The sequence below is a fragment of the Gavia stellata genome, chromosome 13 (assembly GCF_030936135.1).
Source record: "Gavia stellata isolate bGavSte3 chromosome 13, bGavSte3.hap2, whole genome shotgun sequence".
Lineage (NCBI taxonomy): Eukaryota > Metazoa > Chordata > Aves > Gaviiformes > Gaviidae > Gavia > Gavia stellata.
This window is the reverse complement of record NC_082606.1, coordinates 22,821,328-22,931,563: the sequence shown is the minus strand read 5'-3', so window position 1 is coordinate 22,931,563 and position 110,236 is coordinate 22,821,328. Positions and strand designations below refer to the sequence as shown.

The 110,236-nt window shown below is 40.0% G+C and overlaps 3 protein-coding genes across 3 annotated transcripts; 1 reads left to right on the top strand and 2 right to left on the bottom strand.

Moving 5' to 3' along the window:
- Positions 1-246: 246 nt before the first annotated feature.
- On the bottom strand, positions 247-3,214 carry C13H15orf61 (chromosome 13 C15orf61 homolog). Its single transcript, XM_059824086.1, has 2 exons — positions 2,881-3,214; positions 247-976 (listed from the first exon to the last, which is right to left on the bottom strand). The coding sequence occupies exons 1-2, from the start codon at positions 3,212-3,214 to the stop codon at positions 849-851; spliced, it is 462 nt and encodes a 153-aa protein (XP_059680069.1). The 3' UTR covers positions 247-848.
- A 4,695-nt stretch (positions 3,215-7,909) lies between these two features.
- IQCH (IQ motif containing H) lies at positions 7,910-79,069 on the bottom strand. The gene is given in 22 exon segments (XM_059824141.1): positions 7,910-8,011; positions 9,335-9,443; positions 12,258-12,319; positions 13,739-13,864; positions 16,657-16,824; positions 29,148-29,434; positions 31,209-31,329; positions 42,785-42,976; positions 44,928-45,200; positions 49,205-49,380; positions 51,726-51,809; positions 57,344-57,410; positions 58,043-58,561; positions 59,851-60,065; positions 61,006-61,134; positions 61,872-61,983; positions 72,411-72,533; positions 77,043-77,157; positions 77,503-77,600; positions 77,943-78,059; positions 78,783-78,964; positions 79,012-79,069. Coding segments are annotated over 22 exon segments (3,435 nt in total).
- Positions 79,068-99,913, top strand: AAGAB (alpha and gamma adaptin binding protein). Its single transcript, XM_059823917.1, has 10 exons — positions 79,068-79,140; positions 87,149-87,339; positions 88,269-88,365; positions 89,154-89,243; positions 91,565-91,648; positions 96,402-96,484; positions 97,199-97,292; positions 98,124-98,228; positions 98,724-98,773; positions 99,439-99,913. The coding sequence occupies exons 1-10, from the start codon at positions 79,068-79,070 to the stop codon at positions 99,514-99,516; spliced, it is 945 nt and encodes a 314-aa protein (XP_059679900.1). The 3' UTR covers positions 99,517-99,913.
- The last annotated feature ends 10,323 nt before the right edge of the window (positions 99,914-110,236 follow it).

Below are 110,236 nucleotides of genomic sequence, written 5' to 3'. Positions count from 1 at the left end.
CATCATTATATGTGCCTATTATAGCTGTGCTCAGGTTTGGGGGTTCTTTCGCATCAAAAAAATGATGGTAGTATTCTTCTCATGCTCCTGTATTAATGAAAAGTATCAGCAATTTGTAAATTAGTGCAGGGGACTAAATCTTCTAGATTACTTAGGTGGTGTTCCTTACCTGTAAAGCAACCAAAAGAAAAAAAAAAAAGGTGATATCTGGAGTTCAAGAATTGCAAAAAAAATACAAGCATAAAACATATTTTAGATATTTTATTTAAATATCATTTGAAGAAATGTGATACAGCCATTTTTAACTTTTTGGGGTGGTATTTTTCCAAAGAGTCTTCCAGGCAATTGTGAATAGTTAGTGTTACAGATTCATTCAAACGTGCTTGCAACTATGACAATTAATGCATTATGAAACATCTAGTCAGAGTCTAAACCTAAGCAGCATGATCTTTTCATTCTGAAAATGTCTAGCGTCTTCACAGTTTCCTTGCCCTTCACCTGAATTTCAGTTCTCTAAGTTGGTAGATGTACGTCTTTAAATTATCACAAGTTTGTTCAGCAGGACTAGTCACTGACTTCCATACATTCTAATACCCTTACAAATATTAATTATTCTCCCAAGGCTTCTACTTTCTCAACTTTACCGACCTCAGCAAAAATAAAGCTCTTATGACCAAAAAGTCCATGAAGCTTCCTGAGGACAGCATGTTAAGTAAAAGAATGCACTGTAAAAAAAAAAAAAAAAAAAAAAAAAGGTGCCTTCAGTTCTTTTTAGTCACAGGGAGCAGATATTTGTAGCAGCTGTAACACAGAAACCCACCGAATGACAGGTACTTGAGGGCATGGTTTCAGTACATTGCGCCTTCATCTTCTTTATTTAGAAAATAAATAGTAACTGGGCCATGACTCGTATGAACAGTCTCTGTGACACTGACAAAGAACCAGGAGCCAATTCCATATAGTAAAGTTGGGATGCCTAAGAAAAGACAAAAACACGTTACATACAAAGACAGCAAGCCAGGAAAATTAAAACCGCCTATTAATAGTAAAGAATAATGACTCCAAAATTAAACTAGAGGAAAAGCACTCCTGTAAAAGCTGCCTTATTAACATTTTGCCTTTACTGAAATGCTTACAAGCATCTATCAGTACGTAATTCCCTTCTTGCCTATCAAGCACACAAAAATCAGAAAGCAGCTTAAGAAAAGCAGCAATATGCAGGAATTAATAGAAAAAGAAAATGGGAGGACAGCAGTATGAAAGAAGTGAAACATGGTCACGTATGCAGCCTGACTTCTATCGATTAAAAAAAATAAACATCCAAACACTAAAACACAAACTCCCTGGCCATGCACTTAGTTATCAGTTCAGAGTTTGTCTATGTATCAGAGTAGAGGTAAGAAGGAAAATAGGCAGTGACTTCACAGATCAACACGAAGCTGCTCTTGGGAAAATCAGATCAGTAGTCAAGACTACCAACGCCAACAAAACTGGAATGGGTAGAAAGGTATATACATAAAAAGTCCCATCATTTTTAGCACTGCAGAGTTACCCATCTATTACAGTAAACAATATTTTATTTAATGTAGGAGAAAAAAAAGGAGGTGGATTTAGGCCCCGAATTCAGTAAGGTACAGAAACACCAAATTTAATGTGCTTAAAGTTACCCAAGTGCTTAAGCTAGATTCTCAGAAGAGGGCAATGAGTTGACTTTTTAGCTACGCTTGCCGACCATTTAAATATGAAACATGCAGGGTAGCTGCAAGAAAGATGGGGCAGATAAAAGGCCTGACTGTGTAGAGGAAAAAATAAAATCAGATTTAAAGTTATTATTAAGAAATCGATCGTTGTGATTACAGTTTCTCACTATGTCAGTTGGAAAGATCAAAAAATGAAGACTAGCAAACACGTTTTGTAAAAAAAAAAAAAAAAAATCACTGAAGACTTGCAAAGCGAACGAGATTTTTTTTTTAAATGAAATATGAAAACAAGAAACTGATTAAATTAGGTATGCGGCTGCCAGCATTTAAGTAAGTGTTGTATCCATAGACTATTCAATACATTGAATAATAATGTATTCCAAAACTTATCTATATCCGGTTTTATATTAATAAGGTACTGATCGAGCATTATTATTTATTTGTATTGCAGCAGCACTTCAGGGTCAAGAGTGGTCCGCGTCCTCCACTACATCAGACGCTGCCTGTATGCAAGATGCAAAAAATTAGCCCAGGCACCTTCTAAGAAACAAACTGTTCTGCTTCATCTAGCGCTCAGAGGACGGAATTTCATCCGCGGTGAGAGCGCATAGATGTTTAGGTGGAAAATGACCCACACTAACTGATGGTAGCCATTTAAATAGCAAACGCTCCCGCCTTTGCTTTGAGGCGGTTTAATTTTTCTCTCTCACAAGTGGACGGAGACACACGAGCTCGGTAAAACCCCCCAAGAGTATCGATTTACAGCTCCGCGTTCTCACAGCCGCTGAGAGCTCGGGCAGGCTGAGCCGTGTTTCCTTACGCCGCCCGGTCCGAGCCGGTGGGGGCGGAGGACGAGGCGCCTCAAGCGGATTCACTCACCTCAGGGGGAGCGGAGCGGGGAAGGGAGGTGCTGCCCGCAGCCCGAAGCGCCCGGCGGGTCCCCAGGCAGAGCCCCCGCCCCGACTCCGGGTTCCCGCCGGCGGGCGCCGCTTCTCCCTCACCCCCCGCCCGCCTCAAGCGCCTCACTCCGCCCGCCGGCTGCAGGAGGAGGGCGAGAGCCGCGGGGGAGCGCGTCTCCGCCCGCCTCGGCTGCGAGGCAAGCTGAGGGGAGCCAAGCTGAGGGGAGCCAAGCTGAGGGGAGCCAAGCTGAGGGGAGCCAAGCTGAGGGGACATGACTCACCGGCGTTGAGGACCTTGAGGGCGGTGAAGGCGGTGTTCTGTAGCGCCAGGTCCTGCGGGGCGGCGCGGGAGCAGTGGTACTTGATGAAGGGGAAGCAGCCGGTGCGCAGGATGTGGTAGTTGGCGCCGTTCACCCGCCAGTTGAAGTGGGAGAGGCCGAACTGGTCGTTGCGCACGGCGCTGTACTTGACGCAGTACGAGGTCCAGTGGGGCAGGCCGCGCTGCCGCAGGTGCTGGCTCAGCACCTCCGAGGCGGCGGGACGGGACCCCGCCGCCGCCCCCCGCCACAGCAGCAGCCCTACGGCCGCCTCGTGCAGCCGCCTCAGCGCCCGCATCCCGCGGGGTTCCCCCCCCCGCCCCGTACCCACCCCGCACCAACGGCTCCGACCGGCGCGCGTGCGCCGCTTCGGCGCCTGCGCCGGCCGCGCGCAGCGGCCCGCCGGAGGGCGGGAAGGGGCGGCGGTGGCGGCGGAGGGGTCACCGCAGCCGCGGCGGCCCTGGGCGGGGGGACGGGGCTCTGGGGGGGGCCGTACCCGTGGAAGCGGCGGGGCTGGCCCTCGCCTGTGGGCCCGAGGGAGAGCGGGACGGTCTGGTGGGGTGTGTGCGGCTCCCTGAGGGCCGGGGCAGGGGGAGACGCGGGAAAGGCCGCGCCGGAGCCCTCTGGGCTGAGGGGAGGCGGCCGCCGTCTGAGGCGGCCCCGCGAAGCGAGGGGAGTTAAGTCATCCCGCCTGGCACAGAGCGAGAGATGGGCCAGTCGTCCCTCCAGAAGGGCGCCTGTTAGCGCTTGTTACGGCGAGTGAGAATATCAGCAAGAATCGGGCCGTCACATTTTTAGAAATGGTTTTGTTTGCAGCCTGCGCGCTGAGGGGAGCACCCTGAGTTGCTGGCAGATCTCACGGCTGCAGCATCAACCAGGTCAACGTGCGCTCAGGAAAAATTGTATTAAGCTGCACTATAGATACACGACATTGATTTTACTTGGTGAGATTTGACAGCAGTGTCAGATTAAAACAGTTCTTTAAAAGTGTTAGATCCCTTTGAAGGTAAATATTTTAAAATTGTAGCCAATATTCCATGATACAATTTTTCTAAATAAAAGCTAAGGTTTTGAACCATTAAACAGTCTGAGGAAAAAAGATTGTACAGAAGAGTAAACTGAGAAATGGGAACAGATTTTTCCTTTTAATAATTGCAAGCAATATCTCAAACTCAGCAATCTCAAACCATTGAGCTATGGAGTATGAATGTGCTAATTAATCAATTACTACCCAACAATGTACCCTGTTTATTTACTGTAATGTACTACATGTGTGTAGAACCAGTAATTATTAATCATCTTTGGTAACAAATTTGACTCAAGTTCACCTTCCTATAATTAATAGAGCATATAGTTAGCTTTAATACCTTTCTTTATTAGTGGCAACAATGACTGAGGACAGAAGAGTTGTTGGGATCTGATACTGTGGCTCAGTATGGTGAAGGGCTGAAGTAAAGTATTACACCTTAAGAGTGATATTCTGCTGTTATATTTCATGGTCAAAAGTACGTATATATTGCCTATAAAATAAGCATACCGCAATTACTTTGATTTTTAAAAGTATTTATTTCAAGATATTTCGCCGTTAACTTTGTGTTGCTCATACTGTTAAAAGTGCAAGAATAAGGGAGAAATCCTTCAGCCTCTGGCAGCATAACCTCGCGCTGGTTAAGAGAACATAGGTGCACCTCTGCTTGCACAGCATATTACGGATGGAATGAAGTAGCATCTGTATTTACAAATGCATAGCAAAACATTGCATACTTCAAAACTATGCAGGAGTCATGACCAAACATCCTAAAGGTGAGCCTGGAAGTACTATGAAGCATTCTTCCAAATGTCTTCAGTTAATAATATTTGGTTGCGCTGTTCAGGCCTCTGTGTTCATTGGATTCTGATAGAGTCTGATCATTTTTACATCAAAACAGTCTCCTGAAATGCACATCTTTGTGATGAAGCTGAAAACCAGTCTAACCCTTCCTCATTTGAGATGATATGATAAATTATATTAATGAAGTTTGTCAGTGATTGTAGTACCTGATCTTTACTGCCCGATTGCTATAACAAAATCTGTAGTCTAAAATGAAATACAGAGGATCTGTATACCGTAAGAGGGAGTACCTCAGATCTGTGAGAGGTGATTTGTTAAATGGGAAGTGAGGTTAGGTAATCACTGTGAAATGTTGAGGACTGGTTAGTCTTAAAATTCCAGGGATTTGTTACCTTAACCTAGATGGAAGGTGGTAAATTCTTCTGACCTATCTGTTTGAATGAGGGAGGTATCGGAGATCTTTCCAAGAATGGGTGGGGTGAACACTTGATTTCAGAAGACATCTGGAAGTGTTTGCGCTGATGAACTGCTTTTTTGCTCTGTGCTCAGAGTTGTCATTCTAAATGTGGAAACTTGGGCTGAATGCCCTTTTTTTGCAGGGCTTTAAACCCAACTATCTAAAAAGGGAGTCCCAGGTAATGTTCTCTCAGGAGAATGACCTGAAAGGGGTAGCACATGTGCTGCAGACAGTATGTCAGTCCTTGCAGAAACGAGATCCATGAAGTTCTGTCAGCTGAATGCACATCATTTGCAGCTCTGGCCTATCAGGAGCACAAAACCTTTATTGTAATAGTCTGCATCTTCTGCAGTTGATGCCAAACCCCACTCCCCTCATCTCCTTCCACAAGCATTCCTCCACACCTTGCAGCTGGGGAACCTGCTTGGGCTTTTGCTGTCATGGGCTGCAGATTTCTTTGGCAATTTCTGATGAGCAGCCACACCTGGGCCACCTTTTATCTTCCAATTCCCACTTGCTCTGTTTTCTTCCCAGGCTAAATCATGTTCTGAAATTCAAGCTACAGTACAAGAACTCTGTTACTCCTTTAGTGAGTGGGAATAAATAATCCAGTTGTGTGAACAGGAGAATCATGACTATATTTCTGACTTTTTTTTTAAAATATGATAATTTCATTTTGTATCTGCTGTCTTGCTAAAAAAAATACATTTTTGGCACCAGCAGCATGGGAGTGGAATGTGAGAGACTGTAAAGCAGTTCCAATCCTTCCATCAGCTCCACGCTCAGAAGTGTTAATAGTAATTAAAAACTTTTTTTCCTCAAAACACATTTCACACTTTGCACATACCGAGAAATCTCTCTCACCATGGGAACTTTCAGATCACTTGTTCCCTGCAAAAACAGGTACAGTTTTCTTTTGTCAGAGTAGAACAAAGACATAAGGAAGTGCAGGTTTCATTTACTCCTAGGATGCTGCAGTCTATTAAGTGCCAGTGAACTAATGAGCCTCTCAGACCTTATGTTATTCTGGCGTGGATCAAGGCTTCATTTTCCTTAACCCTTAAGAATCTAGCTGACTCCTAGGTTGATAGTGCCCTGCTCTCCTGTGCCTCCTTTTTCCCCCAGGATATTGCTTCTACTGGCCAAACTGGGACGTTACATAGCTTGGGCATGAACCTAGGTGAGAAATCCACGAAGAGCTTCGTAGTAGTGAAATAGGAGAGAGTGCATTATACATGCAGTGAGGAAAACATCAGAGCAACATACTGTTCTGCAGCTCCTCAAAGTAGAACAGAGAACAAATGTATCTCGTCTTGTTGGAAGAACTAATAAGCAGTTATACTGTGCTTTTTGGCATATTATTTCTTGGTGAGTGAGAGGTCATCGTACCTACCACAGCCAGAAATACCTCTGTTACTTTCATTTCTAACCATAAAGAGTAACTTCCCGGAAGTTAATTCGTTGGCTATATTTCACATTAGAAAAATCTGTGTGGGCTCTGGTATACCCAAAACCAAGGCCATACTGAGATTACATGTAAGAAAGGAACAAACCCAAACAAGTAAACAAAAATATTCTTTTTATCTTTATTTGAAATGAGGATCAACATTTACGCAAACGTTCTCATCTGCAATGAATTACTGCTGTGACCAAAGTAGCAGAGAAAAAGGCTAACACAAAAGGTAATGTATGAAGCTAGCGGATCAGAGTTGGGCATCGGAAAAACTGGGCACTGATCTGCTGCAATGCTTGGTCGTGTTCATTATTCATCTTAAAAACTGGTTTTGCCTGAGCTTTTTGGGAAGTAGTCTCAAAGGTACTTGCCTTGCTTGGGACAACAGTGCCCATCCAATGGAGAAGATGCACTCTTCTATAGTAAAATTTAGAATGTGCTGTCTGTTGGGATGAGATTAGAGATTTGATGGACCACGATAATTGTACAAATATAACTTGTCCTTTAATAAAACGGTGCACAGCAATTCTGACAAAACGATCGGCGGTATCTGAAATACAGGATGTATCTGATGGACAGATAGATGTGCAAAAGCCATGGTATACTGGGAATCGCAGTACAAGTATCATTCTAATAATGGTCCTCTCAGAATCTAATGTTGAACAAGGTCTATTACTATTATTTGATAATTTGAAAAGGAACATAAAACAACTGCTGCAAAAATCTGTAGGTAACAAAAGAAATAGCGGAATGATAACAATACGGACAATCAGTTCTGAAGAGGAATCTGGGTTGCTGGCCTTACTGGTAAGATGGCATTTAAGCATATTTATTTACAGGCAGAAGAACACTGGACCTACTTTCATGTCAGAAGCCTGTGTTTTAGAAGACAATAGGTTTGAAAGGGAATTTTGGGTCACAGGATTCTTCAATGGAGTATGATCCCCTAGTCTGATTTAGTGACAAAGACAGCGTGATCCCTATTAGTAAGCTTTTAAAAACAGATACTGTACTTCAGGAACGTCAGTATGAACAGCAGGGGCATTTATCATGATCCTCTGCTTTTCAACAGTTTATTTTTGTGAAAGAAGGGATATTCTTCTAAACACCGCACTCAGAAACCATGGAAGTGTACTGTCACAGTTAATATTACTTCACTTGCCAATGCAGAAGGAAAACCAAACCTGTTCTTACAGATGAGAAAGCATTTCCAGAAGCATAAAGAATAAGGCACTTAAACATTTTCCGTTAACTATTCTTTCAGAGCATCTGCTTTCGAAGGTTGCTACTCTTCCAATTTCAGTTTGTTTTCTGCTGTAATTCCTAGAATTGCTTCAATATCTTGAATTGCCATCTGCACCAGATTCAAGGAATACAAGTTATTTAATGGGCATTATAATGAAATCTAGCAGCCAAAATGCACAGCTGGTAGTACTTGCCTTGAAAAGGTAACCAGTGTTACACAGGACATGATGCACCAATTAAATTTACTATTACTTTGGGGACAGTTGGGGGAATTATTAGTAAATATGTACAAATCTCAGGTAAATAAAAAACACGATTCGTTGCAATTTGTACTTCTAATTAACTAACAGGTGTTCTATTTCACATACGCAAATCATTGTTAACTCACTATGAAGAAGACTTCCCTTCTATATTTTTCTTCGATGGTTGCTTTTCACTCTCATATTGAAAAAGGGGGTTTTTTTGTTTGTTTGTTTATCCTGTAACATGTTGAAATTTAATTATATCTTCTCTAAAACTGTCATTTCACACTCTGCTGGTCAGAGGAAAATAGAGTTAACACTGGAAAGAATCTGATATAAATTATGTCATGTGATTTAAGATCCAAATCTGTAACAGAGTGCTCCCCTTCACCTTTCTACAAAACGCTTACAGACAGGATCTGAGAAACTTCTAATGAAGTTAAAGGTGATAGAGTTTAGCAAAAGAACTCCCTCCGGAAAGTTTAGCTATTCTCTGGAATCAAAAAGCAGCATTATAATGAGTGCTTGTTTCAGGGCAGGGGGTGGGATTCATTATTGCTTTACTGTCTCTTTTTGCCAGCCAGGTCGGAGTAAGGGTGGGCACTCCTGGGGGATCGAGCCCCCGCGCTTTGTCCTGCCTCCCCCCACGCCACCCCAGAGCATCCTCCGGCAGGCAGGCTTGGGCGCCGAGCGGAGAAAACTGGCAACAAAATTGACTTGTGAAATTGATGGTGGGGTGGAACATGTGAACTAATGGATTAAGTACTCAGCGGCTGCCTGCTTAAAAGAAATCAGTGTTAATAATCTAAGGAGCTATTATAAACTGAGAAGTTTGTTTCTAATTTAAGATTTCTACCTTGATGGTGTCCCTTTAAAATAAAACAGACGATTGTGACAGAACTGTCTGAGGCAGTGCCAACAGCTCCTTTTCTTTTACAAAGGACAATCGGGAGCATTACGTTACAAATAATTTCACGCTAAAGTATGTCTCTTTTCAAAGAAAAAAGTTTCAAACTTAAATTTAACTAACAGGTTCATTGGGAGACTTACTATATTGACCTAGACACTGTAAAATACATACCGCTAACAATAAAAAAGGAATGGTTTAGCACTTGTTTATGATACAGCATGAGGTATTTTCAGCCCTTGTACAGAAATTAACCAGGATCGTTAGTTAATTAACACCTCACCTTAAAATTGGTCTCGCCTTGCATATTAGGTGCTGATATTTCTTGATGGATGATGAAGAGATTGCGAGCAAAGGTCATGAGGACCCCCTGGAGATCCTCTCCGATTGTTCTGTTAATGATATCCAAACAAATGAGTTTACCAACGATTCCCTTCACATGCTTAAAAACAATCGCCCTCTCATTTGTGCCTGTCTGGTGATGGAATTTAATGAGTATTTTCAATCTCACAAGGTGGCAATCTTCAGGGAGATATGAAAGATGAGGCTCCATTTTAACTTGTCAACAGAAAGGATTTGTGCAATAAATAATTTTTATTAATCAACTTAGCAGAAGTAAGCACTAAGGTTTCAGCTACTCCAAGTAAATGGCTGCCACCGAGTTAGGACTGAGACAGCAGAACGCTTTAAACACCTAGATTAGTGCAGAAGAGCTGTTGCTTCTGCCTACAATTTGTGAAAGACATCTGAAAGAGATTTCAGCAGTATCAGCCTTTCTTAGATTCTTGTAGCCTTTGAGGCTTTGGTTTCTCAGACTCTCAATACATACAATCTTATGGAACAGCTGAGGAAGAATGTACCTCATTTACTGACTGGAACTCATGATAGATCTCCAGTGTAGTAAAATGGATGGTAATTCACATAGATGTTTCAGGTATTTCAGTGATTTTATAAGCTCAAACTGTTGTATTCTTGAAAATATTTCCAAATTAAGATAATGAAAGTGCATTGAAAATCTGATGGAAGACAAATCTGGCATCAGAATGTATGGCAAATATATTTGAGAGTATTCTGGTAATAAAACTGCCAATTCAAGCCGGTGATCCAAGAGGAGGTGTTATGTTTCTTACCGGGGGAGCAACTACTGATGTGTTGTTCCAAAGGCGTTAGCAAGAATGTAGGTAGGATGCAGTATCACTAACGTAAGGACTCCATTTTCCAAGGGACGTGGCTGACAAAGCGAAATCACACCAACAGGGACGAGCCAATCCAACAGTTTGCTGACTCTGAAAAGGGCAGGTCCTTCTCCTCTCTTCAGTTCCCTCCCGCCTGTCTCATGCTCACTGTATACCCCTCTGTGGACTGATTCTCTCTTAGCCTCACAGAAAAAATAATCCAATAAAAGAAAGCTTTCTGCTGAGTTATTGAGCTGAATCAGCTCCTGGTGAGGTGTAAAAGTGCCAGAGACAATGCAAAAGGAGGGTCAGGAGGGAGGAGGACTCTGTAGCTGGCATCAGGGAAGGAAAGAGCTCACCTTTCGGCATCAGTGAGCTGCTAGGAGAGTTTAGAGGCTTATGGAACTTTCAGATGCTTAAATCACTTTTTAAATGGCTCCTGTAGATATTTTGCAAGTTTTTGTTTAGTGATTTTCTTTCAAATTTCTCTTACAGCTCAATCTTGTAAGCTGCCTACACTGTGACTACAGGTGAGTGCAGTGTTTAGTATAGGAGTATCTAAGCTTTGAACAGATCTGACTCACTTGTATACTACACCAACAGCCTCGTCCACAAGGAGCTCAGTACAGGCTGAAAGAATCATAGCCCTAGAAACAATCTTTAGGATTCATTTAGTCCATTCCCTGTGCTAGGGCAGGATCAATGCTACTTACATCATCCTGACAGAGGTTTGTCTAATCTGTTACTAAACACTGTCAATGACAACTGCACCAAACAATCTAATTAGTTCTTCCCTTACTAACAGCAATTTCTCTTACGCTAAACATGAATCTTTCTTGCTGCAAGTTAAGTTCATTTCTTCTTGTTCTACTACCAAAGACATGGAAATCAGATTTTTCCTTCCCGCAGAGGCTTGAAGATGGTTAGCAGATCTCACTTCTGCCGCCTCCCCCCGCCCTTTAGTCTTGCCTTGTAAGTCATGCTTTCTAGGCCTCTAAACACTTTCATTGCCTCCCTCCGAGTAGAATGGAAGGATTACTTCCAATGTCTCCCAGGTTCTATTGTTTACCTTTTTCTATAAGATCATGACATCGTGACTTGCAGGCAGTTTGGAAGCCACCGTAACTCACAGATCCTTTTCTGCAAAGCTACTTGTTCCTCGTGTTCATTACCGCTATCGAAGTGTAATTTCTTGCAGCTGGTTCCAATTGAACATAATTCTATTTTTCGTATCGTTTCTTCAATTTGTTCAGATCATTTTGAATTCTATTCCTGCCCTCCAAAATACTCGCAGTGACATCCAGCACTTGAGGAAGCTGTTTTCTTATCCAGGTCATTAACGAAATAGCTCCAGCATCAAAGGAATATAGAACAGTCTGAGAACAGACCGTTTTAGCCCCTCACTCGTTATTTCCTATTTTGGCAGTAAACTTTACGTAAATTCTCTCCAAGGAGAGGTTTTCAATCAGTGTACAGTAGGTTTGTGCAGATTATGTGTTGTTAGAATTTGTAGGAGAGGTTCATGTGTCTGAAAAATTACTAAACTATTGGGTCTGCTGTTGCCTGGCTGCCATTGATCACTTCGTGAAGAACAATGCAAGAAGGCATTAAACTTCAGCCTTCTTTGCATCATGCGTAGTTAGGTTTTTAATAATGTTGCCTGTAAAAGTAAGCCTGTGCTAATCCGCGTGCTCTCACAGCCAGGTTGCTGTTGACAGCGAATCTAGCTCCTGTAAAGCTAATTGCAGTAGGTCTTTAGTCTGCGACGCAGTCGGGCTTTGATCTAAGCAGATTCCTGTACTTTTCTTTATTACCAAATGCTTTTATTACCAAAAGCTTCCCTAAAACACTTCAAAAGGCCAGTCTTGACGTTTTTGAACAGTAGAGTGAACTCGAGTGCGTGGTGTTCAGATTGTTTCCCGCATGACCTTTGTCAGAGCCCAAGCCAGCACGCGCTGCGGCGTTGCTCTCTTCAGACCACGCGCGTTCCCAGCTGCTTATCAGACTGTGGAACTGGCAGCGCATACTTACACCATTCCCAATCTGTATCGCTTCTGATCTTCGTAGAGTATAAAAACTGTTCCCTGTTTTTCCTGTTAAATAAAAAGACAAAGTTGCTTTAATTATTCCTAAAATAGTGGTAATTGTAATAGATGTATTATACAGGGACGGTATGTACATAACCATATCAAGAAAGGCTAGTTTTGAACTGTGTGTAATACATTATTGCTCAGTGCAAGTAGATTATTGCTCTAAATTATTGTAGAGAATACAATACATTAACTTCCTATAAAGAGAATACATACGGCAAAGTCTATTCAATAGCAATATTTCTGTTCCAAAGCAGTAAGAGATGGACATAAGTATCTTAAAAATTATCTCCTTATACAGTTATTTTTATCAAGAGACAGGTTAACCCCTAAAAGCCTTACACACACTTGAAAGACAGTGAAAATATGTTTAGGTTTTCCTGGTCTTAAAAGCTTATACTTCACCTTCACACAGGACACAAACTGTCATTAACCTTCTGCTCTGGTTCATCACGGGCCCGATAGTGGTGACAGTTTGGTCAGCAGCAAAACTCACAGTTTGATTTTTAGATGCGCTGAGCGACAGTTACCACACGTCACTGTGAGAGGTCTCACGAGCAGGTGCCGCCCCCGGGGAGGGTTTATACTGAGAAAACGGTAAAACTCTGCATTTCCCAGCGCAGCCCTGTGCCCTAGGATCTGAAATCTCTATCTGCTGGTCTTGCGTAACACCTTCCAAACTCTTTTACATGTCATTCTCTCACAATTCTGTTCACAAGCCTTAAGCACTTCCTTTCCTAGCAAAGACTGCATTTTCATTGCTTCATTCCTCCTTCTGTTCTCCGCTACCACCCGACCTCTTGGCCTCCGAAGGTGTATCTTCTCTTATGGCTACGGAGGTGTGCGAAAGGGCCAAGTGCTCTCGTGCTACCACGCTCCTAAACCCCAGCACAGCTCCTGGCTGACAGCCATGATCCTTTTTGCCACAGAGCTGTGTCAACAAACCCACCGGGACAGCATTCTCTCCGCAGTCTCCGGGAGAGCCACCGTCTCACTCCCTGTTGTGCCACGTAAACACGCTGTAGTACTTTTCATCCTTTGCTGCTTCCAGTCTTAAGCCAAATCAGATAGATACCTCAGTACTGCAGTTCATACCGCGGGTAAAGCAAGCTGACAGTAAGTATTACAATATTAGACTAATTTTTACAGGAGCTACTGAAGACCTTTACGCAATTCAGAGTTCGTTAATTAGCATCGTGAAAACAATTTAAAATAAAATGAATTCTGATTTATACCAGGTCCTCTTCAGCAAACGTGTAGAGCTACACCTTGCTGTGTTTTTAACAGAACACTTAAACGTTATACCATGCTAAACAGATCACTTAAACTTTACATTGTGCTAAGGGGTTTCACCATATTAGAATTTACATATAAAAATTATGCAGAGTGAATATCACATTTTCTAATCTTTCCCGTTCATACCTGGAGGTCAAATCCAACACCACGAGCTTTACACATCCGGAGGAGAACATTATAGCCGATGACTGAAAGCCTGGAGTGCCTCAGTTGACTGCTCGCTACGGCACACCGCTTGCTGATTGGAGAAGGCTAGAGAAAACAACCCCGGATTCTTCATTTTCATACCGGTTTACATCAGAAACCAACAATTTACTATTTAAATGGCTTTTTCTCAGTGAACTCACGTAAGTGTGCAGTAGGACTCCTTTTGGAGGAATTCCCGTTCATCACAATGTCTATTAAACACAGATATTTCTATGCAGCAAAATTAAATCCTCACCTCACACCGTACGTAAAACCTTATATTATAGATCAGGTCTACAGAATCACTCCTTATGAACCACATTTTGATATTTTCACAGCTTCATTGGTAACTGAGCCCTATGAAATCATTGTAAGTGGCTATGGTCGGGATCCTCCGAATCCATCCTGCCCTGTGGAAACATACGTTGTTCTAGAGTCAGCTCTTTTCGCGAGCAGAAATTCCAAAGCGGGTTAGCAGTAGTTTTTGCCAGAGAATAAAAGCTTTTAAACAGATTTTCTGAAGCTAAATTTCACGTGAGTTTCTTCAAGACTGAGCATTCTGCTACTGCATTAGTGTGCATAATTCCTCCAGCGAGTCTGTGAGGAGACGAGGCCCAGTGACTCCAAGGTGCTCTACAGCTGATACCAGTGGAGTCCATACTGTGGCGAAAAATCAGTACAGCGTTTGAGTTCAAACTCTTACCAGTGCTTAGGATAAAAGAACAGAGATGTTTTCCTAAACCAAGGCTTTCCCGTGATGTTATTTTTAATGCTGGACTGTTCATTCAGAGTGGGGATATTGCACGTTGAAGCATGTAATTTACAGTATTTTTTCTAAAATGATATTTGTTTTGACATTGACTCATTTAAGTTGACATAGTTGAAATGCTTATATAATACATCTCTGCCTGAAAATTAATCATGTTTATAATATTCTGAGAATTAATAACACCCATTGCTCAAGTCATTAACTTAAAAAAGGAGCTTCCAAAATCTGTTCTCTGCAGTAGGGGACCACAAATAAATGAATGCTTGATAAAATAATCCAAGTAGCAGTTTAACAAGCGTAAACTTGAATGTGGCTGCAATAACACAGAACTATTGTTTAAGGGTTGGCATCAGGTTGATGAGGTGCTTATTTCAGCTACAAAGCATGCATACACATGCATAATGAACTGCAGGATGAATTATTAATGTGTTGCTTATTTAGCCTCATCTGTCTAGAAGATAATGTATCCTAACTATAATGAGTGATTGGTTTTGTACATAATTACAGTAGCAGCAGTATCTGGGAAATTTGTTCTTTCAAAGAAGGAGTTCTAAAAATAAAATCATCACACAAACTCAGTTGCTGCTCCGTTTTATCAAAATCAAACCTACCAGGATTGAGAATATATAATAAATTAAAAGGGACAGAATCATTATTAACATCATAATTTTACACAAAGTGTTTTACTTAATCATTCATTACAGATCATGTGCTGTAAAAGCGTTTGTCTCTTGGTTTGTTTGTTTCTTCTGCTAAAGATATTTTCCTGAGAGAGTGCGTGTAAAAATGTAGTTAACTCTTAAGGAGATAAAAACCTCAGAAATATAGAAATAAGAAAAATAAAGGATATAGTGACAGTTTATGTTAATTCTGACAGAATTTTAATTAAAAAAAAGTTGCTACTTGATTACTTTTCATTTCTAAAACTTGTTCTACTGGGACTAATCATACCTAATTTACTTCTCTCCAACTAAAAGTGGATGCTTGACAAGAACAATAGATCAAGAGCTCATTAACCTCTAAATTACAGCTCCGTGACATTTTTGGAATGGTGCTACATTCCTCCTCTACGTATGAAGAAAAGGGAGTTGTGAATCTTCCATCAAAATGTGTAAAACGGCATCTGGTTTATATCTATATGGGTATACGTACGTATACGTTTCTTATTCTTTGACTTTTCTAAAGGCCTTTCTTCCCTTTGTAGAGGGACAGTCTCAAGGTTCAGAGCCACAGTAAATCCTGCACCAAGATCGAGCTAATTCAACAAATCAGTGTAATAAGCAAGTTGTATGTTAACATCACTGTGTGTTTTTAAGGATGTCAAAGCAACACACAAATATCATCTTATTTAAAATCACATCCTTGGGGCACTGTTATGGCCATAATCATGAGAGTTTTCAGAGAGATGAAAGGTGAGATCCTGCTTAGGGAAGTCGCCTCGGGTAGGGTGCTGGGAGTTTTTCTTCCTGTTCAAATGACTGTCTCCATAATTAATACTGAATATTAATACTGAACAGTTGGATGGACGCAGAACTGAATGAAGGTTCTGAGCACCAAGATGTGGGTTTCACTCAGGTGAGAGCTGGGACGGATTTAGGTGTCCAGATCCTTCTGCACATGTAGCCCCGATTGTTTTAGCCCCGGTTTGTGCATGAAAGTACAAAGCTGGGGTAGAACTGCAGTGCTCCAACTTCTGATCCCAAATCGGGGCTCATGAGCTGAAGGCTCAGATTTCTTAAGTTACTCCTGTAGTCAGGGCAGTGCTTTCCTCTCTTTCCTTTTTCTTTCAACATAACAATTATCACATTTTTTACAACTTGAAAACTACCTGAAATATTTAGAAGTTAGTTACTACCTCAAATCAATATTACTGAGTATGAAGGATGAATAACCAGGTACCCATAAGCACCTAGAACCTTTCATTTAATTTCTAACGTGATGGTATCCCATTTACTTGTAAAATCTAAAAGTGGCAGTTTAAGATCTGAAAGGAGCAGAGTCAGCTCCTCTGGAACAGTGATCTAGGACAGATTCTGACTTTTCGGTAATTCACATTAGTAATTTTATTTGTAAACAAATCGCTGCTTACAGTTTTTGTCTCCTCATGCTGAATACGTTGGCTTTTCATTTTCTTTGAACCAAGAGATACTTCAAAGCGGCTAGAGCGACAATCCAGATTTCCATCTGTCACGTACAACATGAGCTGAGTCAAGGCCAGCTGGTCACTATAGCAAAGGTCAAGGTCTGTTGCCCATACCTAATCAAAACACAAAGAGGTGCATTAAAATTTAAAAAAAAAGAGAACACAAAGGGTGAAACTCAGAAATCGTGTAAAGGAACATCTATGCCTTTATTTTCATGCACGTTGGTATGCATACCTGTGGTTTCTTTGTGCTGGTGCATTGTTGGCAGCGATAAACCGCTTCCAAATGGGAACTTCAGAAATAACTTGAGAGAAAACTGAAAGGCTAAGGACAAGACAGCGACCTGTGCTACCAAAATTTTAGCAACAATTAGAAAAAGTAGACAGATGAGCTCAGCAGCTGTAAAGCCTATATGACATTAAACAACTAATTATCTAAATACTAAATATCACACCTGGATTTTTCACCTGAAGAATAATTAAGGTTAAATAAAGTCAACCTTGAGATCCAAATAGGTATTTTGAGATGGAAAAAGGGACGTTCCAGAAGGCAAAGCTAAACTGACTAAAAGGAGTAGGGAAGCGTGAAACCCGCGTGTAAGAGTACGTGTCGGCCACCACAGAGGTTGAGCAAGGCCCGTTCCCATCGTGATACGTGGCCTCATCAAACAGCGGAGACTTCGGCACGTAGAAAACCATACAACTTGCAGCACGGTTCTGCTTCTGCTCACACCACTGTTTTGTGGTGCTAATTCAGATTTATACTCGCATAACGACACAAGAAGTCGGACCGTAAGACCGCAGGGCTGCCGGGGGAACGTGTCCCACAGGCAGGCGAAAGGGAAGCCCACCCCAGCCACGTGCAGGACGCGCTTGCCAGCAATGACAAAAGCCTCCCATCGACCCCAAGAAGATTTCAAAGCATTCGAGCATGCAAAAGTCAGGCAGGATTTGTGAGGCCAGCCCACACCGAGGGCGTAGCGGAAGGAAGTACCATGGATTGCTTCTGCGACGCTCCTCTGCCCCCAATAACCGGAGCGTGGCTTCACCTGTGAGTTCTTCCCACTTAAAAAAATGCTTGTGCCGACCACGTCAATGAGAAATGTTAACGTGCACAAATATCTGCCCTACAGTGGACCCCTTTAAAACAAATCTAGCAGTGAATGACTTGAGGAAGCCTTTGAATGGTAAATGGCGTCATTATAAGGATATTAAGAGGTCAGGCAGCCAAGGCCTCTCGGTAAACTGGAGTTAATTTCAGAATCATATGCACATAGTAATGCCCTTTTTATAATGCTGAATAAATCACATCAGTAACAGTTGTTAATATCTAACTGCCAAGTATCTGTTGCTGTATTAAATATCCTATTTGTCAACTTAAATATTTCCTGCTGCATGGTATAAAATGCAAATGGGATGCTAATGGCTGGCTTTACTTAGTAATAGGGGAATATTCCCCAATTCAAATGCTTAATTTTCTTCAATAATTTATTCTTTATCATCACTTCTGCAAGACAGGAAGGAACTTTCATACGGATTTGTACTTCTCCAGTATGTGCTAACCTTTTCAATGAGCCAAACACTAATTATAAACTATACATACTGTAGAAGCGTTACATTAATTTCCGTAAATATTATCAACAAATCCGTAACAGCCAATGTGTCTTGAACCTTGTTTGAGCTGGATTTTAGATTCTCAGTTAAAGCTTTGCCCCCAGAAAGAGATGCCGGGGCTACATGAGGGGACCATTGAAAATTGTGGCTATCCAAGGACTGCTCACCAGCTCAGACAAAAGGGAACTGGTTGCTCTTAATCCAGACCCTGATATTGCACCTGCACTGCTCTGACCTCAAAGTCTGTACCAGCACTATCTGGAAGCTTTGTTGATGCACGAACAGGGGGGCAGGAGGCAAGTTTGACTGAAGGTGGATCACAGAACGGCTGAGATGATGGAAAAACCACAGAAACCAAGCAAAGACATCACTGGGGCTGTCGTGCGTCTGGGTAAGTACAAGGGCTGTGTTCTGGTGATGTGTAGAGAATGGGTTGAGGGCTTAACAGCAGATAAAGCATTAAAAACTGCAGCCTGGCAAACATAAACAGCCATTAGTGCAAGCCAAATTCATTACGCCCTGGTAGAGAGTCAGACAAACCGTACCAAGCGTGGGATAGCATGTGCATTTTGCAAGAGTCACTCAATGAATCCCGTGTTGTCAGTAACTAAAATTAAAGGACGTGCAAGTGACATTGTTTTAATTTCAGATGTGGAGAAGAGACCCATTAACGGCTCTAACACCCCGCTGACACGTTCCCAGCGGCTGCTCTGGGAAGGCACTGAAGCACTCCTGGATCCCTGCACCAGGGGATGGCTCCAGCCGCATCTCTGCCCAAGGGAGGGGCTGTAACACGGGGGAGAGGAGAAAAAGCTTTTAGCAGGGCAAGTTTCGTGCTGGAAATCGTGAGACCAACTAAATGCTATTTTGAGGAGTTTGTTTACTTTCAGAGTGCACCAACTAGTTGCTTTGGACGTGGTTTCATCATCTCAGACCGACTACCCTCATACCATTGCCTACAAAATTAAGGGCTCAGATCCACAGGGTGGACTGACGGCCCTACCGCGTGATGAAGGAAAGTGTCCATCCCCTCCCCTCACTGTTACTCTTTAACATGGTACGGAAGGAGAGCTCTGAACACCTACTTAAGCTTCAGCCACAGTTACATTCTACACAGGTAAAGTAATTGTATTTTTTTTTCTTTTTTAAACACAGGGTCTAGATGTCCACAAGCACGAGGGGGAGGAAGGCAGACATGGCTGGAAGCCACCTGTCCACCTCCTCTCATTCTGGGCCTGAGGCTGAACCGTCCCTACTGCAAGTTAAAGCAGCCAAATGGTCATTACCGCGTGCCAGCTGGGATCGCCCCCGAGGATTCTTTCCCTGGCTCCGGATTGTCAGAGAACACTATAGTCCCTTTCTGCCCTGGATGTGTCCCAGAACATCCCTAATGTGGGGAGAAAGGAAGAAGGATCAGATGGCATAAGATTCCAGCTTTATCCTAGCAGGGAATTCCCTTTTGCCATGGAAATCTGGAAGCGCCCTTTAAATCCCCTTTGTACCGCTGCAGAAACAGGAAGGACACAGGGCCTGGGCAATGGGTCTAACTTAATTTTAATGGATAATTTTTTCCCATTATTAGTTCAAATGCAGGCCAGATCATTAGGAACTAGTTGACTGAATTCTTTGATGGAACGATTTCTAAGTCCCATTCCAGTTCCTGAAGGTCACAAGTGCTCTTTGAAAAATTATAGCAACCAGTAACAGGCAACGTTTTTGGTAGTTTTGAGCAAGGATGGAAGTTCGGCAGGCCTGAGTCTGGCTGGTGGAGCCGTGTGAAGACAACAGCTATGCAGCGGCTTATAGTGCTCTTATTCTGGAAGCAGGCAGTGGACACCTGTGTGCTGGCTCTATCACTCTGCCACCTTTCACCAGTAATAATATATCAATATATATTCCCAAATGGAAAGGGGTAGCTCATTATATCATGTTAAGCACATGTTGACCATATTGAAGTTAGCAGGTGTCCCTTGAGTGTAATGACCTATTAATTTTAATAAACAAAACAAAAAAAAGAGTACCAGAATCCTTTATATCTGGGTCTGAAGAATTCTAATTCGGTGGACTCTGTAGTTGATGACTTCTTCTTTTCTGTGAAGACGTTACCAGGCTCATGCTAAGATCACATATTTCCACCGCTTTGAAAGTGCCCTCTGCGTGCAGAGCACTAAGCTAGATCGGTACGGCTAGGGCTGCCGTCAGCAGCAGGTACGGAGAAGAACATGAACTGTGAAAAACATCTAATGTTAGAGCAAGAGCAGCTACGCATCACACGTACGTGACCAATTTGGGCAATACAATTTAGACGTACCTATTGCTCTCTCTTCTGCTTCTTTTCCCGTATTAAAATGTCAGAGCAGAGGAAGCTCTCAGCTTGGCTGCTCCTTCCAGTTACGCAGTCCTGATGCTGCTGGCCAGCCTTAAAGCATCATGCAGCATGCGAGCAAAGAGGTAAGCACAGAAAAGAAGGTATGGTGGAGAAGAAAGCAGCATTAATAACAGTGGCACCAGTCACCCCAAGTGGAGACACTTGACTCAAAGAATATGAAAAGAATACAGAAAAGAAGAGTCTCTGTGAAGGATGACGGAGATTTTCGCAGTACAGCTGATTCCACAGACGGCTCCTCCAGCGGCTCAGAGGCACAGAGCACCGTGTGAGGAGGAGGGAGTGCCATTCACAGACCTCCAGCACTGCTCCCCACGTCGCTGGGACTGGATTGAAGGCTTCGCCCATGTACTCTTTGGTTCCCTACATAATTTGTAGCACTAGATTGTATATCGCAAATAAAAGGGCACTCATCATTCTTGACATCACCGCCTGTAACTAGAAGGAGCTCAGGCAGGCTCCCACTATTAATGCCTTTGAAAACTGAAATGTAGAAGCAGTTGAAACCGATGCAGAAGTCAGGTGGAAAAAGTACGAGTGGCACTACGTGAGCTCTAAAGAAAAAGTACACAGCATCAGGTAAAAGCAGCGAAGAACAGATCTTGATATAGTTCCCAGCAATGTGTAGTGTTACAGCGGAGCAAGGAACACCGCTTTCAGCAAGGTTCCCATTTCAAAGGGAGGAGTATCCTCCCAGTTCAGTGCCGACAGAGCTGTAAAACAAGCAGGATGTGACATTTCTATCTGTGGCAGACTTTAACTGAAAAAACCTACATGCAGAAATGTGAACCTACTGAAATCAATTAAAGGCTTTTCAGTTTGTCTCAGGACATAGAATAGTAGCTCTTCCTGCAGTCTATTAAAAAAACCCAACAAACAACAATGCCCAAACCAGATGAAAGTGTTTCTTAGAAACACCAACCCAACTCCACCTTTGTGGCACACAGTCTTCAAAACAGTAACAGCTCCACAGAGCTCCAAGCAGAGGCAGAACAAACAAAACATCAGACCTACTTATTCAGTCGGGCTGTTCTTCTCTTAGCAGGCTAGAAAGTCCATTTAGGTTCAGCTCTCTGGTAACATCTGTTGGAGTGCAAATTAAAGGAAATTACCTTTAATTTCCTTTAAGCTAATATAAAATGGGTGTCAAAAGCATCTAGAATGCCTTGAAAATCTGAGCTGTGGTGTTTTGTGTTTTCTTTTTTTATTATTTTTTTTTATTTTATTTTATGAATATATTTCCATAGTCTATAAAGCAATGTCTGTGGAGGTCAGGCAGTTAATAACCAGATGAATTATCATCTCCTCCAGTAAACCAGGAGCTGTTAGAAGAAGGCCTGTGCAAAGGTCAAGTTTAAGTAAAGATAAAGAATGATACAATCATACAGATAAACAAATATCTATTACTTGAGTCCATCCTCATTTTCTGAGGATATACAGTAAGGGCATGTATGCAATCGTAGGTATTTACAATCATAGGTATCACATCCTGATAGGATTGCATGGGAAGTTAGCATAACATAAGGAGCTTTCACCTGAGATCTGGGGACTTTCAGGACACTTACGTGTTCAGAACAGAGCTCACTTGTGAAGTCTAGAACTGATATTTGATTTTCAAACAACAAATGAAAGTTCAAAGGTAATCAGATCTGGGTTTTTATTACGACTTAGGGTTTAAAAAAAATAAATAGAGGCAGTAGTTAAGATTTTAGATAGTCTTAAGAGTGGTCTTAGGTTAAGCTAAGCAAAGCACAGATTAGGAATTTCCAGAATCCTACCACTAGAAAAAAAACAGTTAGAAATACATCCTGCAAGACTTACTGGCTGTTTTGTCCGAGGAAATACAATGAAGTCTGGCGTTGCTCCCTTTTACACAGGCTGACAAGTGCTGCCATGAGACGCTCTCCTTCAGCGTGCACGGCTTAAGAGCCTGCGCTTCACGGTACAGACATCTCAAGTGAATGGAGCCACAATTATAGTGTAATTCTTTACAGCTGCCATAAAAATGCTTCAGCTTTAAAACGTAAACTTGAGAAGGGAAGGAAACATAAATTCTTAAAGAGTTACTAAATTATAGCTTTTCTTTCTCCAGTTTAACTGGTTTATCTGCATCTAGTATTGATGTCTGCGTTATTGTAAAGAGCACACCTGCTATTTTTAAAGAAGTGGTTGAATGACACTGTAAAAATGTCAGTTAGTAAAATATTAATGCAACTTGGGCGTTGGAAAGAGAGCTTCTTTTATGACTTTTAAAATTCGCAATAGAATTGATTATTTCAGCAGCTGTCGCAGACAGGATCTTATCCAGCTGCCATCTCGTGGCAGCTGCTGGGATGGTCTGGTGCTGGCCCGAAAACTTAAATTTTAGGGCCCTAGAACTGGCCCTAACCTCTGTCCTGCTGAATACAAGATTGGAAGATGGTTAATGAAAAGACTGTGGCTCTTGTTTGAAAATAACACATAGAAAATGCTACATTCTGTTTGGACAAATCTTAAGACGCGTATGTGAGTACAGAAGAACGCATCCCACCGAAAGCATCCCTCAAAGCATTAGCTAAATTGTGACGCCAGAGCTGCCCGATGGCCTTCAGAGACACCTGTACTCTGCTCTTCCTAAGCCCAGACCCGCCCGCGTGGCCGGCAGCCCTGAAGCCGTCCTTCTTGGGGTCTTTTTAAGCCACTGGACTGGCACAGAGGGAGAATACCCACCCAAACTTTCCCAGCTCTATAATTCTCCTTTCGGTATGTTCTGCCTCATCTTTTCCTCTGCGCCCAAACTGAACTTAATCCAGTGTTCTCTCACTACTGCTGCAAGAGGTACGGGGCTGTGTAAGCTATCAGACCGATGAAACAGGTGACTTATGACCCCGCTTCTCCAAATTATCTGTCCACAAATCTATGGGTGTGAGTAAGTTTATGCATTCAGGCAGTCCCACTCAATTAAATGGACTTATCTAGGTGCAGCTGCTTGACAAGCTGGGATCTGAGCAGCGTTCAGTCAATACTGTGCAAGACTTCACTGCGAAGGGTCAAGGCCTTGCTCTTACAGATCAGTCTTGCAAAAGAGAGTGGGAATCTAAAGCGATTCAGTCTAAGCCACGCACCTACTTCTTCTCCTCCACTTTTTCCCCCAAGACAGTGAAAACTGTGTATCTCCATCTCCCTTTCCCTCGGGAACAAATCACAGATGCTTATAACCAAGACAGAAATAGATTCCCAAGGCAAACAGAGAGTTGTGACAAGTCCTCAGCTTGCTCTGCCCCTCAGATCGCTGCTGGGGTGCTCACAGCCCAGTGGCTTGTGGCAGCCGATGCATAATCCCACGGATCCCTTCACCGTGCTCAGCCCCACGCAGTGCTCCGGGGTGGGCAGTGCCGAGGGCGATGCACTCGGTGGCAGGCTCTGCCTCGCCACCTTCCTCAGCTAACCCAGCACTGCGACTCCGATCTTAGCCGCAGAGTTATACACGAAATAAACAATGAATTGCAAGAAATGACGTACAATGTCCGGTAGACCACAGGACAGACAGGCGTGAAGACAATGAGACAGGAGTTAGATCCTCCTACAGGCACTACCCTCAATGCCGTTGGCTGCAAACCGCAACCTCCTCCATTTCTATCATAATTTAGAGAAGAGCTTTATGTGGATGGAGGACAGTACGATCCGTAGATGCCTCTGAATTACTTGCTGTACGTGGAAACAGTTGCAAACAGGCCAGCTTGGACTGCACATGCAGCAACAGCCTGAAAAGGTTCCCTGTGAGGACGAGCGGAAGGGAGCTCGAGAGCCTTGGGTACCGAGTAGAAGCACATGGAAAACCCAGCGGAAAGAGGAGGCAGTGTATCTTGTATCTGAAAGGTTACGGCATCACCCAGCTCCCCTGGGCCTGAGGACAGCATCCCTCTTGTCACCTTTTGGTCAGCCTAGACCACAAGAACTGCAAGAGAGTAAAGACACCGCTGTGGCTGCGACGGGCACAAAGCTTTACAGTGACCCAAACGGCGATTACTTTCTCGTTTCTACATTCACTCTGGCTTCCTGTTGACTTATGTGTGACAGACGCGTGTTTTTCCTTATCCGTCATGCAGAGCCTCTTTGCTATTAGTGCTCCAAAGGAACACAGCGATATGACCACAGCATGCTGAAGGAAAATACTCATGAACAGTAGCAAGCTTAAAAAATACAAGCAATACCCTATTGTTCATATCAAAATTAATTCAATGCTTATGACATAGAGATTTTGAAAGGCTTTCAGAGGAAGCGCCCGAAACTCAAGAGTACATGCGTGCGTTTCCCCTGTTCTGAAGTCCCCTTTGCATGAGTGCGCTGGGGAAGTACGTGTGAAGACATGGATTGCAGCATACAGCTGCTCAGTCTGCAAAGGCAGAAATATGTTTTCACTTATTTGGCCCTTCACATTTCTTAAAGAGATGTATTGATGTAGCTTGTAACTTTATGAAGGTTTCAGGGATTTTTAAATATCTAAATACTCAGACTGCATTGGTAACAGATGTTCAATGATATATTTAATTTTTAGTTTTACAGAAAATATCATGTATCGGTTGATATTTTCTGTAAAATATAACTTTAAAAGAATGCCTAAGTACTTCCAGGAAATGTATCCGAGCCTTTCAGCTACCGCATTAAAGTGGGCACTTCTGAAATTAGTGAGCAAATGTTCTCAGAGTCTAATAGGATTTCTTGTTTGCCAAAAAAATTGTGCTTTCAGGAGCACAATCTTTTGTGTAATCTCTCTCTTACAAGACAGATGGCATCATTAATTGCCTCTACATCTAGTTAAATTTTAAAACCTGTGCTTAAATAATGTTAAAGTTGTGGTACATGCTGACAAACATAGGAAATATTAAGGTAGAATCAATTGGAAACAAGGGAAGAAAACCAAGATGGAACAGACAGGAATAACAAGAGGCCACAAAAACCACTGACTGATTTAATAAATACGTCCTTGTTCACGCCAGGAAATGTCACAACCTTAATAATCTAGGAAGCATTTCTGTGTTTCGGTGAACTTCTGGCTTGAATGAAGCAATTGGCAAAACTCCCATTGACCTCAGCGGGTGAGAATGTCATCCCTTAATCTTTTTAAAGCAACTTTACATGGAAGTTGTCCAATATGGCTTATCCGCAGTTCTAATTACAACGCCTGTGTAAATACATTTTGGGAGTCAAATGTAACTGAGATCTGTATTTCAAAGCTGACGTTATTCCGATTCTCTGGTTTACCACAGCACCCTACAGTGGTATCAGTTACCAAAAGCCCGATTTTAAGCCTTCTCTGAGCTTAAAATGGAATATAATTATCATAGCACTGCCAAAGAGCCAGCTCTTGCCAATAGATACCATATGCTAACTCTTTGGTTTTAAATACAAGCCCTGTGTTTAAAGCCTTTTCTCGCACCATACAAGCTGTGATTTTCAGACGCCTGGGAGACAGAGACACCCAAACGGATTTGAGTGCAAACAGCCGCACCATCTTCTGCAAGTCCAGCCATACCACAGAGCCTATCTCATCAAATACAGATACCTTCCCTTTTACAGTGAAATGCATCTTAAACAGCGAGGGTCCTAACTGAAGACCGTAGAAGAAAACAAGGTCGAAAGAGCAAAAAAACAAGGAGATGCATTGGAAATACAAGAAATAATTGAGACGTGATGCTGAGATCTTGAATTAGCATCTGTATCCATATGCTAATTTTGAATTTGTATAGTCATACCCAGTAAGCTCAACAATACTACTCATCACTAACAGTAAGGATTTTACGTTCTTTAAAAATTATCTCATTTTCTTTAGACTTCAAACACAAGGCCACTACCAGAACACTGAACACTCAGTCTCTTCACCCAGATTTTACTTCTTTTTGTTTTATTTTAGCCTGGCATTATGCTTTATGTTTGTACACCTGGCTATTATAATATTCAATCCTATTAGCCAATATCAACCAGGTTTGCAAGAAGGTAAAATCATCAAATACATTCAACTCCCATGAGATTCCTGAAATAAGTAAGTCGACAGAGGAAATAGACCTCACTAGTGACCTTAAAACGGGAAAAGCTGCAGGGTGAGTTTGGCTGGAAAACACACGGGAACTTAACTTCAAGGCACAAATCTGTGGGAAGCCTGGCTTCACTGTTTTTGAGCTCATGGAAGTGTTTTTATTTTCAAACAGAACAAAGTATTCAATAGTGCCCTTCATTTGGTTTTCACAGTGGAAGAATTCAGTAGACTACGTTGTGACAAAGAAACCTGACCTTATAAATAAAACAAATGCCAGATTACTCTAGCATAGAAACATGCAAGATTAATATTTCATTACAAACTGTGATCAAGGCTGATCATCGACATTCATGCCAGGGATTAAATTGCTTCTTTAAATCCATTCTCTTACCTATTTGTTCCTTGGCACTGAAAGCAGTGTGTATTGGGACAATACCCTCCATCACTTACAAGATCTGAAAGTTCACTTACGCATTATAAGGGACAGCCACCTCTCCTCTGCTTCCCTGCCATCCGTCGTAGGCAACGGCAGATTCTGGAGTCAATACCCTTCTGCTGTCTTGATTTATTAGATTACTTTTTATCTTGTCAAAAGTTCTGGTACAGCTGACTATGAGATTTTGCTGATAGGCTTGTCAACTCTGGCAGGGAGGACTAGGGTCACTTGCGTGGTTCTGATTTTACCTTTTAAAAAGACCCCATTACTCACCTACACAAAAGACTCTCTTGGGCAGGATTCCATGAGAAAGCATTTATTTAGTCCCTTCCATTCTGCCCAGTTATGCCTGATGTAAGTCACACAGTGCTCCAGCTCTCCAAAACTGCACTGGCTTCCTAGCAGCCTTTTCCTTTCTAGGTAATTCAAGGTGTTAACCTTGGAATATCGATATTTAAAATGCTGTATTCTTCAGTCGAGACTCCCCAAAAGGCCACCCGTCTCTTCCCACATTACTGCAACCTGTGCTTGCAGTTAATGTGCCCCCCACCGTATGAAGTTTTCGGGACTGGAGGAGGTATGATACACTGTCAGACACTATCGTGAAACTGAATTTCATAACGCGTCACACAGTACTGGGACCTGCTGACCTTCTGTTAAAATATTTTCCAATACCCTAAAACAAACAAACTGCTAACTGCGTACACACGTGCGCTGCAGCAGAAGGCGGTGGGTGGCCTCAGGCTGTAGGAGGGGAGCTGGGATGGTGTCGTGCGCTGCTCTGCTCTCATGCTCACCCTTGATAGCAGGCATGCTGGAAGCCTCAGAGCTTTGATAGGGCTCGACAGAAACACTCGGGAGCCCGTGCAGCCCGTGCGGAAGACTCGTTAGCACAAGGATCTCCAGAGGGAATTCCACAGGAACATTTATGCTAGAGATAAACAGCTTAAGCTATCGCATGAGCACATTTTAAGAAGTTACTGCCCCTCAAGTGAGATGACGTAAATGCACTGCACTCATTGCTCCCAGGCCCCGACGGCTGGGAAACAACGCCGGTTCATTTCAACCCCTGCAACGATATCTTTAATCGTATGCACTGACACATACCACACATTGACCTCAGTTTGTATTTTGATATTGGGGGATAATTTTGTATCCGGTATGAGATCGTATCTATCTTTCCTGCGGTAAATTCTTCTCTCAGTTATTCTAAAAGCCAAATGGAGAGCAAAAGTGGTTTGAATGAGCACAGTTTCCTTTTCATTCACAACGAACTGACATCCCACAGTCAGCTGTTCTGTCCCAGCTAAGGGACAGTAACTCCTGACCCAGGGCTGAGACATGATAACTGGACTGCTTTCCGTTACCTCTCGCTATGTAAATTAGCCATTACGATGTAGACCATATTGTTCATCACTACCACCCTATTTGTGATAAGAAATTGTCAATACCCCCTCTTCCTTAGATTCATCCTCAAATCTCAAATCTGCATTCTTACAGAGACACTGGTTTCCTCCAAAGAGTACAATAATCCCTGTAATTATTTTTACAGCACAAAATACAGGAGATTCAGCACATTTTGAAACCAAAATTATCTAAACATCTTAGCCATAAGACCATCATCTGTAATTACCAGCTTAATGAAGAATGCACTTATTTTAGGGAAAAAAAAGTCATTAGAAGGAATTAAAACATTATTTTCTTATCACTCAGCTTTGAAAGCAGCCCTACAGGCTTTGTTGGTTTGTTCCTGTTCAGGCTGATGAAAAAGGTTCCTCAGGTCCACCTGGCAGATCAGGTCTAAATTTTATGCTATTGCTAGAATAACCACGTGCTTTACCTCCCTCCACATGCCTCGCGGCTTGGAAATGAGGTTTGTTCAAAAGGGCAAAGCTTTCTCCTGATATCTGTTGGAATCAGGTAGGGAAGCAGACATTTCTTGATCTTGGGAGGACAGCGTGAAATAACGTATCTGCCCCACTCACCTGCTGCTCCATTGTTTGTGGATGGATGAAAGTCACAAAATCAACTGAGAAGTAACCGAGCACTCCTTTAGATTTACAGGTTTCTCCAATTTTTAAGCAGAGTGAGTTGAGAACTGCTGGATCAACAGAACATTGCGGAATGGTAGTGCCAGATGATCGCAAAGGACCGTCAGCATGGAGCTGGTCTCCAGATGACACTATTTTTATCTTGCCTGTTGGCTCTATCAGCATATCCACCGTAAGGTTTGTGACATTGTCTGAGAGCGGGAAGGCTTCTATCACACCACCTAGTAAGAAATGGATTAGCTGTTAAGCTAGTAATCAAATTCACATTCGATGCTCTTCAGAGTGCACAGAATGAAACCATCCAGCTCCTATTGTGCTCAGACATTGCAGGGAGGACTGCTATGGAGATACAGCAAGTAAATAAATGTAATGTGAGCAGCATAGCTAGAACCCATGAATCTCTTAGAAGAGAAAGAAGTTATCTCACCTACTATAGCACCGTGCCATTCAAACAGTGTCTTTTGAGCTGCAGATGCTTTGCAAGCAGTTCCAAACTGGATATATCACGTATCTGACTGGAGAAATACGCTCTTGGGTGGTATGAATGAATCCCGGGCTGTCCAACAGCCCAGCTCAATGGCAAGCCCAGAACAGTGGTGAAATGCAATGCTGGGACTTCGGGGGAGTGGTATCTCCTGCTGTGAACTAACCTTGGAGATTCCCATCCGTACAATGGTCTGAGATAAGTAGTCTGCCTTTTGGTATTCATCCACATGAGGTACTTGGTGCGCAGATGGGAAGGCTCGTAGATGACGACTTCTAGCATGGTTTTCCGTAGGAAAGTCACAAAAACAACTGCTTGGCATTCTGGATTTGCCTTTTTACTGCATATAATGCCACAACTATTTAGTTAGGGTAAACTAATATGTTGTAAAAATTGGTTTTATATGTGTTAACTGGCATTATTTTTCAAAAAAAATACTTTCAAAGCTTTGAATCATCCTTGTCTTTTCCACAGATAATGAAACGTATGAAACATATATATCCATTATATATAATACAAAACTACAGCAGGGCAGAATCACCAGAGAAATTTACTACCCAACCACAAACACTGCAACTTTTCCATCCAACATTTGGTATACAAATATGGGATGTTAAAGTGTCTGTGCAAAGCCAACTCACAGATACATGGATTTACAGTGATTAGACAAGGGTTTTACCCGCACTGCCTCTGATGAACAAACATGGGCTCACTTCTGAGCTCTAGGCCAGTTAGGTACTTTTAGGCCAGCTTTGATCCAAAGGGGCCACGAGCGGCTTTAATGCAGGAAGCCCTGCTGAGGACTCGGCACCAGGCAAACAAAACTATCCAGCTGTCGGACTGGGACTTGTTCATATCCCTTTGGTTGGAGGGCAAGAAAGAGGACGGCAACGGTCTGACGAGGAGTCTGCGCCGATGTACTGCAAGGGACAACACGGCACTGCATCACTGAGCCTCCGTGGCAACATCGCCTGCCTGGAAGGCAAAAACTGGAAGAAAGCTCAGCTCCTCTCCAAGCCAGCTAAAGATTATGAGCGTATTTGACTTGATGCGACGATGTATGCAGCATGCAGAGTTTACATGTAGCTCCCTTCCTGGTCCTATGGAAGGGAAAAGCAAGTCTTCCAGATGTTTGCTCACCAGCACCTAACAAAGATGAAATAGTCTCATGTTTACCTACGTGCAAACTCACATGCTGGTGTTCCCTAAAGCCCTTTTGCCAAATGTGACAGCCTCCAGTACGGTAACCCAGGATTACGGAGTTGGTGCTTATTGATTCAGAATCATGTGAGAAAGGTAATCCAGGATTAATATAGGTTAAATGCTTGGATAGGACATATGACTGATAGAATAGTTGCCTATAATTCATTCGTAAATGAACATTTGAAGCGTAATGGAGAAATAAAAGGAGAGAAATATTTAAATGGGCCCAAGATTAACAAGAATATGGCATACAATATGGTATAATTACTCCTTATAACACTTAACAGCGACTTTGCAGTCTTATTTACCTTGACTAAGAAATGTTTGGAGGAATTTCTCCCATGTAGGGAATCGTTTCTCATTGACTGGCTGTACGTGCTGTGCTAAAAGGCCCGGCAGCTCCTGGGAGATCTTCACCAAAGCTGGCTCCTGCAGAAACAAATTAAATAGAACCACAAGCAATTTTACTACAGAAATGAAAACTGCTTGTGGGGTGATTAAAAACCAGGCCTCCAACAGGCAAAAAAAAAAAAAAAAAATGTGGTTACTGTTTACCCACAGTCAGGAAGCCTTTTTTAATTTTTCTACTTACTACTCTTCCCTCCTATTGAAAGCTGTCCTTCTCTGAAAGACAATCCCCCCCTTCAGTAGAGCATCTATTTCATTATAATTGATATCAATAATTTGATCTGGCAACTGAAAATGCTAAGCACTTGGTAACTGCTTAGGGATCAATACCAGCAGTCAATAACTTCTACATTGTTTATATTTTGAAACTGAGAACGTTGAAATAGTCACATATGCCAGAAATAGTTTTACTGATTCTATGTTCAAGCTGTTATATCAACCCAAACACTTTTAGTTATTAAAAAAAAAAAAAGGAGGAATCGTCAACCAAAAGCGTTTCTAAAGCAGGAGATATCCCTTTACACGTTCCAATCTGTAACATAAATTCACAAGTGTATTTGTGCCTCTATCTTTGGTAGAATTTGATTAGTCATACGATAGGAGATAAAGTAGCTTTTTCCTAGTTTCAAACTCTCTACTATATTATCACACACATAAAACAACCCCATTAAATACAGAAACTAACTGCATTGCTTTTACCGTTCAAAAATGTCCCAGAAGTACACAAGCAGATAAAGTGCAAGGACCCTGACTCTATTGCTTAAGGCTCCTTTTCTTGCTGCTTCCTAAGCATTCGCCTGCTTCCCCTGGGTCTCTTTGCTTCTGTTTTACACCCTCTCTCTTCAGCATCCCGTGCTCCAGAAGATGACCAACCGTCCTCTGATCTTGGCAATGTCCTAAGCCACAATCATATTATCTTGAGCTCTGGAGGAACATGATAAAACCTTATGGCTAACATCTAAGAATAGGAAAAAAAATATATCTCTTTTTCCAGACTGGTGAGTTTAAAGAGATGGGCTTTGTCATGAAGCACATGACATAATGTAACTGAAAATACGAATTCAAAATCAGCTCACTGTGATTTATCTACCAGAACGAGGAGAAGGAGGATGAGCCAATGATTAGGGTATCAACTTTGTGTACAGGAGACCTAGCTGTATCTTGCTCCTGAATGCAGCCTGCCTGTGAGACTTTGGGAAAGTGACTTTCTGTCTGTGCCGCAGCTCTCCAGCCATGAAAGGGGGACAATTGCTGTCCTTACCTCACATGAATTTGAGAAAAAAATGCCCTAAAAATTTTGAGGTGCTCAGATAATGATGCTGGTCAGGCCTTTGTGGGTCCTGTCATATACGAAGGAGAAAGTATGTTATTGACTTTAAACATCTCAGAAAAAATACTAAAAAATTGTTTTAGTCAGTATATCACTATACTAAACAGCACGACCTTAACCTTAAGGCAAAAACAAAGGTCCACATAAAACGTGGGATCCAAGTTCAGAATTTACCCAGATTCCGGTCTTACACTGCTCGTTTTCTTAAAATCTGCGAGGAGGAATTTAGGTTTTGGCTACCTCAGCTGACTAAAACAACAGAGCAGTGAGCAAGTATCAGTTGGCCTTGTCTTGATATGTATTTGCATTGAAATACTGCTAAGCCAAGAAGTCACAAGATGAGGAGGTTCGTTGCACAGTGAAAATAAACGCAGCTTTGGAGAGAGGATGTGAGCCATGATGGATGTCACGGAGTTGCCGACCTACAAATCAGTTTGCAGCTGTCAGTGCGTTCAGTGATACCTCTGTCACATGGAGTCTCATCCCTGAGATCTAATGACTTTGGGTATTGTGCAATTTAAACAGAAATATAAAACCAAACAAACAAAAAAGAGGTATGCAATGGCTGCCTGAAAGCTTTTGATAAATTACTGGGGAAAAAAACCAATAATCCCTGCTGGATGTGTAGAAGCATTTGAGAGTGCTGTGACCAAGCTTGTATAAGTAAAAATTAAACCACGGGCATGTCAACTGGGACACAATTTTCCATTGCAACAACTTCGAGGGACGTGAGGGCAGCCGCGCCAGCTCCATGGAGCAGTGCTGGGGATAGCTGTATCTCCTTTAGACAGTTGTTTTCAAGGATCGCACATGGCTGTGAAAGAAAGCTCCCTAAAGTGGGTGCAATATCGAGCAGAACTTCCAAACTTTGAGGTGTGCCGAAGGGCACACTCACCTGGCTCACAAATGGAGGCTGCTGGTAAACCACAGAGACTCCATTCACCTCATCTATACGTAGAGTAACATCACGTGCTACTACGCTCTGTCCAGAGGATGGACATTAGACAGGCGAGACTGTTGTGGCACTTCCTCGACAGACCCGGCGTTGCTTAAATGAGGTCAAATAGCATTTGAAGGGGACTTGAACCCCGGATGAGCTCAGAACGTCTGTTAGGGCAATGCGGGTGCGCAGTGCCCGGCTCAGGAGCATCTCATAGTTCAAAGCGCCCTCAGTACTCGCTGACTGCGAAGGATGCATGCATCGAAACCCGTCACCTTACAGAAAGAAGGCAGGGGCTTTTAAAGAAATTCAAGAAAATCTGGAAAATGTTCTTGTGAGATCAAACCCAATGTCACAAGCGGTGCCTAGATAATCAAAAAGTTCACAGAAGGGAGTCGGGCAACCGCTTTTTAAGGATCAGCACCTGGAATTCTAGTTGAAGTTTTTTTGCAACTGTAAGCTCTAAAAAGGCAATAATCCTGATTATAGGGAGTTTTAGTAGGCAAATTCAAGCCTGGATCCAACATTCACTCATGGAGTCAAACCTTTTAAAAGGATGAGTGCTCGGTAGGCTAATTTCATTTAAATTGGACTTTATCTCCAGCAGAGCTTACCAATGTTTTATCTCTTGATGTGGCCCAAACCAATTCAGAATCATAGGCTCAATGGAAACAGAGAGCATTTGTTCAAATCTTTCAGCTGATGTTTCTTAGCACCAGTAAAAAAGGAGCAGCCCAAATACTGTTTACATCATGTAGAAATCTTATCTATCCAAATCTGTTTTGCACCTTTTCATAACAATGAATAAGCATTAAAAAAACCACACCTTTTCCCCCCTAAATATAAAATAATTTCTCACCCTTCTGCTAGCTGAATCTTGAAAGGCTTTCTTAGAATGGCAGTTGCAATAAAAAAATTAGGACCAAATGTGGCATATGTTGAAGGCACTGGTAGGAAGTCTACTCGAGACAGATCAGTCAGCGAAGAAAAGCCTGTTGAGAAGATAAGTAAATAAAGAGAAAGAAGAAATAGACTTAGAAATAGGAAGAAAGACCTGGGGACAGAAAGAGGCTGCAGAGCAGAATGCATGAGAAAGACCTAGGGCTTTTTAGCTAAAAATCAGATTGAAAGGAAATTATTTAGACCTTGCAAGCAAATAGAGTGAAGAAAGTAACTCCAAATAAGTAAAGCTGACTGGGCCAGAGAAGAATAAAATCAGCAGACAGATCCTCAGCAATACAAACGGCCACATCTCTGCTGAAGTCAATGAAGCTATGGCAATTTATGCCACTTCAATGGCACCGTAACAAGTCATACCATTTACACAGTATATCCTTTACATTGCGATCAGCAGAGCTCTGATAACTTATTCCAGCTGCCTTGACGTGAATTGGTCCAGCCTGGCTTATTCTTATGTTCTCAGCGACACCAGCAAACGTGGCAATGTCGGAAGAGTCCAGTGACTGCTGACTGTCCAAATAACTTCCATTATTTCCTATTTTGCAAACTAAACTGATTTGACTTTTTTTCTAATTCAGACAGGTACGTGCTGGCCAGAACCACAATCTACCGCACAGAACAAAACAATTTGAGAGGTTTATAAAAATGGAAATGTTTTTGGACGCGATACACTGAATACCCTATCTACTTAAAGTTTGCAACTTGATTTAAAGCCCAGGCATTTAATTGCTCACTGCAAATTTTAATTTTAAAAAGTGCCAATTTTGCCTTCCATGAGCTGGAAAAGTATGTTCTGATAGAAGGTAGCATCATGTAAAACAGCCATCATTACCAAGTAACACAAATGTTTTTCCTATGTAAAATTGCTTTGTAAAATATTTGCTCCATCTGCTGAAAGTAGCAAAGACAATTTTCCCTGATAGCTAATGGCCCATTTCAGCTGTATGGCAAGCGATTCACCGTGGCTGCGACTTGCATTAAGTAGAATGGCGAAAACAGTGCACAGAATTCTCCACTTATGTGGTATTATCTACTCACTGCTTCCTGAGAGCCCGTCCCTCATTATCACGGCCTTCGCTTTGGATCAGCACACAGGACTAGGGTTGCTTTGACTCAAGAGGCTTTTTGTCAAACTGAGGCACATATGCTATGCTTCAATACAAAAGCACAAAACAGCCACTTTCCTTGACTACAAGAACAAGAAGGTTAGTTCTCTTTCAACTTTCCAGCACTTAAACTGCTGTTCCTTTTTTCACACCACATGGGGCCATGGTTTTCTCTTCTGGCTCATGCTGTCACTCTGCACGCTGAGGATTTCTATATATAAAGATCAAGCACTTCTTCTAATTCTAAATTCAACTACACACACACACACAAAAAAAAAAAAAAAGAAAAAAGCCCCACTGGTCTAGTCCAAACCCCCCTCCCAATTGCTTGTTTCATTGTATGCTTTGCTACTTACCATACCCCTATTGAAAAGCCCATGTTTACATTGTGCCCTGAACTACTTCAACATCTGCTAACAGACCAATAAAAAATAAATAAACCAGGATTGTTCAGAAAGAGAGATCCTTTCTATTTCCTCCGAATGCTCCTAAACTGGCAACAGCAATACGCTGCGAGATCCCTTTTCGTAGATGTCATCTCGAAAAACAACATATGCGGGGAAATCAAATATAAAATCACTACAGCCCGTGCTACCAAAACTCAGACAGAAAGAAGATCTTGAAAGCTCTACGAGCTTGTCAGATAGTTCTGCATGTTTATGCACAGCGTGTTAATTTGAGAGCAGGACAATTTTATTAAATAGTTTGCTTTCTTACCCCCAAAAAATACACCACGTGCATTGCTACTTTATGAATAAAAGCATGTCTTTTGCGAGGTTGCAGCCTTCGTTTTTCACGGTTCCCCACATCAGCCTTCAGAGCAAAGAAAACGTAACCTAATTGTCATAATCTCCAAAAATCTCTCTTTAAAAAAAAAAATCATATATATATTTCAAATGCAGCATTTGTAAGTTCAGGACATCGTGTTGTTAATCCTCATTACAAAATGAGATAAGCAATATTTGTGTCCGTCTTTTCTGTATTTTAATTAGATCTCTGCAAATGCACAAACAATTCAGATGCCCTCAGATTAATACTATTTTCCTAATTAATTTATTTTTCTCTATTTCAATCTCTATACATTTTGTTCACTTGCCCTCCTTCCTGGCTCGTATCTCTACTGAAAGGATTCTAATGAATTCCAAAAATGTGATTTCAAAAAGAAAAAAGACATCATATAGATAATCCACAGTCACTTCCCAGGAATTTTATCTCAATTGCGGAGCTGTAACGCTGAAGGAATTGTCAGACAAAACCTGCATTGCGTTTCACAAACAACAGACAGTTAAACTTCTTTTATTCTTAGAGTTGCCTATGTGTTACTTTTTGGATTTTAGCAAAATAAACATTTTTAAAATAATCCAAGCAGGCGTTTTATTGGATGTGATAACATTAACAGATTTCAGATTTCTTTAGTGCTCTTGCTTTATCCTCTCCTTCCACACTGTTATTGCTACAAACTGGCACTTAAATTCAATTGATTCAAAATATTCTGGATCCATATGGCCTAAAACCCTGGAGCTGAAGTTCTGATATTGCCTCACTGCTGTTTTCTAGCATTTGCCTCTACTCTAGTCCCCAGATGGTGGAAGTAACATTTAAACCTCCTTTCCTCTGCCTTGTACAATAGACCTTGGCACCATTTCAACTGTTTACTCCGGTAATTAACAGCACTGATACCACAACAATTACAACTCCTACAATCTTAACACAATAATGCTATGAATTAGTGAGAGCTAATGGCTGGAAGGTATAGTGGTTCCAGACTGCGAGATCTGTGCATTTTTAGAATAAAATAAAAGGTACAAACAGCACGCTTGCTGTAGACAATGATTACCTAGTAATTAGTTTACACAAAGCTTCCTATTTAATGGCAAAACGCTGTAATTAACGCGTGACAGAAAATCAAAGGGTACTTTGTAAGCATATGAAAAATTAACACTGCAGGCCTATAGCTTTATGTACTGATTAGAAGCATATTAAATCAATAGGACATACCAACCAACAGCTTGCATATCTGATTATTGCAAGTCTTCGGAATGGATATCGTGGCTTTAATTTAACCAAGGGATACAATTATCATGCTGTATTTTACTTAGGATTTAAGAATCATCTGAAACATCACCATGGCAGATATTCAATTTATTAATATATCTGTGTAAGAGCACTATGGAATGTTTGCAGACAGAGTGACTATTCAAACTATTTAGGATATATTGCTGACAGAGCACTGCCCATACTGGGAAACAACCTGCAGCTGTATTGCTTTATAGGTAATCTGGTTCTTTAAGTCTTTGCATTCTTTCTCTTTTCCTGTTAAACATCATATCAGTTAGAAGAAATTTTAAAAGCCTGCCAAAATGCTGTAAAAGCATCTTCTGTGTAACTGTCAGAGTTTCTGGCCCTCTTCAGGCTGAAAAAATTACCACACCTGCAATTGCATGTGTGCAGTAACAGCAGCAGCAAAGACTACTTGCTTAAGAACCCCCTGGGTAGAGTTTAGGTGTTATACTAAGACCAATTCAGTTGCTTGCAATTTATTCCGCTTTCAGTCATATTCGTAGCGTCGCCCGAGAACAAAGCGGGTGGCGTTACAAAAGGTGATTGGAGTGGTGAAAATGAGAATGGGTAGCAGAAAGGAAAAAAGCAGCGTTGGGAAGATATACTGTGTTCAAAGACGGTCAGAAACCAGTGTGCTGGCAAGGCCACGTTTCTAGAGTGATGTCTTTGACAGTATTACGGTTGGGTTTATTTTGACCTGTTTATAAACATATGCTCTTTACTCTGAAGTCTTTACTTCAGTAAAGAAACAAGATGTGGTATGTAAGCTTCAGGTTTCTTATAGTGAACGTAGTTCACTCAACCAGTTAAAAATCTCATCACTATTCCTGATTTTCAGATATTCACAAAGTTTATCTAATTACTTATTACAGGACCTCTGAAAGTTGACCAAAAAATTTAAAGGAACAGCCAGCATTTTGCAGCGTTTTATCTTGGCCTTTGAAACTCATTTTCCAATAGCAATCAGTGCAAAATCCTGCAAATGGTGTCTGAATATTGCTTTGTGAAACTCAGACCAAAAGTTGGATCTTCCGGATTTGTCACCTTTTGAAAAGATTTTTATTTCCTCTTACACATTTTAGTGAATTAACCAAGATATAGTCTATAAGGAAAAGAAGCCGTGACAAAATACTGTGACACGACTAGAGGCAGCAAGATTCAAACACACTAACATTTAAAACAGTAGGCTGCCCAAGCGCATTAAATAGCTGTTGTAGAAGAAAAAAGCCATCTAATGGAGAGTTTTGAAATGGTTGTGCAGCTACGGCCAATTATAATGGCTTATTGAGAGAATATTCGTTGCTTGTTTTTCTGTGTCTTGTTCTGTTCTTGTATTTTCAGCTCTTTTCTTCTTTATCTCCACATTTGTCCCTTTTTCTGTCTTCAGTCTGACCTTCGTTATCTTTAGGATTGCTGATAGGTAAACTCACATCATGTTGCTGGTCCTGGTGGTTAATTAAGAGTCACAGTGTAATAAAAGTTAATTCTAAAATTAATTTAACTATTAATTTAATCTAGTCATTCAGATACTATTTAGAGTTGTATAGTTATAAAAGAGGGCAGGATCTCTGCGTACTCCTCTGTTATTTTACGTAAAAGGGGGACTGTTAAAAGAAGAAAAAGGCAACACTAACAGAAAGGCAATGTTATCCTTCCTCTAAAAGGGAAGAGGACTGCCAGCGTTGTGAGAGTTTGAGGTGGCAGTTTTGAGTCCCAAGATTCAAAGTCAGAGACCAGGAGGCATGGCAGACTTTGACAGCCTGGTGTCTGTTCAAAAACAAACAAAAGGCGTTATATATACTTTGTAGACCACTTCAGCTTGAATTCTGAGTGGGCGTCTGAGCATCTTTTGTCAAGGTTGTGAAGGTGTGGCTGTATAAAGCCCACTTAGCCCCGAATCTTGTCTCTGAGAGCGGTCACAAGTGGATGCCCAGGAAAGTATGAAAACGGAGCAAGCATTTCCACTCCCCAGATACTCTTCCAGCCTCCGACAATTTGCAGCTCAGAATTCCTCTAAGCCAGAGACTGTGTCAGCAATAATAATTGTCTCTTCCATGAATTTATACAGTCTCCAAGAAAGTGCCCACGTAAGTATAGGTGAGATTTTCCAAAAACTGAAAAACTGCTGACTTTCAACAAGAGATGCCCAGCTTCTTAGCATACTTTGAAATACCATATATTAATAAGTATTACGGTTATCTTTCTCTAGATATTCCAAACAGGCCCCCCATGCAATTGTCCTAAATGCACTCTCTATTATTTTTTCATTTGCTCTAGCAGTAGCAGAACCACTTTTTCTGCTGTGCACGGACTAACTGAAGCTTGAATTGGTACAATAGGTTGGAAAATCCTGATATAATGGCACAGGAGCATTTCACGCAGCACACATACCTTAGATGCACATGTTAAACAGTTAAAAACCTGTGAATTTATTTGCTCCCTCCAAGAGTCATTCACATTGCAAGATACAATTAAACTGCTAAGGTGTGTCTCAGTACTTACTGATGGTTTTGCATGTAGCTGGGGCCAGATCCTGATATTCTTTTTCACACCGGAGCACGTCTCCACAAATGGCCTCACAATTGCCACACGTGCACTTGGGGAGGCAGCAGTTCTCTTGATATTAAATATCATTAGAATCTGGGCCTCAGGATGCAATTTTTTATATGCTGACAGACTTCAGCAGTGCACAGTAGGATGAAGGCCTTAGAGATGTTTAGCACAGTCTGTGAATTCTACCCTTCATGCAGTTGCAAAATAATTGTTCAGATAACTCAGATGCTGCATTAAGTTAATAAGGTAAAATACATCGATAATCCTGTCCTGCATTTTTGTTTGCCCAATGTTATGGTTGAAATGAGGAATCTAAAATCAGTCTCTCATTTTTAGATGAAATAGATTTTTACACAGTTCAAACTCACAAACTACATTAATCTGTTGCCTACTACATACCAATGAGGAGAATCTGGGTATCGTGTCTTAAACTGCTATGCAAATGATGCCATTTGTAAGTATTAACATAATTTAGTGCTTACAGTCATATTCTCATTTCTAATAATTCTACCAGAATGGAGAGTCTTTTCACTGTACTCTTAGCCTGCAGGATAGTCTTTCATCAAGAAGCTGAATTTTTTAATAACCTGCCAGCATACGTTTTGTATGTGGCAGCCTATGCCCATGACACAACGTCTTCATTATCAAAAGAAACAGGTCTACGTACTGTAATAGGACATTAAAGCATGTCTGTGCTCATAAACTAATGCTTTGATGTTTAAATGTATATCATTACAATGGTATTCCTTAACAAAGGATGATTTTAATCCTCTGCTCTCAGTGGTAATACTCAGTGGAGACTGCAATTCATTATATATAAAAAAGGTCTCCTGTTCTACAAAAAAGGGCTAAACTCAGAAGGCAGAAACATCTGAACACACATATTCAAAGAAGACGTTCAACATGGCAGCAAGTTTCACTCTTTGCCAAAGCCCACTTTAATACTAGCCTGGATTTATGGAAGCTTTCCTGCCGACTCTAGGAAATGAGATCAAATATGTTATTCTGTATATATTTTCCAACTTCCAACAAATGTTTAAGGGCTTCTAAAGGGGGGATTCCTGGCTGCATCAAAGCTCAACATAAATGCAGGATAAAAGGGAAACCAGAGAAAGCCAGTTATCACTATGTCCTTTATGCAGAGTCACTTAGCCATGAAAGAATTAGAAAGGTACATAAACAGGAACACTAATACTAACACTGGGTAATACCACTTATAAAGGGAATTTATACTAGCAAAGAACTAGACTTGGTGAATCACGTCTTCTGCCCCACTGACTCAGATGGCAGGAGCAGGATCCGGATCTACTGTTAGCTTTATGTCCCGGAGAGCTCTGTGGCCAGACAACGCTTCCACTGGGGTGGCTCTCCACCTCTCTGCTTTGTACTGCTTGACTTGCACGGAGCGAGGGATTTTTAGCAGATCGGAGAAATTAGCCCTTCAGCTTTATATGATAAGCTCTATTTTATAATGTGGAATTATTTCGTAGTTGTCAAATGCAACAGAACTGTAATTAGCACAATTTGAAATTTTAATACACAATATAATTCAATCAAACAAAAATTTCAAAACAGTTTTGATTGAATTAAAAAAATCAAAAGAGCTATAATGAGTAGTTTATGCAAATTAAACAATTCTTTCTGGATACATTCCTTCTGGCTTTAAAACCATTACATTAGGAATGAATTTGGCACAATATACAGAAATATCAAATGCTTATTGAAATTAACACATTTAAATACCAATGAATATTTAAACTACAAATAGTTCTCTGAATGCCAGAACTAATGAAGTCTAGTTTCATATGGATTCTTCTGCGGTTGAAATGGATCATCTTACAGCCTCACTCAATCATGTGGATTCTTAGGAATCTACTAGTGCGTGAGCTCATGCTACACTGTTTCCCTCAGTTAAGTATTTATAGGATCTCTCTCCTTACCTAAACACCCGCTGTAATGAAACATGCAGGAATCTAAAGATCTCTGAGACCTCAAGTGTTCTGCCTTATACAGCTGAAAAAAGCTAACAGGTTTAGAAGTTATTAAATGAGGAAAAACATACAGAAAAAATAATCTTTAGAAAAGCAGATTTAAAAGTAATCAGTTGGTATGTGGTTTCAAATTGATTAGTATTGTTCAGCTGTGTTAGTCCAACACTCTGTTCCAGTAATTCTAAGCTTCTATGCAGATACAAGGCTCTGCCGCCTGTATACTTTCATTTATACATGCCCTCACTTTGGATAAAAAACACTGTAAAATTTGCACATTATTGCATATGAACGAAGTGTTGTGACACCCAACTTATTCCACAGCTGGATGCCAGGCATTCATTTATATTTTGGAATATTTCACTGGTTTATTTGAATTACTGTTACCTATTGCTTTCTACAAGCTAGTCTGGCCTCTGTAATATCAACTCTTACCAAAGTCTTAAAATGAAAGCTCAGAGGAAAGATTTCTTCTGAGGAAGAACCTCTGTGGACTATTAAGACAACAAGCAAGACACCCTGCTCCTTTGTTACTTACGTGTGCCCACTTCTCACTCCATATCTCAGGGCTGTGCCTCTGACGTTCCTTTTGAACCCAGTGGTAGCATTTCAAATGCGAAATAATGTCACAATAAGCAGTGCCATTTCCTCTGGATTCATCATTCACTTTAAACAACCAACGCCGCACTTCCATATTGTCAATGACGAGCTGGCTGAGAACACTAATCATCTGTGGAGCAACGACACAAAGATATTTTGCACTATGACAATATTAAATTGTTCCTCAATTTAGACTTCCGGTTCTCAAATATTTGGACTTGCCCTTTATTTTCTAACGATGGTTTCTGTTTCTTAGAGGTGCTTGTGTTGTTACAGTTAGCTTGGATACGTAGCAAAAGCAACCCTGAATGTTTTGTGATGAAGAACCTATGGTTTTCATCCTGTACTTGAGTCCACTTGTGCAGACTACCAAACAGCAACACAGCGCCTGTGGCAGTCAACAGAGCTCTATTTTGCAGAGAGAAATTTCCCCCTTCAGGCTTTTTTGTCCAATCAGGATCTTAAGGTTTTGGGTAATTGGTACAGCTCAATAAATGTTTGTGACAAGGAATAACATAGGATGGACTATACTATTTGCAAAATCTGAGAAACAATTGTGCCAGATTCTAACACCAGCCAAAACATCTGTGAAATTTTCCTCCTGGAGAGTACATTATATGATTATAAATGTATGAAGGAGTTACCAGGCGGGCTTTATAAAAATGCTAATTATTTATTTGTGTATGTACACAGATTTAAACGGCTTTAAAATGCCTTTTGCCCAGCTGGTGTACGATGCAATTAGCTTCTTAGAAACTGCAAATGCCTTTGAACCTGGTAAAAGTATTATCAGATCTCGTTGCGTTGGCATAGCCTTCTACATTTTTACATAGTAATTTTGGGAATTTTTCTTTTTTTTTTTTTTTTTATGTTGACCTAAAATACAATTACATGTGTGTTCCAGATACTATTATTTGTGGCTTTTGAGAATCGCATAAATGGTTTTTTCTTGATGACTCCCCTACAGTAACGAAAAGGATCAATGATTTTGTAAGGACTGTACCAATCAAAGAATTACGCGCTATCTTTAAGTGAAAATTGAATTGTGCTTTAACATAGCGTCACCTTGCTTTGATTATTTAACCCAAAACGTCAATATTTCATACAAGCAAACAACAGAAGTAGAACTTCCATAACACTGTAGTATGAATCAAAAGTATTAGATTCACATAAATTATTTAACAATAAATCAAACAGTTGTTTTTCAGATCATTGATTATACATTTATTTCACCTGCTATAGAAGTTGCAATGTATTTGTGTAGCTTAGATTGCTTTCAGTGTTAAAGGTGATTAATAAAAAGCAAAGCAATATGAAAAGCCTCTCGAAGAAGCGGAAGTATCTACAAACCACGGCACTGATTATTTTCCTGTATGAGATGTAGCACCACCATAAAAATACTTTTTAAAAAAACCCCAAAAAACCAGCAGTACAGATCATACTTAGACTTATCATTGCAAATTGCAAAATCAGCTTATAGCATGAAATACTGAGGTACCGCATGCAAAATGAATATAGGTAAACTGAAGACAGTACAGAAAACTCTTGTGCCGTATAATTTTAGCTTAGTAATATCTTTTCTTACTGGCCATGCTAACAAGATCGGTGAATTTAGCAATGATAAGCCAGATAACAAGGTAAAACTTCAGTTACAGATATGCTCAGTGAACCTCAATTTGAATAGGCTGACTTCTTAAGTGGAAGAAATTTTCCCTTCGTCAAATACTTAATTTCCGCAGAAATCCCTGTTTATTTTCAGTCCCTGGTAAAACTCCTATTAGTCTCATTGAGGCCATGGGGCAGCAACGCAAACTGTTTGAAATAACTGGGCCAAACGCCCTTATATATTCTCAAGAAAGACCACAGAGAATACCAGAACAATTGTATTACTTCCTGACCAGGATACGAATAGCATTTAATTGGTCAGATAGAGCCAAAAAAGAACCCAGCCTCATACGTGATTTAATTAAACCCAGTTAGGCTCTAATCAATACAGCCATCGCAATTGTACAAAGTTTGCATCCTATCAAGTGATAACAGGCATCTGCACGTTGACACGTCCCAGACCACATCCTGCTTACCTGTTCATCGTTGTAGATGTCAGATTCTCCAGGGGGGGTTGGCACACAAGCACTGGCAAAAATTCGTTTACTTCCAGACTTGGTGCTATAGAGATGAGCCACTTCTGGCACCGAGCCTAAGATAGGCACATTTAGCATGTCAGCCACTGCTAAATCATCTTTGTGGGGAACCCCTCCAATAATGTAGGCATCTTTGCTTTGGATAAGAATTTTTATTCTTTTGATTGTCTTGGGACTGTACTTCAGCTGAGTGGCTAGGCACATGTGATGCTTCTGTATAAAGATAGCATTATTCTTGTTAAAAGGTGTTCTTTTCTATTCCATGAACCTAATTTATAGTGTTGCACACAATAAATACATTATTAATAGCAGGCTAGGTTATGACCTATCCTGTAGCTTAGCAGTTTAAATTGATAAAAGCTGTTGGGGTGAGGCTCCATAATCGTGCACATCTTTAGTGTGTTGGAAATGGGCTCACTGGGAATAGAACTAATTACTACACATCTGTATTTATTTGATCCATGCGGAATTATCCTTCTGTCAGTCGGCAGAGAGGCTGGTGGCCTTTGGATAATAGTGATTCATCTCAGCAACACTTCTGGCATGGTTTAACTCTAAAGCTCCTAAAAATCAATACAAAAATGAAGAAAAACCCCTATAGCAGGGAATGTATTTCACCATACGGTTCAGCAGTATTTTAAGTGATTCTCTGAGAATAAAACATTTTGATTTACAAAAGCTTTCACTGATCACATTAAATTACTGGGGATATACATTTCCATTACACAGTAGTTCTGATAGCTACTGTAAACACAACGGCAGAGTACTTGATGAGAGGGTAGTATTTTTGTTGTTGTTTAAAGTACAAGGGTTTCAACTTTTGGGGAGGAATTTTTCATTTCTTCCAAAAAAAGAACATCTATTGCTGAACAAGTTGTTCATGACAGACGCTATAACCTCTAAATTTAAATGAAGAGTATTAGTCATGGCAGGTGAAACCTCAAAAATATTTTCTACGACATATCCTATGTGTGGCCTGCAGATAACCCAATTATCTTTCCAAAGGTATAGATAGAGGTGCACTGAGGTTGAGACAGATAGGGATGGACATCATGCAGAAATAGTGCAATAGACATCCACTGCAATAGGTTGCCATAAACAAATCATAATCGTAACAAGAAGAAATCTTCGTCACGTTGAGATTTCATCTAATTTAGCCGTTAGTCAGGAAAGTATTCCTTTTCATGATAGTGTAAATGCTGGATTTGCTGGGGATTTCCAGGACTGGAAAACCCAGAATATTTTCCTTCAAAGTCCTGGATGCTCCTTCACAGGGACTGAAGTATAAATCCTGATTCCACTACTTGGATGGGGACGATGGTGGAAAAGGAGATGGGGGAGCCCCTGGAAGTGGACAAAAGGAATCCCCTTTTGTCAATTCCTCAGTGCTTTCTCATACCAAACACACAGCTCCAAGAAGCGCTCAAGCCTCTCTGTAAAGGGGTCAGACATACTGCAAGGAGAGTGAGGATGTAAGTCAGAGAAATGAGATACTTTTCAAGGTTCTAGTAGGAAAAAGGGGAGTCACGTAAGTATAAGGGCAAAAATAACAACAAACAAGTTTCCTGGAGTCTTTTTCCTTCTGTCAGTTTTAAAACTGAGATTCTCAATGTGCTGATTCATTTGTTTCCTTTCTCTTGAGCAGTGGTGTAAAAGCAGGGAGATGGCCCGTTCTGCTGGTCTCGTGGCAGAGTTCTGCCATGGAGAGAACAGGATCAATTTCCAGCCCCGGTCACTTGCTCCCTGGGGCCACGAGTGCTGATGTAGGGACGAGATTTGCTTTGTGTCTCTCAATAATGGATTTTACAGTTAATTAAGGAGTGCAGGAAACAGGCTGTAAAATCTAGTTCATTCCTGCTTTGAGAGTGGTATAGCTGCCATGATATAGTAGTGCGAGTGAAAGCAGGTAAAAGCAGGAGAATTGAGGAATCCTTAGAATTCCAGCACAACTGCACAGAAGAGTGGTTAGTGGGTTAAGCACAAGGCTGGTTCTTGGTTCTCAAGCCTGTTGATTTTTTTTTTTTTTTAAATTTCTCATGATGAGTAAAGCTGCCACTATGCTCTTTTGGTATGCTGCTGGCTGAGAATCAGGGTGGTGTAACCCTTTGTTGGAAGTGTTTCACAGTGCACCTGGGTGCACTGAGTCACAAGAGGTCATTCTAATAGCTAGCAAATGCCTAAGGACAACGGTATATGGGGACCCCCTTTCTCACAGTCTTTCTCTGTCTCCCCTCTGCAGACACCAAGGAGTGGCACAGGGTGTCTACACCTGGGTGTCTTTTCCACAGATCGTCCTTCCACCCAGTTCCACCAAAATAGCTAGGAAAGTGGCCAAGGGTGATTTGTGCTTTTAGAATTGCTCAACGGAGCCTGCTAAGGTGGCCTTCAAGCCACACTTTCATATATTAGGAATAAATTTAGATATCGTAGGTACAACAAAAGCTTTTTATTAAATAACCCAGAAGAGAGATGCTTAAAAAGATCCTACAAAGCTCTAACCCTTACACAGGCAAAAATGACAGTTAAATCCGTGGGCACTGAAGCCAATGGATGACCAGTATCAGTTATGAGCACAGATTCTTCTCCAGACAAAAGGTGCTTTTCTTGGACACATTAGCCAATAGATGGTAAAGAACATATGCTTAATGAAAACAAGGTAGTTTGAGGATTTTGCATATGACACGCCACTAATACACTTCTCAGGATTCCACAACTGGGTGGAAACCACAGCCAAGAGAGAACCACATAGCCCTTGTAACTAAGGTTATTTCCCTACATCAGAGCATGTAACTTTTCCCAGTAAATCACAGCTGCATAGTAAATTTTCACAAAGCTGTTTGCTCTTCACCTGGAAAAGAAACTTTGTTCGGAATATTTCCATAATATGATGTGGTTTCGAATATATTTTTAGCATCTTTTATGTAGAAGGCTTCTTAAAGCTTCCAATATTTGGTAGTTAGTACTGGAAAAATAACCCAGTATCCAGAGAAAAGACAGCTACAATTGTCAAAGTGCAATTTAAAACGAAAAAAAAATATATCACTGGTATTTATCAAGGATTTACCATGCCAATAATTTTACTTCACAAGGTGAAGGCCCAGCACAGGCAGCGGTGATTCTTGTAGGTTTCCAGTATGCAGATAAAAGGACAATACTAAAGAAAAGCCAGCTCCTAAACCCACAAGTATCATCTTGATGCTTTTCCCCAACTTCAGAGAAAAGAGAACACATTCATATCTACAGAATTCATCAGACAGCTCTGACTCAGGGGTCCCTCCCTATGCAGCAAAAGAGCTAAGCACTTTTCTCACATAGGTGTTTTCAGACTATTTCAAGAGAAAAGGATTCATATGTATACTCAAGTGTTGCCTGAACAGTACGCTACTGTAGAACTATATTTGAAAACCAACACATTTACAAAATATAAAAAGCTTCTTTACTGTCCGAAGCCGTCAGTTTCAATCAGTGTATGGTATAACAAATACTTGTTCAACAAAATAACTAGAAGGGGGTTATTAATATATACATCAAAAACAGGAGCAGGGCTTCAAGCATAGACCCTAGAGATATGAATGTATCACAAAGTTTCATAAAAATCAAATCTCAGCTAAGACACTGTGGACTTGATATTTACAATATAAAATTATTCTCCAACTGTAAAGAGTCTTCACTGCACTGCAGTATTTTCAGAAACACCATAAGTAGCGTACATTAATTAAGGTTTCTTTTTAGACCATGTTTTAGCACATGGATTTAAAACTGACTTGACAGGTTTGGAACTAATATTTCTCTATTACCTGACCTAAGTAGTTTTAAGTTCTGTTCTTTAAGTAGTTCTGCATTCGAGTTAATTGCAAGAAACACTACAAACACATGAACGATTGAATGCTGGGCTACCCGGAGATAAAGTTTGAGTAATAAGAATGGTTTATTGCTATGATTTGCTTAGAGATATAAATCTATCAAGTTCCCAGTCCCAAGCATATAGTAAGACGGGACAGTGGTCTACAAATAGCCAATATAGGACTGTCTCAACTAAGTCTATAAAGCTAAACCGTGATATTTATTTCCAATGCTCTAACTAGTAGTCTAATCAGTAAAGCCCTTAAACTTGCAATAATATTTCACTGATGTGTACCAGAGCGTTACAAGTTATAAAATTTCCAATTTAATTTTACTGCATCCCTCAAGCTGTAGTAATTAGAAGACAAACTCACAGGGAAGCTGTTTATAGCTTCAGGGGTGAGAATTTTGAACCTGTCCTGCAGGTCACCCATGTCCTCAGGGTTCCCAGATCTAACAGCTGCCTGCAGACCCAGGAGTTTATTGTAATACTGCAGTAACTCCTCACTCAGATGAAGGGGGCAGATGTAGATGACGTCCACGTTGGCATCTAAAACAAAGGGGCACAATGTTCATTATTGGGAGAAAGGTAGACTCCATTCAGAGCAGCAATCTGATAATTCCTGATCATTTGCTAATGAACAGCTTCCCTAAAAGAGCACTGGAAATAAAAATTAGATCTGAAATTCCCAAATCTTAGTGGTTTAACTGCTTTTTCTGTGCTTCAGCATTTCTCTGAAGACAGGTCAGCAACCCAAAGAAATAGCTAGTTTTTGGAATTCAATCTGCAGAACATATTGGGGGCAGAATTTTGAAAGCGTTGCGGGGGGATTTATGTGCGCAACTCACAGTAACATCAATGGGAATGACGCGCTGCTTTAAAAATATATCCCATTAACTTCAGTAAATTGTAAAACTGAGCTATTAAGTTTAGAAAGCAATTTCATACGCTGCCTGGATTTTGCATGGCCTGTTCCTATTCTTGTCCTGTCCACATAAAAGCTCACGGTAGGATACCATTAATAACTATTGCTGAGCATGTGAGTGTGCAGATTAGCTAGTTAAATACCACAGTGTGAAAATCTGGTTTTCTGCATGTAAAACAACTTGGGCTGAAAGACAGTGTACACAGAAATACTTAGAGGTGAGGAATTGAAAGTCTTTAATATATGCTGGTTTGGAAAAATTTAACTACTCTGCTCTTCTAAAATATTAATGTTAATAGATGAGCTAATGAATTAATGGGCCTTGCAACATCAATAGAATACCCTGCCAAGAAGAACTCCTAGATTTGGATCCAACTCCTGCTGAAATCAGTTGGAAGTCTTTCATTGTCTTTATTGGGCACAGGAACAAGAGCCCTGAAAGTGCCAGAGACAACTGCTATTACACGTGAATGAGTCAGAAGCAAAGCAAGTATTGGACTAAGGAAACCCTGAGCCTAACGTTATAAAGGAATAAGATATCCCACTCATTCACTTCGTTTTGCCGTACTGCTACAGGCAAACAACCCACATTAAAAATGTAAGGCCAGAATCTCAACTGAAGCATTTTAGTAGTACAGCATCCAACAATCAGCCCTGTATCTGAAGCCCCAACAGAGCCTTTATATCATACAGTTCATTACCATATGAGTTTTTAAAATAATTAAAAGAACAGTTCATTAGAACTGTTAGTCAATACTTTATTTTAGGCATTTACTCAAACCTGCACAATGAGCCTGGAAATTTACCAGCTAGGGTACAAAAAGACTACTCGCCCATGTCGGCTGTAACGCTGAATGGACTGCACTGTCAAAAATTGACAAGCTCAAGTGAATTTGTTGAATAAAATGCTGCAACACATTTTACTACTCTTAGCGCTGCCCTATAAAGAGATATACAAGTCTGCTTTGGACACAGTGGGGCTCCAGGGACAGATTGGGTCATAGCAGGTCACAACAAGCAAGGAAATCCTCTGGTATTCTAAAGAAAAAGGAAACCAATACGGTAAATATCAATGCTCTTCTGCCAGGCACAGGTAAAGCATCTGACCTAGTTAATAATTTAGTTAGTATTTAACTAGTTTGTATCTTACTCATGGTCTATTTCAGATTTTACAGCAGAACCGATTTTCATGTTCATAGATTTTAAAGTGAGAAAGAATGCCTGTTTAATGTGTTGACTTTGTCCCTTTAAGTTTCTAACCATCATTTTAGAGACAAAAAAATCTGTGTTAAAAAAATGAAAAAATAAAACTGTGCTCTGGAAAAACAATATTAGTGCCTAGATAATATATAAAGGCAATTACATTATTATTTTAGGCAACTGTAAATTTCTACATCTAATATATTTTTGTTACAAACTTACTAAATGGCATTTATAAAATAATAATGATACTGAAATATACATGAATCATGTAAAGTATGTCATTCCAGGGAGCCAATGAAGTTGGGCATTGACAAATAATATTCTTCATTGCTTTGCTTAAAAGAGGACTGCCATTCTAGGAAAAACTTTTAAATGTATGCCTTTTGCCTCATTTTCTAATTCTAGAAAAATTGGCTTAAATAAGGGCTTGCTCTTTTCTAGCACATCTTTCTCTCCGTATGAGCCTGAATGAACGCTAGCAGAATTAGCTACCTAATTTTGTAGAACACTAAACACTTTTGATCATTTGTGGTGCTCAGCATGCCACAGGATGAGGCTGCTTTACCTTATCACGGAGTCAGAAAGAATCAGCATGTCCTTCTTATGAATAACGTGGACAGGAGCAAATGCTATAGCAGATAAATTACTTCTGAGCTTACATGTTCTCTAATTTAACATTAATACAAAAAGAAAGTCCTCATCGGTCATTCTCACAACTATGGGCAAATAACGACTAAAAATAGGCAGCCAACAGCTCATTACATACCCAGTATGTCACACAGCCTTCCCATCTGCATATTCTGTTGGAGAGCAAGGTCAGGAATATGCTCACGGATGCATTGGGAATATCCTGGAAAATAAGTAAAGGCCCCCCCAAACTGTATTCAGAAACCCCCTGGAACATATTTGAAAGAAATCAGACTTTTGGATTAAAAAAAGCTGTAATAAAAGTATTTCCAATCCTAAACGTGGTATAGCACTAATTACATCCCCTTTATGAATTTACTTTTATTAGTGAATCTATGTAACATCATGTTTTTATGTCACGAGAATTTAAATACAGACCTAAATGTCACAGACCTATACAGCTTTATAATCTAAACATGTAGACTATTTCGTCTGAGTCTTCTATGTTGCTGGATTCTTTTAAACACTGAAAAAAAAATGACACCATCATTAAGCAAGAATCCTGGTACATTTTGTCCTTCACACAGATAAAAGGCAACAAAATCACTTCATTAAGGAGATGTCTCAGTGATACCTGATCACTTTGTTGCAGAGGATGAATGAGTGGCAGCCTGTCTGAGCTTGGATTATCTCTTTGGAGGTCAGACTTCCAACTGATGGCACACTCGCATTCATAAAGACTGCAGTAAATGACATGACCGCTGTCACTATAATCTCTAATCCTGTAATTTTTAAATTCAGCTAATGCTAAATTAATAGCGTGTATATACGAACACAGACAACCAGACAATGCGAGTTGCTAGTTGCAATAGCTGTGATTGAATCAATAAGGAAGTTGAGCCTAATGTTCAGTGTTTGGCATAATACCTTGACTGATCCACTAACAAGATCCTTACAACATTTCCATATATTTGCACACGACCAATCATCTGAAACTTATGAAAAATTTAGTTTGACTAAAATCTGCTCAGTATTTCAGTGCTTTCATTTTGGAAGACAGTAATAGTGGATCTTCCCAGGCAAATTACAAGGACAATTATTATAATTAATCAGCGTTCTAAGGTGCTGTGCAATGACACTTTGCACACAGGAGAGCAGAACGTAACAAAATACAGAGAAATGGAACTCACCAGTTTCATTTTTAGTAATTTCTTGTAAAACTTACATATTGTAGTTAGCACAATGGTGCCAGGCACCTGCAGAACTACATCAATGTAAAAGATACCCATTTTTTTGCCACTCTAATATTAAGCTACAGTAATTTGAAAAAGTTTGCTCTGATTACTCAAACTTAAACCAATTTTAAGCCACTAACAATGCTGCCTAGCAATTTCAAAACATTTAAAGTTCAAACGCAGAAAGTAGCCGATTTTCCTACACTAAACTGTCTTCTTGAAAACACATTTGTTTCTAAGAACTAAATCTGGGCAAGAAAATAACATGCAAATATCACTTGGAAAATCAGCAATTATTTGAAAGGAATAATAGTTAAAGTAGCAATCAAACAAAAGTTAAAACTTGCACATTGCTATGGTTCTGCAGATACATTATAGCATTATACCAACTACCACATGTACTTTTCTTAGATATGTTAATAAAACATATTAATTCACAATATGTTAGCTTCCATTGACATGACCCCATTAGATTTAATGAGAGGAATATTCACTCTTTGTGAATCATTCACCTTCCAACGGACATTACGAACCACATTAATCCTCACATCTGATACATTCTGAACGCTCTCTACTTACATGGCTGGTCATCTGACAATGCTTATTAAAGGTGGAGGCTTAATATGCCTTTCCTTGCAGTTTAAACAAAATTCAACCCAAATGAATTACATTTACTGTGATCATAGCCTACACGTTCCAGTACAACTATAACCTGTGCCATCATTTCTGTTTTGTTACGTACAGCTGGTTTATGTATCACTAACATTTTGCGCTACAGCATTTGGTCTCAAATGCATGAAACATTTCAGATAAATTTGCATTTGCCAGAAGCCAAAACTCCTATTTTGATTCAAAGAACCCCTACTTTCATTGATCTATACCTGCAATCTGGGTAAGTTAAACTCCAAATGGTGTCTGAAAATAATGGTGTTGACAAAAGCCGGTGGTGGCAGAGCACTTGAGGACGTGGCTGTTCATTTGCACAAGGCATCAGTGCATCGTGGCACACCGCTGATGGAGCTGGTTGGCGGGAGGGTCGGCCTCACAAAGCGAGAACTAAGAATTTTGGTTTCTCAGTTCAGTGGCACTGAAAGGACACTGAGGGCCTTCCTCCTTTTTACGGTAGTGTACGTGCAATGACTTCAGTGGAATGCTCCCAATTCACACAGGGGGAAGTGTAAGGAGAGTTACAGAAGTACTAAAATAAGGGGTATATGAATTAATGGTAAAGGGCCTACTTCCACCTCCCCTTTCAACCTCAGCCATGACCTAATGTCCCTTAACTGCCATTTTCTTAATAGATTTTGCTCATCTCAAAGTGTCTTCTCTCAACAAAGAATCCCCAACGCTTTTCAAACCCGCCTTTGAAAAAAGCAGCAGCAGTACAGAGCGGGAGGGGGTGACAGTTTAAGTAACCATGGGTCGATGTCTGAAGGGGAAGGAGGAAAACGAGCTATCTAGGATTCAGCCACCTTGTGCTTCCCAGTGCTTGGGACAGGTCTAACAAATAACACCTAACTTTTCTCACCGTTCTTGGCGCACCTACTGTTCAACTGAAACTGCGTTTAGAAAGGATTCATGTATCACACAAGAGGAAGCTTTGATAAACATACAGTAGGTTATATAAGGCAACAAATTTTATTTATTGTAAATGTAACTATTCGGGTAGAAAGATCGATCAATCATTTAAAAATAGTTGAATGAAAAGAGAAACAGTATTTGAATCCCAAATATTGCAGAAGTGTATTCATCCATTAGAGCGTGGGAGTAAATCTGATTAGAAAGTTCAAATTCATTTTTCCTTACACTAGCTGAGAAAAACGCTAAACAATCTTTAAACAATGGAATCTACTTTCTCTTTTTAGCTATACTAGAAAACCAAAGTTTTAGTTTTGGTGAAATAAATGGAAACATTTGTTCCTCACAGCAGTATAATTCAAGCCCTTCACTATCCCTTTTCCTGGATTATTTCCAGAAACTTGACGTGAGCCTGAAACTGTTGTGAAAATGAAGACTGCTGAGAAGTTCACAGTTATGACTATCTCCATTTATTGGAATTCCGCTTGCATGGGAACAAAAAATCAGACTCTGACTTGCCCTAAATGCTGAAGTCAAGGAAATGTGAGTAGAGAATTTCAGGCCCTATTTTTGATTTACAAAACTGAAGAGAGAAACCACTAACAGCATATCGTCAAACTTCTGTCTCTTGGTGTTTATCTGCTCTGTCCCAGTTCTTGTAATTTAGACACATTTTTATGATTATCCAGACTCAGGCCTTGAAAAAAATCCTGCTGAAATCAGCCGTTATTTTGCATATTCAGTCCTCTTAGATTGAAATAAATGTTGCTTGTTTAAATTGTCTAGCTTCCTAGAAGTCTACTCAAACAGACTTCTTATCTGTAACATTCCATAAGGCAAAAGAAAAGAAGGCAAAATATTTCAGGGTATATAGCCATTCTTTTTCAAAACAAATATTACAAGACATGGCAGATCACGAGCATAATTGGAAAATACCTGAGAACAAACTACACAGTGGTACTAGCTGGAAGTGTTGCAAATGTTTTTTAAAATGACAAATGTGTAGAAGCAAAATAATGAAACATTTAAAATTATTTCTATTCTTACATTTAGAAGGTTTTTAGTTTACAGACTTCATGTTTTCATCTTTTAAATTTTAAGCTATTCTTAAAATCATATAAAACCAAATTTGGTCAATTTCTTAGTCATTTTATGTTGAAGTTTCTCAAAACCAGTTCAATCTTAACATTTCAAAAGAAAAAAAATGCCATGTATTTACATTACATTTCAATAAGCTAAATGCTTACCACGATTTAATTCATGTAAAATCTCTATGGAACTCTACTAGAACTCTCAATATAGTCAATGCGTTTAATAAAAATAAGCATGAGTAACTTTTTCAAACAGCACTTTTAAATCCCTCCTTTGGAGGGCATAATGTATTTTTTTCCATGCCCTACTTAAATAGGTTTCCTAATTTTCTAAGAAAACATCTGCACTCAAATTATCTTTACTACTTACTTTCTTCCTCATTAGGGGAAAATTTCCACTTGAATACTGCAGCCTCCTACACATACATATACAAATTCCTGTTTTATACAGTGTAAATACATGTTACAGAATCAGGGCCTGGGCTCCAGGTGAAGTAATACATGAAGTGGACTTTCCCTAGAGTTTTAGAATTTACTTAAGAGGTTGAAATAATTTAAAAACTTTTATAAATTCCACTGCATGTTACAAATCCATCAGAGGAACAGGGACACAATGATTAATTTTTTTATGTTACCCTGCTTTGATTATACTGAGATTTTTTTTAATACAACTTTGAAAGCATCTGTTGTGCAACAGCTCTGCTGATTTTTGAATTCACACAACTAATTAGTAATTGCTTTTTCCTGTACAAACACCCTCCTTCACATTTTTACCCAGTTTAGAACACTGGAATGTATAAATTATTTTTAAACGATCCTGCTTTAAAATAGGATTCAGTCACATGATTTAACCTAGCATATTCACATGAGACTTTAAGACAGAGGTGTAATTAAAAACAGTTGTTCCTCAAACGTATATTTATGTTAAACATAGTCAGCAGAATCCTGAAATAAAAGGCTATCTAGGCTCCAAAATTGAGAGCTTAAAACTTATTTACAGTCTTCATTAATTCAGGTCTTAACCAATTGACTTTACAAAATCCTGACTCTCTCAGGTCAATTAATTTGCTATGTAAGTGCAAAATATAAATCAAGTTACAAGCATTTTGACAGGATTTCATGTTTTAAGTGATTATCGGTGCATTTTAGAAATTCCCAAGAAATCATATTCTGTAATTTCTAAACACCTACACTTTGCCATTGCATTGCAGAAAACAGCTTTTAAGCTCCCCAATTCATAAATGTAATTAAATAATTACATTAGTGCTAATTAACATGAAACTGCAGATTATTTAAGCGCAAAAAACACTATTCAACTTCTTAATTATTCTTGTTCACACAGCATTTCCTTTTGCTCAGGCGCCCTAGGTGCAAATAAAGCATCCCATCTGCTCGTAATTAGAACTAAATAATTTCAGAGAATGTAGCTTATCATTTTGACTGCACATTTGATTAAAAACAGTGTACAAGCAATATCCTGGCTTATTGCTGTAACAGCAACAACACACACAGGCCCATGTTTTCCTATCATTAAAGACGACTGAAAACATTATCTGTTATTTCAGGGGGAAAAATACAACTTTTTAGTTCATTTCATACAGATGAAAGCAAATTACAGCAAATCACCTCTCCACTGAATAGCGGCCCCCACATAATGACTTTATTTGCTTAATCCCCAAATTAAACGCCGTTTCGAGCGAAGGCCCTGTGTTATTACTCTCATCATGTCGAGAACATTTTCCTGCCGAGACCAATTTGAATAAAACAAGGGGCCTTCCTTGAACTCAATCAAGGAGTCATAATGTGGTGGGTAATAGAGGTTGCTGATAGATTTGCAGGAAAAAGTGTTATACCTAATGATGGGATATGGATAATAGTCCTCCTGGAGGTCCTGATGCGATTCCAGTTGGCTGCCAGATGCTAAAAATCAAGAAGAGCATTGATCAGTGACAGGAAGCTGTAGTGGATTCATCTAGTCAAACTTCAGCTGTTTTTCCACTGTACAGTTAAGCCAGGCATAAATTATATTAATTGATTTAATTACATACTTAAAACATCTTCCCCAATTAATTTAATTAGGTGGCTACATGAAGCTACTGGCAGGGGAAGATTAGAGGCTGCTCACTTAATTAACAGAATATGAATGAAAAAAAAAAGAAAGCAAACATAAATGAAATTGTGAGCACTAATTAAGAGGCTGTCTGCAAACTTAAATACTTTCTGACAAAGTGGTGACAGGAATGTAGACAAGAGAGGGATTTTTTTTCAGCAAATTAAGTGCCACAAGGTATATATAACGAACTAAGGTAATGCAGTTAAAACATTGATTTTCTGACAGAACTACTGAAGTCAAAGTGAAGGGACATTTTCAATAGAAACACTGCAACAGATTTTGCAGCCACAAAGGCTGAATTGCTGATGAAGGATGAAATATGATACTCGGACAAGTGTATGGTTAAAGGGAAAAAAAATGGAAACAGCTTATTGCAATCACTGAAGCAAGAGATGTTTAGAAAAGAAGTGCTGCCGTAACAGCTGGTAGCACTGCACACCTTGGCCCTGATGTAAAAATTCTCCAGGTGTCTCTGACGTGATTCCTTCAGGGCCTTTTTCACACGTGCCATGTGATTACACAAGAGCCAAGAAACGGCGATCACACCTGATGCCCACTGCTGCTGCCTGAAATGGACATAGGCTTTTCTGGCCCGGTAACATCGCCATGTTGCTTGGATCTTTGTAGCAGCCATTTCAGTACCCCCTTGGCCTTTGTATCTTTGGCCAGGTCGATTTAAGATATTTTCCACAGTTGATTGATTCTTTATCACTGACAGAATCTCACTTTTGGTGGGATTCTCATTAAGCTCAAAGTCTGATGCAACTTCCACCAACTTTTTACAGTTTATTGTAGCCAACGGTACGGCATACTCCTTGAGAAGCTTTTCTGTATGTTCCAAAAAAAAGACAATGCTCCCCCAAGATAAACAATAATGTTGCTTGAATGCCAGAAAGCTTGGGGCTTTCTGGTCTATCGTGCCATGGTAAACAGCAATGTCGCAATCAAAGCACGGATCCTGTAAGGACTGACGTGGAGACATTTGCGGGGGCTGTGGGAGAAGAATAGCCACAGATTAAACGTAATTACCATTGGTCATAAATGAGTGGTCAAGACACACTACTGTATTACTGTTTATGACTTAACTGTGGGAATTTATGCATCTGAAACACACTCATACTGATTTATACATCATAACAGCAAAGTCTAGCCCAGCTTTACCATAAAACCCATTGCCACACAAAGACCTCAGAGATCATGCAAGATTACAAGCATTCTTACGGAAATACATTAATCGCACAGAGGAACTATGCTGGATTTACCAAATATAAAAATTAAGCTCTACAGTGATTCACTGGACTACAATCAGAAAGTAACTGCAAAATTCTGCCACCGAGACTGCCTCCACCTATCCCAGGAGAATGGGTAACACCCTGCCATATAAATGCAAACGGGGTAAAACTTGGAATACAAATGTCCTTGCCTCTTAACAGAACTCTGTATTTACTGGCAAATTTAGCCAGCAACTCATTAGCTCTGTTTTTCAATCTAAGTGCAATATTTTCAAACTATTTTCAGGTAATTATTTTTATTTACATTAATAACTCATTGATCTCCATTTCTCAAGTTTGCTTTATTTCTGATTTTCAGATCTCCTCAATGGCACAAAAGTCAAAAAGTCTGGCAAGATCAAGCAAAACTCCAGACAGTTTGCTGTGGAACACAATAATTAGCGATAAAAAGAAAGAAACGTCCCTTTTGCATGGGGATCAAGAACAATCAGCAAGCATTAAGCAGTCAAGGTCAAACTCCCCTATAGTCTTCTGTAAGTATAAAGGGAAACACTACATTTGCTTAGCTGCAGTGAGAGAGATTTAGATGAGACATTAAAAACCTCTTTTATAACAGTAAAGATAGTTAGTTAAGCACTAAAACAGATGGCCTAGGGAGACTGTGGAGTTGCTATCACCGAAAGTTTTCAGAACAGGTTAGAAAAACATCTGTCCGCAATATTACAGGTACAGGTAATTCTGCCTGGAGGTCTAGGTAACCTCGTAACATCCTTTCTAGACTTATTTTCTAAGATTCTGTGAAAAAGCAAACAAATTTAGGTAGAAGACTTGAGAAAGTAGAAACTGGCAATATACGAAGTATTTCCTACTTACGTCAGTATTTAGTATTTACTAGCTTTGATTCAAACCCTCCTGTACCAAATTCAGCGATTTACAGTCACTTCCTAAACCATCTCTGGTAAAGACAGTATTGAAAACATGAATAAAAAACTCATTATCCTCACTGTCTAAATACCTGTGTCCGAGAGGGAATCTGCAGCTCAGATTCCGACTGTTGAGCTGGATACATCCACACTGGCTTTGATTTCCTTGCTGAAACCATGGAGTTGCTGGATGGAAGTAGTGCAATGTTACCTTTACTAGAGGAATATTTGCCATACATTGCTTCCTTTGAGTTTCGGAAGGTGATGGTGTCTGTATTCTCAAGGTCCACCCTACTACAAATCTCTCCTGTACCAAAGAAAAAAAAAATTGATCACAGTTTTTATTGTTAAAAGAAGTGCAACAAAGGCACCAAATTGATATTCTACTACCTACCATTAGGTACCAGCATGCTCCAGTTAGCTCTCATGTCCAAGCAGGTTGCAATTTCAGGAGTTTTCACCAAAAAACATTGAGGAATGCCACTGGATGGCCGTAAGCCATGCTATAACAGGGTGCTATTGTGAAGACTGAGATTAGGTTATAGGAAAATGTATCCCAGTTTTAATCTGTAATGTTTAAAATTTGTAATATGCCAGCCAACAGTATACTCAGGATAACAATGTCAAAATATTAGTACTTATACTCCAGGTTATTCCATATATAATTTTAGTTTTCAACCGCCTCTTTTCATTAGGAGAACTTTTTAAATTTATGGGATTGCTACTGAGTCTACTGCTCATTTTTCTTACGCTCCTCTCCACACTGATGTCATATGCCACAAGCAGCTGTAGCAACCACAGTTTTGAGTACACTTTGCGACAGATCAGAATCCCATTGCCCAGAGTATATTCACTTACTAGGAGTCATTCATTTAATCACACTGGCAAAACCGATGCTTGATCAGTTGTTGTAAGTCCCATTAAGTCACAACTGACAGTGACACTGGCTTTACACTAATATCAACGGTCAGATCTTCAGATTCAGATGCTTAGAATTTGAAACATGCAGGTAGGAACCTACTAGGATGCCAGAAATAAACAGGGACCAAATCCTCATAGGGATTAAGAAATGTGATTCCCATTCAGTTGCAAGACACAGGGTGCTCATGTACATCTTTATGCACTTAGTATTCTTAAGGATTTGAGTGAGTGCTCATTAGACAGCTGTTTCCTTGTGAGATAAAACAAGGGCCTGAAAGCGAAGTTGGAGATGCACTTGATGGTTGTTACTTATCCTTTGCACTCACCTACAGCTGACTTCTTGTGCTGCCTGTGAAATTCCTGGAAAGGCGCTGCTTTGAGTACAACAGGAGGTGTCTGGAGAGTTATCTTTGCTGCTGGAAGGATAAGCCTTTGTTCGGTTAGGCTCAGAATACCTACAAGATGACATTACTGAACAATTCATATACAATCCAGCTATGAAAAAAAAAGAATTAGTAACAATAAAGAAGGAATTAAACAAAGGCAGACTCAAGTTCTTCCAATTCCAAATCAAAACAGGAAAAGCAGTTTTGTTTTATTGAAAGATTCTTATCTTTCAATATTTTACCCTCAAGGAAGGTGAACTTTGCCTATAAAAATTGACAAATACATGAAACATATTGTAATGGTGCTGATTCTGAGAAGGAATTATGTGCTTGTACAATGGCAATTTAATATGCAGAATGGATGACAATTAACTCTTGTAAACCACAATGTAATCATGTATTCATGAATATGGACTGATTGCTAAAATAGTCCAAGTGCAGGTCTAGTTAAGATTGAATGATTAGAAACCAGACATTAATCATGACCATTTATTCTGACCATGTTATTTAGTCATACAAGAATCCTCCATCACACACAATTCTTCTTTCCAGTAGCAACTGAACTCTGTGAATTACAAAATAACTGACTCAGGGAGGATGATGCTCAACATAACATGTCCTAAGTTAGCTACCACATGGAGTAGTCCGAAGTTGATCTCTACCCTTTGCAACGACTGAGATCACAATTCTTACAAGGTTTTGAGGTGCCAGAAAATTTGATTACCAGATACCTGCTGCAAACAGCAAACAACAGTGCCTATGTAGCATACATCTGTACAGTACCCAGGTGGGCATCTGTGACTCACCTTTTGTTATATCTTCTTCTAACAGGGGTAAGGGAGAATCCACGCGGTGAGAGGCAGACAAATCCCAAGGGTTGCTCACTGTGTGACCTTTCACTATCTTCTGACTACACATCTAGGAAGAGACAGAATCTTCTTTTAACAAAGAGAAATCCTGGATTTGCAAAGACACCCTTTTCTACTCCTGGAATAATAAATAATAAATTTAATTTCTGCTATGAATAGTTTCATTAAGATTTGATAACGTAACAGTACAAGCACTGCTTTTACTACTTATGAACATGCTACAGTATTGTCTACTGTCATTACTTTAGTAATTTAAAACAAAATTAGTTAAATCCAATTGAAGTCTTGTGACTTCTGCTATGCAAAAAACAGTGTATTGGTTAATAAAGGAATCACAAGAAGTTTGCTCGATTTTAATGAGTATAGTGTAAAGATAGTATTTCTTGACAGAACAGCCTTTGATATATAAAATGCATGCGCAGGCAAGGTACCAGAAAGAAAAGGTAATATTTTCAAATATGTAAATAAATTTTTGCTGGGAAGAATACCAATGGAATTAAAATATGTGAAACTATTCACAAATCAGGGAACAGTAAGTATCACAGACTTCTGAAGTTTCAGGGTTCCTCAAGGACAGCAGGGAACGACACAGCCTGATAATGTGACGTGGAAACATGCGCCACACTGGCTGTGCTAATGTGGGGATTAAAGCTCCCTTACTTCCCCAATTAACCTGTGCTTGCCTGAAAAAAGGGGACCCGCTGGTTCTAAATGCCAGGAATTTAAGCAGTGACTCACATCACTTTGGGATAGTAATATCATGTGTCTTACTGTTATGCTTATTATCGCACATATAGAGCATTGCACAGGGAAAAGAATATATTGCCACCTTATATGTCAGTATTATAAATACAAAAACTCTGTGTTATCATCTAACATTTTTTTCTCTCTCCAATATCCTAAGTGTCTTCAGTTGCTTTCTAAATAGGAATACACATACTATTCCATTTGCAATGTGGGTTGTACTCAACTCCTGAAGAAACAGAGAGCTGGATATTCAGTGGGTTTAAAGCATTACAGCACATGCAACTTCAAGGCAAGTAACATCATTGAGATTTCTCACTTGATGATAGTGAACCACCACCAGCAGAAGATTATATTGTTCTCTCTCACCTGGCTGATGCTAGAAAAATGAGACAATGATAAACCTAGAGAGACATGAACGATTCAGCTTAAATAACCTCAAATGTTTCATGAAGCAAAAGGAAAAGTTAACACTAGTCTATCAAACCTTACTCTGTCAACAGATTTTTGGAAATCTAGATAAAGGTTTCTTAGTTTTAGCAGTTAAAGTACCTAGGGATCGCGTGTCCTCTAATACAAGCTGCTCAGAACCTCCACTGCAACTGTGACTTTACAGGTTCTCTGGTAACTTTCATGCTGGGTCCAAGCAACACAAGGAAGCGACTAAATTTGAATGAATAGAGTAAATAAGTACCAACACACAGGTGTGAATGTATGATCAATCTCAAGGAGAAGGGTAGTTGGAGGGGAATACCAGGTCTTTGAGTAAAGAGGAAAGCCAGCAGGCAGACTGGACAAGGAATAAGACCTGGGGGCAGCAGGGTTAGGAAAGAACCTTGGGACAGGCTGGACAAAGAGCCTGGCAGATAGGCTGGGAGCCTGGCAGAGAATCAGGCAGATAAGACTAGGGTATGTTCTGGAAGCAGTCTCAGAAAACAATCACAAGGAACTGAGAGACTGGAGCGAGATAAAAATGGGAAAAGGTGAAACTGCGGCAGGCTTGGAAAAGGAAGCAAACAGCTTTGTCTGCAACAGGGCACATCTCCCTCACAATTTGGAGTGAACCTCAAGATCCCACAGTCTCATCTTTAGTCAGCAAAGAGCTGTGAAGCCCAATAAAAAAATGTCACATGCTTTTGTAGGTGACAATCTGTTAGAAGTTACTCCATTAATCTAACAGAAATTCTTACATTGGATAGAAATGTTTGAACCTTACTGATGAGCTATACGGAAGACAACCTTATGCCAACGTGCTGGAAATTTTTTATTTGCTTTTTAAAAAATTATTCCATTATGAATTATAAACTACCTTAAGATAATATTAAATACATAAAATCAGAAAGCTAGGAAATATTGATAGATCTGCGAAATGGGAATAATGGTATTTACCTCTTTTACAGAGCACATTGGGACTTCCTGGTTTAAAATACTAGGTTTTAATGAGTGATTATCACGCTTCTGTACAGCTTTTAGTACAACAGGATCCAGGCGATGATTGGGATCTTTGAGCACTGTTGGGTCATAATTAGTGAGTAACATCAACGACCAATTTTATAGAAAGGGATAGGCAATTCTAAAGAACTGCTTATAAGCCTAATAGAGAAATGAGATAGATCAAAATAAACTATTATAATTTTTCCTCCCAATTTGTATAACAACACTGTCCACAAGAGACATTAGGGAGATAGAAAATATATACACTGTATAATAACAGAGAATCTTTCAGAGAAATCATAGGCACTCATTTTAGTTGTGGCCATTATGAAGCATTACGCTTTAAGGGATCTAGATGTATGAATCTTCATGTCCTTGTGTTCTAAGAAAATAGCAATAAGCATATAACAAAGATTAACCTTATACCAGCTGGCATATAAGTGGCTTGATACTGAGAAAAGGGAATAATAAACCACACTTTTCTACTCACTCTCAGCCCCAGCAGTTCGTTGAGAACACAACAAAAAAATATAAAAAGAATGAAATTTAATTAAACAGTGACTCCTTTTTCAGGCTATTGCTGTTGTATCAATAAAGCAGCACTGATTTTACTATTGGTCAGTCTTATCCTACTTTAAATCCCAGAAGTTTTGTTATGATAAACAGCACTATGAAACATATGTATTTCATTTGTGTTCATAGAGATGTAATAAGCTACAAAGAAAAGCAATTCAGGTGGAGCGTATGAGTTCAAAAGCAGCCTGAGGTTTTTTGTTGTTTGTTTTTTTTACTTGGAGACAGATATTTAATTCTTCTTTGCTGTATCATTTAATTTCTACAAAGTCCATGGCACGTGTCACGTTAAAATAACGACAGATGCAACGTTAATGTAATTTAAGCTCGCATTTATACTGCACAGTGCCACTATGATTCAATTCACTACATAGTACAGGCAACATAGTGGAACTATGGAGCTGACGCAAAAGAGTTACCTACAAAAATTCCACCCAGTCTGTATCCCCTTCTTCTATGTTCTTTCAGCATCCTATTTGCTGCATTAGCTGCCCTCTTGAAAGCTTCAGTGAGATAGCAAAGCAAAATTTGACAAAACGCTTTCATCCTTCAGTTATTTTCACTAAAATTAAGCCAACTCAATTACAAGACGACCTTAAAAATAATAAAAATAATATTAAGTACTGCAAGAAAAAGGTTTACTTTTAGCATCATCATATAGTTTTATTACCATTATTCAGTAATCTAACTTAAAAAGATATTTAAAAGATTGCATCTTTTAAAAAGGTTTTCAATAGACTTCTATCTGCTTATGTCAGTGCAATTTAAAACCTTTACTCACACCTACAGCTTTTACGGCATAAACATAAAACCTAGTGAATTTAATACCACATATTCCGGAATTGGTAGCTCCTAACTAGCATTTTAATGTTTGTAGTGTAGACAGACCCAAAGCAGCATGGAAGCAAAGGATCACACCCTATACAACGCTAACCTGTAGGCACCTCACCTGCTTCCTCTCTGGCAGAACCCAAGCAACTGTTGCTGCTACGAGGTGATTGGAACCTCAAACATTTTCCTGCATGACTAACGTCTTCTAGTGAAGTTTGTTACAAAGATTATGATTCAGCAAGTATGCTTTACTGAGGTCAGCACACAGCCTGCTTCGTCATGGGTACTTTTAAAGTACAGTTTTACAGGGCTGTAAGGGAGCACTTAATTTGCAGGGCAGAATAAGGCTTACTTGCTTGATAATATGCTTGGAGTGTGCTGAAAAACTATTTTTTCATTTCAAGCGCTTCTGAATGTAATTAACCTGGGACATGAGAAAAACAATTCTATTACCCTTTCTAAAGTGTTTTTCTCCTGTGGATAAACATCTCCCACTTTCTTTTTGCTTCATTTTAAATAGGGCACTTCTTGTAACACCATAGGGATTTTCCAATTAGTTCTCTATTTGTTTTCTTTTTACCTAGACAGCAATATTTAACTAGAACAACTTCTTTTTTTAAATATGTTTATAAATATGTGTGTGTGTCCCCGTCCCCCCCCCCGTAAAAGAATAGCAACTAGTATTAAATACAGAGAAAAGATGAGTACTATCATGTATCAAAACTAGTTTATCAACCAGGAAGATTAGATAGATGAGATTTGATGAGTAAATATCAGGAAACCACAGAGCTTGATAGTAATGGTAGAAAAGGTATGTAAACAGAGTAATCTATCATTTCATGATTATCTTCTCCAAATTGCCATCTACCTTCACATTTTTTACTAAGAATCTCCTATCAAGATTTGACATACACAGTTCATAATTCCTATAAAGGGAAGGATGAAGCACAGCAAAATAAAATCAATGGAACTAAGGTCAGTTTTCAACATGCTCAGGAAACTGGTAGGTAAGAGCTTGCAGAAGGCAAATCTAAGAGAAACTGGAACTCCATTGAACGGTCTGTTCCACAGATAAAATGTACTACAGAAACAAGCTCAAACTATTCCAGAGATGAAGCAGAATAGGAAGGATAGCAAGTTACCAAAGTGGACAAATCATATGTTCTTCATTGATCTCAAAAGACAAAAGCATACAGAAAACAGAAAATGGGCATACTGATGACTGCTTCTTGTCTGCTTAAACAAGTAAGACAAAATGAGATGCAGGTAGGAAGAAAATTCTGGGTAATAAAAATTACATAATTAAGTACATTCATAATTATCAGTAAAAAAGCAGCTAGTTATGAGTAGAATCAACTCATTAAATTGTAGTGCAAAAGGGAAGGGGTCTTAGGCTACCTTAAGGGCAAAACAAATCAGATAGTGCTCCGAAGTTTTCAAATTGGCTGGTCCTGGTAAAATACACTCTAGGATGCTTTAGACAGTTCTTTAATCTCAGAACTGCTGGTGAGATTCTTGTAGGATGGAAAATATACTGAAAGACTGGAAAAGAGCATAGTGCCTATCTTTAGAAAGGGGCAAAGGATGTGCTGAGGAATTCTAGCCCTATTGATTTAACTACAATTCTTGGAAAAATTCTTAAATAACCAAACAAGCTAGTTATAAACCCCTGGAAAGTAACAAATAAATGAGCAACTTGAACCTGTCAAGATAAAATTTGTCAGATCAATCTAATTTTTTTTTTTACAACAGGTTAGCAAGCGTTGTGAATAGGGGAGAAAAAGTAAGTACTACTTACCTTGACTTTAGCAAGGCTTTTGAAGCTACTTGATCCTGATACTGTAATAAGTAAGCTAAGAAAGTATGGTTTAGACAAACTTACTTTGAGAGAGTTGCAAAGCTGCTTTGATAACTAATTCAGAAAGAATTTCTATGTCAGTATGGAAGGATACCGAGAGGCTTCAATGGATCTGTCCTGTAAGTGGTTACAAATCAACAGAGCCTGCTGTTCATGCAGGAGGAGGAGGTTTTGAGCAATGGGAGAAAATCAGTTCAGATTGTAAAAAACTCAAATGGAGTAAAGGCAGAGTGATAGTCCGTCTTTGCTCTCAATCACAGAATAATAGAAATGTTGGTTAGAAGGACTCTCTGTTGGATATCAAGTCCAATCTCGAATCTACTACCCACATTAGGTCAGGTCAGCTTTGGTTTTGTCTAGATAAGAATTACTGGGTGATTTCATTACATTTCATAGTTTTACAGCCTTACAGTCTAAACTGATGGGTTTTTTTCTCTGTTGATTTACACGCTGAGCAGCAAAGCAAGGAAGCAGTATCAAAGAATAGTTTCACTCATATTTCCATTGTCTATCAGTTTCTATTGAGAAAAAGGATCTTGTTCCGACAATCGAGCCAAATAATCTTAGTAATAAATAGTAAATAAAGAAAGTGTTTAACTCTGGTTTCCAATGGTCCTCCAAGTCTAAGAACCAGCACGTGGAATTCAATGTAGAAATACTGAATGCTAAGTAAAGGACAAATTCTCCCCAGTGTCAGTGGAACTATTTTAAGGTCAGATGAGTCAAATTTGTAACAGTCTCTGTAAGAGATTTAAAATACGAACAATTTTTATGACTGGTTGTCTTTTTATTCAAGAATATTTCTGACTAGGAAAATTGTATAGAAAATTAAAATTTGTCCTTCTCATTCCAGTTTACATATTCCAGCATTTTATCTATCTAATGATTAATACAGTTTTCCTTAGATGTAAAACTAAGATAATAATACATATAATTTCCCTCAGATTTTGTTCATCTACAGAAAATAAAGTCCAATTTAAATGGAAAGCTCAACATAAAACCTTCAATATGGAGCAACTAGGCACCTTCAACAACAGGTCTCATATGTTATTGCCACCTACTTTAAGCTCTTAAAGTAACCAGAGATTGCTCTGAACTGTCAATTTTCCACGTACTTGGAAAAATCAAGCTTTGCTCCTTTGATTGCCTACTGCTAGCTCTCCCAAAAATTCACCTCTATCAAAATTCTGCCATAACAGGTGCAAAAGAGAATAGATGGAGAACTTTGGTGAATCCCACATCTGCTTTTCGAACAAGGCAACAGAAGCAGCACAGAAGGAAGTAAGAAAGATAATTGCTGGCTTGAACTACAATACATTTTACTTGTGGGCAAAGGGCCAGCTTACACGAGGCAGAATATGCAGGACCAACTTATTGGAATTCAGGGGTGGGCCTCCATTCTTGTCCGGAGACAGCTGTAAACCAGCAGCCCATAGCATCACAATCAGGCACCGAGTTTTGTCAAGGAATGCTGATATGTACAGAAACAGCTTCAGCAGCTTCGGCTGCACCCCTACCTAGCAAAACGACAGTCAATCTCCAATTCCAGATGACAAGAACTGGATAAAAAACTTAAAACAAATGGTGACCTTTCAAAAGATTAATTTGTTTACCAACAAAATGTTCTACGTTTGTCATCTGAGATGGGGGTGACCTTCACATTCCGATTTCTAGGTTGAAAGGATGCTGACTATAGTCATCTGTTAAGTTAACTCTATCTCACCAATTATTTCCTTTTTATTTTAGTGACAAGAAGATTTTATTAATTCACTGAGCTGGTTATTATGATTACATACCGTAATACAAATGCAACAAGCTTATTTTGAATTACTGTAGTGTAACATCAGTTTGTTTAAGTCTCATTCTGCTACCACTGCCAAATTATGCTTTGACTGTAATTATAGCCATATGTGTAAGTTTAAAAGACAATCAGGTTTGGAGGACCAAAAGACCTGTTTTTCTTCTACTACTTCTTCTAGTCACTTGAAATGAATTGCCTTACTTTATAATTTTGGAAATGAATAGACTTTCAGTGATAAGCATTAGTGATTAGCGCGATGCAAATACCGAATAAAGAATGAATAACTAAGTATATGATTAGAATGGTTGTGCTCAAATAAGTTAGCTTAACAAAAACCCCACCACAACACAATCACTGCCATCACCATTATAGCCACACCACATAAGATGCAACTCATAAAGGTTAGAAATCATCACCATATTAAATTCTACCTCATGAATAAATTAAAAGGTTCCCAAGTTTGCAGTATAATATACATTTATAAGAAAACAAGGACCAAAAAGTGACAGTATAATTCTATAAAAGAACAGCAGTCCTGTGAAAATGAAAGGTATAGTTGTAAAGCTTTTCTACATTGCAGCAGTTTGTCAGAATTATTTTTGCTGCAATTCAGATTACTATTTGTTTTGCTAGATACTCCATGCGAAGTATACATATTTAGTAATTATCTACTCATCATTTTTCATTTGTTATCCAGATATAGGCTACAAAATAAAGCGATGCCCAGTCTGCCCACGGTGTTTCAAACAGAATTACAGTCCTCATTTTAAGATAACTACAGAACTTTACAGAGGATGAAGCATTAGTGCTTATCAGACCCAAAAAGTACAAAAGGGCAATAGTTAATTGTTCTTAGTCTCTGTCAAAATCCAGCGTCAGCAACTTTATAATACGAAAAGAGCAAGAAAAGAAGACATTTTTCGTGAAACAATGAGATCCTTATTAAAAATTTTTCAAATTACTCACATAGCAGGATAATAAAAAGTCCGTGTAGATTTGTGCTTGACCTATCTAGTCACCTCAAAACCAGTCTGTTTTTAATCTCATCACATTTTTAAATGCTCAGGTCTCCTTGAAAACTCAGATGCTAACTCTTGGAAAAAGCCTGAATGCAGTTAACCAAGCAATTAGTTTTTAATTTATTTCAATGAGAGTCCTTCTGCCACTGATTTTTTTGGGAGATAATCTTTGAACTTATGTACATACGTAGGGCATGTACATGGGTATATGTGTGTGTGTGCCCGCATGTGTGCGTACAAATATTGCCCTCTAATGGCTGCTTAGTAAAAACAGGGTAGGTAGCACCCAACTTAATTCTTGTAGCTACTTTAATTTATTTTTTTAGACTTGCAACTACACACTGATTTATTTTAGTTACTATTGGTGATCTATAACTATCATTCCTCTAAGTGCTAGTACAGATGACATTTAACAAAAATGCCTTAATTCACAACCTCAGTAGTGGATTTTGCAAATCTAATTGCAAAATTTTACTCCCAGGGAAGCTAGAACATTTCAAAACACAGATTGTGTCATGGGATTCAAAAATTTCTAAAAAGCATTCACTTCAGTAAATGCTGTAGAATAAATCAGAGATAAGAAATACCTACTTGTTTTTTTCAGCCCACCTCCCTGTCATAAACAGTTCCTTAGCAACTGTAAATATGTATCAGAGAGCTTGACTAATTTACACTAAACATTTGTGATTTAAGTCAACATTAAGAAGTTTTCTCTGATCAGCACGTTTCAGCGAGAGCGGTAAAACACATGGTGCTCTGCAGTAGTATAATACTCCTCTCTGCGAGTGTTTTAGAGTGGTTCTAAAAAGCTATTAGCCATGATGCTTTTTTCTAATTAACTCTATATCACAGGGTTAGACAAATCACCTCTTAGTCTGGGCAACAGCTTTCAAAAATCATTTTTTATAAGTGGCAGCTTACAACTGTGCCATTCACAGATTCTGTTTGTTGTTTAAAACAAAATACTCTAGAATGTCTCTTACAGCACTGGGCTTGCTGCATAATGCTTCTATTACATAAATCACATTGTAGAAGAGCATCCTTGTGTGAGATCATTGGACATATTCTTTCATGGGGACCACAGTACTGTGCTAAATTTGTGAACATAATTGATCTTTGGAGGGATGTCTGTGCCTATTAAAATGTCTTTAAAAGAATACTTTGCAGAAAATGGCATCTTCACATTCATTTGTTTATTTAAGAGGAGCAGTGGTTGCAGAACACAAATTTGGAAGAATCAAAACTTAATCTTCCACAACACTCTTCTAATAGTGCCCTGACTAGTATCCAGCAAATCACCCTTCTCTATTCTTTCTGGTCTGAGAATGTTCAAGTTGTGTAAGTGCTCAGCCTTAGCTTTGGTAAATAATTGTTTTGTACTAAGGGAAACAGCTTGACTAGAGATAAAAGAAAGGCTGTGCTTCAGAATACCTTGTAGCTTGGCAGCTTGGGATCTACAAGATATGGAAATATCTCCATATGGAAGATGTCCCTCACGTTCCAAAGTAAGCGCTCGCAGCATGCAGCTAAGAAGTAGAACCTGACATTCCCTCCCAAACCACATCAGAAAAGTAAGATGTAAATGACACTTCGTTTCATGTAGTCACTCTAGGATTCTGATTCTCTTTCAGTATAATGCCTATTTTTTTGATTCGGTGACATTGATTTGTGGCCAGTGTCAGCAATCATGTGGCAGGATTGCTTTTAAAAACAAAAGTCAATTAAAAAACATCACAGCAAAGTACAAGCATTTTTCAGTCATTCCTAACAATCCTGTTATAATTTGAAACCAGAGTGTATTCTTGTCTTTTTAAGAAATGGCCATAGAATGACCAACTGAAAGCCCATTCTTGTCAGCAAAACCCCTTTTACTTCTTCCTTGATCTTTGGGTCACATCCAAAACTCCACAAGCTCCAGTCTGCTTATCTTCACTCCCTGATTTTACTGAGGTTACTTACCATGCACATTCCCATATATACTTATATGTTTGCTGGATTGGGGTCTTGCTACCTAAACCTGTTATGCTACAGGTTTGTTTTCCTCAGTATTGTAACTCAAAATGTTTTGAACTATACATATCAATGTCAAAAAGTAGGAAATTATGAGGTATTTTCACTTAAAAATATTTTTTTTTAATTTAGATCTGATATGTATTAACTTCAATAGTGAAAAGTAATGCATATAATAAGCCCAAAAGACAATATAAGTTACTTACAGGAGCAGATTTTTTCTTAGTTATAAGTGGCAGCCTGGTCTCATAGTTCTGTTGTTTTAAACCAGCTTTATTATTGATGTTCTCTGGGTCAAGCATAATTTTCATATCCATTTCCAGCTGATGCTGAAATATATAATATGCATACCCTTAAAATAATGGCACTAGGACAGAAGTGCTTATAAGCAGGAATGGGCTAATATTCAGAAATTTGCAAAATGATGATAAAAATTCTTGTTATTTGACTATCCACACAGAATTGGGCAAACAATGAAAAAGTGCCTTTTAGATTAGATGGACAACTTAACAAGGCATAGACCTACTCTTCACATACATGGTTTTGCCAAAATTTGTTGAATTAATTTCATTACAGGCTCTGAAATTTCCAGATATGCGCACCTTTGAGTTAAACTTTGAGTGGAAAAGAATCAGGTTTGACTCACTTGACTAACATAGGTCATTTGTGAATTCCATTTACCTGTGTTGTAACAAATGTTTTATACACACCCTATCTATTGGGAGGGCGTTATATGTGCATTCATCCCACAGATGATAATAAGAGTCCAATCTACCTTGGCCATGTTTGCCAGAGACTTTAATTCAGGAATCATGGACCTGAAGGACCAGAACAGCTTCTTTGGATCCGTTATGGCCCATTGACTCAATGCAGACAGAGCACTTGCTTACAAGTAAATTAGGAAATAAAAAATCCTTATAGTAGTAAGAATTAAAACATAGTAGTTTCTTAATGTACTGTGTTATCTGCATGGAATGGATTCAACTATTTTGCTAATTAAAAATTATTATTATTTAAATCCCGATGGACAGCAGAAGACTTTTAAAGTTTCTTCTTGTTATAAGAAGTATCTAAATCACGTACTTTTTCTATAAAAGCCAGAAGTGATGCCATATATTTTTACTAGAGCAGAAGTTTAAGTTGAAGACGTTTTGGTTCACCTTAATGCATGGACTTTAGTTTACACTTGGATCTGTATCAAGTGTAGTAGTATCTCCCAATACTTTCATTGCAACAACATTGCTAACCAGACTCTGCATCGAACAGGGTTTATTTACCAACCAGTGCCGAATAAGGAAGAATCCTCAAATGGCAGAAACTAACATATCACCAGAGCTAAGGTAATTCAGAGGAGCTGGGGGCCTGGCAGTGTATGTGCTTAATTCCCATTACATGGATACGATAATACAAAAAGCTCCCTTACATAGTAGATCCAGCTAAACATATTTATACAGGAGAACTCTCTGCTGATACTTTTATTGCATAAACGTAAAAATAAATTTATGAGAATTCTATTTTTTGACAAACAAGATGTGCCATAAAAAGTCTAAGAATCATTAAAGGTATATTTGAACTATTAAACAATTGTATTACTTTGTGAAAGTGCTAAAAATGGTTTCATTTATTTATCTGCACAATATATTATCTTCTTTTGATAGTAATTACAAGCAGATGTATCAATGAGACGCTCATTTAGATTTGAGTTTGTAAGACCAAAAGTTATTATCCAAGCCAATTACTCTTTTACCCACATGGCTGCACAGAGACAGAAAGTTCAATTTTCACCTCATCAGTGATTTTGTGGTATTTATTTTATTACTATTACACACCACTGTACAGAAAGGAAACTGCTTGTGCTATTAAACAAGAATTGGGGGAAAATTGAGCACCTTCTCAATTAAAATAGGAGACGATTCACAATGCAGACTCCTCACTCAGACTGATAGTGAAATGATCAATGCTGGAGTGGCAGATTCCACTCAGGATAACAAGAATTGAAATGCTTAATACAAAAACCTGATAAAAGTTACTTCGTCAGCTTAGATGTATGGCAAGTGACAATCCTACATTTGCAGGAACTGGAGTAGATGGTATCATGGGTCTCTTCCATCTATATTATCTATCCATTTATATTATCCAAAGTCTTAAATTTAAGCTATCTCGAACCATCTTGATGCACAATAAGAAAAAGATGAGAATAGTAGGGCAAATAGTACATTATTACTAATATAATGCTCAAGGAGATTGAGAATTATTGTGCTCAATTATTAACATGGAGTATACTGGAGTTTACAGAACAGGTTGACGTGTTCAGTACAGTTAAGTAGTTCAAATCTCGTTCTACTTCAACACAAAAGTCATTTCAGAGTGGAGGGCAATTTTATCATGTAGTAAGCCAACTAATCTGATTCACTATGTAATTCTGTTTTGCAGATGCACGTGGCACTTGGTTTCTAATAGAGTCCAATTCCCTTACGAACGGGCTACATTATATTAATCTTCAGAACAACTTGTATTATCAGTAACTAAACCACTTTTCATGTCTAGCTATTTATGTTATTTGCATATTCTAGAGCCCACTAGAAACATCTTTTCATTTACATCTTTAACTCTATTAATGTTGAGAGAATATTAACTTCTACTGTGTATTCAGAATGTCACAGGAAGTATCAACTTTTACAAAAAAAAAAAACCCAAACCAGATCTGCACAAGCATCAGTTCAGGTGCTTTCAATTAAGCATTTTTGGGTTTGTTTTTAAATAAAATAATTGAACTTATACATCTACCAGTAATGGATAACAACTTTTCAGCCATTGCTATACAGAGGCTTTACAAATACCGCATGAGAAAGACACCTCTTTATGGTTCTCAAGCTTTATTAGAAGAAGAAATCCAATTACAACACATAGTGAGGGGAAAAAAAAAAAAGCGGGGGACAGTGCTTCACAATTCCCCCTGTGAGCTAGATTTGCAGTCTTATCTGGCTGCTGCTATGACTCAGAAATACTGTATGTGTGAGTAAACCGTAATTTTAAGCCTATTCTGTCACCTGTGGGCAAGCTATTTCCCATATGACAAGTATTCAAGCAATGCGTATGCGAAAATAGCATCTGTGCTCATTTAACTCCAACCTTGTTTTACCCTAACTACTACAAACACAACTTATGCTCCATTTCTATTCTTACACAGCGTACTATGGACTGCAAAGCACAAAAATATTACCATGTGAATTACTAATTTCTCTCAGAACCCTTACGAGTTGAAATGTTGATTTCTTCAAGCCTACATACTGGGAAATACTGTCTGCAAACAGAAAACTATTCAGTTCACTAATATTTCTTTTGAGTAGAAAGGAATTTTAAAAAATACCAAAGTATGCTTAAAGAAACCAAAACTGTTTATAGCTACAAGTGAGGAAAAGACAGGAAGTAAGGAATTGTAGGTGATAATTTCCCAGCTGGATTTCACAACTATTTAATAATAAAAGCTTTTTATGTTGGCATGCTGGGCACAAAGAACAGCTGGCAAACCAGCACTGTTTGCCATTTTCTTTACAATGGGAAATTAGGGCTAGCTTGTGTGTCATTGGCTATGTATTTCTAAGCAGATGCCATAGATACCAGAAATGAAAAGACAAAGAGAAAGGCAGGACAGAGCATGTGCTCCACTGTAAATTAAGCTCATTGGTGCACATGAAGAGTTGAAAGACCACAGATAACACAGAGTTTACAAAGTAGCTGAAACTCTGATAATTTTTTTTTCTCACAATAGAAGTGTATTCATATAGGACAGGGTTGGAATACTGCCTGGAAAAGATCAGAGATCTTCACTGCACCTTATCCATCTTTTCAAGAGTAAGCAATATTTTAATACTACTTTCTATTGGGACTTCTTTTACAAAGATAATCAGCAGTGTTAGGCTGCTCATTCTGGTTATACCTTTTCAAGTAGCTTCAATCCCTAGCTTCTAGTAATAGAACTATGGAGAGCCTCCTCTTAAGGTTCTCTCTCACTCAAAGCTCCCTTCAATTTAAACAGTAATAACCCAAAATTGTGACAATGGGTATTTTTCAATTCAACTAATTGCCTTCATTTGTTTCTAAAATATGTTTGAGGAGACCACCTTGAACTCACCAGCCAAAATTCACAGCTTAGAATAAAAGCAAAAATACTTAATCTACAAACATTTTAAGAAGGCTTTAAATGATTTTACAAGGATTACGTTTATGAAAAACAGCAAAAAATCAGATTTCAAGGAGAAAGCCTATGTTTATCATAGAGGTGACTACACTATACACAGACAGAAGTCCTTCCCGCAATTTGCCATATCTTTTATGCAAAAACAAAAAAGAGAAACACTTTTAGTCTCAAACACCACAACCATTTATATCTGTGCTCATGCTGTTCCAATGTATAGTTCCATTTATTTTAGACATGTTACTTGCAGAATGACAGTTAAGCATACAGTATTTTCAGGACTGGGACCTTAAAGCTGAACAAACACGTGGTTTCGGACCTCTTCAGCAATACACTTTGGGGGGGGGTGGGGGGGTGGGATAAAGAATGGAAGGCTTGTGGATGCACCCATGATGATACTGAAGTCCTTCCTAGCTTAGATTTTATCCTGACTGTGAGGCTGGGAGAAGGGTCCTATCTCTCAGCCCCCTCATTCTACTGAGGATTTTTTAACACATTCAGTCAGAGGTGGTATATTATCAAAAACTTAATCCATGTGGAGTCAGAACATAACATTAAGGGATCAACTGGTAACCTACAAGACACCAGTCTACTCATTTAATGTGGTCTCTGGCAGAATAAGTAGTGTGTTATTTCAGACCTGCGAGCCTTGAGAAACGCGTAGTGCTGATTTGCTGTATGCCTGGACAGTCACGGGCTCAACAGGTACTCGTGGTAAAATAAGCTGTTTCTGAGAAGCACCAAAATGAAGCCCCCTGATTTAGAAAGAAACAAACAGTGAGGTTTTTAAAATCTACTTTGATTTTACTTATTAAACCCATACTGCTTCCATCTGGTTGAATCTGAAAGACTATATTTTTATTTAAATTTGCATTTAGCAAAAAAATTACAGGAGTTAGCAGAAGGTTGCTGGAGCTACTTAGAACTGCATTTACTTTTGTATTGTTTTTTAACTTAAACAAGATAAAACCAAAATAGCAAATGACCAAAATAACCTAATCTGGGCCAATATTGCCATTTGCTTTACAAGATTCTGATACCACATTTTTTCTGTCTTGCTACCTGCATTGTCTCTGCAACAAAACAGCTATTTCACTTACCATTTAGGGGGCTCTTTGGAATGTACTTCTTTATTATCAGTAGAAGAAACAGTTAACACTTGTCTGTCTATAGCATTTAAATAATTTTCAGCATGTTTCTGTTAGAGGGAAAAAATAATGTTTAGACTATTAGAAAGTTATGAGGGATATTAAATTTATTTGTCAGTTAATTTAGCAATCCAGATCTTCACTTGACTGAAAAGTTGATAGGCTTTGTGCTTCTGTTGGACAAAATGGTACGGGGCACAATATCAGTTAATCTGACAGCCCAAAAAAGGAAGCCATGGTTCTGAACTGTAATGTCTGATGAATCCCATCATTTTTTAAACAGAAAGGGATCTTGCAGCATGACAAATACATGGCCCCATGTACTCTAAGTAAATTACTGACAGGGATCTCAAAAACTGAATTGTCTTCTGGATCTGCTCCATTTTACTTACTCTCAGCCCAAGATCAGTTCTTTCAGTTGCTGTTTCCAGGTCACTAATATCCACAGCTTCAACATTTCTTTTTAAGTTGATATTTTTCACTTGAAGCTTATGAAGGTCGTCTTGAACCTAAAAAGCAAGTTATGACAAAAATCATACCCATAACCAAAACCTGTGGGATTACGTAGCAGGATTTGATCCAAATCAAAAACTTCCTAAATACAGGAAAGAAATACATGCAACTTCCCATACTTCTGTACTTTTATAAATACGAGAATACTAAGCCAATGACTTTAAAGTCATTTATGGTTGCACTTTATGATCTTAAAGGCCTTTTCCAACCTAAATGATTCTATGAAAGCCATTGATTGTAGAAAACCTGAAAAAAGTTAATTTTAAAACAAATCTCGCAAAGCAATGGCAATAAACTTCAGGACTGAGGTCCTTCGCCAAGGAACGATCTTTCCTTACACATTTCAAACGTCTCTCTTGGCACAGGTGGCTTCACTCTAGAGAGATCTCAAAAGCGTTAAGGAAGGATTGAAAGGTTGGGGCAGCCTGTGAGGAGATAACGTCAGCCCACGTCAAAAATGTATATTTACACCGTGTTAACCAAAAAAGTTCAAGGTTGCGTTATCCTAAGAACCATAACGTGTACGAAGCCCAAGCCCTTACCCAAAATTCACCCGCGACGCCTCAGCCGCGCCCTGCCCTCCCCTCAGCAGCAGGCCGCGCCGCCCGCCCCTCAGCCGAGGTGTGAGGCGGCCTCCCCGCGGGAGGAGGGGGTCCCGCGGGGGCCCCGGCGCCACGGCTGCCGGGCAAGGACGGGGCCGGCTCGGGCACTGCCCGCACCCACCTGCACCAGGGCAGCTCCCGCCTCCCGCCCCGGCTCCGCCAAGCCGGCCATGGCGGCTGCCGCCCTCGCCCCTAGCAACGGGACGCGCTGGCCGGACCGCACCATCCGCCTCGCCGCGGGGGGGAGCGCACGTCAAACGGAGGCCGAGCCCGCTCTCCGGCTCGCTCCTCCGCTTGCGCTGTCCCCGCTCCCGCCTCCCTGGAAGGGCTCGCCGCCTTCCCCCACCCCCCCCGCAGCCGGGTGGTAGCGGCGGGGCCGGAAGGGGCGCGGCGGCGGGCGCCATGGCGGCGGCGGGGCCCTTCGCGCTGGTGACCAGCTGCGCTGCCGGCTTCGCGGCCGAGGAGCTCGTCAAACGTGAGTCGTCGTTGTCGTCGTCGTCGCGCGCTGCGGGGCCCGGACGGGCGCAGCCGCGGGGCCCCGGCCTGCCCGCAACTGTAGGCCTCGGCCTAGCAGCTCCGCACCCCCAGGCCCTCAGGGGAGCCCCGAGGGGTGGCCGTCCCCCCCCCACCCACCGTCCCCAGAGCGGCCGAGCCCTGCCAGGGCGGCCAGCCGGCCCCCTGCCTGCCCCCGGGCCTGTGGCGTTTGGCCACCTGCCCTTGAGGAAGGCGTCAGGGGCCTCCTTATTGCTTTAAGGAAATAAGCTATTTAAGAGAGACGGTATAGAATCACAGATCGGTGTTTTGTACCCGCCGACACCGAGGAGCAGACAATATCACCACCACAACCCACCGGGAAAAAGAAGGAAGCCCCACATCCCAAAATTGTTACCCACTGGCCACTTGCCATGTCTTAGATGTGACTAAACTGTCATAAGTTACACCTGGACTAAATAATTTGAGAATTGCCATGAGACTGAATAAAAATAATACTTTCTTCAATAACAAATGCAGAACAGATTCATGAGACCGTAAGGCTTGCTGCTGACCATTCCAGTCATTCACAGAGTGCAAAAATGACCTTGTTTCACTGGGACATGTCAGTGGCCCAGATAGCCCCTAGAGCAAGAGGGGGACACCAGAGCAACCGGAGTGGCTCAGGAGTATAAGCAAGGGGAAAACAAAAGCAGACTAAATACTGTCCCTCTGGTTTCATCTTTCCATTTTTGAGGTGAACAGACTCTCTTGGACCTTAAGGATGGTAGAATTTCTAAAATTCCTGGTGGGTCTGAACTCTTGCTTTACTCAGGCTTGCTTTCATGCATTAGACCATACGTTGTCTCAATGCAGAAGCACAAAAAAGGGAAAGCTAAAAAACTCTTCCTTTCTGCAGTTTGTCAGAATTGCAGATTACACTTACTCCATATCAAATACATAGGAAGTGGCTTTCATGGAACCCAGTTCCCCTTTTTATGTCTTGAGAAAGGGAACACAAGAACAAGACGTGATAGTAGAGAAAACTTTGGTAGAATTTATAGTAATTCTAAAATCAGGGAGATTCCAGGAAGAAGCTGTTTAGATCTTGGTTTTACTGTTATGGCTTGTTAGTACAGCCTGGCTTTTTAGGGAACTGTCATGAACAGTTTGATGTGCATACTAAGATATAACTTATCAACAGCCCCAACCCCTCTTCTGGATTTGTTTTTGGCTGTTTCTGAGTGAGATCTTACCTAGGAGCCTGATAAAGCTCAGGGCTGCCCCCAGGGACTGGCTCCCTCCATCTCATTAAACCACATTTTGAAACAAGAATGACAGTACAAGGAATGACAGACGATGCAGTCAAAGGCTACTCTGTCAAAACATCTGGGTTGATACTGAATTATTTAACGGGATTCCATACCAAAGAATAAGTTTCTGTAAAACCTTATTCTTGGTTGCTTGTTTGTGAGGAAGGTGTAAGCAAATTAGAAGGAATTATTCAAGGTTCCTGTAGCTTTCCTTTGATTATTTTTCATAGCGACATTAAACAAGTAAAAAAGGAAGGTGAGCAAAAAGCTTCATAGAAACGCTATTTCACAGAATCACAGAATGACAGGGGTTGGAAGGGACCTCTGGAGATCACCCAGTCCAACCCCCCGCCAGAGCATGTTCACCTAGAGCAGGCTGCGCAGGAATGCGTCCAGGCGAGTTTTGAATATTTCCAGAGAAGGAGACTCCACAACCTCTCTGGGCAGCCTGTTCCAGTGCTTTGCCACCCTCAGAGTAAAGAAGTTCCTCCTCATGTTTAGATGGAATTGCCTATGACCAAGTTTGTGCCCATTACATCTTGTCCTTTCACTGGGCACCACTGAAAAAAGACTGGCCCCATCCTCCTGGCACCCATCCTGTAAGTATTTATAAGCATTGGCAAGATCCCCCCGAGTCTTCTCCAGACTAAAAAGACCCAAGTCCCTCAGCCTTTCCTCATAAGAAAGATGTTCCACTCCCCTAATCATCTTTGTAGCCCTTTGCTGTACCCTCTCCAGCAGTTCCCTGTCCTTCTTGAATCTGAGAAAGTCTTAAAACTTAACTTCATGGGTATTTTTTTTTAAGTAGTACTCACTTCGAAATGTCTAGGCTTCCACTGTTTTCCAGTAACAAAACTGGAGTCTTGGAGATAGTCTTTTGTGTCTTCTGGTTGGGTTGCTTCACAAGACATTAAAATCTTCCTGAAAGAAACATGATCATTTACTAAAATAAACACCATGAGAATTTTAAGTTCCTGCTTTGTATAACAAGTGAAATTACTTCAGATGCGGGAGCATAAGCAGAAAAAACATTGTAAAATATTCAAGGACATCATGATAAGGACAAGGCAGCTGTGGCTGGCTACAGTAGGCTAGACTGAAGGGTGTTAGTGGGTTGAAATAAAATGCTGGTGCAATTCTCAGAACTTGCGCTTTTACAGCACGAAAGTGTCACACCAGATTAAAGGCATTATTTGATAATGGTTTAGCTCAATGCTGAGAACAAGACCATTATATTAGCACCTCTGGGGCAGTACAATGTTTGAGATAGAATATGTATGGTTAAATATGCTATTTAAATGCAGCATTGGTTGGTAGGATCCATATAGCAGTAGGGTTTTGAGTCTATAACAGAAACGTGAAACAAAGCCCGTATCACTCTTACCAGTGCTTTTGCCGCTGCGTTGCTGGATTTCCCTGGTACATACTCTTTCCAGGCAAACCTGCTTTATAAGCAGAAAAAAGCCACTTAGAGTGTTCATTGTTAGGAAGTGTACGAGAACCAATTTTTCCTGCTGCCTGCCAGAACTTTCCAGGCTAATTACAAGGCTTTTTCCAGTGTTTTCATCCTGTTAAGTAGGAAATGGCTTGAGGTTGAGAAGAACATTGTGGTACATTTGCTAGATATACTTTCATTCTCTCAAGTTTCTGTGGGAATGCCCTGAATGCTTTATTTCATTAGATGCTGTGGCAAAACAAAGCTATTTAAAATGCACAGGATAGGATTGGTTCTTCTCTTAGATATATTTATCACAAGTTAAAACAGCGAATAAGATTGTTTTAGTTTTCAAAAACGCTGGCCAACAGATAAATACTGTCTGATGTGATTTTTTCTTTTCTCTCTTTTTTGACTATTTACTACTCCCCTCCTCCCCCACAGGAAGATATATATGTTGAATGCGTATTTCTTGAGTTCTCTTTACTCCTTGTGTAATTTGCAGGAGTATTTTTATGGCGTATTCCACCAGGTGGCTCTCAAGGCTCAGAATGTGAGAACTACTTGGTGTACCTACCAACTAAGAGGACTTGGGAACATGTAGGGCATTGTAGAAAACTAAATTACGTTTTATAGCATGTATTCAATCTGAAAAACACTAGGAAGACTGATCAATACCTTAATCCCTTTGGAAAAAGCCTGCAAAGAGGAGTTGTAATGATTCTGAAAAAATATTACTGTTAAACACACAATGTAGTAGAGGTGCTTAAATATCAGTTGAATATTAGAGAAGAGGGAACACTGCAGCAAGAGACCTACATCTGGTTCTTTGATTATTATTCAGCTCTTTTCTGAAAAGTTATTTCTGGTCTCCAGTTCTCCTTTTGAAAAAGTGTTTGCTGCCTAGCACTTAGAGTGCTTACTAAGCCTCTGTATTACAAAAAGGGAGTCAATGTTAGGTTTTACAATTTTGCCATGTCCTCTTCCTTGTCTTCTAACCATTGTTTAACTATCTTGTGCATATGCAAGCTCATGAAATTACAAGTCAGCAAGTTTAAATCAGTAAAATGAGCAAACATTTATGTAAATAGATAGCTGGAATTAATTTTGAAAAGTATCGGTCAGAATTTTGTGCAATTTTTTCAAAATTCTAGATACTTGCGAGTAAAGAAGGGACATAACTAATGAATTTGCTGAAAAACATAAGCTACTGACTGACTGCCTGGAAGTAAAAACCCCTTTTCCTCTGGACAGATTCTGCAGAAGTTTGGAAGTTCATTGAGCTATGTGATACCAGTTACTGTCAGTTACTGGATTGAGCCATGAACTGGTCTCGTGTGTCAGTTGCTGTTGTGTTCTTAAATGGTTTTCTGACAGAAAATGGGCAAAGTGAGTCATGAACTGGGATAAACTGGAGGAAGATAACTGTGTCCAACAAACACCGTGACCTTAGCGTGGGTCGGCATTAGTACAGGGGCTTTGGAGGTTGCATAGTTGAATAGTGCCAATGCGTGCAGGAGGTAATGTCCCGAGGATGATACTGGAGCTGGCTTAGAAGTGCTCCCTCTGGTCCCTAGCCTCAAATAATGCACTGTAGATGAAGAAGCTTCTATTGCTCCAAAATGCTTTTATACAGAAGTGTGGGACGCCGAAATACATTATGTCTTAATTAGTATTCAGCAGTTATTGGTAAGATCGTGAAAGTTATTTCAGTAAAGGAGTGTCCAGCGTTAGTAGCTGCTGTATTTCTTAGAGGACCTTGAACTCTAAATCATGTTTTTGAATGTCGCTAAGCAATGTTCTTTTGTGGCATGAACTTTTCCATGCGTGTTTTTAGTACTCGTTAATGGTGATGCATTTGGAGTCCGTTTGCATTCCTGTCATCCAAACAAGCCACTTCTGCTCTATGAAAAGGCAAGCTAATTAAGTCAGCCCAGTAGGCCTGCCTACTGTTGTGGTCAAAGAGTGACTCAGTTGGTTTTCCAGGCTCTTTGGATGGCAAACCACTGACACTTTCAATGGCTGGGGAGTTTAAAATTAAAAATGAGTAACTCATCTCTAGAGATAAGTTTGACAAGCCACCTTCTTTTGCCATATTAATTTTCTAGACGTTTATTCTGTATCCAAATAAAACTTGGGTTTTTTCTGATGAATGTTCTCTAAAATTAGATACGAAACTCTTCTGGCCAAATTTACTTTTTTCATTAAAATACAGGCTGTCTTGGAAAGAAATTCCTGGAATCCACAGGTGGCAAATGTAATCCTTAGAACTAGTTCCAACATGGAATATCTCCTTGACCACTCAGTTTGAGTTGCAGTGTCTATTTCTTTTGTAGTCTCTGCTTGTTTACTTTAAAGGCCAAAACCCAATTGGTCTAAGTGACTTTTGTGGAAGAGAACTATTCACAAGCTACCCAAGCTGCGTTTAGTTTCCTGCCATGAGTAATCAGGCTGTTTGGCAGTAATTTGTTACAACCCTACATGCAGGCTGAGACATAGCAAGTCTGAATCCTTTCAGAAAGTTCCTGCGGTCCTTTGAGTTTAGTGTGCAACATCCATTTTTACTGGGAGAGAAATTTCACAGGGGATTGGCAAAATCCCTTTGGATGAATGATGGGTAATCAGAAGCACAATGGGATGAAAGACGACAGCTTAAAATACAGGAACAGTACCATGCAATAGGAAATGGGACATGTCCTCATTCTTCTATAGCGGTACTTTGAGGCCTAAATTTGTCCATGAACTTTTAGAAGAAAAAAAAAATCACTTACAAAGCAAATGTGAAAGTTCTTCAATATCAGCTTTTGAAAAATCTTTTATAAGAAGTTTTTTCCTTTCGTATTCTTGCTAGGGTGGCTAACTTCACAGAGTGGCTTTTGAACTGACTTCCTTTCCTCCCCCTGTTTTCCTCCCTTTAGCTTTGAGTCTTAGTGCTGATTTGCCATGTTTCAGTAATCTCTATGGGCTCCTTTATTCTTAGCTTCTTGTGGCATTGACTTGCAATTCTGTTAGCTTAGAACTGATTTTTATTTAGTTATTTATTTTTAACTGTCAAAACACTAGTGAAGGGAAATCTATAGCATATTTTATGTAGCATAAAAAACCTCAAAACAAAACATCTGGTTTCCAGGGTAGAAAATTAAGATTATGCCTGCATTTGAAAAGCTAGGCAAGAGATAATTCCAGAAAGAAAAGGCATCCCTCTGTTTTGGACATGCACAGTGACACTGTCTACCATGTTTCCTTTCCTGGTTACTATAATTTTGTCACATTATATCTAAGCAGGGCAAAAGCTACCTCCATTGGCCCCCTCCTAGTCTAGTAGCAATTGGCACATATTATAGAGTCCTGTTTACCGAATATACCAAACTAAATTATACCAATTATACCACTTAACTTCTACTCATTCTTAAAGCTCCTGTTTTATAGCAGAAAAAAGTAATTTGTCATCTGCCAAAATGCCTTTATTATTGTAGAAAATGCACATTAAAGCTATAGCTTTTGTAAAGTGACACGCTATCATTTGATGATCTGTTTTACTAATTACTTGGGATGTTGTTTTTAAGAAGAGGAGACTTGATGTGTTTGTGTAGCCTAAATTGAAAAGCTTGGGTTTAAAACTAACTGAAAAGCTATTCTTGTGTTTCCCTGGAAGATGAGTGCAGAGGTGCTTACTTCATATCAGTAGAGCATAACATGAGCTAATGCAAACAGGATAGAGATACCTGCTGCATCCACATATACAAGTTTTTATGAGATAAGCACGGGAGAACAGCTGTGTGCCACTAGAACTGGTGTGTATGGCTTAAGAGTGATGAAAAAACCTGAAAGAATGAAAATCTTTTAAGATTATTGATTTTGGTTAGCTGTATTGGTAGTCTCCTCCATATTTATATGAACAAGCTAGTGCTCTAAGAATACAAAGTTCAGAATCAAGGCTTGTTTGGTATTGACTCAGTGGCATCAACCCCCAGCCCCAAGGTGACATGGATAGTCTTATCACAGAGGAGCTTCTGACTGAAGACCAATTACTCTGAAAACTATTGTCACCCAAATTAAAAAGTCAAACTTTCTTAACCTGGAAAAAATGTGTAGATGTGGCTTGTTTTTTTCCTTTTTTTTTTTTTTAAAGAAACCCAGACAGGAGATTCCCTCCCAGGTCTCTGTTTCCGAGATCAAATTTTTCCCTCAGATGCCCTGTGTCCTCCTCCTCACTGCCGCGACTAATCCTTCTGGTTTAGAGCTCTCCTCTGTGCTGCCTTGTGTGCCGTGCTCATTCACGTTAGTTGCAGTTAGTTGCAAAAAATCATTGAACCTTTCCACGGCAACCTTGGCAGTGGGGTTTTCCTGCCTTTTCATTAATAAGATACAGCTAATTTCAAATTCATGTCCAGACTATTTGGGGAACAGCCTGTTCTAGCATCTTCAAGAACTGTCTCTCAGTACCTTTAAAATATGACCCTTAAGATCTTTGAAAACCCATATACTTTATTTCTTTTCATTTTTTTTAACTCTTCTGATGCCCAAGGAAATTCTAGATGACTCAGTCAATTTTCTATATAATTGACCTGTGTTTTAAAGTGTCCATAGGTTTGTCCAGCTTGAACAAGATACTCTGCCCTTTCCAGCGAGGTATAGACAGGGTGCTCTGCTACTAACTATAATTCAACTCCACCAGGTGGCTGTCATGCTATGGGAGCGTTCTGCGAAGGTTGCTACCAGCACACGAAGGGCAGTGTTTAACATTACATTATCAAAGCACTGCCTTGGATTTTAATTGTTGAACTCCTACGTGGAATTTAATGGGAATTACAGCCAAATTGTAGTAAGTTGGTTTGTTTTCTCATTAGTTACCTTCAGGTTTTGGTCACAGTCAAACAGTTCTTTATATCTGAACAAACCATGCAAGGTTTGTTTCTGCTGTAATAAAGTCTAGGTATTCTCTCCATACATCCTGTTTAAAGGTAGTGAGTTTGAGGCTAACACTTTAAAAGGCATTTCCAGGAAAAAAGCCTTGCTTTCTGAAGAGCTTCTGTGCCATATTTTATTTTGAAAGCTAGAAACTAAACTCTTTTGAAAGCTAAATAATAAACTCTAGGACATAGTAACATATTGAGTTTGAATTTTTAAAGATCTTAAATACATACAGTTTTATTATAGTAAGTAAAGATGGCTCTGTATTGGCATTGTACCAAGCTTCTGTTGACAAATTATTTTCCTGATGCTGGTTTTAGCATCTGCCTCATTCATTTTCTTTTATACAGGTATCACAGGAAAAGATGACCTTACCGTGGGTGCAACTACAAGTGGAAGAGTGCATTTTTACCCCTGGACAATAGATAATAAATATTATTCTGCAGATATTCACCTCTGTGTAGTACCAAACACATTTCTTGTTACTGAAGATATTGCTGAATCTGTGCAAGCATTTGTTGTGTACTTCGACAGCACAATAGTAAGACTCTTCTGCTTCATTATATTGCTTATCTGTATGATATAGTTGCCTTATCACAGTGATAACCACGAATTACATTCTCTTCATCTTGTGCCATCCATTCCTTTTACGCTGTTCTATTAATGGTCAGTAAACCAGTGTTAAATTATGCCTGCTAACAATGGAAGCAGTTTCCTTCCCTTCTACTATTATATTCCAGCTGGAAGAGAGGTTTTCAGGATGCAAATATGTCACTAAGGTAAATCCTCCTCCAGCCCACCACTTCCAACTTCACTCCTCATTGATGCTAGTTCAGAAAGGCCGCTTTAGGATAGCCAAGAACGAGGGAGATAAACATAAGATTCAGTGCTATCATTTTACCTCAATTTTTTTCTACTAAGCTGGCAGCAGTGAAGACAGTGCTTTAGCAAAAGCCAGAAAGATTCTGAGACAAAAAAAATTATTCTAAATAGGGAACTGTGTTTCACCACAGGTGGGAAAGGGTGCATACCACACATTCTGCAAAGATACCTTTAACCAGACATCTCAGGGCTGCCTTAGAATAAACTCTAGCAATGGGAGTAGTTCACTAGCCCCCATAACATCCACTTTAGCGTGGAAAATGGAGTAGCTGCACATTAAACCCGAGATACACTTATAATGAAATATGCATGATTAGCCTTAAGTAAAAATATTTCATAATCTACACTAGGATTGCATAATTAATATTAAACATGAAAGGGAGGTAAGTCAAGAATCAGAAGGAAGTTGGGTATAAGTCAGCTTCTCCAGTTAGAACACAAGCACCTTAAACATGCTTGATATGCAGCCTAGCATATTTTCGTTACTTCATTGCTTTTTATTCTAATACTATTAATGATTTAAAACTAGTTTAAAACCTAAAGTATTTGAGGGTGTATTCCAAAGTACTTTTATTTTTTTCCCTTTAGAAATCTGGACTTGATAGTGTCTCTGAATGGCTTCCCCTGACAGAAGAGTGGTTACCAGAAGTCATGATCCTGGTTTGTAACAGAGTATCCGAGAATGGTATGAAACCCAAAGAAGTTCCAAACTGACTTAGAGTTATTAACTTTGCATACTTTTTTTCCTAGTTAAATCAACACAATTGTTTCTTTGAAATATCTGTGTGAGACTGGGCTTGAGACGCGATTGAGAAGAGCCAGATTACTCTCGTGACCAGGAACAGAAGTCTTAAGCTAGTTGTGGTTAAAACTGAATCAGAATTTTACAAGCTTGCTTAAAAGGAGCTCTGTGCATCCCATTCCTAGTATACCAGCATGCACTGCAAGGTAACTAACAAGGCATTTATATTACTGGATGTGCATGATGCTCGCTGGTGAAGAATGAGGATGAGTGTTGGTTGCCTAACTACAATGGAAAGTACATTCATCTTTTTTGACCATTTGGATATTAAATACAGATGTTTGCTTTGGTTTTAGACTATTATATGCAATACAAAAGCAAGCTGTAGGGTGCAGATATGCTCCTGTAACTTAATTCAGATTCAAACCTAGAGTTAATAGAAGTCTTCATTCACTCTAGCACTTCACTTACATTTCCCTTTGAGTACCTACTGCAAAGCCATTTGATTTTATGGTATTTGAAAAAAAAACCAGCTCAGAGGCGGCGTTTGTTTAACTCCGGCGTTTTTGGAATCAAATTCAAAGTGAATGGAGGACTCACGCCAGCTACAATGTACTTTTTCCCCATACAATCCAGAATAAGCAAACAACTTTGAGGGAATAAAGATTCAACTGCTGATATTAGTCTCAAATGTGTATGTTTAGTACGCATTTTTGTTTCCCCAACTTCAGGTGTTAACAGACAGAAGGCTCAAGAATGGTGCATCAAGCATGGCTTTGAACTGGTAGAACTTAGCCCTGAGGAACTGCCTGATGAAGATGGTAGGACTGCTACTTCTGTTTTAATTTTTAGAATGAAAAAGCAGAGCAAAATATCTTCTAAACAATTGCAAGGGGCATAACTTCATTTATGTGCTGCATGATTACAGCATGGAATGCTCCCAGTTGGTGAGGCTTAGTCTCAGCTATAAAAGGTCAGGAGGAGCAGGAAGTTATTTCCTCCAAGAAATTCCATTTGTCTCCTCCCAAATACAGCTGCTGTTTATGTAGCACCTACATAAAAATAATATCTGCTCCTTTTTCTGGCACTAATCCTAGGACTGTATTGATAGATTAGAAGCTTTTATATTCCACTTTGGAAATAAATTTAAAAAACAAGAGCCAGAGAGATGCACAAGGGCAGGAAAATTCTTTGTCCTTTAAAAAGACTTAAAACTATTGTACGTACCAAGAGAAGATAGGCATTATTCAAACAGTGACATGATAGGCTGAAAGGGGGAGATTGTTAAAAACATTTTAGAATTACATGCACTGTTAGACAGGAAATAAACCAGTTTCAAAATAACTGGCTGACCATATGTTTATAACTTGAAAAAACCCATCAAGCAAAGTCAAAAGTGTGATGTGTGATGTTCCACTCTTGAAAAGTGACTGTGCACTTCCTGACAGCCTTATCAGCATCAGCCTTATCTCCTCATTTCAGCGATACAAAAAAAGTGTTTACATCTTACCTCTATAGAGCCAAAATGAGATAACTGACTCCATTTGCAGGCTTGAGTGGAATTAGTCACTAACATTTGCTCTATTTCAGGGTCACCAAATACATAGCTGTCACCAAAAATAATTTAGTCTAAAGGTCGTCTAAGCTAGAATTCAAGTCCCACTCCTTCCCCCCTTTAAAGGCCTAGATTAAAATTGTATCATCTTGAGTAGCTAAGAACCGCCCCCTCCTGCCATGTCTTTAAAGGTGCATTTCTTTTTGACTCTTCATTAGTCAGAGAGGGAGGGACACACATATTTCTGATTTATAGAAACCAGAAAAGTTGGAAGTTGGTACCCCTTAGCCTAAAGTTTTCTTATGAAGTGCTTTAAAAGGAAATACTAGTAACATCAAGTAAGTTGGTTTTGTTTCTGTTGAATAATTGTGTAAAGAACAAGCTATTTAAATAATAAGTAATGGGAATAATAATAACTCAGGATGTTAATCTTTGGAGTATTAAGGTATATGTTCTTTCTTGAATTTTTAATATGGTAGTTGATTCACTGTGACTCATGCATAGGAGGAAATGTATTCCAGTGAGTAACATATTTACCCCATAAACATGCTGTATGAACTACTTACAAAAGATAAAATAGATGCAGTAAACATACTGGACCAATATCTGTTTGAAAATTATGACATTTCTGGCAGCTCATCACAAACGAACTGGAGCTCTTGCTATGACTACACTGTCAGTCAGTTGTTTGTGCAGTAAGGATTCTAAACAAGAATTCTAAACTGAGGCTCTTGGATAATGGCTCTGATACAAAACCAAACAGCAGTGTCAGAGGGCAAATTATTTGATCTAAGAGGTGATAGGCAGCTTTAAATTCATTTTTAAAAGGCAGTTTCAATTACTGCACCTGTCCCTGAGTCATCCTAAAAGAGTTTGATTTTTAAGCAATCACATTTTTGTATCCAAAGGGTTTTTTTTTTCCCCCTAGTGCTTTGTGAGACCTGCACAAACATGGGAAGCTGACTAAACTGAGGATCTATTCAGTAAATAACTTGAATTCCAAATAATGCTTTCTGTAGTCTTTCAAGTTACTTTAATTCACAGGATTGAGTTAGATACTGTGGAGATAGCTTTACAATGATAATTTAAATTTTTAACAAGCCTCGCACCTTTTTTAAATGGTTGTCTGAAGTTCTTTACTTTCTAAAGGAAGGAAAGGTAATTCTAGCATCTACTTTTATGCCATACAGCATTCTAAAAGATCTTGGGGTAAAAAGTGCCTTGCTTTTAACAGCAACTTAAAAGTTGTCTATAACTATTAAATTTACTTGTACATTATTTAACAACATAGGCCTCATGCTAAATATTTAACAAAACCCCATTCAGAATTTAAATCTCTACAAAAGACTGAGAGCTCACAGTTCGTAATACCGGGAAGCCTAGACCAAGAAGTGAGGCATTAATTGATATTTCTTTGGCTTCGCATGAAGCCAAGGTAAGAAATCTGTGTTTCCTAACAAAAGAAATAATTTATCTCCATTGCTCTAAGGTAGGACAGGTATTCAGACACACACCTTCTTACTTTCAGGCACATGATGGTTTTTGGTCTAATTGTTAGGAGTGCAATGTCTTTGTGTTTTGGTTTAGATGACTTTCCAGAATCCACCGGAGTGAAACGAATTGTACAAGCCTTGAATGCCAACGTGTGGTCCAACGTAGTCATGAAGAGCGGTATGTAACACAGGTTCCTCTTATATGAATTCCAGAGAATGCAAGGCCTAGGGAGCTTAGTACTTTTAGCAAAAGTCTAAACTGAGCAGGTACAGTGCTACTGCCACTGCATCAGTATGGAGAGAACTAGAGCACTCTTCAACCTTTTACATGGAATAGTAGGGTTTCAGATATTGCTTTCATTGTCCCTTGATGCACAGAGAAACTTGCAGGCAGTGGGTGAGATTTATTCCCATTTCAGCATCTGTTCCTGTTCCCTCTGTATTTTGACTTGCTCTCTACCAGTAACTTCAGTTAAATATTCCACTAACTCTGGAAATTTCAATGAAAAATGAAAGCTTGTTCCAACAAACTCTAGCAGCAAATAGCTAGTCCTTATCAGCTTGGTCTAAAAACTGATACATGGTTTAGTATAGAAGTATTAAGTGTTAAATTCCAAATTTGTTATAGTTTTTTGAAAAAATATTTGAAACAGGGATGAGATTAGCAACTGCGGAGATGAGTTTTGGCAAAGAAGTGATTTCAGATGTCTGTCAAAGGACATACTAAGTGCACTGCAAGAAGGACTGTCTTCCCTACAGAAAACCCCACTTGAGTACGTGGAAACCACAGAACTTTTTGAAAACAGTGCAAAAAATAGGCAAACCCAGATAATTTTCTGCAGATAGCTGATTATCAGGTAGAGTTAGAATTTCTGAAAAATCACTTTAGGATTAGGCTCATTAGAAAAGGAAATGCTGTGGCTAGCCCAGAGTTATTTCAGGTGTAGATACTTCCATTTACTTGAAAACCTTTAATTACCTTTCTAATAACACAAGCTGTTGTAGGAAATGGAGGAAGATTAAACTCTTGTGGAGCTCTTGGCCTTACATTTCTTATCTCACAAAGTCTCATCCCGCTAGCAACCTTCCAGTGTCTGCTCCCTGATGTACAATTTTCCACTGTTGTTGCTTCTTCCTTCCTACGTCTTTTAACTGTGTAATGATTTCAAGTGCTGAGAGGCTCCTGCTAGTTCCTGTAACTGCAAGATAGTTACTGGGAATCAGTAGAACTAGGATGAGAACTACTAAACTAATAATATATTTGTTTTTTAGGTAGCTTTTTGAGTATTTCTCATACCACATCAGAATGAGGTTAAGGTTGGTTCTAACTTAATGTAACCATCGTAGAGAAATAGGTAGCCATTTGAGATCGTGTAAAGTTATCTCACTAGTGCTAAAACAGTTTTCTTAACAGTGTATTTCCTGCATTTGACAGATGCCACATTACAGAAGAACAGAACTTAGTCACATGTTCAGTTTTTCGTGGGGGGAACTTCCCATGCATCATTAGTGCGTTCTGTAAAGGTCAGACTCCTTGAAAATCCAGGTTTTCTATTTCCACAGTACAGAAGCCACACAGCATTGATGCATGTTACTGCAAGCCCCTCAGGAAGTGAACTATATTTGGAAGTTGTTGCAGCCTGACTATGCCTTCAAAGGGAAATTGTTGAGCTCTTTTTACTTAAAATAAAACTTTTTACAACCTGTAACATATCTTTTGTTTTTAACTTCCTGCTGATCCTGGAAACTGGCCACCATGTAAATCAAACTTTAGGTTTTCTACTGAATTATCTGTAGCTGCCAGCCATTTAGAAACCATGCAGTCATATTTCACATGGAGATTTTTCATAAAGTGTAAGATATTTGTGTAGTAGTAAAGGCTTATAGCACTGTGAAGTATAGCCATCCAAAAAGCCAGTGTTACAGCACTGCCTTACTTCAGCTATCTGTTTGTATGAAAATTTAAGTTTACAGACAGCAGGAATGACTTTTTGCGAGTGCAAGCATTAAACCCATCTTATTTTAAGGTGGTTTATCTTAAACACAATTTTTCTTAAGTTGTGAACTAGTTTTTTCACACACCTAATTAAGAAAATACTTGACCTTTCAATTTTTTCCTCTAACCACTAAATACATTCATCCTCACACCAATTCATAAAAATAGGTATTAAATAGAGCATAATTGAATTATAAACATTTTTACATCAAGTAATACCACATGCTTTGTGGGTAAATAAAGCACTATTGTCTCTACTCAAAGAAAAAGATGCAGTCTTACTTGAGGGTCTTCAGCAGGCAATTCCCTTTTGTAGTTGGTATGAAGTTGTTGGTTCTCCAGGCCTCAGAGCTCTCTTCAGTCTGAGAATCAGGTGGTTTTCTTCTCCTTGTGCAGAAGAGCACACCTAGTTCTTCAACTAACATCTTCTCCCCGCCCCCCCTGCAAAAGGTAGTGCGCTGCTGTTGTCCTTAGCTGTCCCTTCAAGAGCAAAGCCAGTTGTCCTAGATGGCAAGATGAGAAACCATTTACTGCCTTCTGAAAGAAACTACTTGGCTACTTCCCTGCTTAAATCTGTGCTTTAGTGATCCCAGCTGAAGCTGGTTACCTAGGGTGGGGCCAGTAATTAGCCTGGCTCTCTTTACAAAGAATGAGCCTGATTTAGAGGAACTATTTAAACTTAGTTATTTAAACAAATTATGAATTTTGACTTTTTAATTCCAATTTTGCATAGAAATCGGGATCACCACATGTCAGCTAGAGACAGACTATGGAAGAACAGTGGATAAAGACAGTGGGAAATGTTTTGCTATGAAATGAGCATGTATGAATCTCGAAGCCGTGCTCACAGCACAGCGTACTAGAGCTCTGCAACTATTGATGAGTGATACCTGTGAAACTATATAGACTCCATCATAATGGAGCCACCAACTATTACAATAAGTTGAGTGAGATAATTTTTGGCTCTGATGCTGTAAGAACACTGTGTAAGGCATCACCCACTTCCTGAATTGCACCCAGAAGTTGAAACAACTTTTACATCCAATAAAAAGAGTTTATAGGAAGGCTTTTTCAAGGGTGTGCCTGCAACCAAGTGTTATGTCTGCCACCTCCCTAACCACGGATCCAGAAACAAATAGCTGCTTTTCAGAGATCCCTGCTGTAGATTCCAGTTCTTTCTAACTAGGACAACATTTTGTAATTACTGAGGTTATGTGTATGGCGGGGCGGGGATGGAGCCACTGTCATTTTTCGGTACGGGATGAACTCTAATAGATACGAAAGAGGGACATGATTAGGTCACTTCATCCACCCCTCTGCCAATGTGGGACTGTTCTCTCTCAAGTACATTCTGGACTCCAACGTCCAATCTAGCTTCAGATGACTCAGAAGTTGGCTAAATGTCGATCTTTACAGTTTCTCTAAAGACAGCTCTGTGCTCAGCCTGCTGAAACTTGGGGAAGCTACTTTGTTTTGGGTTGCGAGTCCCAATCTTTTATCACTCAATTGCCTGTTAATGTACCTGGCGGACTTCACGGGCTTTGCAGCTGAACATTTTTAAGGCGATTCATTCGGCTCGACTGAATCACTTCTTCCCAAACCTTTGGCAAGTGATCTGTTAAAGCAGTAAACCTGCATAAAACAGAGCCAGTTGAAACAAATACCTGCTGGGATTGGGGGGAGCACGAGGGGAGAAGAGGACTGGGACAGGACATTAGCCTAAGTACACAGTGAAGATTATTAAGCAGGAAATGAGGTCTTAGTAATTCTCTAATGGAGGCGTGTTTACATGTGTTCTAGATAGCTGATGGTTTTAGTCACACATTCAACTCTTCGAAATGAAATTTTGTATAAATGGCAAGTAAATTTGGACAGGGCATAAAAAAATTACATCATCGCAACATTTGAGTCTAGAGCTTAGTCATTAGTGTAATATTAATTTAAACCACATTTTTTTAAAAAAGTAATTTTAATCTTTCTTCTGGCACAAGTCATTGTTTCCTGGCTATTTGTAGTACGATAACTTAATATTCTTTCTTTTTTAGTTGACTAAATGCTAGGATTTTCAGAAAAGTCTCCTGAGTCCCTTGTGTAACTAACTGCAAGTATTTACTACTCAAAGCAAGGCTAGCAGAAAACATGGCTTAGAAAACCCCATATTATGCATATGTTTTTATTTAAAAAAAGAAAGTTTTAAAAATACAGTTAGTTTAATTTAAAAATACTGTACTGCATCTGTTATCTTAGCTGATAAAGATGGTTGTTTAGTTTTAGGTTTGAATTCACTTTTTTTTAAGGTTAGATTTTAAAATACTGTTGAAATACACAGTGGATTAGCAGATGTGGAAAACCCGAAGTACCTTGCAGTGTGAAGCAGCATTGGATTTGATGGCTGGGTCATTCCCTGAATTCTGAATTAGATATTTTAAAATCGCCTTTGCCATTACTGTAGTGCTCAACCTATTTAGACACGATGCGTGTAAGCAAAAGCGCTTGTTGCATTTCCTGTATTTAACCACAAACTCAGTGCTGCTTCCCATGGACGGCAAAACCTGGTCCACCGAAAGCCAGTAATAGCAAATGCTGCTTCTGTATTTTGAAAACTGCCTTGTTTGGAATCAGAAGACATTTGCCAGACCAAATCCTAACAGAGCAGTGACTTCAAATAAGAAGAAAAAAGAGCTCGCATCTCTTGTGGCTCACATGTCTATTCCCTGTTGGTAATATTTAGCAGTAAATATTGTTAGTATACTTTAAAAAAAGCTTAGAGAATATGAAAAAATTTCTGCATAAAGTAGTGCACTGATACAGTTTTACAGGGTGCTGTGTGTGTGTGTGTGTCTTCCCTGAAATACTCTCTATCCCATCTGGTCAGTTACAACTGTTTGTAATAATACTGCATTTTCTGTCAAACTAACAGCAGTTTTCTTTTTAGACAGGACCCAAGGCTTCGGTCTTCTCAGTACATTAGCAGGTGCGAACTGTAGCATTGGGTCAGAAGAGAACCAAGATACAGAAGTAAACAGTAATTCCTATTTCTTGTTCTTTGCTCATACTGTTTCTTGTGTGGCTCTTTCCTATTGTCACATATGGCGTGGTGGTGGTGGGGGCTTTCTTTTTTTTCCTCCTTTCTCACGGGATGCTTAACAGCCTATTAGAATGTATTTTAAAGGAAACATTTCTGAAGTCTGAAAAACTAGCTGCATTTTTCTTACAAGACCTCCTGCTACAGTTGTTCCTGGGAGCTGTCACCTTGTGGCTGTGAGCTTGCTGTTTTTCAGGACATTGCCTCAGAACTCATCGTTTTACCTGGAGATGTCTGATTGTGCGCTCAGTGTGGAAAGCTGTTGGGTGCTGATCACACTGATTCCAGCACTGTTTAAATGCTTTATCCCATACAAGCCACTGGAGCCGAGGAAACATTATTAAAAGCTCCATTCAAGATGTTGTTTTTCACTAATATCCAAGAGCAGTATTTTGTGCAAAACAAAAACTATCACTTGATAGTGTTATTTAAAGAACAGTAACAAACCTATCAGAGAAAAGCTCCATGTAGTACCTGTGTACCGCATGGCAAAAGTGGCTTTTCATAATACACGTGATACAGGTTTTGCAGTAACAGTTTAAGATAAAGAGTAAGTTTTTGAAGTCAAAACAGGAAGCACCTGATTTGCTGATGATGCTTTTTAGGTTCATTATCGGATACTCTAATATCTATTCGTTTCCTGACAGTCCAATCCATCAGCAGCAGGCAGAGAAGAATCCCATTTAGACAACAGAGAAGATGGAGCTAGCACAACCAACCTACAGATTGACAGCATTGTAGGTAAGCTCTTCCTCTGCTTGGCAGGGACGTTGGAGCAGGCACCGCTGGCTGGGATGGTCCCAGAAGGCCACTGGCTTTTTCTCAATGAAAAATATGGCATAAATGTGCTTGCCAGAGCCAGTAGAGGCTAATTGTTTAGTCTTTAGGCGTTCCCCTTGAAAACACAGGCCCAAGTTTGGATAGGACAGAGCCCCGGCAGTACTACCAACTGGAAACATTCCGATCTGATTTTGTGAAGTTTCCTGATGTGCTTATTGTTTATATTTTGTATAATCTAGAAACACCTTTATAAATATAAAGTTTCAAGCTTTGTGGTTGTAGAGAAAAATCATTACAGTTTGACCCAGCTGGAGATGAATGAAGCACACTCTACTTGGGTCAGTCCTAAGGAAGTTCAGGTGTTTTAAGCTACAGGTCCTTAAATAATTGCACCATTCTACGAGATGGGACTTTCTTACACGTTGTATGTGGAGATCTTCTAAAGGTTGGGTGGTGTTAGTTGTGGTCTAAGCATAGTCTCATTACTCTTTAATTTACTCCATGGCTGTTCCTAGATGGATCATTTTATAATAAGCAAGAAACCTTAAATATTGGATGAACTCAAACCCACTCTTGCAATGTAATGTATCAAAATTAATTACCGCTGTAATGATGCCATGAGTTTTCTGTATGAACAATCAGTAAATTAAATGTTTCTTTCCCTCCTATGGGGTTGGAATTTGCAAACAGGATTTGCAGATGTTAAAATACTGGTTTTCTCAGAAAGGCTTTCATACCTGCTGACAAACCAGAATAATTTACCTTAAACCAACCCATATGCATTTATTTCAGATCCCATGCTAGATACGGACATTCAAGAGTTAGCCAACCTAACCACAAGAGACAGTGACCTGGAGAACTTTGAAAGGCTGTTTTCAAAGCTGAAAGAAATGAAAGGTAATGTAGCAGGGAGAGACGTGCTGAGCTACATCACCAAGTGTAATCGCTCAAAGGCATGAAAGCCAGTGTGTGAGTTGGGAGGATTGTACAAATTCCTATTCTCCTGTCTGTAGCTGATCTTTTCATTAATTTGCCCTTCATCTTGATAGTGCTTTTGAAAGAAGCAGATACTGCTCAGTTGACTGCTATCACACTGATTTTGTCCCCCTGTGAACTAATGCTACACCATTTTCTATAAACAAACTTTTTTTACCTCTACAACTGCGTGCCAATCTTGCAGTTTGAAGCTACAAATGTTTGAGATGAAATCCAGTGTGCTCAACAGCCTCGGCTTCCTGGTGTTTGGGAATTGCAATTGCTCTTACCAACTAATATTCCTTTTTTATGATCTTAAACTAATTTCTTGGTAGTCCCCTAAAACCAGCTGCAATAGGCATTACTTTCCCTGCTCAGTCCTGAGGATGACAACCTAAGTCATGTTCTTTTTCACAGATAAAGCTGCAACGTTGCCTCATGAACAAAGAAAACTACACGCGGAAAAGGTGAGGTTTTGAAATTGGCATTGAAATTATTAAAAATGGGGTTTTCCTTTCTAAGCCGTAGTTACTTACGTAGTTACCTTGAGGTGTTCAAGGAACGTGTGGATGAGGCATTGTGGGACATGGTTTAGTGGGCATGGTGGTGTTGGGTTGATGGTTGGGCTTGATGATCTTACACGTCTTTTGCAACCTTAGTGATTCTGTGAAATTCTGTGAAATACTTCTCTTCTAGAGTTCTTGTGTTAAGAGTAGTAAGAACAAACCACGCAGTCCTAGGGAAGACGGGTATCTCCCAAGACCTGAGTAACAAACCTGGAATTTTGAAACACCAGAAAAGGCTTTCCGCTTTCAAAACTTCTGAAATGAAGGCCCTGCAGGCACTGAGGGTGTAAGCCAGCTTCCACTTAAGTCAATGGAAGAGCCTTGATCTCAAGGAAAATGTAATCATGCCTTAATTAGCACAAGTTTTGTATCACCTGTGCCTCCCACAATTATTGCCTCTGTGTTGCTGAAATTTCTTAACTTCACGGAGGATTAGCATTGTACCTAGAAACACGATTGCCAGATTTAGCTGCTGCTCGGTTTCTATTTTTTGGATGGTAAATGCAAAATCTTCAGTCATTTGAGGGGAATTTTTCCCCCTTTCCAATCTTTTTTTCCACTGTTAGGTGGCCAAAGCATTCTGGATGGCAATTGGAGGAGACAGAGATGAAATTGAAGGTCTCTCCTCGGATGAAGAAAACTAAGTTCTCCGTAGCTGGAAGCAACAGAGCGATTCTAAAAGAGTGATCTTTTCCTGCAATGAGTGTTTGTTGCGAAAAGCCCCATTTAGCTTTAGTTGCTTTCTTTGGTTAAAGGATTCCCCGCATCGTTGTAGTAAGTAACACATTCCACACCACCTAATGGTTAGAGTGGTTTTGTCTGACTTCATTTATTCTCTCTCAGAGAATTTTGGAAGGCGATGCATGCAGTTAGAGGAAATAATAATTAGTTTACATTTTTCAAATCAACGTTTTTATTGTTTCCTCTTTTGAGTTTAAATAAACAAATTTACTACCAGTTATCTTTCTACATACGGCTGGTGGTTGTTAAGTGACTACTCAATTCTAAACTCCACGTTTCAGATGCAGGCCTGTTTGATGTTTTTATGTAGCTTTATAGCTGACTTACTAGTTAAAACAAACCAGATTTATATGAGCCATGAAGAGAAAGTTGCTGAATTGTACCCTATTGTGGGATGCTATGCCAAGGCTGCAAGGTTAATCCTGCCGAGTGCCAAAGCTATTAAAAATGGCCCACAGGCTTTGAATTCTGTTTGCCCGTGTAAGTATGTGGTCCTTCCCTGGAAAGTCAGGTGTTGTGCCACACTCCCTGGGTTTCCATTAGAAACTAAATTTGGGATTAAATGCAAGACAGATTTTTGCTGCTGTTCCAGGAGTGAAGTTCCCTGCCCAAACCTTCTGCAGTCCTTGGCCTCCAAGGCCTAGCGGAACACACAGCCCTTCTACTGGTGAATTTTGTCCTAAATACCTAAAGAGAAAAGCTATGATTTCAAAATGCCCACTCTGTCACCTGATGCATTTATTACAGACCTACGCTCCTGTATGTTCATTAGAAGGCACCGGAGTACAGGTCTCAAATTGCTGCGTCATGGTATCGAGGGATAGAAAAAAATTCCTTTGTCCTTAGATTTAATATATTGTCATCTTCTGCGCAGTCACACAGTCGTAGACTCACTGGAGAGTATAAACACGCAAGGCACTGGGAGGACAAGAAGGAAGGCGTAGGCTGGTGAGGGGGAGAGGAGGAGAGGTAAATGCCACCCTATCTCCTTTTCTACTATGGTCAACTGTCACATACCGTCAGCGGATCAACGGAAAGACGTGACCCACTGATGCCCTGCTGAAGAAGCAGCAATTCCTTAGTGCTCGTCTGACCTACCCTGTGAAATAGCATGTATTTTCCCCAAGAGCATTTCCTTATCAATCTGAAAATACGCCGGGTTAAGCAATCTTATTTAGAAATTTTGAAATTAACTTTTCCAATGTCTGGTTTTTTGTGTCAATAAATTTCGTGAGTCTTGAGACAGTGGCTTTCCATAAATTATTTGACGGCTTTAAATTTTGAAAGCGTTGTCACAGTGGTTCTTGACATTCATTGCCTTTTCTTTTAAGATTAAGCAAAGCTAAAACAATAGGCTTCTTGGAACGCTGTAAATAATTTCCTGGGTAAAAACTGCAGCGTTTTTAACTCTTAAGAAATAGAACTGAAGCCTTGTTAGTAGTTTGAAAAGCATTTCTCATACAAAGACTGAGCAGTAGCTCCACCATAGCAAAATACCTATTTTTAAAAAGAAATGTTCCTTTTACAAGGATACATTCTAGCAACCACATCTACCAGGGCCACCTCTTCCGATCTGAACGATAAAGAGCAGCTGCCGGGCCTTGCCGTGACTTTGCCACCTCCTCCCATTCTCTCCTCCTTTTTCCCCAGGACAGAGAGCTGTAATAAAGAACTGAAGGCGGTTCCTTCCAAGTAGGGAACAGTTTTCCGTGTTTGCTTCTTGGTAGCTGAAGAGTGGGTTGTTTTGTTTTTTTCCTTTCTAAATATTTATTGTGCAATAGTGATAAATGGTGAAAGTGCAGAGTAAATTAATTGAAGGCAGTGAAGAACATAATGCACTTGAACACTTTAGAAACCCAGTGCTTTATACACGTGGTATCTTTATATGTGTGATACACATGTCGCAGTTTATTTAAATTTAATAAAATTGTACAAATTAAAATCAAGTTGTTTGCTGCCTTTTTACAAGGTAGCAGCAGCTAAATTCCCATAAATGATGCCTTCTCCCAGGAATCAGTTACCACTTGGGGAACACTCACTTCTCCAGCCTGCTACAAATAGGAGGAGGAGATTTGTATTACAGGCAATATATCCTGGCAAGAGTCACAGCTCTTGGTGTAGACAGTGACGAGAACAAGTCTTTGAAAGTGCAGAGCAAGCGCTGACAGGCCAGGCAAGCGTGATTTGATCAGGAGTCTGGTACAGTAGGAGGTAGACCTGATAGCCCCCGTCCCGCAGGGAAGGCATCCATGTTGCTTCTACCCAAGACTGGCAAAACCTTTGCACAGGCAGGATCTTACTAACGTACGAAGAACTCCGTCAAACATGTTTTTGTTGTAAATGTGCGTCTTCTTCGTAGGTGCGGCCTGTGTTTTAAAAAAGCACAGTTCATCAAGGTAGGAGGCGTGGCTAGGAGATACTAGGAAACAGTTTTAATGAAGAGTATTGTATTGTGTTTTTAAATCAAAGTTTACTTTGCTGGCAGCTTGCTTTTTGTTTTGGGGGTGGTTTTATTTTTTTTTTCTGAAGAGAGGCTTTGTTTTTGCCTCCAGAAATTCTTTACAAAATAGATGTTACAGAAATGAATAAAAGGGGCATTACTGGAAAAGCAAACCTGAAAGTTGTTGTGTCTTTCACTTAGTTTCTCTTTGTATGCCCCAGCATTGTTTAGCAACAACAAAAGAATTCCCACCTTGGTTTTACATCCTTGTAACAGTTCTGAAGTTGTTAGCTTTCCCTGGCACCGGTACACCAGTCCTGGACTGGAACGGCTCTGGAACAGCTCTGCAGTTAAATTAAGGCCCTGGGGCTAGATGTAGCGGCTTTCCCTAGGTAAAGGTGGTCACAAGAGCATGATGATGCTTCAGTGGAAATGGAAAGCATCGGTTTCTGACTGTGATCTTTGCAAGAAAGGTCAGAGGAAAGTGATTGTATCTGTGTTAGCAAAGAGCATCTAAAAAGGGTCACAGCAAACACTCCAAAGGCTGCAGAAGACCTTTAAACTACACAGAACTGATGAAATTGCAATGCCAGCTTTAGCTGTGGCACAGCTACCACTGCATCTCATGAAAACACAGTACAGTGAGTTAAACTTTCAAGGCTCCATCAGTCTACACATTCCTGGTTTGACTGTTCGGACTTCATTTTCCCTGGGGGTCCACAGCGGCCGCAGGAGCGGCTGGCGGCAAGAGAGTAACCACGCGGGGGATGTAATGGAGAACAGAGACGGAGCGTGTGAAAAGCAGTGAAGAAATCAAACCGTGCTGAAACATCATCTTCCGATCGCTCCACGCTGGAGGCAGCTGTTGACCTTAGGAGCACACGTGCCGTCAGCAAGGAAGAGCCTCAGAGGAGCGATGCGGTGAGGGGCAGCCTGCGCGCGCAGTGGCAGGGGCCGTGCTGCGGACAGGGTTTGCAGAGCGCCCGTCTCTCCCCATGCCCTCGTTTGCAGCCCGCTGCTCTTGGTTTAACCCAGCAGCCTTAGATCTGGTTTAGTGTGTTTCAAGACAGATTTTATCTCTGTGCTCTGAAAGTCACCTCCTGCCTCCAAAATCAGCAAACTAGCTGTGCTGTTGGAAAGTCTGCTCTCCACATGCGGAGAGGAGAAGGTGAATGCTCTGTATCTCTCCACCAGCATTCGCTTGGACAGCGGCACTTTCTAATCCGAAGGAGCATTGGCAGAAGCGAGTTAAGAGGTTGGGGGCTTTGGAGAAAGAGAGTCAGTAGTCAGCTTTGACTCTGTATCTATTACAAACACAGCTTAGTCATCTTCTGCGTTCAGGTTTGGTAGTTTTACTAATCCATCCTTAAACACAGCCAAGACATGCTGTAGTTTTCCTGGGCTTAGGCAGCTTTTCATTGCAATACCGCTGCTCTTCTGACTTGAGAAAAAGACGCTTTTGTTACGCTGCCTGGTACTGATTTTGTTACCTGTATGGAACAGTCCGTACGGCTTATGAGGCCGGTCTTTCTCTGTAGCCAGTTCAGTTTACATTTCTTTTTGTGATTAAATTGGTTGTTAGGTCATTATAAACGTAATAAATTGAGTCTAGAACTAAACTGACAAACTCAGTACACCACTGTTTGCTAGTCCACGTCCAACTCTGACTAAAGGCTACAGAAATGCTGAGTTCAATTAATTATTAAAAGAAAATGTTCCTTGCGTACAGCAACAGTAATGCATATCTCAAACAAAAATGGATCTCTCCGATAGTGTTTTGGACTCGTGGAAACTTTGTCCTCAACACCCACAGTTGGTAGATTCTTCTGCTTCCTGCAGACCTTGGGGAGGAGAAACCCCTCCCTCGAGCCAGGGGGAAGCACAGAGATGGGGATGAACCCTCAGTCCGGAACCACCCATCTCAAGTGTAAAACCAGAGACCCCCCCGCTCGCCCCGGTTTCAGGATGAGCGGTTGCTGGTCGGGCTTTCCCGGTGCTGGTCTGGCGGGCGTTGCTGTGCGAGCCGGGCGGCAGGGCTGGCGAAGGCCTGGGGATGATGCGTGCAAGAGGACTTCCCTGCCAGGACAGACCAACCGCTCATTACTCAACTTCTGCCTGAGCTGAAACCTCCATGCAAGGTTGCGTCACTCTTTTTTTTCTTGGCCAAGGCTTTGAAATTTTTCATTTATTATCAAACCTGTATTTTGCTTCAGCTTCCCATTTTCAGTGCGGATGAGAAGACTGTGATGCTGAAATCCATCATGTATTCAGGTGACAACTAGCAGAACTCGTGGCTCAGAGTTGATTTACTACCTCACACTCGAGTTTTGGCAACCCCAGCGCAAAACCTGGACGAGACCCTTTTATTACCGCATTGTTGGAAAACTGAGTGGAAAAAGTAATTCTCGTAAATCCTCTGTCAGGAAAAACAACGAAAAAAAAATATCTGAATTTCAGTGAAACCCTAGGAGGAACGTTAGGAGTTCACAGAATTAGATCATAGTGGGCCTTGGCTGAGTTAGCGATGCTGTTCGGAGAATGCCCGCTCCGAGGCCAGCTGAATGCCAGCACATATGTATTCCCCCCCCCCCCCCCCCACTATGGCACCTGACGTGCCTACCTGCGTTCTGTAGAACCAGCTGCTTCGCTGAACGTGGCACGGCCCAGAGCCACCTCCAGGCACAGTCCCAGTGAGGACAACGGCAGCAGGAACACATCCAAGGCATCCAGTTCTCTACAGCTGACCAGGGTGGGTGCGAAGGACTCCGTCACCCTGCAGCCACCACCGTTCAAGCTCAGCTACTGTTTAATTTCTGACTACAATGACTGCCTCCATGAGTGGCAGGGAGGAGTGGTGTTATCGCTGCAAAGAGAGACCACAGACTCGAGAAACCTGTTGTAACAAGGAATAATAGCCAAAAATACAGCCTGAGATTTAAGACGGGAAAACTTTACCACTAGGAACATAATGCAGCCATGGAAGAGCTTATCTGGGGAGGCTCAGGTGGGTAGCATCTCTATTCTTTAAGGTTTTTCTTCAGGATCTATTGGACAAAAGCCCAGCTGACCTGATCTAGTGTTGGCAACAGTCTTGGATCAAGCACGAGGTTGGACTAGAGACCTCCAGTAGTCTCTTCCAACCATCATCTCTCTGATTTGATGAAACAGTGGGGCACTTTTAAACCAGGTCTGAGAGAAGGCACATTTCTCAGTAAGGTAACGCATGGATTGGATGAATGCTCCCGAGTCGGACCAGAACACGTGCCGTTCCAAGAGCATTGACACCTTATCACCAACGCGCTGCAGACTGGAGACCACGTTTATGCCCATCCTCCTGCCTTCCTCTCTTCTGCAGGAGCAAACAACTGAGTGGCCAAACCCGTGACTTCAGCACTGGACTTAAAAAAGATACAATTCCTCAACGCAGACACCAGAGGTGGTTTTGGGTCTGCCTCAGGACAAGACGCTGAGGACAAAGCAGTAAATACTCCACTGCCACTCCTACAGTTCTGACAACGGAGTTTCCTAATGCACAGCCATAAGGCAAAAGCACAGCTACAGTTCAGTATACCGGCCAAGGAGCGGACGTTTAGCTACGTCTGACTTTTCCAGCAGTTCGACAATACATCCTTGAGCCACAGCGCTCCACTACTACTCACCTCTGAATCCTGTTAGTTAAAAGAACTAGTTGCAATTTTTAAATTATTTTCTATACCTGGCTTTAAATTCTTGAACAAAACTGTCCAAACTGTAAAAAGAATGGAGATCTTACCTGTAACTGAGACCTCGTGCGAATTACTGGGAACAACCTTCGTTATACGTACCTAAAGAGGCTGCTGTTTCTGAATTATCTGTGGTTTCAAAACTCCACGTGCTTTCAGTTTGTGTCCTTCAATATATTTTTACAATATCCTTACTTTCTCATGAGCCTCAGTTTTCAAATCAAAGTTTATTAAAATGTCAAAAATAGAACTTACAGTTTCACGTATGAAATAAGAGGGCATACATAGTACAGGCCTTTAGTAACAAAATAGGTGAATAACGCGTAACAAGCTAAAGCAGGTAGGTGACATCACCGGTCATTAACATACAATCTCAGGTTAAGAAAATCTAAACGCTAATGCAAACATGCTCATACATATCTATCGAAGGGGAATAGTTCAATCCAGCGCGAAGAAAGTAGGCTGCCCTCCCTGGGAGAGGGAACTAGATGCGTCTCAGCAGCAGAGACTGGTGCAGACTCCTCTAGTATCCCCGTACTGGAGGAAACGTAAGATGAACCAAAACGTTTACGGAGTAATACATTATTGTCTTTTTAAAGCCTCATAGATCTGCAGAACACAATTCAAGGGCCCATCTGGGAACCTGACTTGTTGCTAAAGGATAAAGCAGCAACTCAGGCAAAGGGTCCTGCTGCAGAAGTCCTCGCTCCGTTCTGTTCGCCAGGGTTGTTGCTCGGTTCTGAGGTGAGTCTCTTGTTCTCACATCAGTAACGGCCTAATTTCTAGCAATCACCAGAAAGGAACATCTGAACGGTTCAATACTCTTGAGTCCTTAATTGCCCTTTCTGTTAGAAATTAAATATTTGAGTCATCTGAATATTCAAGAAAGACAACATAAATATAAAAGCATGTACATAATAAAAAACATATACTGAATTTCTTAACCATACCGCTCAATCAACTACTATATAGTGACTAATTACTTCTCATTCTAGCTTACCAGCTTATTTGCAAAACTCCATTCCTCCTACCTATCCAGTACCTTAGAGAACTAGGAAAGCTCGCAGGTGTTTTGTGACATGGCTGAAGTCCTTCACTGAGCTGCGTTTTTCTTGCTCCTTGTGCTTTTTCCAGTTAGTAGGTAGCACGAGGCAGGGATGCCAATACTTGCTGTTTGAGATGGAGTCCTGAATAGTCTTCACCCTGCAAAGGAGTCTTCTGCGTGGTTCAAAGTATGCTGATCCGTAAGGGGAGAGGAAACTAAATTTGTTTAACTCTTTCTCACAGGTTACCCCCCAACCTTTTCATGGCATATATGGGTAGCCAGAGCTTTGGGGAAATTTGTTATGATTACATTTCTCCATCTTTGTACATAGGCGTGCTGATTCCTGGTGATTAAATCAAATGGACAGCACTGGATTACTTCTAAGACAAGCTTAACACAAAATACAAACTGCAATTCAGTTCAATACATTAATAATAATAAAAAAAAAAAAAATCACCACAGTCATTTAAAACCACAAGGCCATCAATATCATCTGCCAGCAGCCAGGCCCTTGTGTATGGCTACACCAATTAAAAAGAGTCAAAGTTCCTGCTAGTGACTCTCTACTAGTAACAAAAATGTATGAAATCCAGGTAAAACTAGCCAAGACTACCATGAAATGAGAAGATATTCCAGTACAGGTATGTAATCTAAGCTAGGGCATGGTCGATTGCATACATTTGTGCTACATATCAAAGCTACTTTAATAAAGTTTTAGAAAAAAGTAAAACCAAGAAGCAGCAGCGTGCACCTCTGGGGCACCGCTGCCTGCAGTAATCTACAGCCGAACGCTACCTCTTCCCTTTCGTTAGTGTCCACACGAACGGCGCGATTAAGCACGTTTCAGATCTGACGGGGGAATTGGCTTTCATCCGTACAATCCACTTCAACTGTGCCACGTACAGGGAAACTCGGCCGTAACGTCCCTTGGATCACACCCCTGCCCCAGCCGTTCTCTTTTCATTTGTTGCACGGTACAGGGCTTTCCATTTGACTTTATAAGGTAACTTTAGAAACCATAAAGCTTTTATGAATTAGTGAGAATGCAAACAAAGGGGAGGAGAGGAAATTAATACTTTAGTGGAGATAATCGTCTCAATTTTATCTAACTGTACTGCTAGACCAGCTTACATTTTCCATTTGAAGGCATTTTATTTAAGGGATGATGAGGTGAGATTAACTAAAGTTTTTATGCATCATCTGAATCCTGTTTTTCAAAAGGCAGCTATTAATAACGGTTAGCAATTCATTATCCTTTATCAAGTAGAAGATAGAAATCTGGTTCCTAGTGGAAATCCAGGTCCAATTCTGAGTTTGGCTGAGGAGGCGAGTCTGTGTGCAAACTTGATATTAAAGTTAGGGTTTATTCCAGCCTGCGGCCTCTGGGTCAGGCCGGGTTCCTGCACGCACCGTCACGTGTAATTAACTCTCTGACACTGGAATTTAAGATGTCAGTTTTGTTGCTAATGCACAAGGCACCACAGAGTCCAACTTCCTCCACCATTACATGGACAATGAAACCAGTTTGTTCACTAAAATAAGCAAATATGACTTGAAGACACTCAGGGAGGAAACCTGGGGCCATTTTACATAGCAGATTTTTTTCCCTCTCTCACTAAAACAGCACGTCAAATACTTCCACAAAAGTCAGGATAAATTTTTGTTTGCAACTATGTTAGAAACCTGTATCTGAAAGTATATGCCAAATCAATCCACAATGACAGACAGACCTACTTTTTAAGTGGCTAGAAAATACTATTTCATACAGATGCTCTTATTGCACAAGTCCATGCAATCAGAGATTTAACTAAAAATCAAACACATGGCAAAAAACAAACTAAACTAAAAAAAAATGCTAGAAACCCTCCAGCGCTATGATACAAGCTGTGTTACACAGGGAAAGCTCCAGTCAAAATTCTGCAAGAGGATATTCAAAAGTGCCTGGATCATTCAGGAGCATAACCACCGCTGAAAGTCTTCCTCAGAATTTAAATTTCATATACAAAATGTCATTTCTTGTTTCTGGAAGAAAACTCTCTAAAGCATCCCTTCATTTGCCTGGTAAAACAAACCCCAGCAATGAGCCTCTCGGATCATCCGTTCCTGTGTCCACCGAACACGGGGCGCCTCGTACCCTGTCTTGTCGGCGCCTCGGGTCCAAAAGGGGTGGTTTTTTGCAAACCAGTTGGTGGGGTTGATAAAGAGCGGTCTCAAAGGAACAAGCACATTGGAAAAGCCCCTCTCTACAGACAGGCAGGTACATGGAGATTCCCAATGACTGAAATGCTATTACAAGCCAGTACCCCAGTACGGCACCAGGGCGCTCTGCAGCTGCGAACCTCAACCTGGCACGCAGGAAAACGTCCACCTGAACTCGGTGGGGCCGCTCGCGTTCACGTCTGGGAGCACCCGAGTTTCCAGGACTAAAGCCTTAACACAGTTTGTCTTCAGTATATGAAAAAAGAAAAAAAGATTTCCATAGGAAACCGATTATCATTTTCTCCCCTTCCCCTTCTAATATTTTGGCACAAATGCATACGATATTCAACGCAGATTAAAAAAACAGATAATTGGATAGCACTGACAAAGTTATTATTTGACTTATTTGGCAAATCTGAACCATAAAAAACACGTGCTAAGGGGTTTTTCCAGTTGTGGAAGTTGTTTGCCATGACAGTTGCTGCAGGGGAAAAAAAAATATTGAACAGTCTGGAGCATGTATATTTAAAATGAACATTTTATAATACAAGTAAGTACACACTCTCCCAATTTCTCCAGGCAAACACACATCTCAGAGCATTTTAATCAGCTGAAATAAGTTTTAAACAGAGGGTTTTGTCTCTGAGATGTCCTGGTTCATGCACAGTCACATGTGACAGCATGGGATAACCTATTCAATTGCATATTCTGAAAATGGCAGCAAGGGCCCGTTCGCTTCCGTCCCTAGAGCAGACCTGGACGCTGAATTCACTAAGCCCCTAAGATTTCAGAAGTGGCAGATACCGTTCAACATACTGAGAAAACAGAATACAAACTTTCTGTAGTTAATGCAAATAGACTGCGCAATAACGAAGGCTTAACTTATCCAGCCAGAGCTCCTCACGTGACCAATGTCTGTCTGTGAGCAGCTCAAGTCAAAAGTTGCTGCAGCAATATCAGAAGGAGCCTTAAGTCTGGCCTTTCGCTTCATGTCAATCCAGTCTGAGACCGTCAGGGTATCAGCTGCATCCCTCAGGCATGAAGCAAGACCCTGTCTCCTTCTTTGTAGTCCAGCGTGGGAAATTCATTCCTTTTGGGAACGTTACTGGGGGGATTAGTTCTTATGTGTGCTTTAAACGCTTCCTTTTCCCCCTACTGCTGCAATCCCAGGGAGGGCAGGTGTGGATCAGGTGGATGGAGACAGGAATGCGTGAGCA

What these genes read in the sequence shown, in the direction of transcription:
- C13H15orf61 (XM_059824086.1), bottom strand. Translation starts at nt 3,214, where the DNA reads ATGCGGGCGCTGAGGCGGCTGCACGAGGCGGCCGTAGGGCTGCTGCTG. An exon ending in CCTCAAGGTCCTCAACGCCG is followed by an intron (nt 977 to 2,880) that starts GTGAGTCATGTC and finishes GTCTTTTCTTAG; the next exon opens with GCATCCCAACTTTACTATAT.
- AAGAB (XM_059823917.1), top strand. Translation starts at nt 79,068, where the DNA reads ATGGCGGCGGCGGGGCCCTTCGCGCTGGTGACCAGCTGCGCTGCCGGC. An exon ending in CAACGTAGTCATGAAGAGCG is followed by an intron (nt 91,649 to 96,401) that starts GTATGTAACACA and finishes TTTTCTTTTTAG; the next exon opens with ACAGGACCCAAGGCTTCGGT. An exon ending in AAAGCTGAAAGAAATGAAAG is followed by an intron (nt 98,229 to 98,723) that starts GTAATGTAGCAG and finishes TCTTTTTCACAG; the next exon opens with ATAAAGCTGCAACGTTGCCT.